Source organism: Arvicanthis niloticus, chromosome Y, assembly GCF_011762505.2.
Source record: "Arvicanthis niloticus isolate mArvNil1 chromosome Y, mArvNil1.pat.X, whole genome shotgun sequence".
NCBI lineage: Eukaryota > Metazoa > Chordata > Mammalia > Rodentia > Muridae > Arvicanthis > Arvicanthis niloticus.
In genome coordinates, this window is record NC_133431.1 from 11534026 (window position 1) to 11678204 (window position 144179).

Below are 144179 nucleotides of genomic sequence, written 5' to 3' on the forward strand. Positions count from 1 at the left end.
GGTTTCTCTCCTGTATGTGTTCTTTTATGTATTTGGAGACTACTGTGATGTGAAAAGGCTTTACCACATTGATTACATTCATAAGGTTTCTCTCCAGTATGTGTTCTTTTATGATATTGGAGATCACTGTGCCATGAAAAGGCTTTGCCACATTGATTACATTCATATGGTTTCTCTCCAGTATGTGTTCTTTTATGTCTTTGGAGACTACTGTGATCTGAAAAGGCTTTACCACATTGATTACATTCATAAGGTTTCTCTCCAGTATGTGTTCTTTTATGATATCGGAGACCACTGTGACATGAAAAGGCTTTACCACATTGATTACATTCATGAGGTTTCTCTCCAGTATGTGTTCTTTTATGTCTTTGGAGACTACTGTGATCTGAAAAGGCTTTACCACATTGATTACATTCATGAGGTTTCTCTCCAGTATGTGTTCTTTTATGAGATCGGAGATGACTGGGCCTTGCAAATGCTTTACCACATTGATTACATTCATAAGGTTTCTCTCTAGTATGTGTTCTTTTATGTCTTTGGAGACTACTGTGATCTGAAAAGGCTTTACCACATTGATTACATTCATAAGGTTTCTCTCCAGTATGTGTTCTTTTATGTCTTTGGAGACTACTGTGATCTGAAAAGGCTTTACCACATTGATTACATTTATGAGGTTTATCTCCAGTATGTGTTCTCTTATGTTTTTTGAGACTACTGTGATCTGAAAAGGCTTTACCACATTGATTACATTCATGAGGTTTCTCTCCAGTATGTGTTCTTTTATGTATTTGGAGATTACTTTGTTGTGTAAAGCCTTTACCACATTGATTACATTCATAAGGTTTCTCTCCTGTATGTGTTCTTTTATGTATTTGGAGATGACTGTGACATGAAAAGGCTTTACCACATTGATTACATTCATAAGGTTTCTCTCCAGTATGTGTTCTTTTATGATATTGGAGATCACTGTGCCATGAAAAGGCTTTGCCACATTGATTACATTCATATGGTTTCTCTCCAGTATGTGTTCTTTTATGTCTTTGAAGAGTACTGTGATGTGAAAAGGCTTTACCACATTGATTACATTCATAAGGTTTCTCTCCAGTATGTGTTCTTTTATGAGATCGGAGACCACTGTGACATGAAAAGGCTTTACCACATTGATTACATTCATGAGGTTTCTCTCCAGTATGTGTTGTTTTATGTTTTCGGAGATTACTTTGTTGTGTAAAGCCTTTACCACATTGATTACATTCATAATGTTTCTCTCCAGTATGTGTAATTTTATGAGAATGGAGATGACTTTGACATGAAAAGGCTTTACCACATTGATTTAATTCATGTGGTTTCTCTCCAGTATGACTTCTTTCATGCCTGCAACAATAATGGGCACATGTGAAAACTTTACCACATTCATAGCCTGATCAATCATTTTACAAATATGTATAAATTTTACAGTTGGTCTAATAAAAAGAACACTGAGATCTTAAGGTTTTATCACTTTAATGTTCATGGTTGTACTTGCTCACTGTGTGTTGCTTTAGGTCTTTGAAAATACCTGTGATGGTAAGACAATTTATTACATGGCTCACATTTACAGAATCCTTTTTCTATATGAGATTTCTATATGATGTTTTTAACATGTCCTAAGAAATATGGGATAACTCAGAGCATTAAAACACCCATTGAATTCTTAGTTTTTCCTGTAGTGTGCATCACACAACAGCAGCACTGTGAACCAGGATGAACAAAATAATTTACAAACTTCTAGTACCCATAGAGATTTTCTGCAGTGTGACTTTGGAGATGTTCCCAGTAATGTCACAAAATCAATCAACTGCAAACACCTATCATATTCAGAAAGTCTACCAAAGGCAGAATACTACATGTCTTGTCATTGTTCTGAAGTAGATAGAGGTATATTGTTTCTTTTAGTATCTCTATGCTCACATGGTTTCATCCATGCTGACAATTGATACACCCATTAAAAAAGAGTAACAAATGAAAGGTTTCCACATTGAATTCACATGCATTGATTTTTTGTTCACTGCAGACATGATTAATGTTTCTCCACAACAACATTCTTGACTCTCATAAACTGACAAAACACTAAACTTAACAATTTCACTGCACGTATATGAGTATCACCAACTTTATCATGGACTATTTGCTTATTAGAAGGTTATGGATACATGTTTATCACTATTCAATGTGCAACATCTAAATATTATGAGACTATACAAATTGGTAGTTCCACAACATAGCTCTAATGGAGATACAAATCAAATAAACTGATCACTTAAGGCATTGTTTCCTTCTCTTCTTTCTTAAAGAATTGCCTTGCAAACACCAATCACATAACTGACATTGAGGTACATAATTTTGGGTGAATTTATAATCACAGCTACAATAAAAGGACTGATATTTTACACACCAATCACATAACTGACATTGAGGTACATAAAAGGACTGATATTTTACACACTTGCTTTCCATTAGAGCTTCCAGATCATATTAAACTTTCCTCACAGGCATATTTGTATCAGCTTAAACATTAAAATTACCTTTCATGACTTCTAGAAGTTTGATATTGTTCTTCAGTATGATGGACTTCCAAATTATAGCCTAAAATACGGTACCAGAAAATGAAAGATATGGGATTGGAATTAGGCAATATTCAAGTTATTCTGAATTTTCACGGCAATGAACCTGATTTATTCAACTCAATATTACTTGTTCTCTATTGAAATAACATATGATCATCAGTAACCCAAAAACATTTTCCCTTATATTGAGAAGCAAAAATAAATTCACAGTCTTACCTATAGCAGTGAGGTTCCAGTAGGTCTCAAGCATCACGTCTTTGTAGAGATTCTTCTGGGAAGCATCCAGCAAATTCCACTCTTCTGCAGTGAAGTTCACATGCACGTCTTTGTAAGTCACTGCTTCCTAAAATATCCCATACATGTGAACAACACAAAGCCTGATACTGTCATCACTACAAAGTAAAGGTATGCTTCCTAAAAATATAATCTTATAATTCACATGATTTATCAACTTATTTGCTGACACATGAATTATAATATGATCACCATGTCAGTTTAGAAGAAACTTGAAATGTTGACACTTGAACCCTTCACACAGGGTTCATCTGTGTCACTCCTGAACCCTTTGAATAGATTATAGCCTTGCAACACAAATGGCAATTGAGAGGGATATGCAGGGGGAAACAGATCAACTGTACTGAGCACACATCTGAAAAGCTGTATGAACAACTACTAACTACAAAGGTGATGGGCAAGCTGCTTGTATTTGCTCATGTATTTAATTGCAGAGGGACAGGCAGGTGTATGTTATTGAGTTGAATGTAGCACGATACATGCAATGAGTTTTAGGACATCAAAAGTCACATGTTAAGAAACCTACTGTGCTACAAAAATAAATCAGGAAACAAAAAATGATAGAATGAACTCACAGATTTTTACTGAACTTTCTGCAAAGCATTATACATTCAGTGCCGTCCTGTATTCGTCTTGCATAAACATGAAGTGAACCAGTTTAAACAGCAACATTAATAAATCTTAATAAAAGGGAATGCATGTTTAAACAGTTAAAAATCACAGATGAAATTATTAGTAATGAATATGTTGATCAGAAATAAAGATTGTATTTCAGGAGTTCAACTACTGAGTATTTCAGCTCAGTAGTTGAGACATCTTGCTGGTCTTCCACATAATGGTGGACAATTTCTAGCATACACATGTGGACCAACACCTGTCCATTTCTTCAAGATCAGGAGTTCTGAGGCCATTTTCTGACAACAGTAAAGATGAGTCACACATGATATTCATATTCATGCACACAGTTGTGGGGAGCCGACAGAAGGCGACTATCATCCTCACAGCCATCTTGAGCCATATACCCTGAAAAGCAACTTGATCACATCAGCCTACAACAGCTGACCACACTCTGACAACATCAAGTTTTAGGTAAGCAGGATCTTCACATTGGTGTGTGAGACTTAAAGCTGTGATTTAGAGCCAAGACTTAAGGGTGTGACTTAGAGATCAGATTTAGAGACAAGACCTAAGGGCATGACTTAAAGGCATGACATAGAGGTGAGGCTTAGAAGTGAGACATATAAAAGGTGAGAGACAGACAAAAAAGAGTAACAGAAAATCAGACACTTCAGAGAGAACAACTTGGAGTTAATTATTAGGCATTAGGCACTTAGCACTTAGAGAATGAACTTGGAACTTGGAGGCACTAGGATCTGGGAACTAGGGACTAGGAACTCAAGACTTGGAAACTGGACTAGGAAGAGAGACTGAAAAATAAACAGGATTGAATCACACTCTGGTCTCCATTCTTCAAGTTTGTCCTCATTCTCTTGCTTGCTGAACACTGACCCGGAAACTGGAGCAACTTGGGGCAGTGTGGGCTCTAATAGTTTAGCCCCCAAGGTTTTTGGCAGTGCGGGTTTCAACATTGACAGAGTGGTCCGTGACATTTTGGCCCCCAAACGTAGGGCAGCTTGGGCCACAACACACAGGCATGATACATTATTTATTCAAAAATTTCACAACAAACATAAGAGTTAGGCAGAAAATGACACACCTGCAATTCAATGAATCTGAAGCATCAGATAATATTGATGACATGGGCATAAGCCATCCGGAGAAACAGAATACAAACTATATATTTGGCCAAATTTCAAAATTAAAGATATGGATGAAGAGCAGCACAGAAGCATGTGCTTATTGAACAAAAACATGTCAGGGGGCTTATGTGGTTTCTATATCTACTATCAGCACAGGAATTGCTTCACAGAAAAATTTAGTCTAGAAAACCAAACACAGAATGAATAAAGTTAAAAATATAAATCCATCAGGTTTGCCAACTAGCATAGCATTGAATCACAAATGTTTATACTGTACCTTATGTGAATTACAGACTGAGACCAAATGGGGAATGTATGGGAGTATGAGAAGAAAGCTGATCAAATTCAACCACAACACAGTAGACATACAGAACAAAATCTGTCCTGTCTAAAAGAAATGCAGGGGTAAAGCTGGAACAGACACTGAGGGAATGGCCAATGAAAACTTGCCCAGCTGGAGACCATCCTTATAGACAAACACCAATCCATGACATTATTAGGGATACTCTGTTATGCTCCCACACAGGAGCCTTGCATCATTATCCATTAAGAGGCTCCACCAAGCAGCTGACTTGAAACAGATGCAGAGAACCACAGTCAAACATTGAATGGCCCTTGGGGACTGTTATGTTAGTTGGGGGAAGGATTGATGTCCTGAAGAGGATAGGAATCCATGAGAAGGTCAACAGAATCAACTAACCTGGACCCTTAGGGACACTGAGAGCCTAATCTACAAACAAAATAATACACACAGTCTAGACTAAGGCCCCAGAACATATGTAGCAAATGTGTAGCTCAGTCTTCATGAGGGTCCCCCAACAACTGTAGCAGGGGCTGTCCCTAAACCTGCTGTCTATCTGTGGAATCTGCTCCCTGAACTGGGCTGCCATGTCTGGCTTCAATGGAAAGGATAAACTTAACCCAGCAGAGACTTGATGCACCGCTGTGTGTAGACACCCAGGGGTCCACACCTTCTCAAAGGAAAAACAGAGGATATTGGATAGAGGGACTCTGTGCAGGCGGTGGACATAGAGTAGGGAATCTACTAGGTTCTTAGCCATTTTATTTATAACAGTTTTAAACTGGAAAAATCCCAGATGTCACTCAACCAAAATATGAATATAGAAAATGTGGTTCGTTTACAAAAGGAAAAACTATTCAGCTATAAAATACAAGGACATCATGAATTTTGAAGGCAAATGGATACAACTAAAAACTATTACCCTGAGTGAGGTAACCCAGATCTAAAAGCACATGCATGTATGTACTCACTTACAAGTGAATAATAATCATAAAATACAGGAAACCCACACTACACTCCATAGACACAAAGAAACTACACGAGAAGGAAGGCCCAAATGAGCATGGTGGAATCTCACTCAGAAGGGGGAGTAAAGCAATCATAGGAGGCAGATGGAAGAGAGAGAACTGCATGGGAGAACAGATAAGAAAGGGGAAATCGGGGAGAACCAGCAACAGGTGTTTCGTGAGACAAAAGAGGGCCAGAGTGGGAATATGAATCAAAATCTGCAGCTGCCTGAGTGGAGGGGGTACATTTAGGATGTGCCAGAGACCATAAATATGTACCAAGGAGTCTAAGGTTGATCTTAGCTGAGATGCATAACAGGGAGATATGGACTCTGAAGAGGCCACACCCTGCATCAGGCAGGACTCTTAATGGAGAGTTTAAAACCCAACCAGTCCAAAAATCTTTCTACCCAAAATTTGTCCTGTCCACAAGAATACAATCTACAACAAAGATTCTGCACAGCAGCAAAATAACGTTGTTGCTGTTGTTCTAACTTGCTACTCCACTGCTGTGATTGAATCCTCTAAGCAAAAGCATCTCAGGTGATAACTGGTTGTGGTACATGGTTCTGTCAGATCACAGTCTATCATTTTGGGAGCTTAGATTAGAAACTGAAAGCAAAAAGCATGGACAATTAACTCAGCCATTCTGGATTTCTGACGGGGCTGATAACTTATAGACTCATAGCCAATCCTGGCTATTTACCTTGAGAGAAAAGTTTTGAGTGGATGGTTTTCAGCTGACATTCATTCTAAAGCAAAGGAAAAATCCAGGTTCAGAACTAAGAGTTTTAGTTTGGATAGATGAGAGAGGTTCTGGTTAGTCAACAAAATGATGGACTGGGTATTAGGACTATCTTGTACCTCACTGGTACAAATTGGCATAATTATGCTCTAATTGTATTTTGAGAGAACAGTTTTATTTTAACAGGAAGGGTCATATGTAAAAGGAACTTAGGTGGGAAGGAGTACTGAGAGGAAGAGAAGGAGTAAGGAGAGGAGGAGAAGTAGGAAAGGAGAAGCTAGGTGATGAGAGAGAGAAAGAGAGAAAAAGGAGGGGACATGGAGACACGTGTCTCCACCAGTCAAAGATAGTTTATATATCTAGGTTGGGTATTGGGTTACACTTCTGATTCAGCATTAACAAACTTATAATGCCGTTAATTAATATTTTTTTAAAAAAAGTGTATAAAAGCAAAAAGAAAAAAAGAGGATGGGATAGGGGTTTTCATGGGGGTGGGGGGTGGGGAAAGGGGATGGCATCTGAAATGTAAATAAAATATACAATACAAAAAGCATGGACAAACACTGTCTCCTGGCTTGCTCTCTTGCTTGGTTACAGTCTCATGCTCAGCCTGCACTCTCATCCAGCCCAGGACCACTTGCTTAGGGATATTGCCACCCTCAGTGGAAGAGCCTCCTACTCAATCATCAACACTATCTCTCACAGACATAGAAACCAGCCATTCTGATGAGGACATGCCCTGAATTGAGGCTCCTTCAGATGACTGTAGCTCTGAAATGCCGAGAACTGAAAACTACTATGACACAGACACAATAATAAATGAGGAAGTTGTTACAACACAAACCAATGATTTAACCATATCAATTACAGGAGGTCCTGTCACCCCATGAGGAACTTGGAGTTGTGGCTGAGCAAGGACAAAATAGGGAGGGCACCAGGCTCAGAGCAGGGAAGGATACACTGGAATGGGGATCTCAGAGGCTGTGCTGACCTGGGGTGAGGGTCTTTAACCCTGGGTTCCCAGGCCAGTGCTACCAAAGAGGAGGCTAAAACAGCTGGAAGGTAGACAGAAAAGCAGACTGTCTCACACAACAGAAATGACCACCAACAAAGGACAGGATCTCTGACCCAAGGAAGATATGATAAATTTGTGACAATCAATGAAGAACAACCTCCCATCTTATGATAGCTCCAAGTTCAAAACTACAGAGTCACAGATGAACTGGGCAGAGGGTAGTTCAGGAGGTGGGAAATGAGGTCTTTGTCTTTCCACCCTGTAAAATAAGGTAGGCAGAGCCTGATTTTGCCCAGGATGCTGTCTGGAAGAGCTCTCTGTCATGGACTAGTCAATGGGTCTAGGTCCTGTTGTTAAGAAGGATTTAACCCAAGGTGTGGGGCTAGTAACTAAATCGATTAGGATGGAGTCTGTCTCATTTCCTCAGTGAGAGAATAACAAGTGCCACACACAATACAGACAGCCACAAGGGGGCAGTAAAAGCTACCCAGCAGATTCTTCCACTTGGACAAAGGAGAAAATGAAGACAGGATGGCAGCTGTGAGCCCTGTAGCAGGGTTTTAAGTCTGCTCTAACCTTCCCAGAAATTAAAACCAGAGAAACACCGTTCACTATACCAGGCTCTGGAACATCTTCGAAGCACTTTGGGGCTGCGACTCTTCAGTGTATCCACTGTAGCAGGGTTCCATGTTCAATTTAGTCATCTCCCTCCACAGATACTCAAGAAAAACCTGAAAACCAAGGCACACTATCTCAAATCTGGCAGACAAGCCACTGACCCAAAAAGAATGGTGGATATTAACAACCGGCCTTTCAATCCTTTAGTTGGGAGTCCTGAGGGTCTTGGGTCAATGCACTAAGATGTTATGTCCAGGTCACAGAGACCCCAAAGACCAACAAGTAGCCTATTGTAATGCAAACACATGGAGGTCTTTATCATGAGCTCTGTAATAAGGATTCTCATCAGTCAGCCTCACATGAGATCAAAACTGAGAGTCTAGAGGTGCTGAGTATTTATTGTAGTTACAGCAAGATTGGGGCATTAACATATAGGTCAGCAACTTAATATTTAAAAAGCTGCATGTCTGGCATAATCTGCAGGAACCAATCAAGGGGGCAAAATCATCTGACAAACATGATGGGTAGACTAACTTTTCCTCTGTAAGGTGTATTAATTATCTTATATGTAGCTTAACCCTGCAGTTGTACCTTGACTGGCTGTTGACAAGGGGGGTTTGTCATAGGATGTTTGCTCAAGTGGACTTTGTGCACTCTCAGAAACAGAATTGATTGGGGTTTACAAACTCATCTTTGGCCTGAGGTCCTGATTATTGAAAAACGCTCCTGTTCAACCACAAGCCATGCATGGCAATAGAAAGGGTACTTTGTCCAAAGACCTACCTCACTATCTGTTACTGCAGATCCTAATATCAGTTGCACTTACTCTGAGACAGAATACCAGTGGAAGTTGCCTCTCCCCCTGTGCATGCCACTTATAGGTAAAATAGACAATGCCCACCTGCCCTTCCTTTCCTGCCTCATCCCTGTGTCTCAGCCACATTTGGGCAGACAGTCCCTGTTCAACCACATGCTTTACCTGCCAGGACACAGGTAAGCTTTCTATAGATCTACCACACTGTCTGTTATCCCAGATGCAATGATCACAGTTTCCCCTAGCACTGTACTAAACACCAGAGGCAGCTTTACCTCTGTCCTGACTATGTCTGCCTGTGGATGCTAAGATCATCTCTTCCTGCCCACCTCTTCTCCCTGCTCCCAACATTACCCAGCAGTCCCTATTGAAATTTAAAAATTAAAAATTAAATTAGTTTCTTTCCTTCTTGATCATTAAACTAAATTAATTACATTAAATTTTAATTTAAAAAATTAAATTAAATTGAATTGAATAGTTTTTCATCATTAAAAGATAGAATTATTTCTTCACATATCTTTTATTTCCAGTAATGCCAACCTATGGTTAGAAAAGTATTTATATGTATTTATATATTTATATATATTATATACATTATATATTGACATACTTATATATACTATGCACATTACATATATTTACATATTAGTATATATTATGCACATACTTGAACATTCGTATCTCATCGACATATTTATATATATTACGGCACATGGATCTGAATATTTGTTTCTTATACACATATTTGAATATCTGTTTATTGTACACATTATATGTCTATAATATATAAAAATATGTCTGTAATATATATAAATATGTCTAATATATATACATCTATAATATGTATAAGTATGTCTAATGTGTATGTCTGCAGCAATATATATAAATGGCTGTAATATATGTAAATATGTCTGCAATATATATAAATATGCCTATAATATATATGTGTCTGTAATATGTATAAATATGTCTGTAATATATATAAGTATGTCTGTAATATATATAAATAGTCTGTAATATATGCAAATATGTCTGGAATATATATAAATATGTCTGGAATATATATGTAATATGTATAAATCTGTCAGTAATATATGTAAATGACTGTAATATATAAATGTTTGTCTAATACATAAATATGTCTGTAATATATAAAAATATGTCTATAATATATATAAATATGTCTATAATATATATAAATATGTCTGTAATATATGTAAATATGTCTATAATATATATAAGTATATCTGTAATATATAAATATATCTGTAATATATATAAATATGTCCATAATATATATAAATATGTCTGTAACATATATAAATGTCTGTAATACATATAAATGTCTATAATATATATATATATATATATATATATATATATATGTCTGTAGTATATATATATATATACATATATATATGTCTGTAATATATATAAATGTGTGTACAATAAACAAAAATTCAGATATGTGTATAAATTCGCAGGACCCCCCCGAAATAATAACTAATTATTATTAATCAATAATTTCCAGTGCTTTCTTTGCCGCCTGCCTTGAACAACCGTATCCGCCAGGGTCTCAGGGCCTCACCTCGTCCCTTATAGATTTGTCTCCGTGTTGTGTCGGCTGGGAAATAAATCATAGGAAAATCGATAGAGATGATGGAGCCGTGTCTCCAAATTCATCAATCAGATGCATCAACTATAAAACATAAAAATAAAATATAAAATACATCGAATATAAATTCTAAAATATAAAATTAAAAATTAAATTAAACTACAATGGAAAAAATATTAAATATAAAACATCGATAATTATAATGTAAATGTAAATATAAAACATAAAATTCGGTAATATAAAATTTAAAGTACAAAATTCAAAAAAGTAAATTAAAATGGAAAATAATAAAAAATACAAACTAAAAAATAGAATATAATATAAATATTAATATGAAATAAATAATATAAAATATAAAATGAAATAAAACAAAATTTAAAATCTCAAATATATGTAAAATATAAAACATAAATATAAAATATGAAATAAAATAAAATATAAAATAAATCAAATATAAAATATAAAATATGAAATAAAAATAAATAAAACAAAATATTAAATAGAAAATATGAAATTAAATGTAAATATATAAGAATTATACTTTAAAATTAAAATATATAATAAATATGAAATGTAACTTATAAACCATAAGTATAAAATATAAATATAATGAAAATAAAATAAAAAGTAAATAAAATGTAAAATACATCAAATATAAAATATAAAATTAAAAAATGAAAGCAAAATAAAATAGAAAATAATATAAAATAAAAACATGAAATATAACATAAAAATAATATATAAAATATAAAACAATATACAAAGTGTAAAATAAAATTTAAATATATAATAAAATATAAGATGCAAACTATAAATATAATATATATGTAAATGTAAATAAAAACACAATTTAAAACAAAATAAAATAGAAAATAGAAAATGAAAAACTAAAAGTAAAGTAATATATAAAATAATATAAAATATAACATTAAATATAAAATACAAAATATCATAAATTATATATATTATATATATAAAATAAGAAATAAATATTAAATAAAATATGAAATAAATGAAAATTTAAAATATACAATAAAATATAAAATACAAAACATAAATATAAAATATTAAATAATAAATACAAAATACATCAAATATAAAATATAAAATAAAACAAAATATAAATTTAAATATAAAATATTAAAAAATTATATATGTAAAATATAATGTAAATGTAAACTATAAAATAAATAAATATAAATTAAAACAAAATATAAAAGAAATAAATCTAATCTTTAAAATATATAATAAAATATAAAGTGTAAAATATAAAACAAGTATGAAACATACTATGAATATAAATATAAAATCAAAATAAAATATAAAATACATTAAATATAAAATATAAAACATAAAAAAAGTAAATCATTTTAAAACGATGTAAAATATGAAATCAAATACAAAATATAATATAAAATAAATTAAAGATTTAAAATAAAAATCTGATCGGACTTTTAATTCTACACCGGGCTGTGTAAGGGAAATAAAATTGTTAAATATTATCCTACACGCGTCACATCCTGTCAGACGCTGACCAACTGTGCTTCACCGTACGTCATAATATTGATAATAATAAATATTAATTTGTCTCTATAGCTTGTTTTATATTTTATTTATTTGTTATATTTTATATTTTATTTTATATTTTTATTTATTTCGTTTACTTAATTTTATATTTATACTTTATTTTATTCCATTTTATTTACTTTACTACATTGTTTGTTGTATTTTATATTCTCATCTTATTTAGATTTTTTCAGTATTTAATATTTTATTTTATATTTTTATTCATTTTATCTCATATTTTATACTTTGCATTTTACTTCATTATAATTTTATTTTCGTATTTCGTTGCACATTTTATATTTACATTTATATTAGGATCCTCCCAAGTTGACTATTGATTTGCATTGACTGCTGTCGCCAATTATGGATCAGTATTGGCTATTAATTATCGATAATTGCTTATCGATTATTGATCGGTATTGATTGCCCATAGGCGGTAATCGATCATTGGTTATCATGGTTACTGATCATTTTTAGCATCGATTATTCGTCATTGATTAGTATTGATTACCGATTATCACGATTACTGACCGTCATCGTCATCCCATCACCTTAACGCCCCTGCCTCTGCCGCCCCAGTGCTGGAACAAAGGCCTGCACAACGATTTATTGATTAGTTACTGTTTATTGATACCTGATTAGTATTGACAGAGCCGGGGGCCGCCGCGGGGAATCACCGGATCGATCGCAGCTGCCACCTCCGGGAGACCCCGTCGCCGGCTGTGACGTCACGGTCAGCGCGACGTCTCCCGGGTCCGCAGCGGCGGCGGCGACGACGATCCCGGTGCGGCTGCAGACAGGACGCGGTCGGGTTCGCGCGACTCAGTCGCGCTCTCTGTGACGTCAGAAGCCCGCGGTCGGCGGGCGCCGCGGGGCATCACGGGATCTAGCGACGCCGCCATTGACCTTGGGGAATCGCGCGGCCGCTGCCTTGCGCCGGAGCGGGTCCTCGTCGCCGGCTGTGACGTCACGGACTGCGCGACGATGTCGGCGGGAGCCGAGGGGAATCACGTGATCGATCAGCGCCACCATCGCCGCGGCCGCAGCCGCCGCCGCCCCCGCGGGGGTTTTGTTGAGACGCCGCCGTGCGCCTGAGCAGGTCCCGGTCGCCGGCTGTGACGTCACGGAGACCGCGACGGGGTCAGCGGGTGCCGCGGGGATCCCGGTACGGCCGCCGAGTGGGCGCGGTGACGTCACACGCCAGCGCCGGGAACGCGGGGTGGGGGACGCGGGTCGCAGACGCCCCCGGTTACCGGAAACAGCGTCCGGTGCGAGCCTCGTCTGCTTCCGCCCCGCAGGGTCAGAGGTGAGCAAGACCGGAAGTGCTTTAGCGGGCGCGCGGGAACCGGAAGAGGCACCGCGCCTCCGGACTGAAAGGCCTTCGCCGCTTTTCCGGAGGCGCAGCCCCGCCCTCCCCTGAAGCGGAAGTGCTTCACAGAGGCCCTTGGCGGCGGCGACGACAGAGCAGGGCGGGCGGCGCCGGGACGACCGCAGCTGGGGCGGCTCAGACGGACGCGGGGGGCGGGTCCTAGCGACGGTGAGCCGAGGCTCCGCCCACCCCGGGGCCGCGCGGATTCGGTTCTATCTGGCTTCCTGTCTCCCGCGGCTCCGAACTGCACCAAGGCCAAGGCGGGAACGCGGCGCCCAAGGGATACATGGCGGCCGGGGCGGAGCCAGCGGTGGTGGGGTTTGCGTGAAGGGTTGGGGCCAGGGCGGGTGGGCGGGGTCATGGTGGAGGGGCGGGGCCAGGGCTGGTGGGCGGGGGCATCCCCATCTGTATTTACAGTTCTAGTCTGACTGTGGGCGGGGCTTAGGTAATGGCCTGTGACGTCAGTGTGGGAGGAGCCAGTCACAAAAATAATTTTATAGTTGGGGGTCACACAACACAAGGAACTGTATTAAAGGGATGCAGCGTTAGGAAGGTTGAAACCCAGTTCTCTAGCTTAATATCTGATATCAGAGGACTTAGATGGCTCCATCCCTCCATCTTTTCTGCCTGCAGAATATGTCTCTAACAGGCTGGTTCCACTCTGTGTAAGCCAATCTCCCTGACAGACGTCTCACAGCTTTGGTGCCTCCAACACCTCGGAGTCTGTAGAGCGACCCAGCTTCACTTCATCTCTCAGGATCTTCATGCAGGGACTCAGGATTAGGGTTGAGGTCCTTTGTGGTGCATGCCTGTGATTTCCCTGAGAGAGGATCTGATGTTCTTTCTTTATTGAGAAAGGGTACATACACAGCAGAAACCATTTGGTTTTGCCAAAGAAGTCAGGAGACGGCCATATTCTCAGTCTGGAAACCGTATCACCTAATTACCCCTTTGTTTTTGCTGTCTCTTCTACCAGCTCTGTCTACTCTTCCTGGGTCTAATCTCTGCAGTGGTTGAGTAGTGTGTCTTGTGGGTTGGTGAAGATATCTGGAAATTTTAAGTTATATATAGTTTTAGCTATGCACTTCCTGTCTGAAGACTTATCTACTGTGATGGTTTGAATAGGAATGGCCCGCATAGGTTCCTGTGTTTGAATGCTTGTCCCATAGGGAGCTGCACTATGAGGAGGTGTGGCCTTGTTGGAGTATGTGTGGCCATGTTGGAGGAAGTGTGTCCATTGTGTAGTTGGGCCTTGAGGTTTTAATAGATGTTCAAGCTGTGCCCAGTGTGGACACAGTCTTCTGCTGCTGCTTACAGATCAAGATGTAGAACTCTCAGCTCCTTCAGCACCATGTCTGCCTGGATGCTGCCATGCTTCCCACCATGATGATAATGGACTGAAACTCTGAAACTGTAAGTCAGCCCAATGAAATGTTTTCCTTATAAAAGTTTCCTTGGTCATGGTGTCTCTTCACAGTAATAAAACTCTAAGATACCTACTCACCCACTTTCTTTTGCATGGTGAGACTGTTCCATCAGTTTCTGTCCCCACTCCCAAATAATTTCTTTATTTAATTTTATTTTCCTTTTTTTTACTCCAAATAAACTCTTTCTGAGTTTTAATTCACCCAATCTAGATTCTTTCCTTTCTGATCATTTTAGCACTTGTCTTTTTTTAGTGGGTATTACTCCCCAATTTTTTCTTAATTATGAGTCTTCTTATAGTCCCTTTTGTGTATGTTTATCCCCACAGCAAATTGTTCACAATATGTATGTCAGTATTACATTTTTTTAACCTGTGCAGCTGGATGATACAGGTTTAGCATTTAAGATCTCTGTTAATACACCACTGCTCAATTCCCTGGTTTAGATGATTTTACATTGTTTTTCTGGGGCCAAGACTCTTAATGTATGTGCATATTAGGACTCTTCAGTGCTTAGTGTATTTCCTTGTTATGTAAACAAAAGCTGGAGCTACATTTTCATTACTGTGGTATTGTATTGTTGTCTCTGTGATGACAGAATCATTCAGAACAGGTTTGTTAAGTTAAAATTAAGTACTAATCAATCAAAATAGTTGCTTTGCTTAATGAGGGCAGATCATACTGTTTGTTTGTTTATTTATTTATTGATTGATTTTTTTGAGACAGGGTTTCTCTGTGTAGTTCTGGCTGTCCTGGAACTCACTCTGTAGACCAGGCTGGCCTCGAACTCAGAAATCTACTTGTCTCTGTCTTCCAAGTGCTGGGATTAAAGACTGCCTGGCTAGATCATACTGTTTATAATTACAAGTTTTGCTGGTAAATGTTACTTTAGAGTGGATCCTGGTACAATTTTTAGAGTTAGTCTCTAGAATATGCAAAATTTTCTTCAATGAATCTTGGCAAATTTAATTTCTTCGACTTTGGTCACATATACTCTGAGAAACTAAGAATGTTAAAAACAAAAACAAAATCACTGTTTTTTAAATCACTAATTAAGAAACTCCTTTCTATAGTACCTTACTCACATGGGAGGAAATGAAGGAGGAAAAGATTGCAGTAATTACTATTTTAATTATTATTTGGTGTCTTTGTTTTCCTGTGGTGTTTGGTTTAGGACTTAGTGGTCCTTTCTGATTCTTTTATTAGTAGGAAGGGGCTGACTGCACAAAGACCCTTGGCTTTCATGGTTGTGAGCCCTCTGGGTCTTTTGTCTGGGCTATAGCCTGCAGCACGCGTATTGATCTTAGTCAGCCTGCAGTGTAACCATTTGCAAGAACTGGTTTGGTTGTCCAGTGCCCTCTTTAGAAGTGTGTGGGGGTTGGAAGGGATCTGGGAAATCAGAAAGCTTGCACAGGAAGGTTGACTTAGGGCAGAGATGCCTAGATCAGCTCTTTGTGTCTGTAAGAAAGCTTTGGAAACATAGCTGCTGTTTTTTCAGATGCTGATCTCCAGTTGTGAAGGCTGTGTCTCTGGCAGCTTTGACTTTGGGTCTCAGTTTTTTCTTTCAGGGAACCCCAACTATGTTTTGACATTGGCGCCACCTTGTGTCCCAGCTCAGTGTTGGGACGCTACCTCTGGATGCCTAGGTTTGCTTGGAGCTTGGGAAGGGAGCCTCTCAGTCAGCTCTCTGTAGATTTCTTAGACTCATTGCATGCTTGTTTTTTGTTTTTGTTTTTCTTTTTGTTTTTCGAGACAGGGTTTCTCTGTGTAGTCTTGACTGTCCTGGGACTCATTGCATGCTTAATTTCCACCCTGATGCAGCTTTAGAGTGAAACCCTTGTTGTATATTTTGTGGGGAATGGGGGACAGATTTTCATCTCAGCATAGTTTGGTTCTAAGCTGGACATAAGGTGCACCAATTTGTTGCTAAAATTTTCAACCCTCATAGCCCATATATATAAATGACACACAATCCAAATATTTTAATTATAAGTCATATGTCAAGATTGGGCAAATCTAATACAATACTAACTTTTTTCCAAGTGCTAAGACACCTTTTTAACTGTGGTTTCTCCCAGCCACATGATTCTGGTTCATAGTGGCTTCCTCCTCTCTTCTTCTCTCTTTTTCTCTATTTACCTGCCACCCTCTTTTAAGCCTTCAGTCCCACCTTTCCCTGCAACTATCCAATCACAGGCTCTAACCTTTTATTGACCAATTAAATAGAGAGAACTTTCACATGGCATCACCTAAGTGCATGATGGTCTGCTTGTGGGGTCTGACTTTTTAATACAAATCCAAATAATGTTAGTTATTTAAATGTGTGTTTACTATATTTCTTACACAGATGTTTTCCACATGTGCATTTGTCTAGTCTGCTGTAGCAGCATAGAATGTGTATTGTTAATGGTGTATATTCTTCCAGTAATACATGCATTTTTTGTTGGATATGCTACTATTGATTATCTAAGAGTCATAATAGTTTTACACAGGAAAGCTAATTGTCAGAATTTTGTTTTGTTTTTGAGTCAGGGTTTTCTGTATAGCCCTCACTGTCCTGGAACTCACTTTGTAGACAAGATTGCCCTCAAACTCACAGAGATCTGCTTGACCTCTGTCTCTGAGGGCTGGGGTTTAAGTCCTGCCCCCAGCTTGATATTTTGTTTTTTAATACTTACATCATTTTGTAAACTTCTGGGTTTTTGGTGAGGGGTAGTATAATTTGCACTTTAAATATATTTAAGTGGATCTTCACTTCGTGCTCTATCCTTTATCTTATCAGGAAGGCTTCCTTTGATTTGGGACTAAGTAGGCTTTCTTTAATTATTTCCAATTTGTGTTCTTTCACTGGCCTTTTATGAAAGTTGGATGTACTCAGATTTGGCTGTCATAGTGCATGAAAGATTGAGCCAGAGCCTTACACAAGTAGAAACGAGTGGGGATTTTCTTTGATTGTTTTTGCATCTTTTTACTATGTAGTCAGACCATCATTACCAAGAAGTCAAGTTGGCACTAGGGTGAGAACTTTAAGACAACACCTGGTAAGGCTGTAGTCTGACCCTCAGTCTGTAGTGGGAAATGTAATTAGAGTAACTCTGTAGATAGACATTTGAAAGAATGAATAACTGGTGTAGTCCAGTTTTGGGTATTGTTATTCATATATCTCTATGAAGAAATTAAATTTTTTATTAATGTTACTTAAACAGATTTTGTACTTATTAATGCTACTAAAAAGAAAAAACAGGTAGCATAGCCAGGATGTGAATTTCGTATAGCATTGTCATAAATCCTGCATTTATAAGCCTGCTACCATATATTTGTAGCATCTAAATACACATTTTGTGTTACTTGTTCAAGTGTTGTCATTTTTCCCATAAATTTTTTTACTGACTTAATCCTGCATACTTGATTCTTACGTCATACCATCTGGAATAGTAGTAAGCCAATGAGCTGCCCACGCTTGAGGGCCAAAATGTCTCGGACCGCTCTGTCAATGTTTGAACCCACTCTGCCAAAAGCCTTGGGGGCTAAACTGTTAGAGCCTTCACTGCACGGGCTGCTCTGGTCTGCAGGTCAGGGTTCAGCAAGAGAGAGAATGAGGACAGACTGGAAGAATGCAGACCAGACAGAGTGTGACTCAATCCGGTTTATTCTTCAGTCTCTCCTCCTAGTCCAAGTCCCAAGTCTTGAGTTCCTAGTCCGTAGTCCTAGTTCCTAGTGCCTCCAAGTTCCAAGCTTCTTTCAAGTGCTAAGTGCCTAATGTCTAATGCCTAATTCTCTGTTCTTCCTCCAAGTGCCAAGTACCTAATAACTAATAATTCTTCTTCACCCCAGTTCTCTAGTCCAAGTGTCTCCTTGCTCAATGCCTAATTCCTACTCTGCCGAATTCCTACCCATAATCTAACTCATAATTGTACTCCAAGTTGTACTCTCATAATTCCTTCTCTTAATAATAATTTCTTCTGTCTGCCTCTCACCTTTTATATGTCTCACATCTAAGCCACGCCTCTAAGTCATACCTTTAAGCCATGCCCTTAGGTCTTGTCTCTAAATCTGATTTCTAAGTCACGCCCTTAAGTCACACACCTTTAATCTCACACACCCAAGAAAAGATCCTGGGTATCTAAACCAAGATGTTTTCAGAGTGTGCTCAGCTGTTGTAGGCTGATGTAATCAATCCTCTTCTCAGGGTATATGGCTCAAGATGGCTGCAAGGATAATAATCCCCTTCTATTGGCTTCCCACAAGCCAGCTGGTTTGTGGTTGGATACAGGACTTCAATCCTATATGTGGTGGTATAGGGTTTAATGTGTTAGAAAATTGCTTCTATGAAAAGCAAATGCAAAACCAGGAGCAGATGCTCAGGAAAAACATATTGTTCATTTTATGAAAAACATATGTTATTCACATAGTAAATAAATGACAACTCCTATGTTAGAGATAATAGGTTCTAGTTAATCTTGTAGAGAAAGTTACAGAACACCAGTGGATATGCCTTTGTGTGCTTGTAATTTCAGTGCTTGATAAATGTCAGTAGAAGGCCATGGGAGTAGTAAGAAATTTAGACCCTATTTTGAAAATAGATGAAAAACAAGAAAATGTTCATGTCTTTAGTTTGGACAAGAATTATCCTTTGCTCAAACAAATGTAATGTTTATGGTTTAGCTTTCTAGTACTTAGATGGAAAACAGTAAGTAACAGAGAATTTGTATTTTAAGCTTTCAAGTCAGATACATTAACTTAAATTCTTTTATTCATTAGAAATCACATAATTAAGAAGATTGAGACAGAAAATAAAGGGAAAGCAAATGGGCTGAGCATCTGGACTATTTTACGTCATATGTATAAAAGAAAACCCTTGAGGTTTGTTATAGTATATGAGATATTTACATACTCTGCATATCTATGTGTGCGCATGTATGTGAAAGACCCCCACAAGGGGACCCTCACCCAAGTCCGGAACTGCATGAACCCAAGGACACAGGAGAGACCTTCTTGATGCAATTGCAGAAGAGGTTTAATGACGAGGGCCCGGGAACATATCTCACGCAGGAGATAGAGGTTCCGACCAAGAACCCAGGAAACTTGGGATATTTATGGGTAGGGGTTGGGGGGAGCGGGAAAATTTGGCGTGCTTACATATGATTGGATATTTCAAACATCAACAACTTGCAGAAGTGGCTATGTGTGAGCTGGCAGATGACTAGTTACTTTTGACCATGAAACCTTGGACTTCTCAGAAAGGTGGAGAGAAAAGTAAACACCAGATGGCCCATTACTCACTTGGGCTTGTCTAGACTTGTCTGGGCACAACCTTGCATGCCTTTTCATTTGGGTCACCCTGCCCCTGCAGGGGTTTAATATTTTTATTATGACTATATTTAACAAATTGTTGGTGGTCTTTGCTGACCATGAATTTTTGTTATTGTTACAATGCTGCTTTCAAATTTTGTTCTCACATAAGGATGTAGTGTATAGGTGAGATTATCTAGTTACACTGGTGTAATTTCTGGATATGAGGAATAGGAAACTAAATTTTCTAAAAATGATTAGTAAGTTATTGTTTAATCAAATGACCAGCAGAAACTTGAAATTTCTGTAACATATTAGTTTTAAGTTCTATAGAAACTTCTTGTCTGTTCACTGTTTTTCTATTACAGTGAGCTGCACAGCTCTCCTAAGGCAAGGGAGACAGACTGCATCTCCCTCACCACTTTTATCCTTGCCAACCCCAGGGACTGTGTGTTACAAGATGACAGGATGGTTTACATTTATTAAAAAAGTTTCAGTTTATTGTGACATGTTTTTATCTTAACTGTTGCTGAAGAGTAAAAAAAAAAAGAATTTTACTAGTTTATTTACTAAATATAGAAAAAATTTGTAGTTTATGTAGGTGTTTGAAACTTAAAAATTTGTACCTGAAAATAATAGAAGCCATATTTCTTTAATAAAGTTTAAGGAAAATGAATTTTAACATTATTATTAAACTTATTTTGATTCAGATACACTAGATTCATCAGTAGGGGAGACTTCAGGTTCTAAACAAAGCTATTGAATTGAGTCTTTTTTTCAAAAGCTGAAATTTTCCCCTGTAGTTATGAAGGCAGGTATGGAGAAGCTAAGTGAGTTCTAGTTCTTAATGGATAGTCAGTTCTTATATATTTATAGAAAGATTAAGTGTTGCAAGTTAATTCTATGACTTCCACATAGTAAATACATATTATGAAAGGAAATAATTTTAGCCTGAGTTCTTCATTTTACTACTATGTAAATAATTTTAAATAACATAATAGTCCCTAATGATAGAGCCTCCAGTAAAAACAATAACAAAACAAAAACAAACAAAAAAAGGCATTGTCATATTTATTTTGTTTCAGGTATAAAAAAGTAAGAAATTAAAAGCTACGTTTTTTTTTCTTTTTGTATTTAATGGCATGGGTGGAATCCTTATTTGTTCAGTCTTTCCTTTACAAATAAAAAAACTTTCCTCTAAACTGTCCTTGACTGCAGTTCTGGGCCATCCATCTATGTAAGACCCCAAGGGCTGCTGTGCCCTGGCTGAGATTTTCCATGTGCTGCTGCCTGCTAAGTAACATTCTGCCATTTTTCTAAGAACAAAACATCCTTCCCAGCACTTGAGAGGCAGAGGCAGGGGGATGACAGTGATGGAATAATGATCAATAATCAATGCCAATCAATAAATGGTAATCAATAATTATCAATACTAATTGATAACAAATAATGATCAATAACTGATGGCACATGCCTTTAATCCCAGCACTCGGGAGGCAGAGGCAGGTGGATTTCTGAGTTCGAGGCCAGCCTGGTCTACAGAGTGAGTTCCGGGACAGCCAGGGCTACACAGAGAAACCCTGTCTCAAAAAAACAAAACAAAACAAAACAAAAACCAAAAAAACAAAACAAAAAACCCCAAAAACAAAACAATAGAACAAAACATCCTGTTGCAGGATGATGCCCCAGGAAGGGAATTTATACTTGACATCCTATTGCCCCCCAGTTGAGTTCTTGTTTTTTCCTGAGTTTGTGGTTTTCCTTCCCTGGCTTGGTGTATATACTGAACCTGCTCAGTAAAGGCATTGGCATTTTCTCACAGTGAATGACCGAGTCTGAGTCTTTCTTTAATCCCCTAGGCCTATGCCTGAGCTTGGTACTGCAGGCAGCTCAGGAGCTGTCAATCTAAACAGTTCTGTCTGACAGATGACAATTTCAGACTTTCCCAAGAAAGTAGGCAATCTGCATAATGTCTGTCTGTTGCTTAAATACACACTTTAAATATAGTGAAACACTTGTCACTTCCAATCTTAAAACTATGGGAATACTCTAAATATTAAAAGTAAAACTGTCATGGCACTTTCAGACGTAGTAATCTTACTCCCCAGAGAAGTACAGTTGCCAAAAGTTCAGAGATCTATAAATCTATGAGCTGTAGCTGTTCTCCCCTCCTCAGATTCCCAGGCCTTTCCCACACTCACCTCCTATCTCTGTGCAGTTACTATACTGTATTGTATATGTCATATACAAAAATATCCACATTTGATAATGATGGAACTGTTGTAAGTCTAACTTCATGGACTGTGAAGAAGCCATAGAGGCTGTGGGCTTAGAAAATGACAGGGTTCCATCTGGGTATAGACTCACAGGATCACATAGAAACTACCAGGACCACCTGTAGAACATTTCCTACAAAACAAATTTGAACTATGAAAAAACTAATATTAATATTTTAATGGGTATTAAGGGAGAGAGTGAACATAAAGTTTTTAAAAAAGGACAGTTTGGCATCACATAGACTTGGCGCAGGCTTAGAGAAATTGCCAAGTAAAGTTACATAGGAAATCATTTTAATGATACTGTAATACTTTGCCTGTTGTACCAAAGAACTACAAAAGTGTGTTTATAACAGAGATCTCTCTTTTCTTGTCATCTTGTTTGTAGTTTATTGAATGCTTTGCTTCCAGCCCTAAAAAAACAGTATTGAAGATGGAAAGAAACTGGCCTGTCAAATGCTTCTTTTGATTCTGACTTCAAAGATATTGAAAGTTTAGTAGAGAGAAAAAAGGTGGTGGCTTGGGCTGACCAAACTACCAAACATTCAAACCAAAGTAATCTTCCAGGGATTTCTCTTCCTGTGACCTTCCCAGAATTCGGACCAATTCAGTCTATTCCTTGTTGTAAGTATTTTATATTTTGTTCCATAAATGGAAGCTTATTTCCAAGATTTCTTTATATTTATTTTATATATATTTATATTTAATTTGTTATATTTATCTTTTTATATTCCAATATAACAGCTGGTTTCTTTTAAATAGATTTTGTTATTTGATTACCACTGACAAAGAATCTAGCTTCTAAGTAATTTTAATTAACAAGAATCTCCCAGGACTTACCAGCAACTATATATTGATGTTCTGAATAACTAGCAGTTTCATTTCCTTCCCATTCTTATTTAAATTTTAAAGTCAATTAATTTTCAAGTAGGGAACATGAGCCACACTAAGTCACAACATGGGGATTCACCTCACTTGTTCCAAGAAAAGGTACAGTATTTTTAAATCTCTCAGTTTCATTCTCCCCTCTCTTTACTCTCAAATAGGCGTGTATACAAATAATAGTCAGTTTTCTTTGCTGAAGCATTATCACCATTAGAATTTACCTAGGTGACATCTGGAAAGCAATACTTAAAATATAATTTCATCTTTTGCAGTTGCTTCTTTATAGTGAATTGAAGATGTTGGGAAGGAAGTGGGGTTTTAGCACCAAGACTGAAGACTATCAACCAATGTATACATTTATATATGTGTATGCACATTCATAAGATAAAATAATGAACAATAACCATCTAACAGCAGTTTGGATTAATAATAATATATTATTATATATTAATATATTATATATTAATATTATATTATTAATATATACTATATATGAATAATATTAATATTATATAATAATGTTATATATTATATAATATAAATGTAATAATATTAATATTTCAATATATTATATATTATTTATATTAATTATATTATATATTACATATTATTATATATTATCTTATATATTATATAATATATATACCCTAACCCTGATTATATATAATATAATATATAATGTATTATATATTACATATAATAATATAATAACATTAATGTTATAAATTAATATTATTAATCCATATCTCACATATGACATACTTGTACAGATTATGTCAGCAATAAAGTAAAACGTTAATTTGGCTACCTTTCATGTTTTAAAAGCAAAGACAAAATGTTGTACTTTACAAACATGAATTTTCTTTTAGAAAAATATCCAGTAGGAATAGTGTTCAGTGTTTTTCTATTGGTTGTTTTGAGTATTTACTTCAACTGATTTCATAGACAAAGTAATTGCATGTATTTTTATTCCACGAGATGTATATGTTGCATCCATATATACAGTCTTAGAAAGATACAAGAAAACATGCCTGAGGCTATTTATAAACACACTTATTAATCTTAGATATATTCAATTATGTTCATGGAGAAGAACAATCAGTTCAGTTTAAGTCCTGTGTATAATCATAAACATTATCAACTGGTTTTGTTCTTAAGTTTACAACATACTGAATAGTATTAAGCTTGACTTTTTTCAACTGGTTTAAGAACCTTTAAATCAGAGGCAGTATTTTTATTTAAAGCATGTACATGACATACTTTCAAAAGCTGATTAGATTAACCATAATAAATTTAACTTGTACTCTTATTGAACATTTAAAACAATAAATGATAGAAAACAATATTACAAAAAGCAAGGATTTTGATTTCCCCTGGTGTTTATGTCTAAAGATAGAAAGCAGAGTCCCATCTGCTTTCTTCTACCTCAGCTTCTCCGGGTTATTCTGAAGTCAATCTTACATCTATCTTTTTTTCATTTATATCATTTGTCTCTAAGTGGAAATGTCTAATGTCTATACACCTAGTGTTATTTACTATATTATCAGCATTTACATTTCCCTGTCACAGAAGTGACTTCTTTCTGTACTTGAGGTACAAAGTCAAATATTGAGGTAGAAAGTCAGGCAAATGCTTTATTTCATCGCTGATTAATCAGCCTCTTGTAACTCTTTTTGGCCCAGGGTCTTATGAAACCCCAGCTAACCTAGAACTGGCTATGTAGACCAAACTGACTGAACTCACAGATATGGACTCCAGATCCCCCTTCCAAGGGCTGAGATTAGATGTATACAGCACCAGTCCCAGCCGTACTGCCTTTTAAATCTCAGGTTCTGTTGCATTTTTGTATTTGGTAATTGTGTATTGCTCATTGTCTACTTAATGGACATTAATATAATTCACATTTTTAATTTTTAATTTAATTTTTAATTATAATTTTTAACTTAATTTTACATATGCTTCTTATATAATTTACATTTTTTGCTTCTTAGCATATGTGGTTTCTTTTTCCATTCCTTTAAGAGTCTCTTTTGTGTGAATTGCCTACTAATTATTTCAGCACTTTTCTTGTACAATTGCCCTTTGCAAAATATTGTTTACAGACACCTAGCTGTGAAGACATTTATTTGTTCATTTTGTAATACTTAATTACTAAAAGTAAATTACTTAGGAAATATTTATGTGCTTAGGAATATGCACACGGGCACACACAGAGGCACACGGCAACAACTAGATTCATTGCGGAAATGAATAAAAAGAAAAGAAGGGCAGTATATAGGAGGAAAGGAAAGGGGGAAATGTAATTGTCTGAAAAAAATTAAAAATGACAAAAAGAAAGTGCAGCCCTGTGCAGTACAAGCCCCTGCAGCATTTGACTGATCCTATAATAAGGAGCATAGGTCACTTCAACAGAGATTAGGAGTGGGTTGCAGGTAATATGCTGTTTTTAAAAACATAGTCTGTTAGTTTTCACTAATAAATTTGAAGCATCTTACATATATTATATATATGTAATATATAATATATATGTATGTAATATATATGTAATATCTAATATATATAATTTATATATGTGTATGTAATATATGTAATATGTAATATATAACATATATGTATATAATATATAATATATGTATGTGATATATGTAATATATATGTAATATGTATAATATATATATGTGATATATGTAATATATATGTAATATGTGTAATATATGTATGTGATATATGTAATATATGTTTAATATATGTAATATATCATATATGTAATATATAATATATATGTATGTAATATATTATATATGTGTGTAATATATATAATGTGTGTATATATATACACATATATGTGTATATATATGTATACACACATACACACACACATATATATATGTGTGTGTGTGTGTATGTATATATACACACATATGTATGTATGTATATTTATATCCAGAGTATCTATATTTGTTGTCAAGTAGGAGAAATGAGCCATACTAAATCATGACATGGGGATTCATCTAACTTGTTCCAAGAAAGTCAAGAATGTAACAAAGGAAGGTAAACGCTAAGAATCAGAGTTAGAGAGAAGGCAGAGCACATGGGATTATTGTCAGGAATTACACATTTATTTTGAATGATTCATGTATGTTGAGCATGATCTCAGCACAGATGTGAGCTTAGCTGTGTATTAAATCTGACAATGTTGATCAGATCATCATGTTGTCAGGAAAGGTTGCAGCAATAGGAGAGTATCATAGGAGCAAGTAAAGATGGAGTTGGCTCAGATGAGAATTAGAATTGCTGAGAATGGTATGGCTCATGAGATTTTTGAGCCTGACATCTAAAAGGACGGGTTCATGTTAAAATGATTGGAAAAGACTTCGCATGTTACAGGTTTTCAGAGTCAAAATAGATTATATACAGGAGTTTAGTTATGGCCTTGTTAAATTTGCCTTAGAATAGATCCGAAGTGGAGATGTCATTGTGGACAGTTAAAACTCAGATGTTTCTGGGCGGTGGTGGCACACGCCTTTAATCCCAGCCCTTGGGAGGCAGAGGCAGGTGGATTTCTGAGTTCGAGGCCAGCCTGGTCTACAGAGTGAGTTCCAGGACAGCCAGGGCTACACAGAGAAACCCTGTCTCGAAAAACCACAAAAAAAAACAAAAAAAAAAACCTCAGATGTTTAGGAGAAAGGTCTGGTTGTGAACTGTAGCTTTGATGGTTAGTGACATTTACATAATATTAAATATTAATAATAATTAAAAATAATAATTTAAAGCTGCAGGACTGGATGAGGAGGGCGGGGATGTTAGGTCTTTCCTTCAGTTCCTCTTTCACCTTCACTGGATTTCAGCTTTCAGGATGTCCTTCTGGGTGCTAAAAATTTAGTTGAACTTTTTCTCGATGCTTTTAGAATCTTTTCCGATCCATAAATTTTATATTTTGTCCTTTCTGTCCTCTCCTAATTTACTTTAATATAATAATCTTATACATTGTTTTCTCAGAAGCTGATTGTTCCTGTTTGTGTTTGTAGTGCACCTTTGCTTTACATGCTGTAAGTAGGTGCAAGGGGTTGTGTATGAAATCTCTACTCTTCAGAGCTGCTAACTTTCTGTTGATTTGTTTTTATCTATAGTAGTTATGCTTGTTTCTCTTCATCGTCCTTTGTTTTAAATGGCTTTTGTGGTTGCATCTGGGAACTGAAAGTTAAACCCTTGAAAATTGATGGGTGCACACCTTTATTCCGAGCAAGGGGTGGGAGAGCAGAGACAGGGAGCTCTGTGAGTTCAAGACCAATTTGGTCTCTACAGTGAGTTCCAGGACAACCTGGGCTACACAGAGAAACCCCACCTCCAAGAAAGAAAAAGAAAAAATGATGAATTGTGTCTTTGTTCATATTCACTACCATATTTTCTAAGGTTAGTCCAGTTCTGTGTCTTGGTTATTCCTCTCAGTTTGAGCATTTTCTTTACATATCTCCTATACATTTGTTTTATTTTTGTGGATTTTGTTTTTCAGTAGTAATTTAACTCATGGCCTTTTACATGCTAGACAATTATTCTACAACTAACAGACCTCCGAGTACCCATGTTTGCTTGCTTGCTTTTTGGGGTATTGTTTATTATTACTTTGTTGTTGGTAGTCTTGTGAGACAGGGTCTCAGTTGTACAAGCTGCAACTTAAAGAGTGTAGGCCAGGCAAACCTTCTAATTTCTGTGTTTGCCCCCAAATCAGCTACATAGATATGCATTACTGTATCTGGACACATTATCTCTTAAAATTTTAAATATATTACCTGTATAATATACATCCATGAATTTCATGAGGCAAAGATCTGTTAAAATAATCCCGATTATAATTAATACTTGTATCAATCATTTCTAGCCAGAAGTGTTTATAGAAATGTATTTATTACTCCTGGATTTCACTCTAGAACTTTGCCCTCTAATGTTATGTTTTGCATTCTTTCTCAGAATACTTCCTCTTGTGTGCATTATTAGTAGGGGTGCTAACAAAGGGAGCATCCTTGTCATCATTTTGTAGTAAATATCATTAGATCTAATCGCATTCATCAGTGTCTCCCTGTCATGTGCACCCTGCTTTACAGCCTATGGCTCATGTTTACTAACCGCTGTGCTCGCTTGTATACTAATGCACAGCTCTTTAAGAAACCTTACCATTTACAACCTTAAGCTTATGATAAATTGGTTCCTCTGGGGAAAATCATTCAGTACATGTGATTTGACACATCAAAAGATGACCCCGAAAGGCCTGCAAAGCACCTGGTGAATAGTCAACAGAACTGCTATCTGGGTGCAGTCACTTTATCTAAATTATATTAGCATCATTAAAGTCATAACTAGATTTATTTTTAAGTATTTTTAGTACCTCCGATTACTTACACAGGATTGCACAATTGTTATTTCTGAATTTAATTTTATTATAAAATCCAATGCATAAATGAAGATAATTTAGAATGCCTTAACTAAATTGTAAAGTATTCCTCACAAGTTCTACATCAAATGCTTCATTAAAACCTGAAGAACGTTATGCATTTGTTGAGTGCATTTGACTGGGTGATTCAAGTGTTAAACTCGTTTAAGAAAACAGACTGAGAATGGGTATGTGTAACCTGTTCATCTGATGTTTAATTACAATATTATCTGTCATAGTATCTTGGTTTTATGTTTTCATAGACATCTCCCCTTATTTTTTGTGGTAGGATAGGTAGGAGTTTTATACATAATATAAAAGGAAACTTAAGCTTCATTATAAAGCAGGTATTCAAGAGTGCACAAGTGCTAAAGTAGAGACAAAAGTCAGTACTCGATTTCCCAACTTGTTGCTCTGTATATCATTTTTGTTGTATAGATTGTCTCATACTGCAAAAAGTAGTAACTGAAATAAAGTTAAATATATTGTAATATCAATATATTGTATATATTATTATATATTATATATTTTGTATATTATATTATATATTATATATCATATATCATATATCATATATTATATATTATATATAATTATATATACTGTAATATATACATATATATGATATGTGTATATTTAATTTTTTGTTTGTTTTTGAGAAAAGGTCTTTATATATAGTACAAGCTACTTTTCAACTCCTATCTCTGCTGTGAACTGCTGAGTTTACTGACACATGCCACCATGCTTACCGACTATACTTTATAAATAAACGATATCCACTTCACATTTTTTTCTCTCGGCCCTGGCGTTTTTGAAATTGGGCCTCTGAGTCTTCTTCCTCAATGCCTAACTCCTACTCGAAGTTGTACTGAACTCTTCTGTCTGCCTCTCACTTTTTATATGTCTTACTTCTAAGACATGCCTCTAAGTCATGCCCTTAAGTCACACCCTTAGGTCTTATCTCTGAATCACACCTTAAGTCAAGCCCTTAAGTCTTGGCTCTAAATCACACCTTTAAGTCTCACACACACAAGGGAAGATCCTGGGTATCTAAAGCAAGATGTTATCAAAGTGAGCTCAGCTGTTGCAGGCTGTTGTAATCAAGTCTCTTGTCAGGGTATATGGCTCAAGATGGCTGCATGGATGATAGCCGCCTTCTGTTGGCTCCCTACACACAGGTACAATAAATATAAAATGATAATATGGGTCTGAATCTTTCCTTGGAATAGATAACATGTTTTAAAGAGTTTACTACTCCTAGACCAGAAGATGTTATTAATACTGGACATTGTCCTCACTCATATAAGACTAACACATCTATGTTTTTAACTATGATATATACATATTTTAAATTGTATGCAGGCATAAACATGTTAATAATTTAAAAGGTATTTATATCTAGTAAAATCTCTTTAAAAACAGATAAATATACAAAGATAGGCAGATCCAGCACAGGGCTTATCTTATCTTCTACATTAAACCACAGCCATTTTCATACCTTCACCTCTGTTGAATTAAAATAATCACAGCAGGAAATTTTAAATGTTACTAAACCTCTATCAAAAAAAATTAACCTGGCTGGCCAGTATTTGTACTAGTTAGAAAGAGAATAACTATTTAGGAACTATAATTTTGTCTCCAGATGTACTGAGTAAAGTATTTTTAATGTGACTGATTGCAGAATGTCTACAGTCTCATAAGAAACACTTTGTCAATTTTCTGTATTACATATAATCAAATATATATATATATATATATATATATATATATATATATATATATATCCAATTATTTCACCATTATCCTAGGGTGAACTATGATAATTTGGTAATGTGGTGCCACTGAGAACTTAGAAAGAGGGGATATAAACTGCTTATTTCCCACCCACGAATAAATATTCTCCCAATAGACTGTGAATTTTTTTTTCTTAAGCCTATTATATGTTATGGTATTAACATTTATAAAATGTTAGAATGATCTAAAAATGTAAATTGTTTCAATAAAGGAGTTATATATAGATTAAGATGGAAATTTCTCATATGAGAAGAAAAGAAAGCATACAATTCGTTGGAAGTTCTGAAGGAATAAATGAGGTATTTAAGGCACTTAGATCATAAAAGTTTTGGGAAATACCTATGGGATTAAAGTGTCTGTCTTCAGATCAACATTTATGGCAAACTGGCTGTAATCTAAGATTTATCCTATCCTGTGTCTAGTGTACATTGAGGAGAGTCAAAATACAGGGATGATTCCCTCAGAGCTTCCAAGGGAAGTCACACTCAGTCCAAGCAAAAATATCGAGTAACGTTCACTAAGAGGGAAAATAGTACAAAGAAAAGCTTGAATATACAGTGATTCTTCAGAAGGTCAAGTGATAACCTAGACGAGAAATTTCAACAGACCTTAACAGAAGGTAAACAAGTTGATTTTGCTAAATGTGTAATCTTAAGCAGGCATATGTAAAGGATGACCACTTTCAATATGCAGTGTGTCTCTTTAGCAAGTTAAGGGATATGAGTCCTCAAAAATTATGTTTGATCATGTGAAATGTTATTTAGAAAATAAATTCTCACTCTTGATTATCTTTGTCATATATAGATGTATCTCAATATCTCAGATGAAAGAAAAGTCCATGGAATACTTCAGCATGGCAGGGTCTATATACAGCTCAGGAAAACAGAATAACCTTATTAAATACTGAGGCCAAATCTAAAACCTATATTTACCAAATATAAAACACCATCTCATTAGCAAAGAGAATTTCTCACTAATAGATTGTGTCCTTTGTTACACTAATCATGCATGCTCCCTGATTTGAATGTGTTGCAGGAGTTTCTGGAATCAATTGCACAGATTTATAGAATTATTCAGATATCCTATCTCATGCTCTTGTATTTCAACTGTATTTTCTCATAATGCAGCAGATACATGTGCTTCATGTGCACAGGGAATCGAGAATGCTACTTGTGTGCCGAGTTTAAGCAGCTCTGCAAAAAGATATTTATTAGATGAGGACAGCCACCTGTGTTCAGGGACATTATCCAGACAAAGACAGGCAGAGAAATGGAAGCCCTGCTGATAAAGGGACCCCTGCATTTAGAGCTGAGTTCCACTGAGACTTGTGGCATGCAACCTTCACACAGGTTTCCAAAACCTTGATTCCTGAAACCATGGATCTTGGCTGTGAGAGGAACTGTATCAAATACTGAAATCTGATCCTGATTCAAAATACATACAGCCTAGGACCCTGCCCAGCTCTCCAGGTGGCTGTCCCATAACCAGCTGTGTAAAAGTGTCTTCTAAAGGTCATTGTATTTTACTATCAGTTTAGCACCTTTAGGGTAATAAGGACTATGGTATTAATGGTAATTAATACCATTAGAATCCATGATCATTGGCCCACTGTCTCACTTCTCTGCTGTGAAATGAGTTCCTTGGTCAGAAGCAATACTGTGTGGAATGTGATTGTGGTGAATGAGGCACTCAGTATGTCCATGGATTGTGGATTTGGCAGAAGCAATATGTGCATGAAAGGCAAAATCATAAGCAGAATATGTATCTATTCCAGGAAGAAGAAAGTTTTGTCCTTTGCTCAAAGGAAATGATCTGATGTAGTCAACCTGCCACCAAGTCACTGACTGGTCAACCCAGGATATAGTTCCATATCTAGGGCTCAGTGTTGGTCTCTACTGCTGGTAGATCTGGCACTCACCAGCAGATGTGGCCATGTCAGGCTTGGTGAGAGGACGACTCTACTGTTGTATCCATGAATAAACCCCACTGCGTCGACCATGGCCACTATGTTCATGGTCCCATTGGAAAATGACAGATATAGCTGAGGACACAGCTGACTTCACACAGAATGGATCATCATAACTACTTGGTTACTGAGTGTATACTCAGCTGAACTTACCTTTTGATCAGCATTTACATGGGACACTATAGATTACTGATTATCATAACTGTTGGTCACATTTGGTTATTGACTAGTATTGATTATTTGCCATTGATTAGTATTGATTATTGATTAACATGAAGATTAATCATTATTCCATCACCGTCACCCACCTGCCTCTGCCTCCCAAATGCTGGGATTAAAAGGGTGTGCCATCAGTTATTGATCCTTATTGGTTATCAATTAGTATTAATAATTAGGGATTAGTGTTTACTGATTTTTGATCAGGATTGATTATTGATTGTTATTCCATCACCAACGTCCCCGTGACTCTGCCTTCATATTGATAATTATTGATTACCATTTATTGATAATTGATTATTGATCAGCATTGATTATTGGTCATTATTCTATCACCATCATCCCCCTGCCTCTGCCTCCCAAGTCCTGGGATTAAAGGCGTGTGACAATAATGCCTGACTTCTTTGACCATTTTGAGAGATCTATCCACATATTTCTTCCTTTTATGTCTCTCTCAACAATATTCTAATCGTTCTGTCTCCAAGTCTCTGACAGTTAAGCCATCCCACTGTTTAAAGCTGATGAGTCAATGAATAATCACACATTTCCAAACAAATGCATGAGCATGACTACTGCATGAAGCTCTGAACTGTGGTGATTTCCCTTTACTGGTGTCTTTCAGGATTGTCCCAGAAACATATATAATATATATTAAAAGAATAATATCGGATATAATATCGGATAAAAGCCAACCTTATTCTCTAATAATTGTTACATACATTAGAGGAATCCAAGGCATCTCATTTTTAACAACTTTGAATAAAAAGGAATTAAAATAATTTGAACAGTATTTTATCAGCAGGTACAGTTATACTCATGGAGGGAAGTAGATATAATTTTAATTTCTCCAGCATAATCATAACTTTTAGCCCACAGACTGTTGTAAAGTCTTTGGGTTTTAGATTTATCCCTCTTCTCACAAGAAACAATGAAGACAAGAGACAAATTCCAGTAAGCAAATTTCTAGGACCTGGTCTGAAGACCCAGAACAAAAGGAGCTTTTAGCACCTGGGCTTCTGTAGCTCAGTCTGCATTGTCTTAATTCAAATGTAAATGTAACCTCCCTCCAGCCTGTTCTCTGAGGCTTGGCTAGGCCGAATTGTGCATTTTGGCTTTAACTTTAACTTTGAACCTTAAATTTAAACTGTAAACCTTAAAAGACAAGTGTTGTATCTTTTCTCTATCTAAAATCAACACCAAGTAGATTACCTTTATGCTGTAAAGTTTTTCTGCCACAAAACAAAGTGTAAAATTTAATGAAAAATTTGTAGCATTTATGACTCAGGCTGTTGGCAGATGCGCCTGAGGCCAGGGCAACCAAGTAACACTCAATAGCTGTAAACAAAGGCAGCACTGCAGCATTTGAATGTACTGGCAAGGGAACAGGCCAAGATCTAACTATGGCCCACAGTGGTATACTTATCTCCAAATCGAACATCAGTATCAGAAGAATCAGGGTCGTCATCTTACACTCTGGCTTCCTTCTTCACGATCAAAACCAGCCCCGTAGGGGCCCAAATTGAATTGTTTTCACCTGTGGAATAAGCACAAACAGCTCCCCTTCCTGGGCCACAACAGGCCCTCAGCCAATCTTGTAGCCTCCTGTTCCTTCGAGGGACAATGGCTGCAAGGCATTCAGCTGTGGCATTTTCAAAGATCATCTATTCTATTACTGGCATTGCTTGCTCTGGTTCCCCAAAGATTCTGTCAACGGCCTCAGTCAAGCGGGCCACAAACTCAGAGAAGGACCCACTGGTCCCCTGAGTCACCCTGGACAAACAAAGATCACTCCTTTCTTGCCTGGGGAGAGTAAAGCAGGACCTAGTTATTTCTTCCTTAGTCACTTGATGATAGGACCTGTACCAGGAAGTCCTAGGTGCATGTATAATAACAGGGGCATTGTACAGGAATAGAAACTATAGGCTTCTAGGCAAGTTAGGCACCTAGCATTAGTTTCCAAGTTGCCCCCTTCCCAGCAATACCCAAGCCTAGCTTCAATCTCTAGGCTAATCCCAAACAAGACTAGAGTTTTCAAGTTACACCCTCAACAATACAAGGGTCTCCAGGTTATTCCCCCAACAAACCTGCTCCTCAGGTTTCAAGACCATGCCTAACAACCACTAATGCAGAGGGGAGGTGAAGTTAAGTTTATGATGTGATTCCCAGCACCAGCCAATTATGTTAAAGGCCACAGCAGCTTTCCAATTAGATGCTTGCACACATCCTCCCTATTGCAAGAGACATCTAAAATGGTGACATTCATTCAGGCTTTTCTTAATCCCCTGCCATGTTCTTGACAACCGAAGGCCTGTGGCCAGGAATGGCTGCAGCTGATGCCCCACTGCTCAGCTGGAGCAGTCTGCTAAGGCGGTGAGAAACACCATCCCTGCCACCCAGGAGATGTCACCATGGGAGATGGCTCTGCCAATCTCCCATGCTGTCTCCACAATGCTTGGCTGAACCCAGATCACTCTGCCATCCACGTGGAGTCAGTCAAATGATACTCCAATGCTTAGGTTATCCAAAGGCTATATATGTTTGGTAATGCTCAATAAGAAGATGCTTATACAATCAGAGGTGTACCCCAATACTCAATGTAGATATATCAACTACCTTTGGTTGCTAGAGACACACACTTCTGCTTCTATGTTCCCCCTCTCATGTCACCTTCCACTAGCTCCTCCTCTTCCTCTCCTTACTACTCCTACCTTAGCTCCTCCTACAATTCCCTACTTGCTGCTTACAATAAATCCTTTGCCCATAGACATTTGGGGATCCACCATCACCGAAACATTCTTGCCTGATGCTGGTGCATTGGGGATGGGGGCAAGCTAGCTCGAATAGACTAAAGACCCTGCAGGCAGTTGCATCAGATCAGCTCCTGTGTGTGTCTTTTTGGGGATCACTAACATTTCCCTGGCACTACACGTTCAATTTCTATTAAGATGGAATAGCAGGCCAAGATATTTTCTTTCAAGGGAAGATAGTTGGATAGAGTTGATGGTAGAGACTTCCTGCAATACTCAAAATCTATGATTCACAATAAACACCTGCCAAAGACTTCAAACAACATTCCTATCTAATCATGAAAGTGGTAGCACAGCCTGCACAGCAGCCTGGTCCTGTTTCAGAGCCTTCTCCTGGTTTTGGCCCCCAACAGAAAGCTAGCAGCTTTCTGAGCTACATGTTATACTGACTGGTGGTGTAACACACACAAGTGAGGAGTGTACTGTCTCCAGAATCCTAATCGGCCAGTAGATGTTGTGCTTCTCTATTTGCAGTGTGATTAGCCAGGTGCACTGACGTATCTTTCACCTTAGAATTAATATCTCTGAATACCCAATGGCACTAGATTCCTAAGCATTTCACTAAATTAAAAAACTACTAAATTTTGGTTGGATTTATTTTCTGTCCTCTGGTGCCCTTATGGGTTTGCAATGAGTCCAATTTGTTTGATACCTCATGTGCCTTAGGTAAATTCTACATAATGTGCACTTTAGAGCACTAATATTATATTTTATGGAGGACACAGATGATCAAGATCCCTTCTAACTAAGTTAATGACAAGAAAATGCTTAAATACAGATTCAAATAGAAAACCCAAAAGCTAAAGTAAACTTTATTTCCCCACACAGAGAATTATTTTAATATTTCATTATTGATTCTCTTGTTTTCCCAATGCTGTTATACACACATGAAATTATTAATTATAAAGGCATATGTACTTACAAATGGATGCATATAACATATTTTTCCATCTTCTTTGGATGAACATATTTGAGGTGGACGTGAGACTGGGTTTAATTTAGCTTAGGCTAGCCTAAAATTCATGACATAGCTTAGCTGGGTCTTGGCCTTATGATCATCTAGCCTTGTCTGTTGGGTTCTGAGATCTTAGGCATGGGTACCACAGGGAGCAGCCCCTTGAGTTTCAGCTTCAATGTCTAATAGTGGGTTACTGGAACAATCCCTTGCTTTCATCTTCTTGGAAGAAAAGGTATCTGAAAGCACAGTATGACATTTTCTAGAAAGAACCAGAGCCAGGACTACTGAGAATCCTCTGTCATCTTACTTTCCATTCCATCTCAATCATTGGACTCAAACCACAATAACAGCCATTTTGCTGTGGTAAATATTATTTGGGAGTTTCTTACCCCACTTAAATCATAGAGATACCAAATAAAAGACACAGAAGACTTTGTATTTACAATAAGCAGTAAAGCAACAGAGTTGGGCAGATATCAATCCTCTATTCCTATTTTGTCTATTTTCCTGTTACTATCTGTGAGATATCACATGCCATGTTCTCGATAGGCTGCTCATACTCCCAGGCCAGACCTACTGGCCATGCACTCACACTGCACCAACCCCATGGTGCCTTCTTCCTTCTCCCACTTCTCTCTCCTTCATGGTGTCTTCCCCAGACACTCAGTCTGGGGCCTGAAGCACCATCTGCCTTTCTTCTCCCCAGCTTCAGGTTTTGGCATCTTTATTAAGCAATCATGGAAGGCAGGAAATAAATATAGAAATAATGTAATTATAGTCCCCAAAAATTATTGTACAAAGTTGTACCAGGCTTTATGGCCATGTGTCCAGAGTCTAGGATCCTGTATTAGAGCACATCAAATATTATTTTTACTTTTTCTCTCAGGCTGAACATTTCAGACCAAGAAAATAATAGTCTTTTAAAACAGGGCCACTTCATGATTCCCAGTTTTTGGGTTTTTATTTTTATTTTTTTTATTTTTTTTTTTTTTGGCTTTTCGAGACTAGGTTTCTCTGTGTATCCCTGGCTGTCCTGGAACTCACTCTGTATACCAGGCTGGCCTCAAATTCAGAAATCTGCCTGCATCTGCCTCCCAATGCCTGGGATTAAAGGTGTGTGCCACCACTGCCTGGCCTTTATCCAGACTATTGATTGCCTAGTGTGTAGAAACAAGAAATTATTAATCAAGACATTTGTTAATCACCTAAAATTAATTACCTCACAACTCCTTGCTAATATCAATCACTACTAATTGAAGGAAGCTTTTACCCTCTGTTTTCATCTTTTTTTTTTTTTTCTGTGACTAACCCTGCTTCAACGTTGGTCATAGAACTTGATTCTTGCACAGGTCCCTCCCTCTTCATTTTAAGACCCAAGAAAAACCAGAGAGGTTGTAGGAAACTCACTCAATGTTTTATTTTTGTTTTGCACTGACCAGTCTAGGACCAGTCTGGAAGAGTTGCAAGACACTCTTTCCAGCACTGAGCAGCACAAAAGGACTGGGTGCTCAAAACAATTCTCAATTACATACAGAGGCAAGCCTCAGCTGCAGGCAACATTCCTATGAACAAAAATAAATAATCAGGAGGAGTTGAAAAAAATGGAAAGAAAATCTTAATGACTTGGAATTGAAGGGGAATGAAAACAAAAAGAGGATATAGCAATGTTGCATTTGAAATCAATAATTGGCTTTTAAAACAAATACACATAGAATGAATTAGGTAGTCTTCTGTTTCTATTTTGTGGAATTGTCCAAGGTGTATTGGTCTTAGCTCTTCTTTGAAGGTCTGGTAGAATTCTCCATTAATACTACCTAGCCCTTGTCTTCTCTTGGACAGGAGGTTTATAATGCCTGCTTTGATTTCCTTAAAGGTTATACTACACTTTAGATAATTTACTGATCTTGATTTAATTTTGGTTTATGGTATCTGTCTAGATAATTATCCATTTCTCTGGCTACACATTTCATCTAGATTTTCCAGTTTGTAGAAAGAACTAATGATTTTCAGAAGTTTTCTCAGTTTCTCTTGTTATGTCTCCCTTTTAACTTCTGATTTTGCTAATTTGGATACTGTCTCTGTGCCCTCTGGTTGGTCTGGCTAAGGGCTTTTCTATCATATTGATTTTGTCAAAGAACTAGTTCTTGGTTTTGTTGAGTCTCTGTACTGTACTCTTTGTTTCTAAGTGGTTCATTTTTGCCTGTGGGGAGGTGGGCAGTGAGAAGCATCTGGGTGCCTGGTAGACTATAGGCCTTGAACCCCAGACCTTTATCGGACGGCAGGTGTTCATCTCTGCTTCCAGGCCCTGGTTCTTTTCATTTAGCTTCAGCCCTCCAGAGCCCACAGAGAGGTCTATGGCCATCAGTCAGGAGGAACAGTGCCCCAGGCTATCCCACAAGTAGATGAGGTATCTCCAAACTCTCAGAACAAGTCAATAGGCATTATCTGCTGACTGACCCTAACCCACCCAGAAACTGTATATAAGGGCTCTATTCAGGGGAAGTAAAGTGTACGAGAATCATGCGGGTGTCTGACAGTTTCTGTAGCAAGAGCTGTAACACTTGAGAAGAGATCTGCTCTCCCAGAACCTGCCTGGGACACCAAGCTGCCTCCATGCCAGCTAGCTGGCTCCTTATTGGCCCAGCCCGAGTCAGCTCAGCATGGAGACCGGTGCAGCACCTGGGAGTTACTGGGCTGCAACAGTGGAAACTCAGCAGAGGCAGCAATGGAGGCAGGCGATCTCCCCTCCCTGCTTGCACCCTGTCCTGTGCTGGGCTGGAGATCATTGTGGGACACCCTCCAAAACAAGGGACCCACATCTGCCCTGAGTTTGATTATTTCCTGGTGTCTACATCTCTTAAGTGTGTTTGCTTCTTTTTGTTCTAAAGCTTTATGATATGTTGTTAAGTTGCTTGTGTAGGGTCTCTCTGGTATGTTTATGAGGGCAATTAGTGCCATGATATTTTGTGTCCCATAAGTTTTGTTATGGTGTGTCTTCATTCTCATTGAATTCTAGAGTCCAGTCTTTTATTTCTTTCTTTATTTCTTTCCTTAGCAAGTTATCATTGTATAGAAAGTTGTTCAGTATGTGGCTTTCTGATATTTTTGTTATTATTGAAATCCAGATTATTCTGTACTGATTTCATAGGATGCATGAGAATATTTCAGTCTTCTTGTATCCGATGAGGCTTCAATTGTGACAGATTTTTTTGTTTGTTTGTTTTTTTCGAGACAGGGTTTCTCTGTGTAGCCCTGGCTGTCCTGGAACTCACTCTGTAGACAAGGCTGGCCTGGAACTCAGGAATGCACCTGCCACTGCCTCTCAAGTGCTGGGATTAAAGGAGTGTACCACCACTGCCCGGCAATTTGTGACAGACAACATGTTCAATTTTGGAGAAGATACAATGAGGTACTGAGGAGAAGATATATGTAATTGAATGTCTACCTTTTCATATCTGATTTTGGTAATTAGGATATTGTCTCTGTGTCCTTTCATTAGTATGGCTAAAAGTTTATCTATCTATCTATCTATCTATCTATCCATCTATCTATCATATATATATATATATATATATATATATATATATATATATATATATATATATTGAAATGTTCCATATGGAAGAGTCAGAAGAAAGACTTTAGAAGGTGAAGACGATGGCGACCCCATGGGAAAAACAAGTGTCAACTAACTTGGACACTTTAGGGCTTCCAGAGTCTAAGCCAAAAACCAAGGGGCATACAGGGGATGGTTCATGGCCCTGGGCATGTGTGCAGCAGAGGATTGCCTTGTCTGGCCACAATGGGAGAGGATGCACTTAACCCTGTAGAAACTTGATGCCACAGGGAAAAGGGAACCTGGTGGAGGTGAGGTCCCAGTGGGTGGGCGGGTGGGAGAGAAACCTCTCAGAGGCAGCAGAAAGGAAGATGGGGAAAAGACCTCAGGGAAGAGGTACCAGGAAAGAGGGCAACTTTGGAATGTAAAAAAAATTATGATTTTAATTAAAAAGGGAAAAAAGAAACAGAATTGAAAAAATATATATCTACACTGAGTTTGAAAAAGAGCAGATAGATGGTTTCCTTGCAGAGAAAGTGGCATTAATTCACTAGTATTAATTGCACATACCTGGCTGCTATGTGCAATGTTAGCTTCTGTGATCTGTAATATGACACACACAGCTACAGGCAATCGCCTGTGTCTCAATCATCCCACCTGACTTAAAACTGAAAATGCATTGGCCGTACCTCCAAAGTTGGAAATTCAATATTTCTTGGATTATGCTAATGTTCCCAAATTATATACCTATCAATCTAGTTTGTCTTCATTCACCTGACATGCTTGCAATTAGAAAATTATTACCCTGTCACCATCATGTCTTTTTTTTTTTTTGTATTGGTGACTCCAGGGTTAGTGATTGGAAGTGATGCCATTAAAACCATCATCTCAACAAAGTAACTTATTTAAAAAGTGCATCAGTTGCCTCCCTGTCCAATTTAATTGTGCGGACACAAACTATTATATATCAAGTACATTGACATAAAATAGACTTTTTCAATTCCAGAAGTTATAGCCACATCCCATTCCATGATGTTGGTACTTGATTCTGTACTAAGGAGGAACATTTATCACCCTCTGGTTAATGAGTGTGAACTCATTTATATTGCCAAAGAGGGTCTTAAATATTCCAACATAGCTGAAGTACAAGAAAAAGGCGTTGAAAGCAACTGTATGAAGATAATAGAAGTCCTTAAAGTGGAAATGACTAAATCTCTTAAAGAAATCGAGGAAAGCACAAACAATTGGAGGAAATCAATAAACACCTCAAAGACAGCCAGGAAAACACAAACAAAAAAGTGGAGGAAACCAACAAATCTTATAAATAAAGCCAAGAGCTGGGCAGTGGTGGTGCACACCTTTAATCCCAGCACTTGGGAGGCAGTGGCAGTGGATTTCTGAGTTTCAGGCCAGTCTGGTCTAAAGAGTGAGTTCCAGGACTACCAGCCTACACAGAGAAACCCTGTCTAAAAAAAATAAAGCCAAGAAAAACAAATGAAGATTACAAGGAAAATAGAAACAATAACAAAATCACAAACTGAGGGAATAATGGAAACAAAACTTCAAGACTGCAAAGAGGAACTACGGAGGCAAGATTCACAAACAGAATTCAGAGATGAATGAAAAATCTCAAGCACTGAAGATACAATGGAAGGAATGGATATATTAAGCAAAGAAAATGTTAAATCTAAAACTACCTGACATAAAATATCCAGAATATCTAGGACACTGTGAAAGGATAAAATATAAGGATAATAGGACTTGAGAAAAAACAATATTAGATCATATTCTCCTAAAATATTGATAACAAAATCTTAGAAGAAAAACTTCCAAAATAAGGAGGGAGGTACCTATCAAAGTAAAAGAATCATGAAAACACCTAACAGAATGGACCCTAAAATGAAGTCTCTTTCCTGTATAATAATCAAAACATCCAGTACAAAGAAAGAATACTAAAAGCTACAAAGGTCAAAAGCCAATAAACATATAAATGAAGATGTTTTAAAATTGCAGATGACCTTCAAGGAAGTTACCAATACAAATGAAAATTCAGGTCGTAAATAACCTTGTATTATCTGCAAAAGAAAGGAAAGCACACAAATACCCCAACACCAGCACCAGCAGCAGCAATAACAAAATACAAGGAGTTAACAATCACTATTTATCGACTCTCCCAGTATCAATGACCACAGTTCACCAGTAAAAAGACAAAAGGTAACAGAATAGATGCTAATAAAATTGATCCTTCAATTGCATACAAAAATATAGCTCCACATTGAGAATAGGCAGTAATTCCAGGTAAAGGAATGTAAAAAGATTTTCCAAGCAGATGGACCAAAGGAGCAAGCTGATGTGGTCATTTTAAAATGTAGCAAAACAGATATTTAACAAAATTAATCAAAAGAATTGGAGAAAGACACAACAAATTCCTCAAGTTCAAAGTCTCTTTTGAGTTTTATACAATCATGTAACTGTAATCCCCTATATCTTCAAAAACAAACAGCATATCATATCCATCCAAATTTGCAGAACGTACTTCGCCATTTCTAAATGCCATTGTGAGGAAATACTGGGCCAAAAGAAGACCAAAAGCCAGCAAGGCAATCTCCAAACTCTACATCTCCATGTCTGATGTCAAAGGTTCTTCAGATCTCCAACTCCTTCCTGCTTTGCTCACTGCAGCACAATTATTTCTCTTTGGCTGGTTTTATTCCCTGCAACAGTTTTCCACAGCAGGTATCCCACAGCTCTGGTGTCTCAAAATATTAGGGTTTCAAAGGTAACTTCAATATTACAGCTTCTTGTTCCAGTATCTGTGATCCACACATGATCAGCTGCACTCCTCAAAAGAGATTGGGTCACTTCTCCAGCTCTTCCCTCTGTATCACTCTAGGTTCTGCTTGACTCCACTCAACTGCAGCTGCTGTTCTCTCTGCTCATCCCATGGGACTGACATCTTCAATATGCTGGGTTCTTCTGCTGTTAGTAAGATTCACTGTGTTCCTCTCATGCACTCCCTTCACAGAGCCAAGCCTTAGCTGCTCTGCATGACAGATTCATTTATGCCTAAAAAGCAATACCACCTCGGTGATTCTCACACATGATAAACTCCAGGTGCACAGGAAGGTACAACCTTGGCTATCTCTGGAGCACAGCTTCTTTGTCCTCTCAGAAAACACTTACCACAAGATTTTACCTCACTAATGCTAGTTTCTTCTTCATTCCCACTAACTTTCTAACTACAGCCAACCAGCATCAATTGTCTCAGTCGTCCCTTCCATTCTTTCCCCTAAAAGCAGAGCCACATAAACAAATTTCCAGAGTTCCTCTGCCTGTTGGGGCCCAAACATCGCTTCTTATATTACATCATCACCAGCTTTCTATTTTTGAACAACTTCACTGCCTAAGTTCAGCTGTGCTTGAACTTGCTCTGTAGATGAACCTTGAACTCAGAGATCTGCATGGCTCTGTCTTCTGAATGTTGAGTAATACGTGTGTAACACTTTGCCCATACCTAAGCTTTTCATTTCCTAAAACTTGTTCTGTACCAGGATGACTTGAATCAGAGATCTGCTTGATGTTCATCTCCTGGGATTTAAGGTGTGTACCACCATGCCTGAACCTAAGTATATCCTATATCCTTTTAGATTTTAAATTAAAAACCCAGTATAGTAATGACAATCCATCAATTTACACTTTGAAACATACTTGTATCTTCTTATGTCCACATAAAAACAATAACCAGTTACTAATAATGCCTAAAATTATACAGTTCTCATCCACACAACTTCACATCCATATGTTTAAGTAGGTGGAATTTTGTCATAATACCACCATTTCTTTAATACCATTGTGTACCTTTGATAACAGGATTTAGCTTCATTCAACTTCCTGGTGAGATTTTCTCTTTGAAGCTAACATTTCATATTTTTCCTTTCTAAGACTACTAAGCATGATCAAAACAATCACCGTGAGAGTAAATACAGGCCAAAGGCTATGCTTGGCTTTCCTGAGACTTCCTTTGTCAATGCAGTTAACAAAGTAAACCTCTTTACCTTCAGATGAGAGCAAAACAGAGCAACATTCTTCAGCAAAACATTATAAAAACTATATAAAAAGTTCAAACCACCCTTAGTATATATGTGTTCTACTAGGATGGCACATGAAGTTCCACTTACTACATGTACAAATCCAAAGTCTAAAAACCCACATTGCTTCCAACAAAAGCATGGTCAGGCCTACCAGTAAGAATACTTAAGTCTGGGGTACCAACTTCTGTCTCAGATAGAATTTCCGTTGCTAAGAAGAGAAACTGTCACCAAAGCAACTGTTTTAAAGGCAAATAGTTAATTGGGTTTGTCTTACACATTCAAGTGTTTAGTTCATGACCAACATAGCAGGAAGAATGTCAGCATGCAGGCAGCCATGATGCTGGAGAAGGAGCTGAGAGTTTTGCATTTTCATGAGAGGGCAGTCAGGAAGAGACTGTCTTCCAGCTGAGTGTTAGCAGAGTCTGTTTTTTACTGGCCAAAGCTCCAAAGACCACCACTATTGGCGTTCACTTCCTTCAAAACAGTAATATCTACTCCCACAAGGCCAAACATACTAACATTGTCACTTCTTAGGGACAAGCATATTCAAATCACCACAGTTTATTTCTACTATAAATTCTTTCATGCATTTAAGTATGATTAGGACATACAGACGCTTTACCACATTGATTACTCTCAGAAGGTTTCTTTCGAGTACGTGTTGATGTTTGTATTCAGAGAATACTGTGGCATATAAAGGATTTTCCAACTTGAGGACATTCACAAGATTTCTGTCCAATTTGTGGTCTTTTATGTCATTGGAGACGACAGTGATAGGCACAGGCTTCTCCACATTTGTTACATTTGTAAGGTTTCTCTAAAATGTGTGCCACTTGATGTATTTGGAGAGTACATTGTCATGCAAAGACTTTACCTCATTCATGACATTCATGCACTTTCTCTATAGTATGCATTCTTTTATGGATCTGGCGATGCCTGTGACATGCAAGGGCTTAGCACCTTGATGACACTGAGTCATTCTCTTGAATGTGTTCTATGATGTAGTCTCAGATAAAACTGAATTGTCAGTTTTTCCACAGTGATTACATTAATGAGGCTTCTCTCCAATGTGATTTCTTTGTGTGTGTGTAAAGAACTATGACATGCAAAGGCTTTACCACATTGTTAATATTCAAGCAGGTTTCTTACTGGTATGTGGTCTCTCCTGTCACTGCAGATGACTGTGACTTGCAAATGCTTTACAACACTGATTATATTCATAAGGTTTCTCTCTTGTACCTGTTCTTTTATAATAATGGAGATGCTAAAGTTGTGAAAACTCTTTACCACATTGATCACATTCATGAAGTTTCTTCCAATGTGGGATCTTTTATGTTTTCGAGATTAGTGGGACATGCAAATGCTTTAGCACAATGATTACATTCATAGTTCTGTCAAATATGGGTTCTTTTATGTTTTTAGGAAAAATCCTTATGGAAAGGCTTTCACCACAATGATCACATTCATTGGTTTCTTTCCAATATAGGTTCTCTTATGCTTTTGGAAACAAAAACTTTGTGAAAAGGCTTTAATTATCTGAATGACATTCAAATAGTTTCTCTCCAGTATGTGATCATTTATGTCTTTGGAACCTTCTCACTTATAAATTGTTTTTTCCACATTGACTACATAACTAAGGTTTCTCTCTGGTATGTTTTCTTTTATGTCTTTGGAGATGAACTTTTTGTGTAAAGCCTTTACCACATTGATTACATTGATAATGTTACTCTCCAGTATCTGTTCTTAAATGTATGTGGAGAAGACTATGACTTGAAAGGGCTTTAGCACATTGATTACATTCATAATGTTTCTCTCTGGTATGTGTTCTTTTATGACTTTGGAGATGACTGTGATGTGAAAAGGCTTTACCACATTGATTACATTCATAAGGTTTCTCTCCAGTATGTGTCCTTTTATGCACTTGGAGATGAATTTGTTGTTTAAAGCCTTTACCACATGATATTGGAGACCATTGTGATGTGAAAAGGCTTTACCACATTGATTACATTCATAAGGTTTCTCTCCAGTATGTGTTCTTTTATGTCTTTGGAGACTACTGTGATGTGAAAAGGCTTTACCACACTGATTACATTCATAAGGTTTCTCTCCAGTATGTGTTCTTTTATGTATTTGGAGACTACTGTGATGTGAAAAGGCTTTACCACATTGATTACATTCATAAGGTTTCTCTCTAGTATGTGTCCTTTTATGCACTTGGAGATGAATTTGTTGTTTAAAGCCCTTACCACATTGATTACATTGATAAGGTTTCTCTCCAGTATGTGTTCTTTTATGATATTGGAGACCATTGTGATGTGAAAAGGCTTTACCACATTGATTACATTCATAAGGTTTCTCTCCAGTATGTGATCTTCTATGATATCGGAGACCACTGTGACATGAAAAGGCTTTACCACATTGATTACATTCATAAGGTTTCTCTCCATTATGTGTTCTTTTATGATATTGGAGACCATTGTGACCTGAAAAGGCTTTACCACATTGATTACATTCATAAGGTTTCTCTCCAGTATGTGTTCTTTTATGTCTTTGGAGACTACTGTGACGTGAAAAGGCTTTACCACATTGATTACATTCATAAGGTTTCTCTCTAGTATAACTTCTTTCATGCCTGCAACAGTAATGGGAACATGTGAAAGCTTTAACACTTTCATTAGCCTGATCAATCATTTTATCAATATGTATAAATTTTACAGTTGGTCTAATAATAAAGAACACTCAGATGATAAGGTTTTATCCCTTTGATGTTCATGGTTGTACTTGCTCACTGTGGGTTGCTTTACCTCTTTGAAAATGCCTGTGATGGTAAGACCATTTATTACATGGCTCACATTTATAAAATCCATATGAGATTTCTATATAATGTTTTTAACATATCATAAGAAGTATGGGATAACTCAGAGCATTAAAACACTGATTGCATTCTTAGTTTTTCCTGTAGTGTGCATCACAACACAGCAGTACTGTGAAACAGGATGAACAAAATAATTTATAAATTTCTAGTACTCATAGAGATTTTCTGCAGTGTGACTTTGAAGATGTCCTCAGTAAAGTCAGAAAACCAATTAATTGCAAACATCTATCATATTCAGAAAGTCTACCAAAGGCAGAATACTACATATCTTCTCATTGTTCTGAAGTAGATAGAGGTCCATTGTTCTTTTTTAGTATCTCTATGCTCACATGGTTTCATCCATTCTGACAATTGATACACCCATTAAAAAAGAAGAACAAATGAAAGGTTTCTACATTGAATGCACACATATTGACTTTTGTTCATTGCAGACATGATTAATGTTTCTCCACGACAACATTCTTGACTCTCATAAACTGACCTTGCCATAAACGTAAAAGTTTCACTACAAGTATATGAGTATCAACAACTTTATCTTGGAGTATTTGCTTATTAGAAGGTTATGGATACATGTTTATCACTATTCAATGTGCAACACCTGAATATTATGAGACTATACAAATTGTTAGTTCCACAGTATACTTCTAATGGAGATACAAATCAAAGGAATTGCTTAAGGCATTGTTTCCTACTTTTCTTTCCTACAGAATTGCATTGCAAACACAAATCAGATAACTGACATTGAGGTACACAGTTTTGGGAGAATATTATAATCATAGCTACAATAAAATGACTGATATTTTACACACTTGCTTTCGTTTAGAGCTTCCAGATCATATTAAACTTTCCTTACAGGCAATTTATATAGCTTAAACATTAAAATTACCATTCATGACTTCTAGAAGTTTGATGTTGTTCTTCAGTATGATTGTCTTCCAAATTATAGCCTGAAACCAAGGTACCAGAAAATAAATGATATGGTATTGGAATTAGGCAAAATTCAAGATACTCTGAATTTTCACAGCAATGAACCTGATTTATGCAACTCAATATTACTTGTTCTCTATTGAAATAAGAGATGATCATCAGTAACTCAGAAACATGTTTTCCTTATTTTGAGAAGCAAAAGAAAATTTACAGTCTTACCTATAGCAGTGAGGTTCCAGTAGGTCTCAAGCATCACATCTTTGTAGAGTTTCTTCTGGGAAGGATCCAGCAAATTCCACTCTTCCGCAGTGAAGTTCACATGCACATCATCATAAGTCACTGCTTCCAAAAGTATACCATACATGTGTACAACACAAAGCCTGATACTGACGTCACTACTATAATTTGTGTGATTTCTCCACTTATTTGCTGACACACGAATTATAATATAATCACCATGTCAGTTTAGAAGAAACTTGAAATATTGACACTTGAACCCTTGACACAGGGTTCACCTGTGTCACTCCTGAACCCTTTCAATAGGATATAGCCTTGAAACACAAGGGATATGCTGGGGGAAACAGAACAACTGTACTGAGCACACATCTGAAAAGCTGTATGAACAATTAGTAACTATAAAAGTGATGAGCAAGATGCATATATTTGCTCATGTCTTTAACCACAGAGGTACAGGCACGTGTATGTCATTGAGCTGGATGCCAGCAGGGTCTATCCATTGAGTTTAGGGACAGCAAAAGTTACACGTTAAGAACATCACTCTGCTACAAAAATAAATCAGGAAACAGAAATGATAGAATGAACTCACAGTTTTTTACTGAAGTTTCTGCAAAGAATTAGACATTCACTGCTGTTCTGTATTCATCTTGCATAAACATGAAGTGAACCAGTTCAAACAGCAACATTAATTAAATTTTACTAGAAGTAAATTCATGTTTAAACAGTTAAAAATAGACAGATGAAAATATTATTAATGTATATTTTGATCAGAAATAAAGAACATAGTTCAGGAGACATAGCTCAGGAGTTGAAAGATCTTGCTGGTCTTCCACATAATGGTGGTCAATTTCTAGCGGACACATGTGGACAAACTCCTGTCCATTTCATGAAGATCAGAAGTTCTGAGGCAATCTTCTGACAACAGTAAAAATGAGGCACACATGATATTCATATTCATCCACCCAGCCATAATACAATTATTTATTCAAAAATTTCACAACAAACATAAGAGTTAGGCAAAATATTATACACCTGCAATTCAATGAATCTGAAGCATCAGATAATATTGATGACAGGGGCATAAGCCATCCAGAGAAATAGAATATAATCTACATATTAGTCTGAATTTCAAAATTAAAGATATGAACCAAGAGCAGCACAAAAGCATGTGCTTATTGAACAAAAACATGTCAGAGGACTTATGTGGTTTCTATATCTAAAATCAGCACACTAAGTGCTTCACAGAGAAATTTGTTGTAGAAAACCAAAAACAGAATGAATAAAGTTAAAAATATAAAACCACCAGGTTTGCAAAATAGCATAGCACTGAACAGCAAATGTGTGCACAGTATCTTATGTGATTGAGGGACAGAGTCCAAATGGGGAATGTATGGGAGCATGAGAAGAAAGCTGAAGGATTAGGTTCAATCGCAACACTGGAGACACCCAGAACAAAATTTATCCTGTCTAAAAGAATTGCAGAAGTAAAGCTGGAGCAGAGACTGAAGGTGTGGACAATGAAAACTCATTCAATTAAAGACACACATGGACAAGCTCCAATCCATGACATTATTAAGGATACTCTGTGATGCTCCCACACAGGAGCCTTGCATAATTGTCCATTTTGAGGCTCCACCCAATAGCTGACTGAAGCAGAAGCTGTGATACACAGTCAATAATTGCTTGGATTTTAGTAACTCTGATGGAAGAAATGGGGGAAGGATTGAAGGCCCTGTAGAGGACAGGAACTCCACAGGAAGACCAACAAAGTGAACTAACCTTGATCCTTGAAGACATTCAGAGACTGAGCCACAAACAATAACACACACAGGCTGGACATAGGACCCTGGCCCATAAGTAGCAGACGTGCAACTCAGTCTTCATGATGGTCCTCCAACTACTGTAGCACAGCTGTCCCTAAAGCTGCTGTCTGTCATTGGAATCTGTTCCCTTAACTGGGCTGCCACATCTGGCCTCAGTGGAGAGGATGCATCTAACCCAATAGAGACTTGATACACCATCATGGATACCCAGGGGCCTACACCCTCTCAAAGGACAAACAGAAGATACACGAGGGATTCTGTGAAGGCAGGTGACCTAGAGTAGGGACTCCACTAAGTTCATAGCCATTTTATTTATAACAACTTAAAACTGGAAAGAATCCAGATGCTGCTCAACCAAAATATGGATATGGAAAATGTGGTTCATTTACAAAATGAAACATTATTCAGCTATTAAATACAAAGACATCATGAATTTTGCAGGCAAATGGATACAGCTAAATACTATCATCTCCGTGAGGTAACCTAGATTTAATAGCAGCAAAATAATCCTTTGATACCATGTTGTTGTTCTAACTTGCTACTCTGCTGCTGTGATTGAATCCTCTAAGCAAAAGCCTCTCAGGTAATAAGTGGTTGTTGTACATGGTTCTGACAGATCAGTCCATCATTTTGGGAGCTTAGATTAGAAACTGAAGGCAAAAAGCATGGACAAACACTGTCTCCTGGCTTGCTCTCCTGCTTGGTCACTGTCTCAAGCTCAGCCTGCTCTCTCATCCAGCCCAGGACCACTTGCTTAGGGATATTACAACACTCAGTGGAAGAGCCTTCCTAATCAATCATCAACACTATCTCTCACAGACATAGCAACCAGCCATTCTGATGAGGGCACACCCTCGATTGAGGCTCCTTCAGATGACTGTAGCTCTGAAATGCTGAGAACTTAAGACAACTATGACACAGACACAATAATAAATGAGGAAGTTGTAACAACACAAAACCAATGATTTAACCATATCAATACAGGAGGCTCTGACACCACATGAGGTACTTACAGTTGTGGCTGAGGGAGGACAAAGTGGGGATGGCATGTGGCACAGAGCAGGGAAGGATACACTGGAATGGGGAGCTCAGAGGCTGTGCTGACCTGAGGTGAAGTGTCTTTAAACCAGGGATCCCAAGGGAGTGCTACCAAAGATTTGGCTAAAACAGCTGGAAGGTGGATAGAGAAACAGATTGTCTCACAGACCTAGAAATGGCCTCCCCAAAGGACAGGATCTCTGGTCCAAGGAAGATATGCTAACTCTGTCGGAATGAAAAACAACCTTCCATCTAATGACAACTCCAAAACTACAGAGTCACATATGGACTGGGCAGAGGGTAGAATGGGGGTGAGAAAAAAAAAAAAAAAAAAAAAACTCATGGTTTTTGTCCTTTCCACCCTGTAAAACACGGTAGAAAGAAAGAAAGAAAGAAAGAAAGAAAGAAAGAAAGAAAGAAGGAAGGAAGGAAGGAAGGAAGGAAGGAAGGAAGGAAGGAAAGAAAGAAAGAAAGAAAGAAAGAAAGAAAGAAAGAAAGAAAGAAAGAAAGAAAGAAAGATTGTGCCCTGGATGCTGTCAGGAAGAGTTTTCTGTCATGGACTAGTCAATGGGTCTTAGTTTTATTGGTAAGAAGGGTTTAACCCAAGTTGAGGGGTCAGTAACTAAATCAATTGGAATGGAAACAGTCTAATTTCCTCTCTCAGTCACATAATAATAAAGTGACACACATAACAGACAGCCACAATGAGGCAGTAAAGGCTACCCAGCAGATTCCTCCACTTGGACAGAGGAGACAATGAAGGCAGGATGGCAGCTGTGAGCCCTGTAGCAGGGCTCCAAGTCTGCTCTAACCTTCCCAGAAATTAAGACCAGAGGAACACAGTCCACTATACCAGGCTCTGGAACATCTTTGCAGCACTTTGGGCCTGCGACTCTCCAGCGTATCCACTGTAGCAGGGTTTGGTTCCACGTTCAATTTAGTTACCTCCCTCTATATATACTGAAGAAAAATCTGAAAACCAAGGCACACAGACACAATTCTGGCAGACAAGCCACTGACATAGAAACAATGGTTCATTGTAACAACCGGCCTTTCAATCCTTTAGTTGGGAGTTCTGAGAGTCTTGGGTTTCTAGTTAATGCACCAAGATGTTATGTCCAAGTCACAGAAACCCCAACGACAAACAAGGAGCCTGGTGTGATGCAAACACATGGAGGTCTTTATTATGAGCTTTGTAATAAGGATTCTCGCCAGTCAGCCTCACATGAGATCGAATCTGAGAGACCAAGTCTAGGGGTGCTGGGTATTTATTGTAGTTGCAACATGAATGGGACATTAACATACAGGTCAGCAACTTAATATTTTAAAAACTACATGTCTGGTATAATCTGCAAGAACCAATCAAATGGGCAAAAAAAATTGACAACCATGATGGGTAGACTAACTTTTCTCTGTAAGGTGTATTAGTTATCTTTATATAGCATAACCCTGCAGTTGTACCTTCATTGGCTGTTGACAATGGAGGTTTGTAATAGGATGTTTGCTCAAGTGAACTTTGTGCACTCTCAGAAACAGAATTAATTGGGCTTTACAAACTCAGCTTTGTGCCTGAGGAACTTATTGTTGAAAGATGCTCCTGTTCAACCACAAGCCATGCATGGCAGTAGAAAAGGTAGTTTATCCAAAGACCTGCCTCACCATCTGTTACTGCAGATCCTAATATCAGTTGCACTTACTCTGAGACAGAATACAAGTGGAAGTTGCCTCTCCCCCTGTGTATGCCTCTTATAGATAAGATAGACAATCCCCACCTGCCCTTCCTTTCCTGTCTCATTCCTGTGTCTCAGCCCCACTTGGGCAGACAGTTCCTGTTTAACCACATGCTTTACCTGCCAGGACACAGGTAAGATTTCTATAGATCTACCACACTGTCTGTTATCCCAGATGCAATGATCACAATTTCCCCTAGCACTGTACTAAACACCAGAGACAGCTTTACCTCTGTCCTGACTATGTCTCCGGGTGGTGCTAAAATCATCTCTTCCTGACTAACTCTTCTCCCTGCTCCCAACATTACCCAGCATTCCCCATTGAGCATACCCACCAAACAGGCCAGTAAAAAAGGCAAAACTCAGGCAAATTTTTCTGTAAATCCAGACCTCAAACAGTAACCCAGGAACAAAATTTCCACCCAAGCAAAACAAATCCAGAAATCAGTACCTAAATCAAAAATCACTTCAAACCCAGAGGACTAGACACCAGCATAGGAATATAATAAATAATCACCAGGAAAATATGTCACCAAAAAATCCAAGCTATCCTATCACAGCAGGTCCTGAGAAATAAAAACATGCAACAGATATGGTATAAAAGACGTTGTTTTTGCCAGGCAGTGGTGGTGCACGCCTTTAGTCCCAGCACTTGGGAGGCAGAGGCAGGTGAGTTTCTGAGTTCAAGGCCAGCCTGGTCTACATAGTGAGTTCGAGGACAGCCAGGTTTACACAGTGAAGCCCTGTCTCAAAAAACAAACAAACAAAAAAGACATTGTTTGGAAGAAGGGAGATGAGTGAGAACCTGGGGAAGGCATTGTGGCAGGAAAGTGCACCTGCAGACAGGCGGACAGACAGGGAGAAGAGAGAGAGACCTGAGAGTAAAAAAAGAGAATAGACATGGGCATGTACAGAGAACAGAGACAGGGAACACACATAGATAGCAGCTGTAGCTGGTCTTCTGTGTATATAACAAGCACACGTGACAACAGCAGCAGGTGATGGAGGCAGGGAATGACTTAAGCAGTTGCTAAGTCCCTGAGAGAAAGCCATTGAAATTGCCTGTGACCTGATAACTACAGAGACAAGGTTCACCCAGGGAACAGGAAAGGAAGAAAGAGTCTCAGATATTAAGGATGTATAAAACTAAAAGGATACATTGTTCAAAAAATGTGGATACTAAAATTTTCCTGGCAATAAACAACCAAGAATTCCTCAACATGTGAGAAGAGAAAAACTACAGATAATTGAAGTAGGAGAAAGAAGAATTTCAGCCCAAAGGTCTAGAAAATATTTTCAATGATATCATAAAGGGAAAATTTCATAAACCAAAGAATATGCCTGTTAATGTGCAAGAAGCATCCAAAAAAAAAAAAAAAACCAACAGATTGTAGAAAAAAAAAGTTCCTTACCCACATAATAATCAAACACTAAACATAAAAAATAAAGCAATATAAAAAACTGCAACAGAAAAAAATTAACAAAAACTAAACAAAACAAAAACAAGTAATGTATGAAGACAGAGCTGTTAGATTTATGCCTATCTTCTAAAAAACAGGTTTTGTTTGTTTCTTTCTTTGTTTGTTTGTTTTTGAGACAGGGTTTCTCTGTGTAGTCTTGGCTGTCCTGGAACTCACTCTATAGACCAGGCTGGGTTCAAACTCAGAAATCTGCATGCCTTTGCCTCCCAAGTGCTGGGATTAAAGGGGTGAGCCACCACTGCCCAGCTATGCCAGTCTTCCTAATGTATACTATAAAAGACAAAATGGCTTGGACACATGTGCTATAGATTCAGAGAAATCACTCCTTTCTACAAGAAAGTAACTGGTCCAAATGTTTTGGGGAGATTCAGAATCAGCCATGACAGTGAAGATACTCAGAGGTTACTTCCTGATCTAACACAGGAGGAGCATCACCAGGGACCTCACATGTGGTCACACCTGGCTGATTTTTCCATGTAGCCCCAGAGAGGACCCAGCACCCCAGCTCCCACTGCTCAGCTGCCTGCCCCTACCCATTGTGGGCAGTGAACCCTGTGCTCACCATGATGAGATTTCAGAGATTCCCTGAGGTCTCCACACAGCACCCGACAGCAGAACTCAGAGCAGGACACAGAGACCCACTTAAGACTGCACCGGAACAGTGAACTTGCAGACTGGCATCCAGAGCAATCCACCTCCTTGTCTGATTGGCAGGTCTGCTTGGAAGCACTGATTGGCCAGTGAGTCTTACCACTCCTCAAGGTTAAAGTGTGCTTTTGAACATGAAAGACAGCATTCAAACAACAAAACAAAAGCAGACAATTAACACACGTGAGCAGCAAGCAACAAAACAAAAACAGAGTTGAGTTCAGGCTCACTTAATTCTTGCCACATTTTCATTAACATGACTTACCTTTCTTGATGCAGCAGATTCCAGTGGTAACCACCTTCATTTCACTTCTGAATGTTTGCCAGATCTTTCTTCCAGCAAGGTCCCTCACTAGATCTCTCTTCTTCCTGCTCCACATTGGGTGCCAAAAAATGTTGCGACCCAAGCAAAATGTTGAGGCCCAGGCTGCCCAGCTGTAATCTCTAAAGAATCTCCCTAAAGAGTATCTCTAAAGAGTCTGATTCTCTGCCGTCTGCCTCTGCCTTTTATATGTTTCACTTCTAAGAAATGCCTCTAAGTCACACCTTTAATCATGCCCTTAGGTATTGTCTATAAATCTGATCTCTAGGTCACACTGTTAACTCACACACCTTTAATCTCACACACCTTTAATCTCACACACTTTTAATCTCACACACCCAAGTAAAGTCCTGGGTATCCAAAGCAAGATGTTATCAGAGTGTTCTCAGCTGTTGTAGGCTATTGTAATACAAGTCTCATGTCAGGGTATATGGCTCAAGATGGCTGCAAAGCTGATAGCCACTTTCTGCTAAAAGTCGGCTCCCAACAGATGTGGGATAAAAAATTAGTCAACCTGAATCCTACTCTCTGTTTTGGTTTGCTTCGAGAAAGGTAATGAAAAGGAACAAGAAATTAGTCAGCCTGAATTCAACTCTCTGTTTTAGTTTTGTTTTCTGTTCACATGTGTTAATTTTCTGCTTTTGTTCTTGCATGTTGTCTTTTTTGTTCAAAATAAAAGGAAGCATAAGTTAGAATCCAAAATACAACCAAAGGGTGATGAAAATTTGTCAGAGCCAGATTGTGCTGACCAAGAGGAAGAGGAAGTCAAATTTTATGACACTGAAATGCCCTCTACCTATGTGTCTCCACCTCCAAGTGCTCCCCTAATGGAGACAATGGTTGTAGATCCCAAAAAAGAGTTACAGGACACAATTTCTACCCTTAAACAACTGATAGAGTTAGAAAAAGAGGATCAGGACTTAAGTAATCAGTTATAGAAATTAAGGACAGGGAAGAGGTCTCAAGAGACTAATTACAAAAATCCCCCAGATTTTCATGTTCCTCAACCGGGTGTCCAAAGGCAGTGCCTATCCTCTAGCCTTAGTTCACCTACAGATTAGCCAGAGGAGGGAAATACTGAGACTTTTCCAGTATCAGAGACCAGAGACGTTCAAGGGGTTGCTGGAGACATCAAACAGGGTTTAATTTTCAAATTATTAAGGAATTAAAAATACAGTATCAGAATACGGTGACACTGCTCCTTTTAGTCTTGCAATTTTAGAGTTTGTTGCAGAGGAGTGGCTGACTCCTAGTGATTGGAATACGTTAGTGAGAGAAGTTCTTAGTGGTGGAGATTATCTTATTTGGAAATCAGAGTATCATGAGAATTGTAAAGAGACAGCTAGGAGAAACAGTCAGGCAGGCAATGGTTGGTCCTTTGATACCTTAGTAGGAGAAAGGCAATTTGCTTGTAGTGATAACCAGATGCAATATGACCCAGGTTTATATGCTCAAATTCAAAATGCAGCCATGAAGGCTTGGTGTAAACTTCCAGTAAAGGGAGACCATTGTGCATTTTTAACAACAGTCAGGCAAGGGCCTGATGAGCGATTTTCTGACTTTTTTCATAAATTAATGACAACAGCAGGGAGGATTTTTGGTAATGCAGAGTCAGGCATAGACTATGTGAAACAACTTGCATATGAAAATGCTAATCCTGCCTGCCAAGCAGCCATTAGACCTTATAGGAAAAAGACAGACCTTACAGGGTATATCAGACTCTGTTCTGACATAGGTCCCTCTTACCAACAGGGCTTAGCTATGGCAGCTGCCATGCAAGGACAATCAGTAAGAGATTTTTTGGCAAGTAAAGACAGAAAGGCATGTTTTAAATGTGGCAAGCATGGACACTTTGCTAGAGATTGCAAGGTAGAAAATGAGTTAAGCCAGAGACAGTCCGGAAAACAGCCTGGGCTATGCCCACTTTGCAAACGTGGAAGGCATTGGGCTAGTGATTGTAGGTCTAAACTGGATGCACAAGGTAACACCCTTTCCCATAATCAGGGAAACGGCAACAGGAGCCAGCTCCAGGCCCCTAACCGACACAAGCCAAAACAGGCTTATGGAGCAGTCAGAGTCCTACCAGCAAACACCAATCCCTTTCTGAACTTAGTCGAGCAACACCAGGAAGCGCAGAACTGGACCTCAGTTCTGCCACCCACACAGTATTAACCACAGAAATGGGACCTCAGGCCTTACCCACTGGAGTGTTTGGACCACTCTATCCAAATGTGTTTGGCCTGATAATGGGAAGAAGCAGTGCTACTATGCAGGGACTACAAATTTTTCCTGGAGTAATAGATAATGATTATCAGGGTGAGATTAAGGTAATGCCACAGGCAATTCAGCATATAGCCACCATTCCTACAGGAAAGAGGATAGCTCAACTATTGTTATTTCCGTTGTACCCTACTAATCACAAATATAAAAATCCTAAAAGAGGGGATCAAGGTTTTGGTTCCTCTGATGGATACTGGGTACAGCCTAGAGTTAAACAAAAACCTATGATGACAATTTGGCTAGATGGAAAGGCATTCCAAGGCTTGATTGACACAGACACAATAATAAATGAAGTTGTTACAACACAAACCAATGATTTAACGATATCAATTACAGGAGCCCCTGCCACCACAAAAGGGAGTTGAACTTGTGGCTGAGCAAGGACAAAATAGGGAGGTCACCTGGCTCAGAGCAGGGAAGGATACACTGGAATGGGGATCTCAGAGGCTGTGCTGACCTGGGGTGAGTTTCTTTAACGCTGAGTTTCCCAGGCCAGTGCTAGAGAAGATGAGGCTAAAGTAGCTGGAAGGGGAACCGAAAATCAGATTGTACCACACAACTGGAAATGACCACCGACAAAAGACAAGACCTCTGGTCCAAGGAAGATATGCTAACTTTGTGAGAATCCATGAAGAATAATGACCTTGCATCTTAAGACAGCTCCAACTTCAAAACTACAGAGTCACATATGAACTGGGCAGAGGGTAGTTCAGGAGGTGGAAAATGAGGTCTTTGTCTTTCTACCCTTTAAAATAAGGTAGGCAGAGCCTGATTTGGCCCTGGATTCTGTCTCGAAGATGTCTCTGTCATGGACTAGTCAATGAGTCTAGGTTGTTAAGAAGGATTTAACCCAAGGTGTGGAGCTAGTAAGTAAATCAATTAGGGTGGAGTCTGTTTCATTTCCTCAGTGAGAGAATAACAAAGTGCTACACACAAAATAGACAGCCACAAGGGGGGTCGTCAATGCTACCCAGCAAATTCCTCCACTTGGACAAAGGAGAAAATTAAGACAAGATGGCAGCTGTGAGGCCTGTCAGGATTCAAAGTCTGTTCTAATCTTCAAAGAAATTAAGAAATTTGAAATTTAAAAAGAAATTTGTCATCTGCCTCCACACATACTCAAGAAAAACCTGAAAACCAAGGCACATAATCTCAAATCTGGCAGACAAACCACTGACACAGAAACAACAATGGTAAAGAAAAAAAGCCAGGCGGTGGCGGGGCACACCTTTAATCCCAGCACTTGGGAGGCAGAGGCAGGCGTATTTCTGAGTCCGAAGCCAGCCTGGTCTACAGAGTGAGTTCCAGGACAGCCAGGACTACACAGAGAAACCTTGTCTCAAAAAACAAAAAGAAAAAAAAACAACAGTGGTGCATCTTAAACACTGGCCTTTCAGTCTTTTAGTTGGGAGTTCTGAGGGTCTTGGGGTTCCAGTCAATGCATTAAGAGGTTATGTCCAAGTCACAGAGAACCAACAACCAACAAGGAGCCCATTGCAATGCAAACACATGGAGGTCTTTATAATGAGTTCTATAATAAGGATTCTTACCAGTCAGCCTCACATGAGATCGAAAATGACCAACCAAGTCTCGGGGTGCAGGGTATTTATTGCAGATACAGAAAGATTGGGACATTAACATGCAGGTCAGCAGCTTAATATTTTAAAAACTGCATGACTGCATAATCTGCAGGAACCAATAAAGGGGGCAAAACCATCTGACAACGATGATGGGTAGGCTAACTTTTTCTTTGTAAGGTGTATTAGTTATCTATATGTAGCTTAACCCTGCAGTTGTACCTTGACTGTCTGTTGACAAGGAGGGCTTGTCATAGGATGTTTGCTCAAGTGGACTTTGTGCACTCTCAGAAACAGAATTAATTGGGTTTACAAACTCATCTTTGTACCTGAGGTCCTGATTACTGAAAGATGCTCCTGTTCAAGCACAAGCCATGTATAGCAGTAGAAAAGGAACTTTGTCCAAAGACCTGCCTCACTATCTGTTACTGCACTGTCTGAAACTGTTTTCTGGAGCAGGTACCCCACAGCTCTGGAATCTCAAAATATTAGGGTTTCAAAGGTAACTTCAATATTAGAGCTTCTTGTTCCAGTATTTGGGATCCACACATGATCCTCTGTGCTCCTCAAAAGAGATTGGGTCACTTCACCAGCTTTCCATCTATAACTCTCGAGGTTCTGCTTGACTCCACTTTACTGCTGTTGCTGTTCTGTCTGCTCATCCCATGGGACTGACATCTTCAATATGCTGGGTTCTTCCCCTGCGACTAGGATTCACTGTTTTCCTCTCATACCCTCCCTTCATTGGGCCAAGCCTTAGCTGATCTGCATGAGATTCATTTGTGCCTAAAAACAATACCACCTGGGTGATTCTCACACATGATCAATTCCAGGTGCACCACAGGGGACAACCTTGGCTATCTTTGGAACACAGCTTCTTTGTCCTCTCAGAAAACACTCACCAGAAATTTCACCTCAGAAATGCTGGTTTCTTCTTTGTCACCACTAATTTTAACTACAACCAGCATCAATTGTTTCAGTCGTCCCTATTTTTTCCTCTAAAAGCAGAGTCACATGGACAAAGAAGCTGAGTTCCTCTGCTTGCTTGTGCTGGAACATGGCCCCTTCTATTACATCATCACCAGCTTTCTATTTTTCAACAACTTCACTGCCTAAGCTCGGCTGTCCTGGATCTTATCCAGTTGATGAACCTTGAATTCAGAGATCTGCATGGCTCTGTCTCCTGAATTGTTCGTAATACACGTCTAACACTTTGTGTTTATCTACGCTTTTCATTACCTAAAACTTGTTCTGTACCAGGATGACTTAAATCAGAGATCTGCTTGACACTCATCTCCTGGGATTTAAGGCATGTAACACTGTGTCTGTACTTAAGTACTTTACTTTATATCTTAAAATGAAAGAAAGCCAAGAATAATAATCATAGTCCATTGATGGTCAGTTTCACACATACTGGTGACCCTTGTGTCCTCATGAAAACGATGACCAGGTGACAATTGAAAGACATAAAAATTTATAAAGGGTATGAAAAGTTGTTATGACCCCCTAGAACTGAGCCAAGAATGTAGGCCAACCGGTTCACTAGCTCCAGGTTCCAGGAACTGGCCGACCACAAAGAAAGCAGAACTAAAAATACAGGTCAGCTGGGTCATTCCAGGAACTGGCTGACCACAAAGTAGATGGTTGAGGAAGATTCAAGTCCTGAGAAAAACATGTACAAGATGTTTCCCACATGACCGACTAAATGATGTACTGGGACTTCCCACTATTTTTATGATATCCTTCCTTGGTTTTCCCCTCACCCCCCTGGTTTGTGTTTTTTTTCCCTTTAAATACCTTTCTCCCCCTGGCCTCGGAGTCGACACTCCTCATTATGAGTCTCTCGACCTCGGCCCGGCTGATTCCTGAAATAAAACCTCTTGTGTCTTGTGATTTACTGAATGATTGCTATATCCTGAGACTAGAGTGAGGGTCTCCCCTCCTGGGTGTCTTTCAATAATAACACCCAACACGATACAGTTCTCCTTTGTACAAGTCTGGGGGTGTGTCCATAGGTTCACCAGCCAGTACCTGTAAGCAGCTCCAGTCATGCCCCTGCCTCAGATTCATGGGCAACCTGGGGCCTCCGCTTCCACCCGCCCTTCATGGTACCTGGAGGCTCCAGTCATCTCCCCATCTGCAGCTGCCCTGTGGCAGTCGATCGGATTGTGTTGCTTGGTCTATGATGTCAGAAGGAAGCCATGGATAGCACCAGGACAGAGGTGCTTTTCCCGGACTGTGATAGTGGCAGTGGTTGTCTCCAGGTGCAGTCACTGGGCTCTGGTTGGGATTTCCATACATCATGCCTGTGCGCCCGGCCATCCCCTTCATGGGAAATGTAGTCTCCCACCGGCCGCCATCTTTCTTTTTCCTCATGGCCTCATGGGATATGTAGTTCGAAGGCCAGCCGCCATATTGGATTGTGTTTGATGCGTGTGCGCATGTAGTTCAATACCACCATATTGGCACGAGTCCTTATGGGAAATGTAGTCTCCAGCTGCTATCTCTGAGTAGCCCTGGCAGTCCCTGAACTCACTCTGTTAGTCAGGCTGGCCTTGAACTCAGAAACCTGCCTGCCTCTACCTCCCAAGTGCTGGGATTAAAGGCATGAGCCATCAATTATTGATCATTATTGGCTATTGATTAATATTGATTATTGATTAGCACTGTCTGCTGGTTATCAATTATTGATTATCAAGATTATTGATCATCACTTTTGGTTATTGACTAGTATTGAATATTGGCCATCAATTAGTATTGATTATTGATTAACATGATTATTGATCATTATTCCATCATCATCATCCCCCTGCCTCTGCCTCTCGAGTGCTTGGATTAAAAGCCACCACTGCCCAGCTACACCTGTTTTCTTTGTTTGGTTTTTTGTTTGTTTGTTTGTTTTGAGATAGGGTTTCTCTGTGTAGCCCTGGCAGACAAGCCACTGACACAAAAACAATGGTGGATCTTAACAACTGGCCTTTCAATCCTTTAGTTGGGAGTCCTGAGGGTCTTGGGTCAATGCACCAAGATGTTATGTCCAAGCCACAGAGACCCCAAAGACCAACAAGTAGCCTGTTGTAATGCAATCACATGGAGGTCTTTATCATGAGCTTTGTAATAAGGATTCTCACCAGTCAGCCTCAGGTGAGATCGAAACTGAGAGTCTAGAGATGCTGGGTATTTATTGTAGTTACAGCAAGATTAAGACACTAATACACAGGTCAGCAACTTAATATTTTAAAAAGTACATGTCCGGCATAATCTGCAGGAACCAATCAAGGGGGCAAAATCATCTGACAAACATGATGGGTAGACTAACTTTTCCTCTGTAAGGTGTATTAGTTATCTATATGTAGCTTAACCCTGCAGTTGAACCTTAACTGGCTGTGGACAAAGTGAGCTTGTCATAGGATATTTGCTCAAGTGGACTTTGTGCACTCTCAGAAACAGAATTGATTGTGCTTTACAAACTCATCTTTGTGCCTGAGGTCCTGATTATTGAAAGATGCTCCTGTTCAACCACAAGCCAAGCTTGGCAGTAGAAGAGGAACTTTGTCCAAAGACCTACCTCACTATCTGTTACTGCAGATCCTAATATCAGTTGCACTTACTCTGAGACAGAATACCAGTGGAAGTTGCCTCTCCCCCTGTGCATGCCACTTATAGATAAGATAGACAATCTCCACCTGCCCTTCCTTTCCTGCCTCATCCATGTGTCTCAGCCCCTCTTGGGCAGACAGTCCCTGTTCAACCACATGCTTTACCTGCCAGGACACAGGTAAGCTTTCTATAGATCTACCACACTATTTGTTATCCCAGATGCAATGATCAGTTTCCCCTAGCACTGTACTAAACACCAGAGGCAGCTTTACCTCTGTCCTGACTATGTCTGCCTGTGGATGCTAAGATCATCTCTTCATGCCCACCTCTTCTCCCTGCTCCCAACATTAGCAAGCATTCTTTATTGAGAATACCCACCAAACATATCAGTAAAAGAGGCAACACTCAGGCAACTTTCTCTGTAAATCCAGACATCAAACAGCAACCCAGGAACAAAACTCCCACCCAAGCAAGACAAATCCAGAAATCATTACTGAGATAATAATCACTTCAAACTCGGAAGCCTAGACACCAGCATAAGAATATAATAAATAACAGTCAGAAAAAAATAGGTCACCAAAAGCGCCAACCTATCCTATCACAGCAGGTCCTGAGAAATTAAAACATGCAACAGATATGGTAAAAAAGGTTGTTTGGGGGCAGGGATATGAGTGAGAATCTGGGGAAGGCAATGAGGCACAAAAGAGGATCTGCAGACAGACAGACAGACAGACAGACAGACAAACAGACAGACAAACAGACAGACAGGGAGCAGAGAGAGAGCCCTGAAAGTAAACAAAGAGAATAGAGAGAAAATATGAACTGAGACAAGGAACAAACAGAGAGAGCTGTGTAGCTGGTGGTCCGTGTATATAAAGCACACCTGATAACAGCAGCAGGTGATGGAGGCAGGGAATGACTTAAGCAGTTGCTAAGTCCCTGAGAGCATAGCATTGAAATTGCCTGTGCACTGACAACTACAGACAACACCCACAGAACGAGAAAGGAAGTGAGAGTTTCAGATATTAAGGATGAATAAAACAAAATGAATACATTGGGTAAATGTGGATTTTAAAAGTTTCCTAACCCTAAACAACTAGGAATTCTTCAACATATGAGAAGGGAAAACTACAGATGATTGGAATAGAGGAAGAAGAATATCAGCCCAAAGATCTAGAAAATATTTTCAATGAGATAATAATGCAAATTTTCCTAAACCAAAGAACATGCATGTTAATGTACAAGAAGCATCCAAAACACCTAAGAGATTGGAGGGGAAAAAGTCCCTTTGCCTCATAATAATCAAACACTAAACATAAAAAATAAAGCAACATATAGAACTGCAACGGAAAAAAATTAACAAAAACTAAACGAAAGAAAAACAAGTAATGTATGAAAGTAGATCTCTTAGATTTATGCCTGTCTTCTTAAAAACAGGTTTTGTTTGTTTGTCTGTTTGTTTGTTTTCGAGACAGGGTTTCTCTGTGTAGCCCTGGCTGTCCTGGAACTCACTCTGTAGACCAGGCTGGCCTCAAAGCCAGAAATCCGCCTGCCTGTGCCTCCACAATGCTGGGATTAAAGGGGTGTTTCATCACTGCCCAGCTATACCTGTCTTCTTAATGTATACTATAAAAGACAAAATGGTTTGGACACATGTGCTGCAGAGTCAGAGAAACCACCCGTGTTTCTACAGGAAAGTAACTGGTCCAAATGTTTTGGGCAGATTCAGAATCAGCCATAACAGTGAAGTTACTCAGAGGTCACCTCCTGATTTAACACGTGAGGGGCATCACCAGGGACCTCACAGGTGGTCACACCTGGCTGATGCTTCCCATGCAGCCCCAGAGAGGACCCAGCACCCCAGCTCCCACTGCTTAGCCACCTGCCCCTACCCATTGTGGGCAGTGACCCTGTGCTCACAATGACTTGATTTCAGAGCCTCCTGTGGTCTCCACACTGCACCTGACAGTAGAATTCAGAGCAGGGCACAGATGACCATTAAAGCCTGCACAGGCACAGAGAACTTGCAAAATGGCACCCAGAAGAACCTGCCTCCTTGTCTGATTGGCAGGTCTGCCTGGAAGCCTTGATTGGCCAGTGAGTCTTACCACTCCTCAAGGTTAAAGTGTGCTTCCAGACCAGGGTAAGAGCTTTTCCAGAGCTCAGGAGTGGTTTGCACTCCATTAACATTTGTTTCTGTCTTCAAAGAGGAATCTCACCCCACCCAGCCCTGGGGGAGAACCCAGCATTCCAGCTCTGGCTCTTCAGCTGCCTGCTCCTCCCCTCTGACAGCAATGGTCCTGCACCTGGAGTCAGGACCTGACTCCAGACCTTACCTAAGCTTTCCTCACAGCACTTGCCTTCTTCTTCCTGTAATCAAGGTGAACAGCTTCCATAGTCCAGTACTCAGTGTGCAGTGGAGGTATCAATCTGACCCACAAGAGGAAGGATACCCTGGTTCTTTCTTTCTTTCTTTTTTTTTTTTTTTTTGGTTTTTCGAGACAGGGTTTCTCTGTGTAGCCCTATGGGTCCTGGAACTCACTCTGTAGACCAGGCTGGCCTTGAACTCAGAAATTTTCCTGCCTCTGCCTCCCAAGTGCTGGGATTAAAGGTGTGTGCCACTACTGCCCAGCCATCCTAGTTATTTCTTAGCATTGTGTAAACTCCACCCAAGTTACTTGGCAACAGAAAGGTATGCTTCTCCCCATGGTTACCTGGCAACAGCCTGGTAGGCCTGACTCACTATAAAAGTGGCTGCTTTCTCTTACTCTATCTTCTGATATCTTGCCCATTTGGTATCCTTTCTCTTGTCCACTTGAGGTCTTCCCTTCCCCCTCTCTCTGCACATGCTCATGCCCGGCCTCTACTTCTCTACTCTCTGCCTCTCTCTGCCTTTCTCTGTCTCTACTACCCTCTTAACTCTCCTCCCCATGTCCTGAATAAAGTATATTATATACTATACTGTCTTCTGGTGGGTTGCTTCTGGGGAAGAGCTGTCTCAGCATGAGGCATGGTCCCTTGGGGTGGGGGAGAGAAATATCTCAACAGGAGGTACGAGCCTGCTGAGACATCCCCTTCCTCCACACTTCCCCACACACTCATAGAACATATTCCATCTCTCTTTAAAGAGAGATAACTGTGGGGAGGAGCATACCTGGCTGTCACCTTGTAACTGTGAGGTAGAGTTTTAGACAGAATGCTAACACCATTAATATTAAAGTGGGGTTTTAGAAATCAAACTTCATACTGGGCTCAGGGAACCTATATCTCGGGTTCACCAGATGATAGGATCAATCAACACTGGAGAAAATCTAGAATCATAAGGGAAACACAGTTGAGCACTACTGTCAGCCAGAACATCTTCATCTGTGGCAATGTGAAGAAAAACCAGAGTTGGATTAGTACAGGTTCTGTAGATAAACATAGCTCAAATCATAGAGATAATGAATCTTTGTATAGAGAAAGGTTATGTACTAGAATGTCCCAATAAAGGCTGTTGGACAAGGTAAATTAGAAAAATCAAGGACTGCTTGACTTCATGTTGCAGGATATTACAGCTGATATTCAGTGAATACCAGAATTTTGAAGAATTAAGTACTTACTAATACCAGTTTCAAAATGCAAATAAACTAACAAATCATCTTTGTTTTGTAAAAAGAAGTAGGGCCAATACAAAAAACAAAACAAACAAAAAAAACTGCCCTGTTCAATGTCCTTTATGTATGTAGGTTGTCAAAAGAATCTGTAGCCCAGATTAAAGGTTTATCTGAACATCTCAAAAGAGCAAGATTAATAAAGGATTTCTCACTTCAAAAGTTGTAATTAAGAGATATGCCCCACAGCAATCAGGATTTGACTTAGGGTTAGGGGATTATACATTTATGGTTAGGATTAGTATAAGTGTTTTTAGAATTCAGTTTAGGAGGTTAGGAAATTCAGAGGTGAGTGTTAGGATAGGGTTAGGCTCAGGGTTAAGGTTAAGGTGGCCATCATTATTCTTGATGGTCCTACTGAGTCAAAATTATCCCTATTACACAAAGAAGAAGTATCAGGCCTACAAGGTATTCATTTTATATCTTAATAGTTTCCTTTATTCTTATTCTGATTAGCTTCTCTCTTACTTATAGAAAGCTTTCTCAAAAGAACCTAAAAGTTTTTCTAGCCATTTACCTCCCAAACTAGCATACTAACAAAGGAAGCAAAGACTTTGATATTCACAGAACCCCACAGATAACCAAAGATTAATATTCTGAGAGTCACAGAGCTTGCAGCCAGCAAAGAACATTTATGTTACCCTATCCTGTGTTTCACCATCAGTTACTTCTGCAGTTAATTTTTTTCTGAGATAAAATGTGCTTCAGTACTCTTCTGCTCTAGACATGTCTGGTTTAATTTCTAACCAACCTAAAATTATGCTTACTAAACATTTCTCAGTGAAGTTTTCACTTTAAAATGAAAACTCTGAAACAGAAATCCCAGACAAGCAATAGACACAAAGTCATGGCTTATAAATTTTGACTTTTTATTAATTACATGTAGAATATACACAAGACATGGTTTGTTATTCACATGATGTACTTAATAGCAAATGAATTACAAGTAAATTAAGCTTGTTAACTTGATCCTAGTTCATTTTGTTCCTAATGAAAATAAACTTAAAAATAGATTTGAAAGGACAAAAATATATTTAATTCTTATATCTACACAGGTAGAATAAATATAAACTTATAATATGGGTCTGAATCTTTCATTGGAAGAGGTAACATGTTTTAAAGATTTTACTACTCCTAGACAACATGTTATTAATATTAGATAGTCTCCTCACTCAAATAAGACTAACACATCTATGTTTTTAACTATGATATATACATATTTTAAATTGTATGAAGCCATAAACATGTTAATAATTTAAAAGACATTTATATCTAGTAAAACCTCTTTAAATCAGATAAATATACAAAGATAGACAGATACAGCACAGGGCTTATCTTATCTTCTAAATTAAACCACAGTCATTTTCATACCTTCGGCTCTGTTGAATTAAAATAATTACAGCACGTCTTTTTAAATGTTACTGAACCTCTATCAAAAAAATAACATGGCTGGCCAGAATTTGTACAACTTGGAAAAGTAATAACTTTTTAGGTAATATAAAGTTGTCTCCAGATGTACTGAGTAAAGTATTTTTAATGTGACTGATTGCAGGACATCTACAGTCTCAGAAGAAACACTTTGTCAATTTTTTGTATGTAAAACCAATTATTTCACCATAATCCTAGGGTGAACTATGATAATTTTGAAATGAAGTGCCACTGAGAACTTAGAAAGAGGGGATATAAATTGCTTATTTCCCACCCCTGAATAAATATATTCACAATAGATTGTGAATTTTTTTGTTAACCCTATTGTATGTTATGGTATTTATATTTATAAAATATTAGAATGATCTAAAGATGCAAATGGTTTCAATTAAAAAGTTATGTATAGAATACGATGGAAATTCCCCAAATGAGAAGAAAAGAAAGCATACACAGCCGTTGGAAGTTCTGAAGGAATAAATGAGATATTTAAGGCACTTAGATCATAAAAAATTGGGGAAATACATATGGGATAAAGTATCTGTCTTCAGATCAACATTTATGACAAACTGGCTGTAATATAAGTTTTATCCTATCCTGTGTCCAGTCTACATTGAGGAGAGTCAGAATACAGGGATGATTCCCTCAAAGCTTCTATGGGAAGTCAGACTCAGCCCAAGCAAGGATATCAAGTAATGTTCACTAAGAGAAAAATAGTACAAAGAAAAGCTTGAAGATACAGAGATTCCTCAGAAGATCAAGTGATAACCGAGACATGAAATTTCAACAGACCTTAACAGGTCAACAGAAGTTGATTTTGCTAAACAAACGTATAATCTTAAGCAGGCATATGTAAAGTATGATCACTTTCAAAATGCAGTGTGTCCCTTTAGCAAGTGATGGGACAAGAGTCCTCAAAAGTTATGTTTGATTTTGTGAAATGTGATTTAGAAAATAAATTCTCACTCTTGATTCTCTTTGTCATATATAAATGATTCTCAATATTCCAGATGAAAGAAAAGCCCTTTGCTTACTTCAGCATGGCAGGGTCTACATACAGCTGAGAAAAACTGAACAACCTTATTAAATACTGAGGCCAAGTCTAAAAGCTATATTTACCAAATATAGAACACCATCTCACTATCAAAGAGAACTTCTCACTAATAGACTATGTCCTTCACTACAGTAACCATGCACGGTCCCTGATTTAAATGTGATGTAGGAGCAGCAGGTACAGGCTCTTCATGAAGGGTTCTGAGGAAGCAAACTGCTGGCTCAAGTTTTATCCTTTTGTGAAGGGTTATGGAATATTGTCCAACTCATAATAGATGCACATTTCTCCTTATAAAACATAGCCCATATTAATAATGATGCTAGGAGTATTTCCTCAAAATTTAATTCTTCATATATTACACTAGATTGTAATAGAAGAGAATCAGTGGTTGAATATAAACTTGTAATGGGTTGTCAAAAATTCCTCAATATTTTTTCACTGAACTGCTGGCCTTATGTAGCTGCATGCGGCCACGAATCAACTAAGTTCACCTGAAAAGGGGCTGGGAATGAAAAGGGACGGAGGGTGAGAAGAGATGAAGCCAAGACAAAGTTCTGTGATCAAGGCTCTAAGCTTTAATGTTCAGCTCTCAATTTAAATGGGGGAGGCCCAACCCAAAACCCCTCCTTGTTTCAGCTGAAGATGGGTGGGATAATCTATAATCCATTCCTGGTCATGGCCTGAGATATCTCAAGGCAAGTCCAGGGGCAGTTCTGCTTCTATGTTCTGTGAAGCTAAGGTGGGTAACTCCACCTAGATCCTATCACTTGGTCTGTTGTGGTAAACAAGGTCTCTCAGGCCTGCTCAAGGCTGGGGGAAAAGCACAGCCTTACAAGAAGGCCAAAAGTATCAGTCTTCTAACACCCAATACAAAGCATGATGTTGGTTTTTAGGTGGTACACCTGCCTATTTTCTTCCTATAATAAGCATAATGTTGCCCTAATTATGTTCTTAACTATATCCTGAATAGAAATTATGATGGTCCTATCAGTCTGGCTTTTGTGTATTGTGGATGTTATCTGACTCTCCTAACAGAATCCTTCCCTGTGTTCTCCCTTCCTTGACTGTTTTATTTGATAATCTTTGTCATCTCTTTTGTTTTATTTTGTCCCCTTAGAAGGATTCTTCTCTGAGGCACCATAACTGCTGCTCTTTCTATATCACCCCTTTTGTCAGTTTAACAATGTAGAAGGATCCATTGTACAAACACCAAAAAGGATAGATATCCTCTCAAAGGTGACTGCAGTGCCAGCCCACTCATATTCATCTTGTCCAGCATTACCAGTGATGGTTTCATGGAAAGACAGGAGAATTTGTGAGAAACCTGAAGAATGGGAAAGGCTAAACACAGGAATGTAAAACACATTGACATTTTTTTCCTACTGGTACACTAAGGGTGGTAGCTTTGGTGTGGGTCTTCTTTATTCTTGGGTGGTTGTTAGCTACCAAACAGTGAGGACAAAGGGAGCAGCCACAGCAATCTGGCTTGAGATGGCTGTATTATAAAATTAACTCTGGAGACCAGCACAGTGAGTCAGTTCTACTTTATTATTCCAGAAATAAGCTATATGAGGGCGTTTATGGGTACAGGTGGAAAGGATTTATTGGTCATAATAGTATACATAATTATCATGTGGGCAGGGAAGCCAGAATGGAACTTGTGTGCTGAGTTTAAGTAGCTCCACACAGGGACATTCTTTTGATAAGAACAGCCACCTGTGTTCAGGGATATGGTCTATAAAATTTGAAACAGAGATATGGAATCCCTTAAATAAATAAATAAATAAATAAATAAATAAATAAATAAATAAATGATAAATAAAAAAAGAAATGTAAGACCTTCTGATAAAGGGAGCCCTGCATTTTGAGCTGAGTTCCACTGAGACTTGTGGCATGCGACCTTCACACAGGTTTCCAAAACCTTGATTCCTGAAACCGTGGATCTTGGCTGTGAGAGAAATTGTATCAAATACTGGAAGCTGATTCAAAATACATACAGCCTGGGACCCTGCCCAGCTCTCCAGGTGGCTGTCCCATAATTGGCTTGTAAAAGTGTCTTCTAAAGGTCATTCTATTTTGCTATCAGTTCAGCACCTTCAGGGTAACAAGGACTATGGTATTAATGGTAATTAATACCATTAGAATCCATGATCATTGGCACACTGTCTCACTTCTCTGATGTGAAATGAGTTCCTTGGTCAGAAGCAATACTGTGTGGAATGCGATTGTGGTGAATGAGGCACTCAGTATGTCCATGGTTCGTTGATTTGGCAGAAGCAATATGTGTATGAAAGTCAAAATCATAAGCAGAATACCTATCTATTCCAGGAAGAAGAAAGCTTTGTTCTTTGCCCAAGAGAAATGATCCAATGTGAGAGGACGACTCTACTGTTGTAGTGGTTCTATATATCTAGTCCTATATTGAAATTTACAACTTAATGTTAAGTAGTCCTAGATTGCAATTTCCCATTCCAAGTTAAATATTCCTATATTGAAATTTACAATTTCCTGTTAACTAGTCCTAGATTGCAATTTTCAATGTAATGTTAACTAGTCCTAGATTGCAATTTACAATTCCAAGTTGACTAATTCTATCCTGCAATTTACGACTCGATATTGATGAGTCCTAGATTGCAATTTCCAATTCCATGTTAACTAGTCTTATATTGAAATTTACAATTCCATGTTAACTAGTTTTAGATTGCAATTTATCAATTTAATGTTAACTAGTCCTATAATGAAAATTTTAATTTAATGTTAACTAGTCCTAGATTGAAATTTACAATTTAATGTTAACTAGTCCTAGAGTGAAATTTACAATTCCATGATAATTAGTGCCATATTGAAATTTACAATTCCATGTTAACTAGTCCTAGATTGCAATTTTCAATTTTATGTGAACTAGTCCTATATTGAAAATTCCATTTATTATTAAGTAGTCCTACATTGAAATCTACATTTTAATATTAACTAGTCCTGTTTTGAAAATTTCAATTTAATGTTAACTAGTCTTATATCAAAATTTTCAATTTAACATTAAGTAGTTCTATATCCAAATTTCCAATTATTTTTATGTAGTCCTATATTGAATTTTCCAATTTTATGTTAACTAATCCTGTATTGAAATTTGTAATTGAATATTAACTAGTCCAATACTGAAAATTCCAACTTAATATTAACTAGTCCCATAATAAAATTTACAATGTAATTTTAAATAGTCCTACATTGAAATATCCAATTTAATCTTTTCTAGTCCTATATTGAAATATCCAATTTAGTGTTAACTAGTACTATATTGAAATATAATATTCTTTGATATTTCCAATTTAATATTAACTAATCCTATATTGAAAATTACAATTTAATACCAGGTAAGACTATATTTAAATTTACAATTTAATGTTAACTAATCCTACACTAAAATCTCCAATTCTTTTGTAACTCATCCTATGTTTAAATTTCTAATTATTTTTAAGTAGTCCTATATTGAAATTTACAATTTAATATTAACTAGGCCTATACTGAAAGTTCCAAGTATTTTTAACTAGCCACATGTGGAAATTTCTAATTAACATTAACTAGTTCTATATTGAAATTTCCAATTAAATATGAACTAGTCCTATATTAAAATTTCCAATTATTTTTAACTAGTCATATATTGAAATTTCCAATTTAATTTGAATTAATCCTATATTGAAATTTCCTATTCATTATTAACTAGTCCTTTATTGAAATTTATATTTTAGGGGGCTGGAGAGATAGCTCATTGGTTAAGAACACTGACTGCTCTTCCAAAGGTCCTGAGTTCAATATTAGCCCAAAAGCTCAGAATACCTGATACAGTTCATAGACAACATGAAACTCAAGAATAAAGACAAAGGGAGCAGTGGTGGTGCACGCCTTTAATCCCAACACTTGGGAGGCAAAGGCAGGAGGATTTCTGAGTTCAAGACTAGAGTGAGTTCCAGGACAGCCTGGGCTACACAGAGAAAGGCTGTCTCAAAAAAAATCAAAAAGAGAGAGAGAGAGAGAGAGAGAGAGAGAGAGAGAGAGAGAGAGAGAGAGAATAAGGAAGACCAAAGTGTGGTTTGAGTGGTTCTTCTTAGAAGAGGGAACAAAATACTCATGGGAGCAAATACCAAGACAAAGTGTGGAGCAGAGACTGAAGGAAAGGCCACCCAGAGACTGCTGCACCTATATACAGTCAACAAACACAGACAATATTGTGAATACCAAGAAGTGCATGCTGACAGGAGCATGATACAGCTGTCTCCTGAGAGGCTATGCCAGAGCCTGACAAATACAGAGGCAGATACCTGCAGCCAACCATTGAATTGAGCATGGGGTCGCCAATGGAGGAGTTAGAGAAAGGACTGAAGGAGCTGAAGGGGTTTGCAACCCCAGAGGAAGAGCAACAATATCAACCAACCAGACCCCCCAGGGCTCCCAGGGACTAAACCACCAACTGAACTGTACACATGGAGAGAACCATGGCTCTATCTGTATATGTAGCAGAAGATAGCCCTGTTGGGCATAAATAGGAGGAGAGGCCCTCGGTCTTGTGAAGGCTCAAAGTCAGTGTCTTGCTCAGAATAAGGCTTTTGTGATGCTTAATGAGAAAACAAAATCTCATCCTGGGAATTTTGTGATTTTTTTCTTTAGCACTGGAGATTTTCTTGGCCTCCTTCTACCAGAGAATTTCTTGATCCATGTGTGACCTCTGCAGCTGGGCTACAAATGTGTATTTAATAATTTTTTAAATCCCTAGGAATTAGAATGAAATAACACATTACAGACTAAACCTGTTACCTGTTGTGTAGACTGTTTGTCATAGCTTGTGCTTTTGATTAAATTGCACAAGGAATCCAGTTTTGATACAGAAAATGATGAAATATAGATGCAAAAGAGAAAACCCAAAAGCTAAAGTAAATTTAAATTCCCCCACAGAAATTAATTTTAATATTTTATTATTAATTCTTCTTGTTTTCCAATGCATTTATTCACATCTAAAAACATTAAGTAGAAAGGGATTTGTACAGATGTGTGTACTCGCATGACACCTTTTCTAACCAGTTTCAATGAAAATATTTGAGAAGGAAGTAAGACAGGATTTAACTTAGGCTTGGCTCAAATTCATTATATAGATGAGCTGGGTCTTGGCCTTATGATCTTCCTGACTTGTCTGTTGGGTTCTGAGATTAAAGGCATGCACCACCACAGGGAGCAGCATGTTTCCTTTCAACTTCCATGTCTAATAATTGGTTACTGAAACAATCTTTCCCTTTTATCTTCCTTAAAGGAAAGGCATCTGAAAGCACAGTATGACCTTTTCTAGAAAGAACCTGAGCCAGGACTACTGAGTATCCTCTATCATCTTACTCTCTATTCCATTTCAATCATTGGATACAAATCATAATTACAGCCATCTTGTTGTGGTAAATATTATTTGGGGATTTCTAATCCTAACCTTAATCCTAACCCTTAACCTGATCTATCTACACAAAAAAACCTACACAAAGTGTAGAAGCAAGAATCCAACCCAAGGAGATTAATGATAGACATGAAAACACGGGTAATAAATAATCTTGTTATCTGCAAAAGAAGGGAAAGCATACACACACACCCCAACTCCACCACCACGACCACGACCAGCAGCGGCTGTAACAATAACAACAAGAACAACAAAATGTCAGAAGATAACAATCACCACTCATTGGCTCTCTCAATATCAATGACCTCAGTTGACTATAAAAAGACACAGGCTAACAGAATGGATGCTAACACAAACTTATCCTTCTATTGCATATAAGAAATACAGCTTAGGCTGGAGAGGACGGCTCAGTGGTTAAGAGCACTGACTGGTCTTCCATAGGTCTTGAGTTCTATTCCCAGCAACCATATGGTGGTTCACAACCATCTGTAATGGGGTCTGATGCCCTCTTCTTGTGTGTCTGAAGAGATCAATGGTGTAGTCATATACATAAAATAAATAAATAAATAAATAAATAAATCATTAAAAAACAATAAAAACTGTAAAAGGAAAGAAAGAAAGAAAAAAAAAAGATAGCTCAACATCAAGGATAATCATTACTTTAGTGTAAAGGGTTGTAAAAAGATATTCCAAGCAAATGGTCCAAAGAAGCAAGCTGGTGTAACTATTTTAAAATAGTTTTTAAAAAATCAAAAAAATTGGAGAAAGATACAACATACTCATCAAAGAGAAAAAATTACCATAGATGACACTTCAATTTTTAACATCTATGCCTCAAACACATGGTCACATACCTTTGTAAAAAAAAAAAAAAGAGTTTTAAAGTAAAAATCACATGATAACCTTCATACATTATACTGGCAAATTTCAATACTCCATTCTCACCAATGGAAAAATTCTCCAGATCAAAATTAAACAGAGGAATACTCCAGCTAACTGATAGCATGAACATGAATCCAGCTGAAATTCGGAGAACATTCTAACAAAATATAAGAGAATATATTTCCTGCTTAGAACTTCATGAAACTCACTTGTAAACTGAAAAAATAATTAGACAAATTGCAGGTCTCAATACATAAAGAAAGACAAGCTACCCACCATGGATCTTATCAGGCCACGATGGATTACAGCTGGATATCAACAAAACCAGAAAGAACACAAAGCTTACAAACTCATGGAAACTGCACACCTCACTACTCAGTGAAAACTAGTTTAAGACAGAAATAAAGGAAGAAATTAGAGACCTTATAGAAGTCAATGCAAATGAATATGCAAAATGCACAATCTTATGGAATACAAAGAAAATGAAACTGTCTCTAAGATGAAAATTCATAGCACAAAATCCCTACATGAAAAAATTGGAGAGCTCTCACACTGGCAATTTAAGAGCATTCTCTGAAATCTAGAATGGAAAGAAGTGTGTGAGCGTTGAAAGAAAGAAGTTGACATCAAGATATTGTTAAATTGGGATCAAAATCCATAAAATAGAAAGAGAAGAATACAAAGAATTAATGAAACATGGGGTTGGTTCTTTGAATCTTTTATTAGACAAAATAGAAACACTTATTAAAAGACAGAGAATATCCAAATTAATGAAATCTAAAATAAAAAGGGTGACAAAATAACAGACAATGAAGAAAGCCAGAGTGCCAAGAGCCAAGCCCAGGAAATTACCTGCTGTTTTAGAAAGTCTAGTCAGTACAAGGTTAAGAAAGGACATTCACAGGTCTCAGGTCCCAGGAACCTAAAGAACATCTGGCATTTCCTTGGAGCAGATTATGACAGTGGGATGGTCTAGGGTGATAAGATTATGACAGTGGAAAGGTCTTAGACAGTAAGGATTCCATAGTAAGATAGCCCTAAACAATGATCCTCACCCAAACTTCCCGGTTTGCTGTGTCTTTATAACCTGCCCTCAAAATTAAAGTTTCAGAGCTTGATCAGAACCCAGACTTGCTCTCATTCTTTGTGTCTCTTGTCCTTTCATTTGTTCGCCCCCTTCCCTAAGGTCTCGTCGAATCCCCACGGGCCGGGGCACTTGGCGCCTGACGTGTGGCCTGTGGGTTGGGGTTCTATTGAACATTGCTTCCACAGGGACATCCTGAAAGCATAGGATTGACGCTTCTCCGAAGAGAAGAGAGAAGATCCGCATTGTGATCATCGCAGAGTCACCCGCCTGTGAGATTGATCTGGTGAAGGTAAGAAAAAGCAACGCAATTATGGGACAAGCATTGAGCAAATGTGATTTGTTCTTTAAGGGTCTCAAGGAGTCCCTCAAGGCACGAGGAGTTAAGAAAAAAAGGGTCTTAGAAAAGACAAATAGAATAGAGTTAGTTTAGAATAGTTAGTTAAATTAGTTAGAATAGAGTTAGACTAGAGAGATAGAATAGAATTTTTCCCTTTTCCCAAATAGAAAAGACAAATAGAATAGAGTTAGTTAGAATAGTGAGTTAGGTTAGTTAGAATAAAGTTAGAATAGAAGATAGAAATAGAGATAGAATAGAATTTTTTCCCTTTTCCCAAATAGAAAATATTTCATTGGTGATGTTTGTCGATGTTTCCCCAAGAGGAGACTATTGATGAAAGAAAAAAAATGCTACACCTCCTAAGGAGGAGATAAAAACATTAAACCTTGGAGATGAGGGAGAGAAAGGGCTAATGCAGTTGTCCACTCCCTGGACGTGTTAGCAAAAGAAAAGAAAAAGGCAATTTTAGAGCCCTCCTGGGAGCAGAAGAAGATGAGGAGACTGTCCTGCTTTTTCTCTGGCCCCTTCGGGAGAGACCCTCAGCACTGCCCTCTATGTCTGTTTTTTGTCCTTGGTGCACCAGTCTGTTTATGTCTGTCAGTTTATGTCTGTGTTTTTGTTTCGTTACTTGAATGTTGTTCCATGTTTCATGTTTAAAAGAAAATGGATAAAACTTTATCTGCTAGTTGTTCAGCCCTTGATTTAGTTTTTAACTAAAGAGAGAGAGAAGAAAAAGCAAAAATAAAAAGCAGTTTCAATTGGCCTTTGGAGATATAAAAGCTGCTCTTAAAGGGGCCAGCAGGTTTTTTTTATGGCTTCTATGGTAAGGAGCTAATATATGTTTCTCCTAGAAAAATCTGTGACTAGGATTATTGGGTTCAGCAGGTGACAAGGTGCTTCTCTTGAAATTACAGCTAGAAAAAGCAAGAAAAATTTGTTTAGTCTAAATATACATAAATATATGTACACTTAATTTTTGCTTTGGACTGGTTTCAGAAATATAAAATGTTCTGCATATCTTGGATATAGATTATTTGCCTATAAGTTATTGGGTATGATTAAAAATTTTTTTGCAACTTTGGTAACAGAAAGTTGGCTTAAAACTGGTAACTCAGGATAGGAGTCATTCAGAAACCAGATGTATAAAGATAAGATTTAAAACAATGTCTCTTTAAGAGGTATTAAAAGCTGTACTATCATGCATTCATACATAAGAATTGACAGCCAAACTTAGTAACATGAAAGTAATGTACTTGGTGTTGATTTTAGAGAAAACAAATTGTTTATATTGTTAAAAATCGGTTTTGTTTCCCAAAATTATTGTTACACTCTAATACTGCAAAAGAAACTCAAAAATATAGTTAAACTGAGATCTCCGTGGGAGTTTTATCTAGAACACACACAGCTCTGATAAACCATTTTAGGAATTTGTAGGTAGGCTGCTAAAAGGGCTGGTAGAAATTTTAGAGACCCCAGGCAGGAGTTGTTTTTTACACATTTGGCTTATGAGAATGCTAACTTCAGTCCAAGCCATGCTTTCACAGCGCTGAGGTGATAAGGAATGTTCTAGGTATGGAGACACGGGTCATTTTCAGAAAGACTGTCCAAAAAATAGAGGCATAGACAGACAGCAGAATCACTCCCCTGGAATTTGTCCTCAGTACAGGAAGGATAATTGTTGGGCCAGGCCTCAAGAAATAGGCCCAGATTAAGAACTCTCACACTTGAGTTAAGACAAAGCTCAGAATGGGCTCAGCAAAAGCTTGTGTGACATTCCTTTTGTCATGGTCACTCTAACTAGCCCCTAGAAAGGTGTTTTCTGAAATTAGTTTATTACATTGCTTCTTCCTTAGGGAAGAAAGGTCAGCCTCAGACCCAAAGACATTCACAACAATTTATGGGCCAGGAGTTATATAATGATCATGCTGGAGAAATTAAAATTATGCCTGCTTTCCTTCATAGCATAGCTGTGCCTGCTAATAAAATAATTGCTCAAACAAAGAATCCAAAACAAAGTTCAAACTTAATATTTATGAAACTTGTGGGATATCACAGCCTGATTTCCCTACTCCAGCTGCCATTCTAAAAAATGCATATAGAATTATTATAAATTTAGAACAGTGTTTGTATACTGTTTATTTACATCCTGGTGAAGGTAAGGGGTTTGCCCTCAGTAAGTATGCTTATAATTTTTGAGAGCCCATGAAGTGATATTATTAGAAAGTTTTGCTTCAAGGAATGGCTAATAGCCTTACATTATGTACAAAATTTGTTGTTGCTTTAATACAAAAAGTTAAGAGTTTGAATCTTTCAGTGTATATTGTTCATTGCATGGTATTTTATTAGTTGATCTCTCTGAAGGAGTTTTGATGCAAGCCTTCATGCTCATACAACAAGCTTTAAATTTTAGGGGAGTGCTTGTTGCTCCAGAAAATATTCAAAGGCAGAAAATATTTACAGACAGCTCATCTAATGAAAAGACTATATATAATTAGATCACATGTTCATTTTCTTAAATTTCTCCCTGCTCCAGCACAAATAATTGAATTATGTTCTGTAGCCACTGTTTGAAATGCTGAAAAAAATCAAGCTTTCAATTTGTATATTCATAGCCAGTATATTATAGCTCATGGTTTATAATTGCTTAAAATTGTTCATTTTTAAGATATTGCTAATTCTCAAATTTTACAAATACAGCTTAATTTAAGAAACATGTACTTTTCTTTAACTTTATAAGACATTTAAGAGCTCATGTTGGGTTGCCTGAACCCCAGGGCAATGCCACAGCAGATTTGTATACCAGGCAGATTATAAGCCTCACAGTAACAATTGGCCAAACAATCTTATTCTTTATATCATCAAAATAGTAATACCTTGAGACAATAATTTGATATTTCTAGAGAGTGTGCAAGTCAAATTGCAAAAACTTGTTCTCTGTGTCCTCAATTTTTTTGACAATGGTGTTAATCCTGGAGGACTTATACGTAATCAATTATAGCAAGTGGATGTTACCCATTTCTGATTTTGGAAAATAAAAACATGTACATGTAAATTGACACCTTTTCAGGCTTTCTAGTTGCAACTGCTTTAAAATGAGAAGCAACTAAAAATGTAATTAGTTACTGCCTACATTATCTTTCTATGCTTGGTGTTTCATATCAGATTAAGAGAGAATATGGAACTGGCTATTGCAGTCGAACATTTGAGATGTTTTGTTGATAATTTAATATTACCCGTATTACTGGGATTCTTTATAATCTTCAAGGACAAGGTATTGTGAAACAGGTATCGTGGTACTTTAAAATAATATCTTCATAACTCTCTGAGTGTGGAAGGAGCAGCTACTGTTGCTTCTGCCTTGGTCTTGCAAGAAACTCAGAAAAAAATTGGCTTTTAAAAAACCAAAGAGTGGGAGTTATACCCCCAGAAGGGGTCTCCTAGAAATATTCTCCATCATTCTTTGTTGTTCTCAATTTTCTAAATCTGGACGCTCATGGCAAATCTGCTGCCAATCACCTCTGGCACCCTAAGACTAATAAAAATTATGCCACAGTTATAGTTATATGCAAGGACCTTTTTACCTTTAAATGAAATGGCCTAGATTCAGTTCTCATATGGGGCTGAGGATTGATATGTCTGTTTGATACCAAAAAAGGCGCGGCTAGATGACTGCCAGAAAGATTGGCGAAACAAACAGATACCTCCACAAAGCCACACCCAACTTTAGATAAAATGGATAACAATTGAAATCCAGGGAAGAGAAATCTCCCTGAGAATTCCCTTCTTTTTCCTTTCCAGATAAAAATGAGCCACCCATGGTATCCTCTGTTGGAAGTTCTGATCCTGATGCAGGCCTCGGGACTTGTACTACTCAGAACCCTGACGGGCCATTGACAAGGACATCAAACAGCTGGAGATTGGCATCAGAGAAAAATCTCTCATCTGCTTTTCCTTCAGCAAGGGGGGCTCTGTGCCACCCCCCAAGGAGGAATACTGTTTTTATACTGACTGACTAAACTGGAGTAGTTAGAGATAGTGTGGTCAAGATCAGAAAGAGATTAGAATGTCAGAAGAAACAGTGAGAACAAGAAAAAGTACTTTTCTGCCTCTCCTTGGCTTACTACCCTTCTCCCTTCCATCCTGGGCCCTGTGATCAGTTCCCTTCGCCTTTTGGCTTTTCACCCATGGGTCTTTAACACTCACTGGCTTTATAAAACAACAAATTGACTCCTTGGCATCTACAAGTGCATTATCATAGACTTGATTCGGCTGATAGAGGCTTGGCTGAGCCTTGCGTTGACATATCTCCTTTAGGAGCTGCATAGAACTCAGATCTATGCACGTTGGTTCGGCATGGCACGGACACAACGTGGGTACCTGCAAGGGGTGCGTGACAAGGTACCGCAGGGGGAGGACCCAAATTGTCCGCTTCTGAGTCCCCTGAAAAGCAAACCTGATTGCATAGAGGTTGGTGTTGATTTCTTGTGTCTCAAAGCAGCTGACTAGGACTCTCAATATCCTACATGGCCCATGAGATAAATAACCCTCTCCTCCCCCAAAAGACATCATTACAAATGATACTGAGAGGATCAGGTCAATGCTTTCCCCCTCTGGTCAATGCCCATTTATCTGCCAATGAGATTTCTTAATGTCCGCATTTGCCTGCCAGCCTCATTTAAAATTGTTAAAATTATTAAAAGGGAGCAGATGCCAGGAGCCAAACCCAGGAAATTACCTGCTGTTTTAGAAAGTCTAGTCAGTACAAGGTTAAGAAAGGACATTCACAGGTCTCAGGTCCCAGGAACCTAAAGAACGTCTGGCATTTCCTTGGAGCTGATTATGACAGTGGGATGGTCTAGGGTGACAAGATTATGACAGTGGGAACGTCTTAGGCAGTAAGGATTCATAGTAGGATAGCCCTAAGCAATGACCCTCGCCCAAACTTCCCGGTTTGCTGTGTCTTTATAACCTGCCCCCAAAATTAAAGTTTCAGAGCTTGATCAGAACCTCAGACTTGCTCTCATTCTTTGTGTCTCTTGTCCTTTCATTCGTTCGCCCCCTTCCCTAAGGTCTCATCGAATCCCTGAGGGCCGGGGCATTCATGCAGGGTTCTGATGAAGCAAAGAGCTGGCTCAAGTTGTATCCTTTTGTGAAGGGCTATGGAATATTGTCCAACTCATAATAGATGGACATTTCACCTTATAAAACATAACCCATGTTAAAAATGATGCTATGAGTATTTCCTCAAAATTTAATTCTTCATATATCACACAAGATTGTAATAGAAGAGAATCAGTGGTTGAATCTAAACTTATAAGGGGTTGTCCAAAATTCCTCAATTTTTTTCACCAAAGCCTTACAAAAATGTCAGTCTTCTAACACCCAATACAAAGCATGACATTGGTTTTTAGGTGGGACTCTTGCCTATTTTCTTCCTATAAGAAGCATAATATTGCCCTAATTTGTGGGGCACTGAGCTATGAGAGACAGCTGGGTGCCTGGTTGAATAAGCTTTGAACCCCAGAGAACCCCCTGGGACGGAAGGCAGTCAGCTTTGGCTCTCTCAGCTTCAGCCCCCCACAGCCTCTCCCTCAGAGAGAGGTCTATGGCCATCGGTCACATAAGGAATAATGCCTCAGGCTCTCCCCAAATGCAGATGAGGCATCCCCAAGTTCTCAGACCAAGCCAGTAGGGGTTACCTGCTGCCAAAATCTTAACCCACCCCAAACAGTATATATTGAGCCTCATTCAGAAGTAAAGTGAGTGAAAGAATCATCTCATTGTCTGAGAGCTTCTGTCACAGATCCTCCACTCTTCACAGTGGTGTCTCACAGGGCACCTCACTGGCTCAGTGAGAGCTGTTAACACTGTGCTAGATATCTGTTCTTTTCCCCACAACCTGGCTGGCACCTCCTGACTTAGCAAAGAGTTGTGACAATTCAGAAGATGCCAGCTCTCCCAAAATGCCTTCAGGATTCTCCCCTCTCCACTGCAGAGACTTGGTGGGAGGCTGTGACAGAGGCAGCAGTGGACCTTCCCTGCTGGCACTCCACCCTGTACCCCCTGCAGGCAGAGGCATCTACAGAGACCTGTCCTCATCCAAGCTGGAGATTCTGGTGGAACCCATCCTGAGCCGCTCCCCACACTAATTATATTCTTAAGTCCTGAATAGAAATTATAATGGTCCTAACAGTCTGGCTTTTGTGTATTGTGGATGTTACCTGCCTCACATAACAGAATCCTTCCATGTGTGCTGCCTTCCATGACTGTCTTATTTGGAGAGTCCTTGTCATCTCTTTTGTTTTATTTTGTCCCCTTAGAAGGACTCATCTCTGAGGCACCATAACTGCTGCTCTTTCTATATCACCCATTTGGTCAGTTTAACAATGTAGAAGGATCCATTGTACAAACACCAAAAAGGTCAGATATCCTCTCAAAGGTGACTACAGTGCCAGCCCACTCATATTCATCTTGTCACAGCATCACCAATGATGGATTCATGGAAAGACAGGAGAATTTGTGAGAAACCTGAAGAATGGGAAAGGCTAAACACAGGAATGTAAAACACACTGACATTTTTCCTACTAGGCCACTAAGGGTGGCAGCTTTGGTGTGGGTCTTCTTTATTCTTGGGTGGTTGTTAGCCACCAACCAGTGAGGACAAAGGGAACAGCCATGGCAATCTGGCTTGAGATGGCTGTATTATAAAATTAACTCCGGAGACCAGCACAGTGAGTCAATTCTACTTTATTGTTCCAGAAATAAGGTATATGAGGGCTTTTATGGGTACAGGTGGAAAGGATTAATTGGTCATAATAGTATATCTAAGTATCATGTGGGCAGGGAAGCCAGAATGGGACTTGTGTGCTGAGTTTAAGTAGCTCACACAGGGACAATCTTTTGATAAGTACACCCACCCGTGTTCAGGGACAATGTCTAGATATATTGAGGCAGAGAAATGGAAGCCCTAAAAATTTAAATAAATAAATAAATAAATAAATAAATAAATAAAAGAAATGGAAACCCTAATAAAAATAAATAAGTAAATAATAAAAGAAAGGAATGGAAGCCCTAAATAAAAAAATAATAAATAAATAATAAACAAAAGAAAGAAATTGAAGCCCTTCTGATAAAGGGAGTGCTTCATTTTGAGCTGAGTTTCACTCCGATTTGGGGGACTGTGACCTTCACACAGGTTTCCAACAACCTTGATTCCTTAAACCATGGATCTTGGCTGTGAGAGGAACTGTACCAAATATTGGAAGCTGATTCAAAATACATACAGCCTAGGACCCTGCCCAGCTCTCCAGGTGGATGTCCCATAATTGGCTGTGTAAAAGTGTCTTCTAAAGGTCATTGTATTTTGTTATCAGTTCAGCAACTTCAGGGTAACAAGGACTATGGTATTAATGGTAATTAATACCATTATAATTTATGATCATTGGCCCACTGTCTCACTTCTCTGCTGTGAAATGAGTTCCTTGGTCAGAAGCAATAATGTGTGGAAAGCCATTGTGGTGAATGAGGCACTCAGTATGTCCATGGATTGTGGATTTGGCAGAAGCAATATGTGCATGAAAGTCAAAATCATAAGCAGAATATGTATCTATTCCAGGAAGGAGAAAGCTTTGTCCTTTGCCCAAGAGCAATGATAGGATGTAGTCAACCTGCCCCCAAGTCACTGGCTGGTCAACCCAGGATATAGTTCCATATCTAGGGCTCAGTGTTGGTCTCTACTGCTGGCAGATCTGGAACTCACCAGTAGATGTGGCCATGTCAGGCTTGGTGAGAGGATGACTCTACTGTTGTATACATGAATAAACCCCACTGCATCCACCATGGCCACTATGTTTATGGTCCCATTGGAAAACGACAGATACAGCTGAGGACACAGCTGACTTCCCACAGAATAGATCACCCTAACTTCTTGGTTACTGAGTGTATACTCAGCTGAACTTACCTTTTGATTAGCATTTACATGGGACACTATCGATTACTGATTATCATGACTATTGATCACTTTTGGTTATTGACTACCATTGGTTATTGGCCATTGATTAGTATTAATTATTGATTACCATGATGATTAATCGTTATTACATCACCGTAATTCACCTGCCTCTGCCTTCTGAATGCTGGGATTAAAAGTGCATGCCATTAGTTATTGATCATTACTGGTTATCAATTAGTATTAATAATTATGGATTACCATTTATTGATTATTGATCAGCATTGATTATTGATCGTCATTCCATCACCAAATTTCCCCTGCCCCTGCCTTCGTATTGATAATTATTGATTACCATTTGTTGATTATTGATTATAGATCAGTATTGATTATTAATCGCTATTCTATCACCGTCATCCCACTGCCTCTGCCTCCCAAGTACTGGGATTAAAGGCATGTGCCACCACTGCCTGGCTTCTTTGACCATTGTGAGAGATCTATCCACATACTTCTTCCTTTTATGTCTTTCTCATCAATATTCTAATCGTTCTGTTTCCAAGTCTCTTACAATTAAGCCACCCCACTGTTTATAGCTGATGATTCAGTGAATAATCACACATTTCCAGACAAATGTATGAGCATGACTACTGCATGAAGCTCTGAAGTGTGGTGATTTCCCTTTACTGGTGTCTTTCAGGATTGTCCCAGAAACATGTTTTCATGCTGCAGTTCACTTCTTGGTGGGATCTGCATAACAGGCAGAACCCTTAGTAAAGCAGGACCTAGTTATTTCTTCCTCAGTCATTTGATGATAGGGCCTGTACCAGGAAGTACTAGGTGCATGTATAACACCAGGGGCATTGTACAGGAATAGAAACTATAGGCTTCTAGGCAAGTCAGGTACTTAGCATTAGTTTCCAAGTTACCCCCTCCCCAGTAATACCCAAGCCTAGCTTCACTCTCTAGGCTAATCTCAAACAAGACTAGAGTTTTCAAGTTACACCCTCAACAATACCAGGATCTCCAGGTTATTCCCCCAACAAACCTGCACCTGCGGTTACAACAAGACCGTGCCTAACAACCACTAATGCAGAGGGGATGTGAAGTTAAGTTTATGATGTGATTCCCAGCACCAGCCAATTATGTTAAAGGCCACAGCAACTTTCCAATTAGATGCTTGCACACATCCTCCCTATTGCAAGAGACATTTAAAATGGCAGCATTCAATCTTGCTTTTCTTAATCACATGCAATGTCCTTGACTAGCCTATGCCTGTGGCCAGAATTGGCTGTGGCTGTATCCCCCACTGCTCAGCTCAAGCTGTCTGCTCAGGTGGTCAGAGACACAAGCCCTGCCACCCACAAGATGCCAGCATGGGAGATGGCTCTGCCAATGCTTAGGTTATCCAAAGGCTCTCTATGTTTGGTAATGCTCAATAACAAGATGCCTATACAATCAGAGGTGTAATCCAGTACCCAATCTAGATATACCAACTACCTTTGGCTGCTAGAGACTCACGCACTTCTGCTTCTATGTTCCCCCTCTCTTGTGTCACCCTCCCCTAGCTCCTCCTCTTCCTTTCCTTACTCCTCCCACCTTAGCTCCTCCTACAATTCCCCACTTGCTGCTTACAATAAATCCTTTCCCCATAGACATATGGGGCTCCACCATCACCAAAACTGTCTTGGCTGATGCTGGTGCATTGGGGATGGGGGTAAGCTAGCTCAAATAGAATAAAGACCCTCCTGTGATTTGCAGCAGATCGGCTCCTGTGTATGTCTTTTGGGGATCACTAACATTTCCCTGGCATGACATGTTCAATTTCTACTAACATGGAATAGCAGGCCAAGATATTTCTTTTCAAGGGACGATAGTTGGATAGAGTTGATAGTAGAGCCTTGCTCCAATATTCAAAATCTATGATTCACAATAAATACATGCCAAAGGCTCCAAATAACATTCCTATATAACCATGAAACTGGTAGCACAGCCTGCACAGCAGCCTGGTCCTGTTACAGAGCCTTCTCCTGGCTTTGGCCCCCAACAGAAATCTAGAAGCTTTCTGAGCTACTAGATATACTGACTGGTGTAACACACCCAAGTGAGGAGTGTGCTGTCTCCAAAATCCTAATTGGTTAGTAAATGTTGTGCTTCTCTCTTTACAGTGGAATAGGCCAGGTGCACTGACTTATCTTTCACCTTAGAATTAATATCTCTGAATACCCTACAGCACTAGATTCCTAAGCATTTTACTAAATTAGAAGACTACTGCCTGGCAGTGGTGGCTCACACCTTTAATCCCAGCACTTAGGAGGCAGAGGAAGATAAATTTCTGAGTTTGAGACCAGCCTGGTCTACAGAGTGAGTTCCAGAACAGCCAGGCTTACACAGAGAAACTGTGTCAAACAACCAAAAAAGAAAAAAAACTACTAAATTTTGGATGGGTTTATTTTCTGTCCTCTGGTTCTTTTATGGGTTTGCAGTGAGTCCAATTTGTTGATACCTCATGTGCCCTAGGTCAATTCTACTTTATATTCTCCTTTTTGTTTTCATTCCCATTCAATTCCAAGTCATTAAGAATTTCTTTTCATTTTTTTCAACTCCTGCTGATTATTTATTTTTGTTCATAGGAATATTGTCTGTAGCTGAGGCTTGCCTCTTTGTATGTGATTGAGAATTGTTTTGAGCATCAATCCTTTCTCTGCTTCTCAGTGATGAAAAGAGTGTCTTCCATCTCTTCCAGACTGGTCCTTGACTGGGCAGTGCAAAACAAAAATGAAACAGTGAGTGATTTTCCTCCAACCTCTCTGGTTTTTCTTGGGCCTTAAATTTAAGAGGGCCTGTGCAAGAATCAAGTTCTATGACCAAGGTTGAAGCAGGGTTACTCACAGCACAAAAATAGATGTGTACTTTAGAGCACTAATATCATATTTTATGGAAGACACAGATGATCAAGATCCTTTCTAACTAACTTAACGACACAAAAAAGGATGAAATACAGATGCAAATAGAAAACTCAAATCTAAAGTAAACTTTATTTTCCCCACACAGAGAATTGTTTTAATATAACATTATCGATTCTCCTTGTTTTCCCTATGCTGATATATGGACATGAAAATATTAATTAGAAAGGCATATGTACATATGAATAGATGCATATAACACATTTTTTTCATCTTCTTTGGAGGAACATATTTGAGGTGGAAGTGAAACTGAATTTAATTTAGCTTAGGCTAGCCTCAAATTCATTACATAGCTGAGCTGGGTTTTGGCCGTATGATCATCTAGCCTTGTCTGTTGGGTTCTGAGATTTTAGGCATGGCCACCACAGGGAGCAGGCCCTTGTGTTTCAGCTTCAACATCTAATAATCGTTACTGGAACAATCCCTTCCTTTCATCTTCTTTGAAGAAAAGGCATCTGAAAGCACAGTGTGACATTTTCTAGAAAGAACCAGAGCCAGGACTACTGAGTATTCTCTATCATCTAATTTTCCATTCCATTTCAATCACTGGACACAAACCGTAATAACAGCCATTTTGTTGTGGTTAAATATTATTGGGGAGTTTCTTACCCCACTTATAGAGTTACCAAATAAAAGACACAAAAGACTTTATATTTACAATAAGCAGTAAAGCAACAGTGTTGGGCAGATATCAACCCCCTATTGCTATTTTGTCTATTTCCCTGTTAATATCTGTGAGATATCACATGCCATGTTCTTCCTAGGCTGCTCATACTCCCAGGCCAGACCTTCTTGCCATGCACTCACACTCCACCTGCCCCATGGTGCCTTCTTCCTTGTCCCTCTTCTCTCTGCTTCATGGTCTCTTCCCCAGACACCAAACTTGGGACCTGAAGCACCATCTACCTTTCTTCTCCCCAGCTTCAGGCTTTGGGCATCTGTATTAAGCAAACATGGAAGACAGGGAAAAAATAGAAATGATGTAATTACTGTCCCAAAAATTATTGTACAAAGTTGAACCAGGCTTTATATCATGTGTCCAGAGTCTACGATCCTGTATTCGACACATCAAATATTATTTTTACTTTTTCTCTCAGGCTGAACATTTTAAACCCAGAAAATAATAGTCTTTTTAAACAGGGTCACATCATAATACCCAGATTATCTATTTTGGTTGAACTAGTGTAACTAGTGTAAATTGATTTAACAGAAGTTCAGTTTTTTATCCAGACTCTTGATTGCCTAGTGTGCAGACACAAGAAATTACCAATCAGGACATTCATTGATCATCTACAATTAATTGCCTCACAATTCCTTGCTAATATCAATCACTGTCAATTCAGGGAAGCTTTTACCCTATTTTTCCATCCATTTTTGTGCTGTGAGTAACCCTGCTTCAACCTTGGTCATAGAACTTGATTCTTGCACAGGCCCTCTTGAATTTAAGGCCCAAGAAAAGCCAGAGAGGTTGGAGGAAAATCACTCACTGTTTTATTTTTGTTTTGCACTGACCAGTCAAGGACCTGTCTGGAAGAGATGGAAGATACTCTTTTCATCACTGAGAAGCAGAGAAAGGATTTATGCTCAAAACAATTCTCAATCACATACAAAGAGGCAAGCCTCAGCTACAGACAATATTCCTATGAACAAAAATAAATAATCAGCAGGAGTTGAAAAAAATGAAAAGAAATTCTTAATGACTTGGAATTGAACAGGAATGAAAACAAAAAGGAGAATATAGCAGTGTTGCATTTGAAATCAATAATTGACGTTTAAAACAAATACACATAGAATGAATTAGGTAGTCTTCTTTCTGTTTCTATTTTGTGGAATAATCCAACATGGTCTTAGCTCTTCTTTAAAAGTCTGGTAGCATGCTGCACTAAAACTACCTAGCCCTTGCCTTTTTTGGGATAGCAGGTTTATAATATCTGCTTTGATTTCATTAGGGGTTATACTACAGTTTATATAATTTACCTGATCTTGATTTAATTTGGGTTTATAGCATCTGTCTAGATAATTATCCATTTTTTCTGGCTACATATGATCTAACGCGCCCCGCTGGCGCTTTTGTGTCCGCGGAGAAATCACGAGACGCAGAGAACAGGTAGTTACTGTAAACGAGGCTTTTAATCTTTATCACCCACGTGGAGAAACGTGGAGAGACGCAGAAGGGAGGGAGAGGGAGAGGGAGAGGGAGAGGGAGAGGGAGAGGGAGAGAGAGAGAGAGAGAGAGAGAGAGAGAGAGAGAGAGAGCCGCTGAGGAAGGGGTCCCCGCTTAAGTGCAATCTAGAGTGACGTATTCACTTTTGATTGGCTGTTCGCTCACCACCCAATATGCCTCGGGATTGGCAGTGGCTAAGGCACGCCTATCTGCCTAGCAACTGCGCAGCTAAATGTTTACATCTGGCGAAACATGTGGCCAGGGCCAATCTTGGAAATGCAAACGTATAGCCACTGAAACAGCAGCTCTCTACATCTCTCCCTGTTTAAATTATCAATATGAAACAGCCTTTTGCCGATTAAATGTAGTACCAAATAAGATTCGAACTCAAACCCGATCAAGCAAACTCCATCTTGGGGGGGGAGTAAGCGATCAAGAGCTCACAGCCCGAAGATTTTTCCTTACCCTTCCAGGTGCCATGGAAACCAGTCCTCTGGGTGCACGGGCTAAGGAAATATAAAGAGAATTGACACCCATCCCTGTGCAATGGAGTATATATAGCTCCCAGGAGTGCAAGGGCTGTCAACCTATTATCAGGTACCACAATTATTTAGGCAAGAGCTGACTAGACAAGACCTCTCATCTACCCAGTGCAAATGAGCTGAGCTCTTGGGGTGTATAGACTGAGAGTGTCTTTGTCATAGGCTATTTTCTAGCCTAGATCATCAAATTTCAGGGAGGGATGCTTGCTCCAAGGTTTGCGAGTGCTTAGGCTATAAGCTACCTTGTCACTTATGTTGTTGGGCTTTGAGCTTACAAACCAACCATTTATGAATACTAATTCACATCATAGAGCTGTATATCAAGCAGGCCTATTCCCGCTCTTTAGAAAGAAAGAAAGAAAAGGCAGAAGAAATTTATTTTTAAGAAGTAAAATCTCCACGGGAAACAGGCTCCATTCACACTCCATCAAGGCTGGAAATCCGGATTTGCAATGGCTGTTGTATCTGGTCCAATTTCCCATTTCACTTTCCTTTTAAATAAGCAGAAACATCATGGCTTTAAGTAAATGTATCATTCACAAATCTTAGAGGTGTAACACCTGGATGTGGGGCTGTTGACACAGCTTATTTGAGCCACATCTGTGAGCCCCTTCACATGGGCTAGAGCCAATCAACTCTCTGATTGACCAAAGTATATTTTAAGTCTCTATAATGATGTATTGAGATGGGCACAAAGGTAGGCACATGCACAACCAAGGCTAGGTCTAGTGATCCATTTTAGCCTTGTGCTAAAAAGCATGTAACATTTTTACAATCCAAGATATCAGAATTACTCTGAAGGTTGGATAACATAAGGAAAAATGAAGGGTCTACACACACCAACACCGGTTGTGCAGATGTATTTTTAAACACCTTATTAAATTTAATGTCATTTAAATGGCTAGAGATATTAAATCTTGTAGCTGAAACATTTTGTACTTTATGAAACATATTTAACAAGACAAAGGCAGATATACCCCTTTTTTAACATTTAAACAGTGACTACAACACATAAATTGTGTTGAAGTAAGATAAACTCAAGAAAATATATATATATGATTTTATTTTGGACTTGTATCCCTTTGAAAACATTAAACAGAGGTTTTAAATCCTCTTATGGTAAGCTTAAAATGACGTTTTAGTCAAATAATATCTCTTAACAACCTTTAAAAATTACTAAGAGTAAATCAAGATTAAAGTAAACTATTTTTCTTTGCATGTACACTCATAGGCCAGAAGATGGCGTTAGATCCTCACCACAAATGGTTGTGAGACACCACGTGGCCGCTGGGAGTTTAGCCTTTATATTTTAAATTAAGTCCAGCCTTAATGGCTGAGTTATTTCTAAAGTCAAATTGACTCAAACATTGAAAGACACTGTCTTTGAATACTTTTTTGAAGTAACAAGTATTTTAAAAATTTTAAAAGTTCGCTATATTGAAGCGATAGCTTGTAGAAAAAATTTTCTTTAGAGAAATCCACTAATCAAATATAATATACACCAAAAGATTTAACCTCTTACCCTTTTTGTATTAAGGCAACAAAATTTGTATATATATGTAAAATATAAAACATTACCCATTTTCTGAAGCAATTATTTTTTAACAAATATTGTTTTATGGGCTCTTAAACATTATGAATAAATTTATTACCTATAAACCTTTTACCTTTACCAAAAATGTAAAGGAATGGTATAAAAATATTTTTTATGTAAACATTTATTGAAATGGTAGTTGGATAAGACAAGTTAGGTTGTATAAAACTTAAATTTGAACTTTATTTTGGATTAGTTTAATAACCAATCTTTTTTGTCTCATGAGAATTTCGGATAAAAGCCAATTTTATTCTCTAATAATTGTTACACATTTTAAAGGAATCTAAGGCATCTTATTTTTAACAACTTTGAATATAGGTTATCTTGTTAGGATCTGGTCTTTAGACTCAGAACGAAAACTGCTTCTTGCCGCAGCCTGCGTGTCTTAATTCAAATGTAAATGCACTTAACCTCTCTCTGCCAGCCTGCCTGCCAGTTTAGGCGCAGTTCTGAACTGAGAGATTTTGCTTTTATTTAAAACCTTAAATTTGAACTAAAAACCTCTGGAATAATTTAAGATTTTATTAAATCCCACATCGATATACTCAGCCACAATGGCAGGAGAGTCAGCCGAGATCTTGTAATCCAGCTTCCTTCTTTGTGGTCCTCCGAAGGTTCCTGCTTCTGCAGCTGTGTCTGCACCACGGGGGGCCAGCGGCTCCAGGCCGCGCTCCGCCATCGCTAGCTCGCCCGCACTGCCATGTGCCACGGGCCGAATTAGATTGTTTTCGCCTGTGAAAGAAACACAAAAAAGACCCTCTCCTGGGCCGCAAAATGTGCCCAGACAATTTTTCAGGCTTCCCTTCCCACGAGAAGCAGCTACACGTTTTACCGCTGTCGTTGCGCCTGCGCGCGATTCTGTCTCAGCGGCCGCGGCTGTGCGCGGTTTTAAAATCCTTTGTTTCACTATTAAAGGCGTGCGTCGCCACCGCCCGGCTTCCTCTGTCCGCCGGATTCTCTTTTGCACCCACTTTTTCCCACCTGCCGGTGGTTCCATGGACTCTGCAGTAGTCCTAGTTACCTTTGAGCACCCCATTTCTCCAGGCTCCTTGGCCTGCCGCCGGCTTAAACTAACACACTCTGGTTCTGATAGCTTGGAACGGACCTCTCGTGAAACCTTTTGACTTGCCCTAATAGCTGAAAGCAACGCAAACAGGAAGCTAGCTATTGCGGTGGCAATGGGAGAATATCCACCCGAGACGAGGGTTTCTATCCCAAGCATACCTTCCGGAGGTGACCCCGCATCCACAATCTTTTAGCTGTCCTCAAAGCTCAGGATTCTTCCGCTAACGCGTATAGATTTCTGCCGCGTGGGAAAACCACGCGTGGAATCACCCGGGTTTCGGCACCAGATCTAACGCGCCCCCCTGGCGCTTTTGCGTCCGCGGAGAAATCACGAGACGCAGAGAACAGGTAGTTACTGTAAACGAGGCTTTTAATCTTTATCACCCACGTGGAGAAACGTGGAGAGACTCGGAAGGAAGGGAGAGGGAGAGAGAGAGAGAGAGAGAGAGAGAGAGAGAGAGCCGCTGAGGAAGGGGTCCCCGCTTAAGTGCAATCTAGAGTGATGTATTCACTTTTGATTGGCTATTCGCTCACCACCCAATATGCCTCGGGATTGGCAGTGGCTAAGGCACGCCTATCTGCCTAGCAACTGCGCAGCTAAATGTTTACATCTGGCGAAACATGTGGCCAGGGCCAATCTTGGAAATGCAAACGTGTAGCCACTGAAACAGCAGCTCTCTACAATATTTCATTTAGATTTTCCAGTTTCTAGAAAGAACTAATGATTTTTACAAGTTTCCTGAGTTTCTCTTGTTATGTCTCCCTTTTCCTTTCTGATTTTGTTAATTTGGATACTGTCTCTGTGCCCTCTGGTTAGGGTGGCTAAGTGTTTTTCTATCTTATTGATTTTGGCAAAGAACCAACTCTTGGTTTTGTTGAGTCTCTGTACTGTCCTCTTTGTTTGTAATTGGTTCATTTCTGCCCTGAGTTTGATTATTTCCTGGTGGCTATGTCTCCTAGGTGTGTTTGCTTCTTTTTGTTCTAAAGCTTTCTGGTGTGCTGTTAAGTTGCTTGTGTAGGATCTCTCTGGTATGTTTATGAGGCCACTTAGAGCTGTGAATTTTTGTCTTACCACTGTTTTCACTGTGTCCCATAAGTTTGGGTATGCTGTGTCTTCATTCTCATTGAATTCTAGAGTATAGTCTTTTATTTCTTTATTTATTTCCTGAGCAAGTTATCATTGTAGTTGTTCAATATGTGGCTTTCTGATGTTTTTGTTATTACTGAAGTCCAGATTATTCTGTACTGATTTCATAGTATGCATGAGAATATGTCAGTTTTCTTGTATCTGTTGAGGCTTCATTTGTGACAGATTTTTTTTGTGTTTTTTTAGAGACAGTGTTTCTCTGTGTAGCCCTGGCTGTCCTGGAAATCACTTTGTAAACCAGGCTAGCTGGAACTCAGGAATCCACCTGCCTCTACCTCCCAAGTGCTGGGATTAAAAAAGTATACCAGCATTGCCCGACGATTTGTGACAGATTACATGGTCAATTTTGGAGAAGATACCATGAGGTATCTTCTATCTATCTATCTATCTATCTATCTATCTATCTATCTATCTATCATCTATCATCTATCTATATTATTGTAGGGTAAAATGTTTCATATGGAAGAGTCAGAGGAAAAACTTAAGGAGTCGAGAGGATGGCAACCCCATAGGAAGAACAACAGTGTCAACTAACCTGGACACATCAGGGCTTTCAGAGTCTTAGCCAAAAACCAAGGGGCACAGAGGGGATAATTCAGGGCCTTGGGCATATCTGCAGCCAAAATGGGAGAGGATGCACTTAACCCTGTAAAAACTTGATGCCCTAGGGAAAAGGGAAGCTAGTGGAGGTGAGATCTTGGAGGGTGGGTGGGTGGGAGAGAAACCTCTCAAAGTCAACAGGGAAGATGATGGGGAGAAGACCTCAGGGAAGAGGGACCAGGAAAGGGGGCAATGTTGGAATGTAAAACATTTTTTAAAATTTAATTAAAAAAATTTTTAAAAAGTAATTGAAAAAATATACATCTACATTGAGTTTGAAAAAGAGCAGATAGATTGTTTCCTGGCAGAAAAATTGGCATGAACTTATTATTCTTTGACATGGCTGCTATGTGCAATGTTAGCTTCTGTGATGTGTAACATGACACACACAGCTACAGCCAATGGCCTATGTTTCAATCATCTGACCTGACTTAACATTGAAAGTGCATTGGACATGTCTTCAAAGATGGAAATTCAATATTCCTTGGATTATGCAAAAGTTCATAAATTATAAACATATTAATCTAGTTTGTCTTCATTCATTCACCTGACATAAAGAAATTAGAAAATTTATTAAATTTTAATTTAGAAAATTATTACCCTATCACCATCTGGTCTTTCTTTTTGTAATGGTGACTCCAGGGTTAGTGATTGGAAGCAATGTTATTAAAACCATCATCTCAACAAAGTAACTTATTTAAAAAGTGCTTCATTTGCCTCCCTGCCCAATTTAAGGAGAAAAAAACAACCATGGCATTAATCAAACATTGGGTTAAAAGTAAGCTGAATACTTCATAGAATCTATCATGGAGCCTATGGTGGGTCCCACCATAAATTTCACTGTGTGAACACAAACTATAGTATATAAAGTATATTGACATAAAATAGACCCTTTCACTTCCAGAAGTTATACGCACATTCCATTCCCTGATGTTGGTACTTGATTCTGTAATAAGGACTAACATTTATCATGCTCTGGTGAATGATCATGAGCCCATTTATATTGCCAAAGATGGTCTTAAATATTCTAACATAGCTGGAGTACTAGAAAAAAGTTTTGAAACCAACTGTATGAAGATAATAGAGGTCCTTAAAGTAGAATTGATGAAATCACTTTAAAAAATTGAGGAAAGCACAAACAATTGGAGGAAATCAATAAATACCTCAAGGACAGCCAGGAAAACACAAAAAAAGTGGAGGAAACCAACCAATCTTATAAATAAGGACAAGAAAAACAAACCAAGAGTAGACGGAAACAAAACTGTTTAAGTCCTAAAAGTACAAACAGAAACAATAACAAAAACACAAAGTGAAGGAATGATGAAAACAAAAGTTTAGGACAGGAAAAAAAACTATGGAGGCAAAATTCACAAACACAATACAGAGATGGAAGAAAAATCTCAAGCATTGAAGATTACAATAAAAGGGATGGAAATATCACACAATGAAAATGTTAAATCTAACACTTCCTGACATAAAATATCCAGAAAATCTAGGACATTGTTAAAGGGTAAAACATAAGACTAGTAGGACTAAAGAAAGGAGAATATTAGATCAAATGCTCATATTTGAAAACATTGATGGCAAAATCTTAGAAGAAAAATTTTCTAACATAAGGAGGGAGGAACCTATCAAAGTAAAAGGATCATCAAAACACCAACAGAGTGAACCATAAAATGATCTGTCTTTCCTGTATAAGAATCAAATCATCTAGTACCAAGAAAGAATACTAAAAGCTGCAAAGATCAAAAGCCAAGATCCATATCAATAAGGATCTATTAAAACTGTAGATGGCCTCTCACAGGATTCTGTAAACATAAGAAGGGCTTAGACATATATGCAGCAGAAGCTACAGATGCCCAGATGATTATATGTAGAAAACAGCTGGCCAGGCAGTGGTGGTGCATGCCTTTGATTCCAGCACTTAGGAGGCAGAGGCAGGCAAGGATTTCTGAGTTAGAGGCCAGCCTGGTCTACAGAGTGAGTTCCAGGCAACCAGGGTTACAGAGAGAATACCTGTCTAAAAAAAAAATGAAAAAAAACCCTTAATCGCTATTAATGGAAAAAAAATCAGATAATCCATGCTCAAGTCAAATTTAAACAATATCTATCTACACATATAAACTTACACAAACTTATATACAAAGAATCCAACCCAAGGAAGTCAACAATACACATGAAAACACAGGTAGTAAATTATCTTGTATTATCTTCAAAAGAAAGGAAAGCACACAAATACCCCAACACCAGCATCACCACCAGCAGCAGCAACAACAATAAAATACAAGGAGTTAACAATCACTGTTCATTGACTCCCTCAGTATCAATCAATGACCACAGATCACCAATAAAAAGACAAAGGCTAACCAAATAGATGCTAATAAAATCTATCCTTCAATTGCTGACAAGAAATACAGCTCAACATGGAGAATAGGCATTAATTCAAGGTAAAGGAATGTAAAAATATATTTCAAGCAAATGGACCAAAGGAGCAAGCTGGTGTGGTTATTTTAAAATGTAGCAAAATAGATATTAAACAAAATTAATCAAAAAAATTGGAGAAAGACACTACAAATTTCTTAAAGGAAAAAACAATCACCAAAGATGCCATTTCAAGTTTTAACATCTATGCCTTAAACACATGGTTGCCAACCTTCATAAAAGAAAGTGTTTTAATCCTAAAATCACATAACACTCATTCACTTATATTCCAAGATTTAAATACCCCATTCTCACCAGTGGACAAATTCTCCAGACACCTCTACCCTCCAAAAAAAGAGAAATATTCCAGCTAACTGACAACATGCACATGAGTCCTGCTGATACTTAGAGAACATTCCACTGAAATATAGGAGAATATGCCGTCTGTTCAGCACCTCATGAAACTTACTTGTAAACTGAACACATATTCAGACACAATGCCAACCTGAATACATACAAGAAAACTGAAATAACACCATGAATACTATCAGACCACCATGGATTACAGCTGGATATCAACAAAACCAGAAAGATCACAAAGCTTACAAACTCATGGAAGCTGAACACCTCACTGTGAATGAAAAATAGCTTAAGACAAACATAGAGGTAGATATTTGAGACTTTCTAGAATTCAATGCAAGTGAATATGAAACATGCACAATTTTACAAAATATAAAGAAATGAAACTGGTTCTAAGATGAAGGGTCATAGCAAAAATGCCCTACATAAAAAATCTGGAGACCTCTCATATTGACAATTCAACAGCATGCTTTAAATTCTAGAACAGAAACAAGTGAGCAATGAAAAAAGGATTAGATATCAGTAAATTATCAAATTGGGGACTGAAATTAACAAAATAGAAAGAGAAGAATGCAAAAAAAATAATGAAACATGGAATTGGTCCATTGAGCCATTTTTAGATAAGATAGTCAAACCCTTAGTAAGAGATGGAGAATATCCAAATTAATGAAATCTAAAATAAAAGTGGTGACAAAATAACAGACAATGAAGAAATCTAAAGAATGGTAATGACATAGTTTTAAAAAGCCTCAACTCCCTCTAAGTGGAATTACTAAAAATAATGGAAATTTTCCTCAATAGGTTCCTATTACCAAAGTTAAATCAAACTAAGGGGAAACAACTCAAACTGCCTAAACATCCAGAAAAAGAGAAGCCATCACAAGTCTGCCACCAAAAAAAGCCCAGGGCCATGAATTTTAGGGTAGAATCCTACCAGACTTCCAAAGAGGAGTTCATGAGATACTCCTCAAAGTAGTCAACAATATAGAAAAAAAAGAAACTTTAGCCAATTTGTTTTGTGAACCCATGGTTACTCAAATATCCAGTCATATACAGACTCAGTAACAAACGATAATTATAGACCAAGGATCTGATTCAACCACAACACTGGAGGCACTCATTACAAAACTTATCTTGTCTAAGAGAAATGCAGAGGTAAAGCTGGAGCAGAGACTGAAGGAATAGACAATGAAAACTCTTCAATTGGAGACACACATTATAGACAAGTTCCAATCCATGATATTATTAAGGATACTCTGTTATGCTCCCACACAGAAGCCTTGCATAATTATCCATTGAGAGGCTCCACCCAGCAGCTGACTGAAGCAGAAGAGGAGATTCACAGTCAAAAATTACATAGAACTTGGTGACTCTGATGGTAGAGTTGGGGAAAGGATTTAAGGTTCTGAAGAGGATAGGAACTCCACAGGAAGACCAACAGGCTCAACTAACCTTGATCCTTGGGGACATTCATCGACTGAGTCACAAACAATAACATACAGAGACTGGAAAAAGACCATGGTCCATAAGTAGCAGATGTGCAGCTCAGTCTTCATGATGGTCCTCCAACTACTGTAGCAGGAGCTGTCCCTAAAGCTGCTGTCTGTTACTGGAATCTGTTCCTTTAACTGGGCTGCCATATCTGGCCTCAGTGGAGAGGATGCACCTAACCCAATAGAGACTTGATGCACCATCATGGGTAGCCAGGTGCCCACACCTTCTCAAGGGACAAATAGGCGATATTGGAGGGACTCTTTGAAGGCAGGTAACCTAGCATAGATACTCTACTAAGTTCATAGCCATTTTATTTATAACAACTTGAAACTGGAAAGAATCCAGATGCCCCTCAACCAAAATATGAATATAGAAAATGTGGTTAATTTACAAAAGGAAAAACTATTTAGCTGTTAAATACAAGGACATCTTGAATTTTGCAGGCAAATGGATACAGCTAGAAACTATCATTCAGAGTTAGGTAACCCAGACCTAATAGCACATACATGTATGTACTCACCTACAAATGTATAATAACCACTAACTAGAGGAAACCCACACTACACTTCATAGACCCAAAGAAGCTATACAAGGAAAAAGGCCCAAATGAACATGGTTGAATCTCACACAAAAGGGGGGAATAAAGCAATAAAAGAAAACAGATGAAAGAGAGAAAACTGGATGTTCAAACAGATAAGAAAAAGGAATGAGGGAGAACCAGGAACAGGTGTGGTGAGAGACAACAGAGTGCCAGAGGGGGAAAATGAATCAAAATCTGCAGCTGGCTGGGGGGAGGGGGTACATTTAGGATGTGTCAGAGACCACAAATTGGAGGACGACAAGGAGTCTAAGGTTGATCTTAGCTGACATGCATAGCAGTTAGATATGGATGCAGAAGAGACCACATATCCAGTCAGGCAGGACCCCAAGTGGGGAGTTAGAGACACCAACCAATCCAAAATTTGACCTGTCCAGAAGAATGCAATCTACAACATAGATTCTGTACAACAGCAAAATAACCCTTTGATACCATCTTGTTGTTGTTGCTGTTCTAACTTGCTACTCTGCTGCTGTGATTGAATCATCTAAGCAAAACCATCTCAGGTAATAAGTGGTTGTTGTATATGGTTCTGTCAGATCACAGTCCATCATTTGGGAGCTTAGATTAGAAACTGAAGGCAAAAGGCATGGACAAACACTGTCTCCTGGCTTGTTCTCTTGCTTGGTCACTGTCTCATGCTCAGTCTGCTCTCTCATCCAGCACTGGCCTACTTGCTTAGGGATATTGTCAGCCTCAGTGGAAGAGCCTTCCTAATCAATCATCAACACTGTCTCTCACAGACATAGCAACCAGCCATTCAGATGAGAGGACACCCTCGACTGAGGCTCCTTCAGATGACTGTAGCTATGAAATGTTGAAAATTTAAGACAACTATGACACAGACACAATAATAAATGAAGAAGTTGTAACAACCGAAAATGAATGAGCTAACCATATCAATCACAAGGGCTCTGCCACCACAAGAGGGAGTTGGAGTTGTAGCTGAGTAAGGACAAAATAGGAAGGGCACCTGGCTCAGAGCACTGTAATTGTGGGCTCAGAGGATGTGCTGACTTGGGGTAAGTTTCTTTAACCATGGGTTCACAGGCCAGTGCTACCAAAGAGGTGGCTAAAACATCTGGAAGATAGACAGAAAAGCAGATTGTCCCACACAACTGGAAATGGCCACCAACAAGACAAGACCTCTTGTCCAAGAAGATATGCTAACTTTGTGAGACTTGATGAAGAATGACTTTCCATCTTATGACAGCTCCAAGTTCAAAACTATAGTCACATATGAACTGAGCAAAGGGTAGTTCAGGAGGTGGAAAATGAGGTCTTTGTCTTTCTACCCTTTAAAATAAGGTAGGCAGAGCCTGATTTTGCCCTGGATGCTGTCTTGAAGAGCTCTCTGTCATGAACTAGTCAATGGATCTAGGTCCTGTTGTTAAGGATTTAACCCAAGGTGTGTAGCTAGAAACTAAATTGACTAGGGTGGAGTCTGTCTAATTTCCTCAGTCAGAGAATAACAAATTGCAACACACATAGCAGACAGCCACAAGGGGGGCGGTAGAGGCTACCCAGCACATTCCTCCACTTGGACAGAGGAGAAAATGAAGACAGGATGGCAGCTGTGAGCCCTGTAGCAGGGCTCCAAGTCTTCCCAAAAATTAAGACCAGAGGATCAACGTCCACTATACCAGGCTCTGGAACATCTTCGAAGCACTTTGGGGCTGCGACTCTCCAGCGTATCCACTGTAGCAGGGTTCCAGGTTCAATTTAGTCACCTCCCTGCACATATACTCAAGAAAAACCTGAAAACCAAGGCACACAGACTCATATCTGGCAGACAAGCCACTGACACAGAAACAATGGTGGATATTAAAAACTGACTTTTCATTCCTTAAGTTGGGAGTCCTGGGTGTCTTGGGGTTCTAGTCAATGCACTAAGATGTTATGTCGAAGTCACAGAGACCCCAGTGACCAACAAAGAGCCTATTGTAATGCAAACACATGGAGGTCTTTATTATGAGGTCTGTAATAAGGATGCTTGCCAGTCAGCCTCACATGAGATCAAAACTGACCGACCAGGTCTAGGGGTGCTGGGTAGTTATTGCAGTTACAGTAAAATTGGGACATTAACATAAAGGTCAGTAACTTAATATTTTAAAAATTACATGACTGGCATAATCTGCAGGAACCAATCAAAGGGGCAAAATCATCTGACAACCATGATGGGTAGGCTAACTTTTTCACTGTAAGGTATATTAGTTATCTATACCCTTCAGTTGTACCTTGACTGGCTGTTGACAAGGGAGGTTTGTCATAGGATGTTTGTTTAAATGGACTTTGTGCACTCTCTAAAAAAACTGATTGGGCTTTACAAACTCATCTTTGTGCCTGAGGTCCTGATTTTTGAAAGATGCTCCTGTTCAACCACAAGCCATGCATGGCAGTAGAAAAGGTAGTTTGTCCAAAGACCTACCTCACTATCTGTTACTACACTCTCTGGAAATGTTTTTCTGAGCAGGTACCCGACAGCTCTGGAATTTCAAAATATTAGGGTTTCAAAGGTAACTTCAATATTACAGCTTCTTGTTCCAGTATCTGGGATATATACACATGATCCTCTGTGCTCCTCAAGAGATTGGGTCACTTCACCAGCTCTTCCATTTATAGCACTGTAGGTTCTGGTTACTCTACTGCTGCTGCTGTTATTTCTGCTCATCCCATGGGACTGACATCTTCAATATGCTGGGTTCTTCCCCTTTGACTAGGATTCACTGTGTTCCTGTCATACACTCCCTTCACCATGCCAAGCCTTAGCTGCTCTGCATGAGATTCATTCATGCCTTAAAAACCAATACCACCTGGGTGATTCTCACACATGATCAACTCCAGGTGCACAAGGTACAACCTTGGCTATCTCTGGAACACAACATCTGTTCCTCTCAGAACACACTTACCAGAAGATGTCACCTCAGTGGTGCTGGTTTCTTCTTCATCATCATCACTAATTTTCTAACTACAGCCAACCAACATCAATTGTCTCAGTCGTCCCTTCTATTCTTCCCTCTAAAGCAGAGCCACATGGACAAAGCTGCTGTGTTCCTCTGCCTGCTGAGGCTGGAACATGGCCCCTTCTATTACATCATCACCAGCTTTATATTTTTCAACAACTTCACTGTCTAAGCTCAGCTGTCCTTGAACTTGCTCTGTAGATTAACCTTGAACTCAGATCTGCATGGCTCTGTCTCCTGAATGCTGGGTAATATGTGTGTAACACTTTGCCTGTACCTAAGCTTTTCTTTACCTAAAACTTGTTCTGTACCAGGAAGACTTGAATCAGAGATCTGCTTGATGCTCATCTATTGGGATTTAAGGCTGTACCTCCATGCTTGTACTTAAGTATTTAATTTTAGGTCTTAAAATGAAAGCCCAAAATAGTAATCACAGTCCATCTATGGTCAGTTTCACACATACTGGTGACCCTTGTGTCCTCATGAAAATGATGACCAGGTGGCAATTGAAAGATATAAAAATTTATAAAGGGTATGGAAAGTTTGTATGACCCCCTAGAGCTGAGCCAAGAATGCAGGCCAGCCAGTTCACTAGCTCCAGGTTCCAGGAACCAGCTGACCACAAAGAAAGCAAAACTAAAACTACAGGTCAGCTGGGGTCGTTGCAGGAACTGGCTGACCACAAAGTAGATGGTTGAGCAAGATTCAATTCCTGAGAAAAACATGTACAAGATGTTTCCCACATAGGGGACTGAATAATGGGCTGGGACTGTCCACTATTTTTATTATATTCTTCTTTGGTTTCCCATTCACACCCCTGGTTTGTGTTTTTTTCATTTAAATTCCCTTCTCCCCTGGCCTCGATATCAACACCCCTCATTATGAGTCTTGACCTCAGCCTGGCTGATTCCTGAAATAAAGTCTTTTTCTGTTTGCTGGCCTCGATCTTCCAAGACTAGAGTGAGGGTCTCCCCTTCTGGGGGTCTTTCAATAAGGCCCAACACAATACAGTTCTCCTTTATATAAGTCTGGGGGCATGTCCATAGGTCTGCCAGCCAGTAACTGGAGGCATCTCCAGTCATGCCCCTGCCTCAGATTCACAGGTGCCTCCACGCACTCACTGGTAGCCTGGAACATCTGCTTCCACCCACCTGACACTGTACCTGGAAGCTCCAGTCATCTCCCCATTCTTTGGCAGCGGTGATTGGATCACGTTGTGCGGTTTGTGACGTCAGAAGGAGCCCACTGATGCCACCAGGACCCCCGTGCTCCTCCCGTATCACCACAGCAGTGGCAGCGGAGGTTTCCAGGCTAGTGGTGAAGGCAATAGGCTCCAAGGGGAAATCCAAACACCTGGCGTGTGCGCCCCCAAGCATTCATGGGAAATGTAGTCTCTGGCTAGACGCCATCTTGCTTTTTCCTTGCGACATTATGGGATATGTAGTTTGAAGGCCGGCTGCCATCTTGGATTGAGTTTGCTACACTTATGCAGTTAGTTCTCCGACAGCCATCTTAGCACTAGTTCTTATGGGAAATGTAGTCTCAGGCCAACCGCCATCTCTGTGTAGCCCTGGCTGTCCTGGAACACACTGTGTAGACTAGGCAGGCCTTGAACTTAGAAATCCACCTGCCTCTGCCTCCCAAGTGCTGGGATTAAAGGCATGAGCCATCAACTATTAATCATTATTGGCTATTAATTAGAATTGATTATTGATTATTGGTTAGCATTGACTGCTGAAGTGTAGGTTACCCTAAAACTAATTATGAGCCAAGGCTGACCTCAAGCTCACTGACCTCAAGCTCTCCTGCCTTCTCCTCCCAAGCATTGGAGCATTGGAATTCATGCACCACCACACCTGGCACCAAAGAGTAATTGTTTATTATTATTATTATTATTATTATTATTATTATTATTATGGTTTTTCTCTGCATAGCCCTGGCTGTCCTGGAACTCACTCTGTAGACCAGGCTGCCCTGAAACTCAGAAATCTGCCTGCCGCTGCCTCCCAAGTGCTGGGATTAAAGGTGTGTGCCACCACCACCAGGCCGAAATAAGTACTTACTAATACCAGTTTTAAAACACAAATAAACAAACAATTCACTTTGTTTTGTAAAAAAAAAAGTAGGGCAAATACAAAAAACAAAACACTGCCCTGTTCAATGTCCTTTATATATGTAGGTTGTCAAAAGAATCTGTAGCCCAGATTAAAGGTGGATCTGAACATCTCAAAAGAGCAAGATTAATAAAGTGTTTCTCACTTCAACAGTTGTAATTAAGAAATATGCCCCACAACCAGCAGGATTTCAGTTAGGGTTAGGGGATTAGACAGTCATGGTTAGGATTAGGATAAGGGTTTTTAGAATTAGGTTTAGGAGGTTAGGAAATTCAGAGGTGAGGGTTAGGATATGGTTAGGCTCAGGGTTAAGGTTAAGGTGACCACCACTGCCCGGCAGAAATTAATTTTAATATTTTATTATTAACTCTTCTTGTTTTCCAATGCATTTTCACATCTAAAAACATTAAGTAAAAAGGGATATATACAGATGTATGTACTCGCCAGGTGGTGGTGTTGCATGCCTTTAATCCCAGCACTTGGGAGGCAGAGACAGGGAGATTACTGAGTTTGAGGCCAGCCTGGTCTTCAGAGTGTGTTCCAGGACAGCCAGGGCTACACAGAGAAACCCTGTCTCGAAAAACCACACACACACACACACAAAAACAGATGTATGTACTCACATACCACCTTCTCTAACCAGTATCAATGAAAATATTTGAGGTGAAAGTAAGACGGTTTAATTTAGCTTAGGCTAGCCTCAAATTCATTAGACAGCCGACCTGGGTCTTGGTGTTATGATCTTACTGACTTATCTGTTGGGTTCTGAGATTAAAGGCATGCACCACCACAGGGAGCAGCATGTTTCCTTTCAACTTCCACGTCTAATAATTGGTCACTGGAACAATCTTTCCCTCTCATCTTCTTTAAAGGAAAGGCATCTGAAAGCACATTATGACCTTTTCTAGAAAGAACCAGAGCCAGGACTACTGAGTATCCTCTATCATCTTACTTTCGATTCCATTTCAATCATTGGACACAAATCCTAATTACAGCCATCTCTGGGTCTCTTGTTCTGGAGGGTATCCCATGATGATCTCCTGGCTGGGGACAGGGTGAGAGCAGGGAGGGCTCGCTACTGTCTCCACGCTGCCTCCAGCCTGCATCTCCACTGTCTGTAGGTCTCCGGCCTGATGCAGGAGGTTAGGTCCAAGGACACAGAGTATGGGCAGGAGGGGAGATTGCCTGCTCCCACTGCCACCTCCGCTTGTTCACTGCTGCTGTCACTGACCCATCTTTCCCAGGTGCTGCCCTGTCTCTCCATGCTGAGCTGGTCCAGGCCCATGCTGGGCTGCTAAGGAGCCAGCTGGCAAGGAGGTAGCTTGGTGTTTCAGGCAGGTTCCAGGAGAGCAAATCTCTTCCCAAGTGTTCCAGCTCTCATGACACAAACTCTCGGACATCAGGATGATTCTTGAGCACTTTACTTCCCCTAAATAAAGCCCTTATATACAGTTTCAGGGTGGGTTAGGGTCTGGCAGCAGATGACGCCTATTGGCTTGGCCTGGAAGTTTGGAGATACCCCATCTGCATGTGGAAAAGCCTGGGGCACTGTTCCTTGTGACTGATGACCATAAACCTCTCTGTGACAGGGATTGTTGCAGGGCTGAAGCTGAGTGAAAAGAACCAGGGCCTGGGAGCAGAGGGAATTCCTGCCATCCAATAATGGTCTGGGGTTCCAAGCTCCTTCTCAACCAAGCACCCAGCTGTTTCTCACAGCCCACCACCCTACAGCCATCTTGTTGTGGTAAATATTACTTGGGGATTTCTAATCCTAACCCTAACCCTAACCCCTAATCTGATCTATCTACAAAAACAAACCTACACAAAGTGTAGAGGGAAGAATCCAACCCAAGGAGATTAATGATAGACATGAAAAAACAGGTAGTAAATAATCTTGTTATCTACAAAAGAAGGGAAAGCACAAACACACACCCCAACACCACCACCATGACCAGCAGAAGCAGTAACAACAACAACAAAATATCAGGAGATAACAATCACCATTCATTGACTCTCTCAATATCAATGACATAAGATGACTATAAAAAGACACAGGCTAACAGAATGGATGCTAACACAAACTTATCCTTCTATTGCGTATAAGAAATATAGCTTGGGCTGAAGAGGATGGCTCAATGGTTAAGAGCACTGACTGCTCTTCCATAGGTCTTGAGTTCTATTCCCAGCAGCCACATGGTGGTTCACAACCATCTGTAATGGGGTCTGATGCCCTCTTCTTGTGTGTCTGAAGAGAGCAATGGTGTACTCATATACATAAATTAAATAAATAAATCATTAAAACATTAAAACTGTAAAAAAAAAAAAGAAAGAAAAAGGAATGATAACCCAACATCAAGAATAAGCATTACTTCAGTGTAAAGGGTTGTAAAAAGTTATTCCAAGAAAATAGACCAAAGAAGCAAGCCATTTTAAAATAATTTTTAAAAAATCAAAAAATTGGAGAAAGATACGACATATTCATCAAAGGGAAAAAACTACCATAGATGACATTTCAATTTTTAACATCTATACCTTAAACATATGGTCACATACTCTTGTATAATAAAGAGTTTTAAAGTAAATATCACATGATAACCTTCATACATTATACTTACAAATTTCAATACTCCATTCTCACCAATGAATAAATTCTCCAGACTGAAATTAAACAGAGAAATACTCCAGCTAACTGATAGCAAGAACATGAATCCAGCTGAAATTTGGAGAACATTCTACCAAAATATAAGAGAATACACCTTCTGGTTAGCACTTCATGAAACTCACTTGTAAACTGCAAACATATTCAGACACATTGCAGGTCTCAATACATACAAGAAAGACAAGCTACCACCATGTATCTTATCAGATCATCATGGATTACAGCTAGATATCAACAAAACCAGAAAGAACACAAAGCTTACAAACTCATGGAAACTGCAACCTCACTACTGAGTGAAAACTAGGTTAAGACAGAAATAAAGGAAGAAATTAGAGACTTTATAGAAGTCAATGCCAATGAATATGCAACATGCAGAATCTTATGGAACACAAAGAAAATGATACTGTCTCTAAGATGAACGTTCATAGCACAAAATCTTTACATGAAAAAATTGAAGAGCTCTCACACTGGCAATTTAAGCGCATACTTTAAAGTCTAGAACAGAAAGAAGTGAGTGAGCAATGAAGAAAAGAAGTAGACATCAAGATATTGTCAAATTGGGATCAAAATCCATAAAATAGAAAGAGGAGAATAGAAAGAATTAACGAAACGTGGAGTTGGTCCTTTGAGCCTTTTATTAGACAAAATAGAAACACTTATTAAAAGACAGAGAATATCCAAATTAATGAAATCTAAAATAAAAATGGTGACAAAATAACAGACAATGAAGAAAGCCAGAGAATGGTAAAGCCATAGTTTTAAAATGCCTGTACACCACCAAATTAGAAATTCTAAAAGAAAAGGCTAATCTCTTCAATTTGTTCCACTTACCAAAGTTAAATCAAACTAAGGTAAATAACTTAAAAAGACCTAAACAATTAGAAAAAGAGAAGCCATTACAAGTTTGCCAACAAGTAGAGGCCAGGTCCATGAGTTTCAGGGTAGAATCCTACCAGACTTCTAAAGAGGAGTTCATGAGAATACTCCTCAAAGTATTCAACAATATAGAAAGAGAAGAAACCTTAGCTGATTTTATTTTGTGAATGCATGGTTACTCAAATATTCAATTAATATAAAGACCCAGCTACAAAAAAAAGAATTACAAACCATTTTCCCTTAAAACCACAGATGCAAAAATATTTAATAAAATAAGTTAAATTACATAGAAAACACTTCAAAAGATCATCCTCCATGATCAATGAGGCAGGCTCCATTAAAGAGATCCAGGAATGGTTTAATATAATGTGCATAATGTGTAAGAAAATAAAATGAGTGTTCATCTGATTAGATAATGAATGATTCTGTGACAATATTTAATCTCACTTTATGATAAAGTTCTTGGAGTGATTAAGGATACAAGGGACATACTGAAACATAATAATGTCACTTTACTGCAAACTTGTAACCAACATTAAATTAAATGGAGAAACATTCATATTAATTCCACTAATTCACAAACAAGAGTAGGTGATCCATTCTCTCCATATCTATTAGAAATACTATCTAAAAGTTTAGCAACAGCAATAAAACTGAAGAAGATAAAGGTAATACAGATTAGAAAGGCGAAAGTAAAATTATCTTTTTTTTTTTTTTTTTTTGGTTTTTCGAGACAGGGTTTCTCCGTGTAGCCCTGGCTGTCCTGGAACTCACTCTGTAGACCAGGCTGGCCTTGAACTCAGAAATCCACCTGCCTCTGCCTCCAAAATGCTGGGATTAAAGGCATGCACCACCACTGCCTAGCCAAAATTATCTTTATTTGCAAATGATACAAGTGGACCAAAACTTCCCAAATGTAATTCCTAGAGCTGATAAGCCCTTTCAGCAACATTGTTGGATACATGATCAACTAAAAATACAAAGAAAATGCAGTGACATCACAAATGACTTTGCAAGTGCAAACAAAATAGACAGACATAATAAAGTTTGAATTGATTGTTGATGCTTGTCACATTTTTTTCCTCAGAATAAATAACCTTGAGTAACTCAGTGTGTTGGGTAAGATCTTACCAATTTCTATGTACTCACAGATTACTTTTGGTATTCTTGAGGATCTTCAAAGACAACTGTGATACACAAAGGGTTTAATAGATTGATTTCATGCTGAAGACTTTACTCTTATATGATACCAGAAAGTACACAACTGCGGGGCAGTGGTGGCACACTACTTTAATTCCAGCACTTGGGAGGCAGAGGCAGGTGAATCTCTGAGTTTGAGGCCAGCCTGGTCTACAGAGTGAGTTCCAGGACAGTCAAGGCTATACAGAGAAACCCTGTCTCAAAAAAGCAAAAAAAAAGTATACAACTTGAACACATTGACTACATTTATGGGATTTCTCTGCATTTCGACTTTATCTCATGGTTTCTAGGACGACTGCCACATGCAAAGGCTTTACCACATTGCTTATGAATAGCATTTCTTTCCAGAATGTATTCTTCTGTGTTCATAGATGACTGTGTTGTGAAAAGGTTTTATCTCATTGATAAAATTTCTATGTATATCTTCAATATGTGTTCTGTTATATATTTAAATATGTCTATAATATACAAATGTTGGGAAGAAGCAAAAGAAACTTGCCCTAAGGACTGCCTTCTTGTTACCAACTTCCATTTAATCATAAACTGAAGTTAAGTTTAAGTTCCAGGTCATAGGAAACCTGTGTACTTAATAATATCTGACCATCTTTTATTATTCATGTTTTGTTACCTAAAACATAACAACTGTTCCTAACCATAATTTGTTATTCATGATTTATTTCTCAAAATATAATTCATGTTACTAACCACAAAAGAACAAAAAGTTGTGATAATGTAGACCATATAATCTACATTCTGTTTCATTTGTCATAAAGTAAAAACAAAAAATGTGATTGGGAGAAAAATGTAACTAACTTGGCACAGGACTTTGTGGTTTTGACTTTTGGAAGCTATATAACTTTCTGGTTCAGGGTAGGGTTGAGGCTGAGGTATTGCAGCTAAGCAATAATTTTGTAAGTATAATAATTTTTAAGTATAATTTTGAGTTCCTGATTTATCAGCAGTGACTTGATTACAATAAAATCTTATCATTTGCCTTGTCCTGTGTTTGAGTTGTGTTGGAATTCAGTGGACCCCATGATATAAAGGCTTTAGCACATTATGTAACCACTGTCCAGTATAAATAGTTTCATAATGATAAAGAATACAGAGGTGTGTAAAGGCTTCATTATACTAAATATGTCCATTAGGACTCTGTGGGTGTGTCCTGAGTCATAGAGGGCGTGTTTAAGACTCAGGGGGTGTATCCTGAGACACAGGGGGATGTGTGTAAAACTCAGTGGGCATGTCCTGAGACACAGGGTGCATGTTTAGCACTTAGGAGATCAGTCCTGAGTCACAGGGGGATGTGCTTAAAACTGAAAGGGCATGTCCTGAGTCACAGGGAGCATGTTTGGGACTCTGTGGGCATGTTTAAGACTCAGGAGGCACAGGGCAGTGGTGGCTGGTGGTGCATGCTTTTAATTGCAGCATTTAGGAGGCAGAGGCAGGCAGATTTCTGAGTTCAAGGCCAGCCTGGTCTACAGAGTGAGTTCCAGGACAGCCAGGGCTACACAGAGAAACCCTGTATCAAAAAACAAACAAACAAACAAAAAAAAAACCAAACACACAAAAAGACTCAGGAGGTGTGTTCTGAGTCACAGGGGGCATGCTTAGACTCTAGCATGTATTGTGCAAAGGCCTGACCATATTAAATACACTCACAGGGTGTCTGTCTTAGTGTTTCCATTGCTATGAAGAGAAATCATGAACAAGACAACTCCTATAAAAGCAACAGTTCAATTGGGACTAGCTTACAGTTTCAGAGAGTTAGTCCTTTTTCATCATAGCAGGAAGCATGGCAGGCATGCAAGAAAACATGACGCTGGTGAAGAAGCTGAGAGTTCTGCATCTTGATCCAAAGGCAGCCAGGAAGAGACTGTCTGCCAGGGAGCTAATAGGAGGGTCCATTCTGCACTGGATGAAACTTCAAAGCCCACCCCCACAGTGATGTACTTCCTCCAACAAGGCCACATCTCATAATAACTTCCTCCCACTCCCTGAGCCAAGCATATTTATACTACCACATTCCACTGCCTGGCCCACATATGATTGTGCAAACAAATGAGTGTATGGAGACCATATTTAAAAATAGCATAATACAAAATATGTGAGGTTCAAATTAAAAAGTCCTCATCATCTATAGAAGTTTAATAAATGTTGAAAGTCCAAAGATCAAAGTCTCTTCTGAGATTTATCCAATCATGTAACTATAATCACCTATACTTTGAAAAAATAGCACATAATATCCATCCAAATTCACAGGATATAGGTCACTATTACTAAATGCCTTTGTAAGGAAATACTGGGAAAAAAGGAGACCAAAAGCCAGCAAGGCAAACTCCAAACTCTGCATCTCCATGTCTGATGTCAAGTGTTCATCAGATCTCCAACTCCTTCCTGCCCTGCTCACTGCAACACAATTCTTTCTCTTTGGCTGATTATATTTCCTGAAAGTAGTTTTCCTGAGAAGGTATCCAATAGCTCAGGAATCTAAAACTCGTGGGGTCTCCAAAGTAACTTCAAAATTACAGCTTCTTGTTCCAGTATCTGGGATCCACAGATGATCTTCTCTCCCCCTCAAAAGAAGCTGGGTCTCTCTCCAGCTCTTCCCTCTATAGGACACTAGGTTCTGCTTGACTCCACTCAACTGCTGCTGCTGTTCTTTCTGCTCATCCCACGGGACTGACATCATCAACATGCTGGGTTCTTCTGTGACAAACAGTCTTCACTGTGTTCCTCTCATGCTCCCTTCATGGTGCCAAACATCAGGTGTACTGCATGAAACATCCATGCCTTAAAACCAGTGCCACCTGGGTGAGTCTTACACAGGAAGGAGTCAAGCTGCACTACAAGAGACAATCTTGGCTACCTCTGGAATACAACTTCTTTTTTCTCTCAGAAAACAGTCACCAGCAGATGTCACCTCACTGATGCTGGTTTCTTTTTCATCACCACTAATTTTCTAACTATATGCAACCACCACCAATTGTCTCAGTCATCCATTCTATTTTTTCCTCTGAAAGCAGAGCCACATGGACAAAGCTGCTGAGTTCCTCTGCTTTCTGGGGCCCAAACATTGCCCTTTCTATTACTTCATCACCAGCTTTATATTTTTCAACAACTTCACTGCCTAAGCTCACCTGTCCTTGAACTTGCTCTGTAGATTAACCTAGAACTCAGATCCAAAGGGCTCTGTCTTCTGAATGCTAGGTAATATGTGTGTAACACTTTGCCCATAAATAAACTTTTCCTTATTTAAAACGTGTCTGTACCAGGAAGACTTGAATCAGAGATGTGCTTGATGTTTATCTGGGATTTAAGGAATATACTCCATGCCTGTACTTAAGTATTTTATTTTAGATCTTAAAATGATAACCCAGAATACTAATCACAATTAATCAATTGTCAACTTCACACATACTGGTAACTCTTGTGTCCACATGAAAACAACAACTAGGTAATAATAATGCCTAACACGATACAGTTCTCCTTCATACAACTTCACATCCATAAGTTTAGGTGGATGAAATCTTACACTAATGTCATCATTCCTTTAATACCATTTAATATCACTGATCACAGAATTTAGCTTCATTCAACTTCCTGGTTAGATTTTCTCTTTTGACCTAACATTTTATACTTTTTCTTTCTAAGATTACTATGCTTACTCAAATCATCATGAGACTAAACATAGGTCAAAGGCTTTGCTGGCTTCACTGAGACTTCCTTTGTCAATGCAATGAACATCAACTTCTTTACCTTATCTTCAAGGACACTCTACAGAAAAAGGGCAAAAGGCAGCAACATTCTTCTGCAAAACATCATAAAAACTATACACAAAGCTCAAGTCACCCTCAGTACATATGTGTTCTACTAGCATGGCCCAGTAAGTTCCAATTAATGCATATGAAATCCAAAGTCTAAACATTCACATTGCTCCATAAAACGAAACAAAATACCAGGTCAGGTCTATCATAGCAATGCTTAAGTCTGGGGAACCAACTTCTGCCTTAGATAGAATTTCCATTGCTAAGAAGAGACATTGTAACCAAGGCAACTGTGTTAAAGTCTGTGTTAATATTTAATTGGGCCTGGCTTACAGTTTCAAATGTTTAGTCCATTGCCATCATAGCAGGAATGTCAGCATGCAGGCAGCCATGATGCTGGAGAAGGAGCTGAGAGTTCTGATTCCTCATTAGAAGGCATTCAGGAAGAGACTGTCCTCCAGACAAGTGGTAGGAGGGTCTGTTCTGTACTGGCCTGAGCTCCAAAGACCACCACCATAGTAATTCAATTCCTTCAAAAAGGTAACATCTCCCACAAGGCACATCTCTTAATATTGCCACTTCTTAGAATCAAACAAACTTAAATCACCAGAGTTTACTTCTGCTATAAATTCTTTCATGCTTTTAAAAATGATTAGGACATGCAGAGGTTTGACATATTGATTACTTTCAGATGGTTTCTCTCTCATATGTGTTCATTTCTGTATTCAGAAACCACTGTGGCATGTAAACAATTTCCCAACTTTAGAATAATCAAAAGGTTTCTGCTCAGTTTGTGTTCTTTTATGTCTTTGGAGATGAGATATGCACAGGCTTTACCACGTTCATTACATCTGTAAGGTTTCTCTAAAGCATGTGTTCCTCCAAGTGTTTGGAGAGTACAGTGACATGCAAAGGCTTTATCACATTGACTACATTCATAAGGTTTCACTCTGCACATTTCCTTTTGTGTATTCAGAGATGACGGTGTCCTGGAAAGGCTTTACCTCATTCATGACATTCACTTTCTCTCCAGGATGTGTTCTATTATGATATTGGAGACCACTCTGATATGAAAAGTCTTTATCACATTGATTACATTGATAAGGTTTCTCCCCAGTATGTGTCCTTTTATGTCTTTGGAGATGACTGGGCCTTGCAAAGACTTTAACACATTGATTACATTCATAAGGTTTCTCTGCAGTATGTGTTCTTTTATGTCTTTGGAGACTACTGTGATCTGAAAAGTCTTTACCACATTGATCACATTGAAAAGGTCTCTCTCCAGTATGTGTTCTTTTATGTCTTTGGAGACTGCTGTGATCTGAAAAGGCTTTACCACATTGATCACATTGATAAGGTCTCTCTCCAGTATGTGTTCTTTTATGTCTTTGGAGACTACTGTGATCTGAAAAGGCTTTACCACATTGATCACATTGATAAGGTTTCTCTCCAGTATGTGTTCTTTTATGACATTGGAGAAGACTGTGACTTGCAAACGCTTTACCACATTGATCACAATCATATGGTTTCTCTCCAGTATGAGTTCTTTTATGTCTTTGCAGATGACTGTGACGTGAAAAGGCTTTACCACACTGATTACATTCATAAGGTTTCTCTCCAGTATGTGTTCTTTTATGTCTTTGGAGACTACTGTGATCTGAAAAGGCTTTACCACACTGATTACATTCATGTGGTTTCTCTCCAGTATGTGTTCTCTTATGACATTGGAGACGACTGTGACTTGCAAAGGCTTTACCACATTGATTACATTCATAAGGTTTCTCTCCAGTATGTGTTCTTGTATGTCTTTGGAGACTACTGTGATCTGAAAAGGCTTTACCACACTGATTACATTCATAAGGTTTCTCTCCAGTATGTGTTCTTTTATGACATTGGAGATGACTGTGACTTGAAAAGGCTTTACCACATTGATTACATTCATAAGGTTTCTCTGCAGTATGTGTTCTTTTATGTCTTTGGAGACTACTGTGATCTGAAAAGGCTTTACCATACTGATTACATTCATAAAGTTTCTCTCCAGTATGTGTTCTTTTATGTCTTTGGAGACTACTGTGATCTGAAAAGGCTTTACCACATTGATTACATTCATGTGGTTTCTCTCCAGTATGACTTCTTTCATGCCTGCAACAATAATAGACACATGTCAAAGCTTTACCATATTCATTACCCTGATCAATCCTTTTATCAATATTAATAAATTTTACAGGTGGTCTAATAATAATAAAGAACACTCAGATCTTAAGATTTTATCACTTTGATGTTCACAGTTGTACTTCTTTACTGTGGGTTGCTTTACCTTTTGAAAATGCCTGTGATGGTAAGAGAACTTATTACATGGCTCACATTTATATCATCCTTTTTCTATATGAGATTACTATACCATGTATTTGACATGTCTGAAAATATCAGGGCATTAAAACACTGATTCCTTTCTTAGTTTTTCCTGTAGTTTAAATCACACCACAGTAGCACTGTGAGCCAGGACAAACAGAAGAATTTGTAAACTTCTAGTACCCATAGAGATTTTCTGCAGTGTGACTTGGGATGTCCCCAGTAATTTCAGAAAACCAATTAATTGCAAATGTCTATCATATTCAGAAAGTCTACCAAAGGCAGAATGCTACATATCTTCTCATTGTTCTGGAGTAGAAAGAGGTATGTTGCTTCTTTCAACGTCCCTATGCTCACAAGTTTTTATCCTTTTTGACAATTGATATACCCATTAAAAAAGAATGAGTGAAATGTTTCCAAATTGAATTCACACCATTTGACACTTTGTTCTTTGTAGACATGTAGTATATGGATTAAGGTTTCTCCACAACTTTCTTCACTCTCACTAACTGACCACTCAATAAACTTAGAAATGTCACTACAAGAATATGAGTATCACCAAATTTACTATGGACTATTTGCTTATTGGATGGCTTTGGATATATATTTATCACTATTCAATGTGCAACATGTAAATATTATGAGACTATTCAGATGGGTAGTTCCACAGCAAAGCTCTAATGGAGCTACAAATCAAATAAAGGTATCTCTTAAGGCATTGTTTCCATGTCTTCTTTCTTAGAGGAATGCCTTACAAACATAAATCAGATAACTGACATTGAGGAACATGGCTTTGTGAGAAAATTATAATCATAGCTATACTTAAAAAACTGATTTTTTTTACACACTTGCTTTTCTTTAGAACTTCCAGAACACATTAAAATTTCCTCACAGGCATATTTGTATTAGCTTGCACATGAAAACTACCTTTCATGCCTTCTAGAATTTTGATGTTGTTCTTCAATATGATGATCTTCCCAACTGTAACCTAAAACACAGTTCCAGAAAATGAATGAATGTATTGGAAATTAAGTAAAATTCAAGTTACTGTAAATTTTGACAGCACTGAAACTGCTTCATTCAGCTTAATCTTCCTTGTTCTCAATTGAAATAGCAGAGGCTCATCAATAACCAAGAATCACTTGTTCCATTATTTTGAAAAGCAAAACAAACTTCACAGTCTTACGTATAGCAGTGAGGTTCTGGTAGGTCTCCAACATCACATCTTTGTAGAGATTCTTCTGGGAAGAATCCAGCAAATTCCACTCTTCTGCAGTAAAGTTCACATGCACGTCCTCATAAGTCACTGCATCCTAAAATATCACACACATGTGTACAACAGAAAGCATGATCATGACATCAGTGTAAATAAATGGATACATTCTATACAGTGTGATAGTGTAATTCTGGTGCTTCCTCCACTTATTTCCTGAAACAGAAGTTATAATACAATCATTCTGTCATTATAGAAGGAGATTGAATTATAAGTTTCACCTGTGTTGCTTCTGATCCCTTTGAAGAGGATATAGCCTTGCAACACAAATGGCAACTGAGAGGGATATGCAGGGGGAAACAGATCAACTGTATTGAGCACACATCTGAAAAGCTGTATGAACAATTACTAACTACAAAAATGATGGGCATGCTGTGTGTATTTGCTCATGTCTTTAATCACAGAGATATCTGGAAGTGGTGGCACATGCCTTAAATCCCAGCACTTGGGAGGCAGAGGCAGTCGGATTTTTGAGGATTTCTGAGTTCAAGGCTAGCCTGGTCTACAGAGTGAGTTCCAGGACAGCCAGGGCTACACAAAGAAACCCTGTCTTGAAAAATAAAACACAACTACAACAAAAAAAAAACAACAAAAAAGTAAAACAAAACAATCACAGAGGTACAGGCAGGTGTATGTCATTGAGCTGGATGCTGGTGTGGTCTACGTGATGTGTTGCAGGACAGCAAAAGTTACATATTAAGACCCTCACTCCCCAGCAAAAGTCAACCAAGGAAAAAAAATGATAGAGAGAACTCAGTTCTTTACTGAAGTTCCTACAAAGAATTATACTTTCACTTGCAGTTCTGTATTTATCTTGCAAAAACATGATGTGAAACAGTTTAAGCAGCAACATTAATTAAAGTTTACTAGAAGGGAATGCATGTTTCAACAGTTAAAAATAAACAGAGGAAAATATTAGCAATGTATATGTTGATCAGAAATAAGGAACATAGAGCAGAAAAGATAGCTCAGGAGTGGAAAGGACTTGCTGGTCTTCAATATAATGGTAGTCCACTTTTAGTATTTATATGAGGATCAACAAGTACTCATTACTTCGAGATCAAGAGTACTGGGGCCATCTTCTGACAACAGTAAAGATGAGGCACACATGATATTCATATTTATGCACATAGCCATAATACTTATTAATTCAAAAATTTGATAACAAATACAGAGTTAGGCAGAATGACATTCACCTGAAATTCAATGTCTCTGAAGCTTCAGGTGGTATTGATATCATGAACATATGCCAGCATGAGAAATAAAATATAACCTATATATTTGCCTGAATTTTAAAATTAAAGATGTAGATAAAGAGCAGCACAGAAGCATGTGCTTATTGTTATTGCACAATAACATGTTAGGTGGCTTCTGTGGTTTCTTTGTCTACTATCAGCATAGGAATGGCTTCACAGATAAATTTTGTCTTGAAAACAAGAAACAAAAGATATAAAGTTAAAAATATAAATCCACCAGGCTTGCAAAATAGCTTAATATTGTACCAAATGTTTATTCTGTATCTTATGGGAATTGGAGACTGAGACCAAATGGGGAATGTATGGGAACATGAGAAGAAAGCTGAAGAATCAGTTTCAACCACAACGCAGTACACACACAGAACAAAATCTGTCGTGTCTAAAAAGAAATACAAGGGTAAAGCTGGAGCAGAGACTGAGAGAATGGCCAATGAAAACTTGCCCGACTGGAGACCCTCCTTATGAACAAGCACTAATCCATGATATTATTAGGGATACTCTGTTATGCTCCCACACAGGAGCCTTGCATAATTGTCCATTGACAGGCTCCACCCAGCAGCTGACTTGAAACAGATGCAGAGAACCATAGTCAAACATTGAATTGTCCTTGGGGACTGTTATGGAAGAGTTAGGAGAATGATTGATGCCCCTGAAGAGGATAGGAACTCTTCCACTGGAAGACCAATGGTCTCAACTAACATGGACCCTTGAGGATACTCAGATTGATCCACAAAACAAATAACACACACAGTCTAGACTAAGGCCCCTGGAACTTATGTAGCAGATGTGTAGCTCAGTCTTCATTATGGTTCCCCAACAACTGTAACAGGGGCTGTCCCTAAAGCTGTTGTCTATCTTTGGAATCTGCTCCCTGAACTGGGCTGCCATGTCTGGCTTCAATGGAAAGGATGAACTTAACCCAGCAGAGACTCGGTGCACCATGGTGTTGAGATACAGAGGAGCCCACACTTTCACAAAGGAGAAACAGAGGATATTGGAGAGAGGGACTCTGTGCAGGTGGTGGACCTAGAGTAGTGACTTCACAAAGTTCATAGCCATTTTATTTATAACAGCTTGAAACTGGACAGATCCCAGATATCACTCAACCAAAATATAGATATAGAAAATGTGGTTCATTTACAAAAGGAAAAACTATCCAGCTATAAAATACAAGGACATCATGAATTTTGAAGGCAAATGAATACAACTAGAAACTATTATCCTGAGTAAGGTAACTCAGACCTAAAAGCACACACATGTATGTACCCACTTACAAGTGAATAATAATCATAAAAAGGAAACCCACACTACACTCTTTAGACCCAAAGAAGTTAAACAAGAAGAAAGGCCCAAATGAGCATAGTTGAATCTCACTCAGAAGTGGGAATAAAACAGTCATAGGAGGCAGATGGATGAGAGAGAACTGGATGGGAGAGCAGATAAAAAAGGAGAATCAGGGAGAACCAGCAACAGGTGTGACGAAAGACTATGGAATTGATCTTAGCTTAGATGCATAGCAGTAAGATATGGATGCTGAAGAGGCCACATCTGCAGTCAGGCAGGACCCCCAGTGGAGAGTTAGAGATACTAACCAATCCAAAAACCTTTTTACCAAAATTTGTTCTTGTCCACAAGAATACAATCTACAACATAGATTGTGTCCAGCAGTAAAATAACCCTTTGATACCATGTTGTTGTTCTAACTTGCTACTCTGCTGCTGTGATTGAATCCTCTAAGCAAAAGCATCTGAGGTAATAAGTGGTTGTTGTACATGGCTCTGTCAGATGACAGTCCATCATTTTGGGAACTTAGATTAGAAACTTAAGGCAAAAAACATGGACAAACACTGTCTCCTGTCTTGCTATCTTGCTTGGTCACTGTCTCATGTTCAGCCTATTCTCTCATCCAGCCAAGGACCACTTGCTTAGGGATATTGCCACCCTCAGTGCAAGAGCCTTCCTAATCAATCATCAACACTATCTCTCACAGACATAGCAACCAGCCATTCTGATGAGGGCACACCCTCAATTCAGTCTCCTTCAGATGACTGTAGCTCTGAAATGCTGAGAACTTAAGATAACTATGACACAGACACAATAATAAATGAGGAAGTTGTAACAACTCAAAACCAAAAATTTAACCATATCAATTACAAGAGCCCTGCCATCACACGAGGGAGTTGGAGTTGTGGCTGAGCCAGGACAAAATAGGGAGGACACCTGGCTCAGAGCAGAGAAGGATACACTGGAATGGGGAGCTCAGAGGCTGTGCTGACCTGGGGTGAGCGTCTTTCACTCTTGGTTCCCAGGCCAGTGCTACCAAAGATGTGGCTAAAACAGCTGGAAGGTGGATAGAGAAGCAGATTGTCCCACAGGCCTGGAAATGACAAAGGATAGGATCTCTGGTCCAAGAAATATATGTTAACACTGTTGGAATGAAGAAAAACCTTTCATCAAAGAACAACTACAACACTACAAAGTCACACATGATCTGCGAAGAGGGTAGAATGGGAGAAGAGGAAAAATGAGGTCTTTGTCCTTTCCACCCTGTAAAACAGGGTAGGCAGAGCTTGATTTTGCCCTGGATGCTGTCTCAAAGAGGTTTTTGCCATGGACTAGTCACTGGGTCTAGGTCCTGTTGTTAAGAAGGATTTAACCCAAGGTGTGGGGCTAGTAACTAAATTGATTGGGGTGGAGTCTGTCTCATTTTCTCAGTCAGTGAATACTAAAGTGGCACAGACAAAATAAACAGCCACAAGGGGGTGGTAAAGGCTACCCAGCATATAACATTTGTACAGAGGAGAAAATGAAGACAGGATGCTAGCTGTGAGCCCTGTAGCAGGGCTCCAAGTCTTTTCCAACCTTCCCAGAAATTAAGACCAGAGGCACACTGTCCACTATACCAGGCTCTGGAACATCTTTGAAGCACTTTGGGGCTATGACTCTCCAGTGTATCCACTGTAGCAGGGTTCCAAGTTCAATTTAGTCATCTCCCTTCACATATACTGATGAAAAATCTGAAAACCAAGGCACACTAACTCAAATCTGGCAGACAAGCCACTGACACAAAAAGAATGATGGAGCTTAACAACTGGTCTTTCAATCCTATAGTTGGGAGTCCTGAGGATCTTGGGTCAATGCACTAAGATGTTATGTCCAAGCCACAGAGACCTCAAAGACCAACAAAGAGCCTATTGCAATACAAACACATGGAGGTCTTTATTATGAGCACTGTAATCAGGATTCTCACCAGTCAGCCTCACATGAGATCAAAACTGAGAGTCTAGAGTTGCTGGGTATTTATTGTAGTTACAGCAAGATTGGTGCATTAACACTACAGGTCAGCAACTTAACTATTTAAAAAACTACGTGTCTGGCATAATCTGCAGGAACCAATCAAGGGGGCAAAACCATCTGATAACCATGATGGGTAGACTAACTTTGTCTCTGTAAGGTGTATTAGTTATCGATATGTAGCTTAACCCTGCAGTTGTACCATGACTGGCTGTTGACAAGGGGGCGTTGTCATAGGATGTTTGCTCAAGTGGACTTTGTGCACTCTCTAAAACAGAATTGATTGGGCTTTATAAACTCATCTTTGTGCCTGAGGTCCTGATTATTGAAAAATGCTCCTGTTCAACCACAAGCCATAAATGGCAGTAGAAAAGGTACTTTGTCCAAAGACCTGCCTCAATATCTGTTACTGCTGATCCTAATATCAGTTGCACTTACTTTGAGACAGAATACCAGTGGAAGTTGCCTGTCCCCCTGTGCATGCCTCTTATAGATAAGATAGACAATGACCACCTGCCCTTCCTTTCCTGCCTCATCCCTGTGTCTCAGCCCCACTTGTGCAGACAGTTCCTGTTTAACCACGTGATTTACCTGCCAGGACACAGGTAAGCTTTCTATGGATCTACCACACTGTCTGTTATCCCCGATGCAATGATCACAGTTTCCCCTAGCACTGTACTAACACCAGAGGCAGCTTTACCTCTGGCCTGACTATGTCTCCTTGTGGATTACTAAGATCATCTCTTCCTGTCTACCTCTTCTCCCTGATTCCAACATTAGCAAACATTCCCTCTTGAGAATACCCACCAAACATGTCAGTAAAAGAGGTAATACTTAGGCAACTTTCTCTGTAAATCCAGGCATCAAACAGCAACCCAGGAACAAAACTCCCACCCAAGGAAGACAGATTCAGAAATCAGTACTGAGATCAATAATCACTTCAAACCCAGAGGACTAGACACCAGCATAGGAATATAATAAATAATAACCAGAAAAATATGTCACCAAAAAATCCAAGCTATCCTATCACAGCAGGTCTTGAGAAATAAAAACATGCAACAGATATGGTACAAAACATGTTGTTTAGCCTGGCGGTGGTGGCACACACCTTTAATCCCAGCACTTGGGAGGCAGAGGCAGGTGGATTTCTGAGTTCAAGGCCAGCCTGGTCTACAGTATGAGTTCCAGGACAGCCAGGCTTACATAGAGAAACACTTTCTCAAAAACCAAAAAAGAGACATTGTTTGGAAGAAGGGAGATGAGTGAGAACCTGGTGAAGGCATTGAGCAGGAAAGAGGACCTGCAGACAGGTGGACAGACAGGGGGAAGAGAGAGAGAGAGAGCCCTGAGAGTAGAGAAAGAGAATAGAAAGGGGCATGTGCAGAGAACAGAGACAGGGAACAAACAGAGAGACCTATGTAGCTGGTGGTCCATGCATATAAAGCACATCTGACAACAGCAGCAGGTGATGGAGGCAGGGAATGACTTAAGCAGTTGCTAAGTCCCTGAGAGCAGAACATTGAAATTGCCTGTGCACTGACAACTACAGAGATAAGGTTCACCCAGGGAACAAGAAAGGATGAGAGAATCTCAGATATTAAGGATGAATAAAACAAAATTGATACATCGTTCAAAAAATGTGGATACTAAAAGTTTCCTGGCAATAAACAACCAGGAATTCTTCAACATGTGAGAAGGAAAAACTACAGATAATTGAAATAGGAGAAAGAAGTATTTCAGCCCAAAGTTGAGAAAATATTTTCAGTGAAGTCATAAAGGAAAAATTTCCTAAACCAAAAAAATATGTCTGTTAATGTGCAAGAAGCACCCAAAAAAACCAACAGATTGGAGAAAAAAGGCCCCTTAACCACATAATAATCAAACACTAAACGTAAAAAATAAAGCAATATAAAAAACTGCAACAGAAAAAAAATAACAAAAACTAAATAAAACAAAAACAAGTAATGTATGAAAATGGATCTGTTAGATTTATGCCTGTTTTCTTAAAAACAGGTTTTGTTTGTTTGTTTGTTTGTTTTTTGAGACAGGGTTTCTCTGTGTAGCCCTGGCTGTTCTGGAACTCACTCTTTAGACCAGGCTGGGTTCAAACTCAGAAATCTGCCTGCCTCTGCCTCCCAAGTGCTGGCATTAAAGGCGTCTGCCACCACTGCCCAGCTATGCCTGTCTTTTTCATGTATTCTATAAAAGACAATAGTTTGGACACATATGCTGCAGAGTCAGAGAAATCACACATTTCTACAAAAAAGCAACTAGTCCAGACTCAGAATCATCCATGACAGTGACATTACTTAGAGTTCACCTCCTGATCTAACACATAAGGAGCATCACCAGGACCTCACAGGTGGTCACATCTGGCTGATGCTACCCATGCATCCCCAGAAAGGACCCAGCACCCCAGCTCCCACTGCTCAGCCGGCTGCCCCTACCCATTGTGGGCAGTGATCCTGTGCTCACCATGACTCAATTTCAGAGCTTCCCTGAGGTCTCCACACAGGACTCGACAGCAGGGCTGCACAGGAACAGTGAACTTGCAGACTGTCACCCAGAAGAACCTGCCTCCTTGTCTGACTGGCAGGTCTGCTTAGAAGGATTGACTGGCCAGTGAGTCTTACCACTCCTCAAGGTTAAAGTGTGCTTCCCATGCAGGGCCAGACCTTTTCCAAATCTTAGAAGTTGTTTGTACTCCATTAGCATGTATACATATCCTTCAGAAGAAATCTCACCCCACCCTGCCCTGAAGGAGAACCCAGCATTGCAGCTCTGGCTGTTCAGCTCCCTGCTCCTCCCCTCTGAGAGCAATAATCCTGCACCTACCAGGACCTGACTCCAGACCTTCCTTGAGCTTTCCTCACAGCACTTGACTTCTTCTTCCTGTAATCAAGGTGAACAGCTTCCATAGTCCAGTACTCAGTGTGCAGTGGAGGTAGCAATCTGACCCAGAAGAGGAAGGATACCCTGGTTATTTCTTAGGATTCTGTCTAAATTTCATCCCAGTTACCTGGCAACAGCCAGGTAAGCCTGAACCAATGGAAAGGTAGCTACTTGCCCCTTCCTCTCTTTTGATCTCTTGCCCTTTTGTTCTCTCTCTGGCCCTCTTGGGATCTCCCCTTCCCCATTCTCTCTCCACATGTTCATGTACTTCTCTACACTGCCACTCTCTGCCTTTCTCTGCCTCTACTACCCTCTTAACTCTCTTCCCCATGTCCTGAATAAACTATATTCTATTTTATACAGTCTTGTGGCCAGTTGCTCCTGGGGAAGAGCTGTTTCAGCATGAGGCATGGTCCCTCCAGGGGAAGAAATATCTCAGCAGGAGGCATGAGCCTGCTGAGACATCCCCTTCCCCCACACCTCCCCTCACACCCATAGAACTTACTTCATCTATCTTTAAAGCAAGGTAACTATGGGGAGGAGCATACCTGGCTGTCATCAGATAACTGTGAGTTAGAGTTTAAGACAGAATGCTAACACCATTAACACTAAAGAGGGATTTTAGAAAACAAGAGACTTATTTTGTGGCTTCATGCTGGGCTCAGGGAAACTGCAGCTCCCTTGCACCAGATGACAGGTATCAATCAACCCTGAAGAAAAGGCAGAGACATAAGGGAAAAACAGTTGAGCACTATTGTTAGCCAGCACATTTTCATTAGTGGAAAAGTGGAGAAAAACAACAGTTGTATTAGTACAGATTCTGTAGATAAACATATCTCAAATTGTAGAAAGAATGAATCTTTGTATATAGAAAGGTTATGTAATAGAATGTCCCAATAAAGTCTGTTGGACAAGGTAAATTAGAAAAACCAAGGGCTGGTTGATTTCATGTTGCAGGATATTACAGCTGATCTTCAGTGTAATACCAGAATTCTGAAGAGATAAATACTTAGTAATACCAGTTTTAAAACACAAATAAACAAACAAATCACCTTTGTTTTGTAAAAAATAGGGCAAATACTAAAAACAAAACCACCACCCTGTTCAATGTCCTTTATATATGTAGGTTGTCAAAAGAATCTGTAGCCCAGATTAAAGGTGGATCTGAATATCTCAAAAGAACAAGATTAATAAAGGGTTTCTCACTTCAAAAGGTGTAATTAAGAAATATGCCCCACAGCAAGCTGGGTTTGAATTAGGCTTAGGGGCTTAGACAGCCATATTTTAAAATTAAAGATGTGGATGAAGAGGTGCACAGAAGCATGTGCTTATTTTACAAAAACATGTCAGGTGACTTGTGTGGTTTCTATATCTACTATCAGCACAGAAAGGGCTTCACAGGAAAATTTGTTCTAGAAAACCAAAAACAGAATGAATAAAGTTAAAAATATAAAACTATCAGGTTTGCAAAATAGCATAGCATTGAACAGCAAATGTGTCCACAGTATCTTATGTGATTGAGGGACAGAGTCCAAATGGGGAATGTATGGGAGCATGAGAAGAAAGCTGAAGGATCAGATTCAACCACAACACTAGAGACACCCAGAACAAAATGTATCCTGTCTAAAAGAAATGCAAGCTGGGCAGTGGTGGCGCACACCTTTAATCCCAGCACTCAGGAGGCAGAAGCAGGCAGATTTCTGAGTTCAAGGCCAGCCTGGTCTACAGAGTGAGTTTCAGGACAGCCAGGGCTACACAGAGTAACTCTGTCTCAAAAAACAAAAAAAACAAAAACAAACAAACAAACAAACAAAAAAAACAAATAAAAAAGACAAAAATTAAAAGAAATGTGGAAGTAAAGCTGGAGCAGAGACTGAAAGAAAGGCCAATGAATACTCATTCAGTAGGACACACATAGACAAGCTTGAATCCATGACATTATTAAGGATACTTTGTTATGTTCCAACACAGGAGCCTTGCATAATTATCCATTGAGAGGCTCCACCCAACAGGTGACTGAAACAGTAGTGGATCCACAGTCAAACATTGCATAGACCTTGGTAACTCTGATGGAAGAGTTGGGGGAAGAATTAAAGTCCCTGAAGAGCATAGGAACTCTACAGGAAACCCAGCAGACTCAACTAACCTTGATCCTTGGGGACATTCTGGGACTGAGCCACAAACAGTAACACACACAAGCTGGACAAAGGACACTGGCCCATAATTAGCAGAAGTGCAACTCAGTCTTCATGATGGTAATACAACTACTGTAGCAGGAGCTGTCCCTAAACCTGCTGTCTATCATTGGAATCTGTACCTTTAACTGGGATGCCACGTCTGGCCACAGTGGAGAGGATGCACCTAACCCAATAGAGACTTGATACACCACCATGGATACCCAGGGATCCACACTCTCTCAAAGGACAAACAGAAGATACAAGAGGGACTCTGTGAAGGCAGGTGACCTATAATAGGGACTCTACTAAGTTCATAGCCATTTTATTTATAAAAACTTGAAACTGGAAAGAATCCAGATACCCCTCAACCAAAATATGAATATAGAAAATGTGGTTGATTTACAAAAGGAAATTCTATTTAGCTATTAAGTACAAGGACATCATGAATTTTGCAGGCAAATGGATATAGCTAGATACTATTGTCTGGAGTAAAAGCACATGCATGAATGTACTCACCTACAAATGTATAATAACCACAAAGTAGAAGAAACTGACACTACACTTCATAGACCCAAAGAAGCTATATAAGAAGGCCCAAATGACCATGGTTGAATCTCACTCAGAATGAGCAATAAAGCAATCATAGGAGGCAGATGGAAGAGAGAGAACTGGATGGGAGAGCATATAAGAAGGGAAAGCAGGGAGAACCAGCATACAGGTTAGCAGCTTAATATTTTAAAAACAACATGACTGCCATAATCTGCAGGAACCAATCAAAGGGCCAAAATCATCTGACAACCATGATGCATAGGCTAACTTTTTCTCTGTAAGGTGAATTAGTTATCTATATGTAGCTTAACCCTGCAGTTGTACCTTGACTGTCTGTTGACAAGGGGGGTTGTCATAGGATATTTGCTCAAGTGGACTTTGTGCACTCTCAGAAACAGAATTGATTGAGCTTTACAAATTAATCTTTGTGCCTGAGGTCCTGATTATTGAAAGATGCTCCTGTTCAACCACAAGCCATGCATGGCAGTAGAAAAGGTAGTTTGTCCAAAGACCTGCCTCACTATCTGTTACTGCACTTTCTGAAACTCTTTTCTGGAGCAGGTACCCCATAGCTCTGGAATTTCAAAATATTAGGGTTTCAAAGGTAACTTCAATATTATTACTTCATGTTCCAGTATCTGGGATCCACACAGGATCATCTGCACTCCTCAAAAAAGATTGGGTCACTTCTCCAGCTCTTCCCTCTGTAGCACTCTAGGTTTTGCTTGACTCCACTTTACTGCTGCTGTTGTTCTCTCTGCTCATCCTATGGGACCAAAATCTTCAATATGCTGGGTTCTTCCCCTGCGACTAGGATTCACTGTTTTCCTCTCATACACTCCCTTCACTGGGCCAAACCTTAGCTGCTCTGCATGAGATTCATTTATGCCTAAAAACCAATACCACCTGGGTGATTCTCACACATGATCAACTCCAGGTGCACAACAAGGAACAACCTTGGCAACCTCTGGAATACAACTTCTTTGTCCTCTCAGAAAACACTTCCGAGATATCACCTCAGTGGTGCTGGTTTCTTCTTCATCATCACTAATTTTTTAACTACAGGCAACCAGCATCAATTGTCTCAGTCGTCCATTTTATTCTTGCCTCTAAAGCCAGAGCCACATGGACAAAGCTGCTGAGTTCCTCTGCTTCCTTGGGCTGGAACATGGCCTCTTCTATTACATCATCACCAGCTTTCTATTTTTCAACAATTTCACAGGCTAAGCTCGGCTGTCCTTGAACTTGCTCTGTAGATAAAACTTGAACTCAGATATACATGGCTCTGTCTCATGAATGCTGGGTAGTACATGTGGAACTCTTTGTATCTAAGCTTTTCTTTACCTAAAACTTGTTCTGTACCAGGATGATTGAATCAGAGATCTGCTTGATGCTCATCTCCTGGGATTTAAGGCTGTACCACTGCGCCTATACTTAAGTATTTTATTTTAGGTCTTAAAATGAAAGCCCAGAATAGTAATCACAGTCCATCAATGGTCAGTTTCACACACACTGGTGACCCTTGTGTCCTCATGAAAATGATGACCAGGTGACAATTGAAAGATATAAAAATTTATAAAGGGTATGGAAAGTTTGTATGACACCCTAGAGCTGAGCCAAGAATGTAGGCCAACTGGTTCACTAGCTCCAGGTTCCACGAACTGGCTGACCACAAAGTAGATGATTGAGCAAGATTCAATTCCTGAGAAAAACATGTACAATTTTTTCCCACATGACCGACTGAATGATGGGCTGGAACTGTCCACTATTTTTATGATGTACTTCCTTGGTTTCCCCCTCACCCCCTGGGTTTGTGGGTTTTTTCCTTTAAATACCATTCTCCACCCCCACCCCCACCCCCCCACCCCACCCCCCGCCTCGAGGTCGACACTCCTTGCTCTGAGTCTCGACCTCAGCTGGATGATTCCCGAAATAAAGCCTCTTGCTGTATTGCCAGTTATTGGAGACTAGAGTGAGGGTCTCCCCTCCTGGGGGTCTTTCAATAACAATGCCCAACGTAATACAGTTCTCCTTCCTACAAGTCTGGGGGCGTGTCCATCGGTCTCTTAGCCAAGGTACCTGGAAGCAGCTCCGGTCATGCTCCTGCCTCAGATTCACAGGCACTGCCACCAGCTCACGGGCAGCCCAGGGCCTCCGCTTCCACCTGCTGGCCAAGGTACAGGAAGCTCTGGTCATCTCCCTGGTCTGTGGCGGGCGATAGGATTGCGTTACGTGGTCTGTGACATCAGAAGGAGCCCGACGATGCCACTGGGACCAAGGTGATCCTCCCTGACTGAGGAGGTGGCAGCGGCAGCATGGTAGTGCAATCACTCTGTCCCTGGGTGAAGTCAATTACATCTGGCAGGGATTTCCAAACATCAAGCCTGTGAGCTGGACCAGAGGCTTCATGGGAAATGTAGTCTTCGGCTGGCCGCCATCTTGCTTTTCCTCACGGCATCATGGGATATGTAGTTTGAAGACCAGCCACCATCTTGAATTACGTTTACTGTGCATAAGAGGTTAGTTTTCTGACCACAATCTTGGTACAAGTCCTTATCGGAAATGTAGTCTCTTCCTGCTATCTCTGTGTAGTCCTGGCAGTCCAGGAACTCACTCTCTAGACCAGGCTGACCTTGAACTCAGAAATCTGCCTGCCTTTGCCTTCCAAGTGCTGGGATTAAAGGTGTGTGCCATCAATTATTGATCATTATTGGCTATTGATTAGTATTGATTACTGATTAGCACTGGCTGCCGATTATTGATTATTGATTATCATGATCATTGATCACTTTTGGTTATTGACTAGTATTGATAATTGGTCATAGATTAGTGTTGATTATTGATTAACAGGATTATTGATCGTTGTTCCATCACCATCATCCCCTGCCTCTGCCTCCCGAGTGCTGGGATTAAAAGCATGTGCCACCACTGCCCAGCTATACCTGTCTTCTTAATGTATTCTATAAAAGACAAAAGGCTTTGAATGCATGTGCTGCAGAGTCAGAGAAACCACCCATGTTTCTACAAAAAAGCAACTAGTCCAAATGTTTTGGGCAGAATCAGCCATGATAGTGACATTACTCAGAGGTCACCTCCTGATCTAACACATGAGGAGCATCACCAGGGACCTCACAGGTGGTCACATCTGGCTGATGCTTCCCATGCAGCCCTAGAGACGACCCAGCACCCCAGTTCCCACTGCTCAACCGCCTGCCCTTACCTATTGTTTGCAGTGATCCTGTGCTCACCATGACTTGATTTTAGAGCTTCCCTGAGCTCTCCACCCAGCACCTGACAGCAGAGCTCAGAGCAAGGCACAGATGACCATTCAACCCTGCACAGCCACCTGGAACTCGCAGAATGTCACCCGGAAGAACCCGCCTCCTTGTCTGATTGACAGGTCTGCCTGGAAGCCTTGATAAGCCAGTGGGTGTTACCACTCCTCAAGGTTAAAGTGTGCTTCTGGGCCAGGGTCAGACCTTTTTCCAGATCTCAGGAGTGGTTTGCACTCAATTAGCATTTGTTTCTGTCTGCAAAGAGAAATCTTACCCCACCTAGCCCTGGGAAAGAACCCACCACTCTGGCTGTTCAGCCTCCTGCTCCTCCCCTCTGAGAGCAATGATCCTGCACCTACCAGGACCTGACTTCAGACCTTGCCTGAGCTTTCCTCACAGCACTTGCCTTCTTCTTCCTGTAATCAAGGTGAATAGCTTCCATAGCCCAGTACTCAGTGTGCAGTGGAGGTATCAATCTGACCCACAAGAGGAAGGATGCCCTGGCTATTTCTTAGCATTCTGTCTAAACTCCACCCAGTTACCTGGCAACAGCCAGGTGTGGTCCTCCCCATGGTTACCTGGCAACAGCTGGGTAGGCCTGACCCCCTGTAAAGGTGGCTGCTTGCCCTTTTCTCTCTCTTTTGATCTCTTGCTTTCTTGCTCTCTTTTTCTCTTGCCCACTTGGGCTCTTCTTTCCCCCTCCCACATGCTCATGCCCGGCCTCTACTTCTCTACTCTCTGCCTCTCTCTGGTTTTCTCTGCCTCTACTACCCTCATAACTCTCCTTCCCATGTCCTGAATAAACTATATTCTTTTTGGGGGTTTTTTTTTGAGACAGGGTTTCTCTGTGTAGCCCTGGCTGTCCTGGAACTCACTCTGTAGACCAGGCTGGCCTCAAACTCAGAAATCCACCTGCCTCTGCCTCCCAAGTGCTGGGATTAAAGGCGTGCGCCACCACCGCCCAGCAATAAACTATATTCTATACTATACTGTCTTGTGGTGGGTTGCTCCTGGGGAAGAGCTGTCTCAGCATGAGGCATTGCACCCCCCCTCCCAAGAAGAAATATCTCAGGAGGAGGCATAAGCCTGCTGAGACATCCCCTTCCTCCATACCTCCCCACACACCTATAGAACCTATTCCATCTGTCTTTAAAGTGAGGTAGTGAAAGACCTCCCAAAGGCAGATCCCCACTCAAGTCTCAGGATGGTGCACACCCAAGGACTCACGAGAGACCAGCTTGATGTAAACACATGAGGCAGTTTAATATCAGAGCTCTGGGTCAGCACATATCTTACTCAGGAGAAAGTGGAGCTGACCCCAAGGCTCAAAGGATTAGGGATTTTATAGGCAATGGATGGGGGAAGTGGTAGATTTTCATGTAGGTACACATGATTCGTTGCTTTACATTTTTGAACATCAGCAGGCTGTGCATGCCAAGTGGGCCCAAAAGGGGGAAGGGTGGAAGAACACCAGATGGCCCATTACTCATTTGGACATATCTCTGTTCTTTTAAAAATGTCCTCGCATGCTTTTTATCTTTCATGCCCAGCCAGTTTCTTGGATGATTCAACAGGCCTTTGTCTTATAACTCCACATCCTCTGTAACTAATTAACTGGGCCCAAAACTGCTGACAGGCATTTTTAACTATTTAGGTTAGGGAAAAGGAATCGCAGGGCCCTGCTATTGTTATTTGTTAGGGCCTATTTCAAAATTTTCTTTCAGTAGGTATGGGGAGGAGGATACCTGGCTGTCACCAGATAACTGAAGGTAGAGTTTTAGACAGAATGCTAACACCATTAATATTAAAGAGGGATTTTAGAAAACAAATATCATGCTGGGCTTGGGGAAACTACAGCTCACTTTCACCAGATGATAGTATCAATCAACCCTGGAGAAAATCCAGAATCATAAGGGAAACATAGTTGAGCATGAAAGGGTTAAAAAATTTTCAATTACATACAGGCTCTTAGAGAATAGCCAATACAAAATGTTCCCCATGAATAGGCTGGTACTTTCCACAAGTGTTCTCCAATAGCCCTCCTTTACTCCCCTTGGGTTGTAGTTTCCCCACTGAGTTGTGGTTTTTGGCTTTAAATTCTCTCTGTCTCCAAAGCCCTGGGGGTCACACCCCACTGCCCCTGCTTGGGTCATGGGTCTTGACCTCAGTATACTGATTAAAATATACCTCTGCCGATTACATCAAGTTCGGTGTCTTGTGAGTTAACTGGTGGCCACGAATTCCCGGGGCTTGGGTAAGGTTCTCCCTTTGTTTGGGCCTTACAAGCACTATTGTTAGCAAGCACATCTTCATCAATGGCAAAGTGAAGAAAAAACATAGTTGGATTACTATAGGATCTGTAGATAAACATATCTCAAATCATAGAGAGAATGAATCTTTGTATACAGAAAGGCTATTTAATAGAATGTCCCAATAAAGGCTGTTAGACAAGGTAAATTAGAGAAACAAGGACTGGTTCTTTTCATGTCGTAGGATATTACAGCTGATGATCAGTGTATACCAGGATTCTAAAGAGATAAGTCCTTACTAATGCCAGTTTTAAAAAACAAAGAAACAAACAAATTACCTTTGTTTTGTAAAAATGTAGGGCAAGTACAAAAAACAAAATCACTTCCCTGCCCAATGTCCTTTATATATGTAGGTTGTCAAAGAATTTGTAGCCCAGATTAAAGGTGGATCTGAACATCTCAAAAGATCAAGATTAATAAAGGCTTTCTCCTGTCAAAATTGTAATTGAAAAATATGCCCCACAGCAAGCAGGGTTTGAGTTAGGGTTAGGGGATGACACAGTCATGGTTAGGATTAGGATAAAGGTTTTTAGAATTAGGTTTTGGAAGTTAGGAAATTAAGAGGTGAGGGTTAGGATAGGGTTAGGCTCAGGGTTAAGGTTAAGGTGGCCACCATTATTCTTGATGGTCCCGCTGAATCAATATTATCCCTATTACACAAAGAAAAAATATCAGGCCTATAAGGTACTCATTTTATATACTAATGGTTTGTTTTATTCTTATTCTGATAGCTTCTCTCTTACTTATAGAAAGGCTTCTCAAAATAACCTAAAAGTTTTTTCCAGCCATTTGCCTCCAAAACTAGTATACTAACAAAGGATGCAAAGACTTTGATATTCATAGAACACTACAGATAATCAAAGGATAAGTTGCTAAGACCCAGACTGACTGTTGCCAGCAAAGAACATTTATGCTACCCTACACTGGGTCTCACCATCAGCTATTTCTGCAGTTAATTTTCCTCTGAGATAAAATGCCCTCAGTACTATTCTGCTTTAGACATGTCTGGTTTATTTGCTTCCCATCCTAAAAATATGCTTACTAAAGATTTTTTTTTTGTTTCTCATGACAGAGTTTCTCTGTGTAGTCCTGGCTGTCCTGGAACTCACTCTGTAGACCAGGCTGGCCTCGAATTCAGAAATCCGCATGCCTCTGCCTCACAAGTGCTGGGATTAAAGGTGTGCACCACCACTGCCCTGCTACATATTTTAAATTTTATGGAGGCATAAACATGTTAATAATTTAAAAGATATTTATATTTAGCAAAACCTCTTTAAAAACAAATAAATATACAAAGATAGGAAGATGCAGCACTGGGCTTAACTTCTAAATTACTTCTAAATTAAACCACAAACATTTTCATATCTTTGGCTCTGTTGAATTAAAATAATCACAGCAGGGCTTTTTAAATATTGCTAAACCCCTGAGGGAGAGAGAGAGAGAGAGAGAGAGAGAGAGAGAGAGAGAGAGAGAGAGAGAGAGAGAGAGAGAACACATGTTTGGCCAGTACTTGTACAATATGGAAGTGGAATAACTATTTAGGTAATGTGAATTTGCCTCCTGACATACTAAATAAAATATTTTTGATGTGACCGATCATTTCTTTCAGTGCTTTATTCTTCTGAAGATCTCTAGAAAGAATCTGATTTCTGAGCGTGACAGTGAACCAACGAGTCATTATGTGGGACAAGAAATTGTATGGGTCTCCAGACTGGTGCTGTAAAATCAAGGATTCAAAGAATCTCCTGTCACCTGATCTTCATGTGAGTAGGGGTTCCAGGTCTTGGCCTACAGAAGCTAAGATATCTGGTTTCCCATTACTCACTTAATCTTGAATTTCTCTATCTGAGGTCCTCATATAATTGTATTATTTGTGTTACAATTGTGATACTTTTGCTACTGAGTTTTTTCCAATAGATGTAACAGTCCAGCATTAAAGCATCACCTGAACAAAAGGTTAAGGGAAGGTGGTCATTTTGAATTTGTATCTGAACTGAGATGGTTGTGAGGCCCAAACTGCTCTAAAAGTATTCAGTGCTTGTCTAGTATATTAGTCAAAGTTCTATAGACTACCAAACTAATAGAATAAATTTCGCTTTATTAAAGGGTATTGTTTAGAATGACTTAGGGCTGTGATGGTCTGGCTAATTCAACAATAACTAGCTATAAAGGCCAAGTGCAAGGATCCAGTAGTTTCTCAGTCCACAAGGATTGATGTCTCAGCTTAAGTTTAGAATAAGGTGGAATTCCAAATAGGGTGGCCCTAATGTCAGTGAAGGAATGGACTTGCCATCAATGTGAGAGCAAGCAGCTAAAGAGCAAACACCTTCTGTTGTAGTAATTATTTTAAAAAAGTGTCCACTGGTTAAGCCAACTGGCTAAGCTGCAGCATCTCAGTCTAGCTCAGTCGCCATGTTACATGGCCAGCTAAAAACGGTCAGCCAGAAACACCAGCCCTGCCACCCATGAGATACCAGTTTGGGAGGTGGCTCTACATTCTTCCACTCTGTCTCCACAAGGCATGGCATTGGCCAGAGCATCCCATCAACCAGGCAGGCTCCATAAAGATGAGACTATAATGCTTATAATATCCAAAGGCTTATATATTTGGTAATTATCAACAACAAGATGCCCTTATGATCAAAGGTGTAACCCAATACCCAACCTAGATATACCAACTACCTTTAGTGCTACAGACAAGGGAACATCAGCCTCCATATCCCCCTCTCATTCTCTGTCTCACCCTTAGCTCCTCCTCTTCCTTCTCCTCCTCCTCCCTTTACTCCTCCTCTTCCTCTCCTTACTCCTCCCACGTTAGCTTCTCCCACAACCTTCTCCTCCCATGCCATTATATAGTCTTGCAGTACAAGTCATGGATCAGATAAGATCTGGGGCTTTGCAGCTCAAACATCTGGATTAAAGCTGTGTCTTTCACTATCAAGACTCAGATTAAAGTCACTTTTGGGATTTTATTTAATTCCAGATGTAATAGAGTTAACAATCAAGAAAGCAGTCTCAACTCTACCCCTTAACAACTTCACACAATCATATCTTCTTATGTCTTGGGTATTTCCAAATGAAAAAAAAAACATGTCATAATAATGTTTAAATGTTAAAATTTCAGCAAAAAGAAAAACCATTATATATTGGACCAGGTAATAATTATGCATAAAATGATTGAACTACTCCTTGTACAAGTACAGACACATAAAAGATTATAACACATCGTGGGAACATTTTTCAGTGTAGCAACTTTAAGTGTGATAACCATTGATATTCTCTTAATTTCCTGAAATTGAGAAAAGAAATCACAACTGTCTGTAGAAATACAGCATTAACAAAATATGACAGGAACACTCACATCACTTATAATCCTCATTTCTGCAATTAGTCATGTGGCCTTTGTTTATATTTATAATGACTTTCCCCGACTACCCATGCTGTATTTTCCCCAACCTTGGTAATAACCTCAGTGGATCTGGAACTTTTCCTGGAGGAGTGATTCATACCTTCGTTTTTGATGGGTCTGTGCTCAGTGTCATCCTGTCTGGGTAAGGCTGTTATAGGTTCCCATTGCTTTTAATTACAAGACATTGAATCCTCAAGAGATACCATAAAACACTAGTTCTCAAGGTGTGGGTCACACTCCCTGTGGGAATCTAAGAACCTTTTCTCAAGTGTTGCCTGTGACCAACTGCAAATCAAATATTCACATTACAGTTCATCACAGTTGCAACATTACAATTAGGAAGCAGCGATATAATTCATTTTATGCTTTGTGTGTCTCCATAATATGAGGAACTGTATTCAAGTGTCCCAGCATCAGGAAGGTTGAGAACCACCACAGGAGATTCTGCAGTCTAGACATCAGCCTTTGTAACTCCATTTGGAGAAGCAATTTCACTTCCCCATGGTGATTAGTCAGCCTTTCTAACAGTGTTATTGCTTTCTTATCTTGTTGGGTTAAGGGCCTCAGATGCCCCAATTGACCATTGGGAAGACTGAAGGTTTGCTGTAGTTCCTGGAAGGAGAGATCACCTCTCTATAACTAATACTTGCAGGCCAACAGAACTTAAGATCAGAGGAATAGGAAGCAATTTTTTCCTACTGGGCCACTAAGGGTGGTAGCTTTGGTGTGGGTCTTCTTTATTCTTGGGGGGTTGTTAGCCGCCAAACAGTGAAGACAAATAGAACAGCCATGGCAATCTGGCTTGAGATGGCTGTGAGTATTATAAAATTAACTCCTGAGACCAGCACAGTGAGTCAAATCTACTTTATTGTTCCAGAAATAAGATGTATGAGGGCTTTTATGGCTACAGGTGGAGAGGATTAATTGGTCATAATAGTATACATAATTATCATGTGGGCAGGGTAGCCAGAATGGAACTTGTGTGCTGAGTTTAAGTAGCTCCACACAGGGACATTCTTTTGATAAGGTCTGTTGAAGTGAATATTTAAAAAGTGGTCACTGGTCAGGCCGACTGTCTAGGATGTAGTGGCTCTACCTAGTTCAGCCACCCTGTTCCATGGCCAGAGGCCACGTGCACACTGCAGATAGAAATGGCCATCCAGAGACACCAGCCCTACCACCCACGAGACGCCAGAGTGGGAGATGTCTATGCCAATCTTCCATGCTGTCTTTGCAGGACTGGGCAGTGCCCAGACCATCCGGCCATTCATGTGGGCCTGGTAAGAAAATGAGACTAATGCTTAAGATTAATCAAAGGCTTTAGTAATAGTCAATAACAATTTGCCCAAAGAGAGTTGTTTCCTAATTACATTACCTAAATAAAATTTGTTACCCACGACTGCTCTCCATACCCTCATGGCTCTCCATGGTTCCTACATCTCCACCCTCCATAGTTCCTCCTCTTTTTTTCCCTCTTCTTCCTTTCCTCTCCCTCTTCCTCTACCTCTTCACTCACCTTAGCTCCTCCTACAAAGACTGCCACCTATGTTCAGGGACATTGTCTAGAAAAATTGAGGCAGAAAATTGAAGCCCTTCTAATAAAGGGAGTCCTCCATTTTGAGCTGAGTTCCACTCAGATTTGGGGGACTGCAACCTTCACACATGTTTCCAACAACCTTGATTTTTTTAAACCATCGATCTTGGCTATGAGTGAAACTGTACCAAATACTGGAAGCTGATTCAAAATACATACAGCCTAGGACCCTGCTCTCCAGGTGGCTGTCCCATAACCGGCTGTGTAAAGGGGCCTTCTAAGGGTCATTCTATTTTACTATCAGTTAAGCATTTTTATGGTAACAAGGACTATGGTATTAATGGTCATTAATACCATTAGAATCCATGATCATTGGCCCACTGTCTCACTTCTCTGCTGTGAAATGAGTTCCTTGGTCAGAAGCAATGCTGTGTGGAATGTGATTGTGGTGAATGAGACACTCAATGTGTCCATGGTTCGTGGATTTGGCAGAAGCAATATGTGCATGAAAGTCAAAATCATAAGCAGAATATGTATCTATTCCAGTAAGTAGAAAGCTTTGTCCTTTGCCAAAGAGAAATGATCTGATGTAGTCAACCTGCCCCCAAGTCACTGGCTGGTCAACCCAGGATATAGTTCCATATCTAGGGCTCAGTGTTGGTCTCTGTTGCTGGTGATTAAAGTGTAAGAAAAAAAGTTGTAACCTCTTAGATGATGAAAAATTCTCTGACAATATTTAACCCCACTATATGATAGAGTTCTTGGAGTGATTAAGGATACAAGGAACATACCTAAACATAATAATGTTGCTTTACTGCAAACCTATAGCTGTCATTAAATTATGGAGAGAAATTCTAATTAATTCCACTAATTCACAAAGAAGAGAAGGTGATCCATTCTCTCCATATCTATTCAAAATACTATCTAAAATTTTAATGTTAACTAGTCCTATATTGAAATTACAATTTAATGTTAACTAGTCGTTTACTGCAATTTGCAATGTAATGTTAACTAGTTCTATATTGCAATTTACAATTTAATACTAACTAGCCCAGTATGCAGCATACATTTAAATGTTAACTTGTCCTATATTCCAAGTCCTATATTGCAATTTACAATTTAATGTTAAATAAGTTAACATTCAATTATAAATTTAAAGAGGAAGTAAAATTATCTTTATCTGCAGATGATACGATAGTAAGCACAAGTGAACTAAAACTTCCCAAAGGCAATTCACAGAGTTGATAAACACTTTCAGCAAAGTTGTTGGCTACAGGATTAACTAAAAAAGAAAAAGAAAAACCAGTGGCCTTTGTATGTACAAATGAGTTTACCAGTGTAAACAAAATAGAGAGACATCATAAAGTTTGAACTGATGGTTGATGCCTGTTGAATTTTGTTTCTACATAATGAATAACCTTGAGTAACTCAATGTGTGTTGGGTAAGATCATACAAATTATTTGTAGTCACAGATTACTTTTGATATTATTGAAGGTGCTCAAAGACTATTGTAATATACAAAGACTTTAATAGATTGATTACTTACTAAGGAGTTTAGTCTTCTATAAAGATATCAGAACGTACAAGACTTTAACACATTGGGCAGGTTTATGGGGTTTCTCGCATCATGACTTTTTCTCATGGTTTCTGGGATGACTGCCACATGCAAAGGCTTTACCACATTGCTTATTCATAGCATTTCTCCCCAGGATGTGTTCTTCTATGTTCATAGATGACTGTGTTGTGAAAAGGTTTTATCTCATTGATTACATTTGTATGATATGTCTTCAATGTGTTCTGCTGTGTATTTGAAGATGACTGTGATATCTAAATGGGAATAAGCAAAGGAAACTTGCCCTAAGGACTGACTTTTGGTTACCAACCTCGACTTAACCTTGAACTGAGACTAAGTTCAAGTCCCAGGTCATGGGGGACCTGTGTACTTAACAATGTCTGACCAGCTTTCATCACTCATGTTTTGTTACCTAAAACATAACAACTGTTTGTAACCATGATTTCTGTTATTCATGTTTTATTTCTCAAACTTTAATGCATGTTTCTATTCACAAAAGAACAAATGGCTGTAATAATTTAGAACATACAACCTAAATTCTGTATCCTTTGACATAGAGTAGAACAAATGCTCGGCTGTCCTTGAACTTGCTCTGTAGATGAACCTTGAACTCAGAGATCTGCATGGTTCTGTCTCCTGAATGTTGAGTAACACATGTGTAACACTTTGCCCATACCTAAGCTTTTTATTACCTAAAACTTGTTCTGTACCAGGATGACATGAATCAGAGATCTGCTTGATGTTCATCTCCTGGGATTTAAGGTGTATACCACCATGCCTGGACCTAAGTATATCCCTATCCTTTTAGATTTTAAATTGAAACCCAGTATAGTAATCACAATCTGTCCATTGTCAATTAGACACATACTTGTATCTCCTTATGTCCACATAAAAACAATAACCTGTTAATAATAATGCCTAACATAATACAGTTCTCATCCATACAACTTCACACTCATATGTTTAGGTGGTTGGTATGTTATCATGTCAACATTTCTTTAATAACACTGTGTATCTTTGATCACAAGATATACCTTCTTTCAACTTCCTGGTGAGATTTTCTCTTTGAAACTAACATTTATATTTTTCTTTTCTAAGATTACTAAGCATGATCAAAACAATCACCATGAGAGTAAATAGAGGCTAAAGGCTGTACTTGGTTTCCTGAGACTTCCGTTATCAATGCATTTAACCAAATAAACCTCTTTACCTTCAGATAAGGCTAAAAGGCGGCAACATTCTTCAACAAAGCATTATAAAAACTATATACAAAGTTGAAATTACCCTTAGAATATATGTGTTCTACTAGCATGGCCCATGAAGTTCCACTTAATGCATGTACAAACCCAAAGTCTAAAAATCCACATTGCTTCCAACAAAAGCATGGTCAGCCCTACCAATAAGAATACTTAAGGTGGGGTACCAACTTCTGTCTTAGATAGAATTTTTGTTGCTAAGAAGACACACTGTGACAAAGGCAACTGTTTTAAAGGCAAGTAGTTAACTGGGTCTGTCTTACACTTTCAAGTGTTTAGTTCATGACCAACATAGCAGGAAGAATGTCAGCATGCAGGCAGCCATGATGCTGGAGAAAGAGTTGAGAGTTTTGCATTTTCATGAGAAAGCAGTCAGTAAGAGACTGTCATCCAGCAAAATAATAGCAGAGACTGTTTTGTACTGGCCAGAGCTCCAAAGACCACCACCATAGGAATTTACTTCTTTCAAAACAGTAATATCTAACTAGGCCAAACATACTAACATTGCCACTTCTTAGGGACAAGCAAAAAACATGGACACACACTGTTTCCTGGCTTGCTGTCTTGCTTGCACACTATCTCATGCTCAGCCTGCTCTCTTATCCAGCCCAGGACCACCTGCTTAGAAATATTGCCACCCTCAGTGGAAGAGCCTTCCTAATCAATCATCAACACTATCTCTCAAAGACATAGCAACCAGCCATTCTGATGAGGGCACGTCCTTGATTGAGGCTCCTTCAGATGACCGTAGCTCTGAAATGCTGAGAACTGAAAACAACTATGACACAGACACAATAATAAATGAGGAAGTTGTACAACACAAAACCAATGATTTAACCATATCAATTACAGGAAACTCTGACACCACAAGGGGGAGTTGGAGTTGTGGCTGAGCAAGTACAAAATAGGGAGGGCACCTGGCTCAGAGCAGGGAAGGATTCACTGGAATGGGGAGCTCAAAGGCTGAGCTGACCTGGGATGAGCATCTTTAACACTGGGTTCTCAGGCCAGTACTACCAAACAGGAGGATAAAACAGCTGGAAGGTGGACAGAAAAGCAGATTATACCACACAACTGGAAATGCCCACCAACAAAAGAAAAGACCTCTTTTCCAAGGAAAATATGCTAAATTTGTGAGAATCGATGAAGAACACCATTCCATCTTATGACAGCTCCAAGGTCAAAACTACAGAGTCACAGATGAACTGGGCAGAGGGTAGTTCAGGAGATGAGAAATGAGGTCTTTGTCTTTCTACCCTGTAAAACAAGGTAGGCAGAGCCTGATTGTGCCCTAGGTGGTCTCTCAAAGAGCTCTCTGTCATGGACTAGTCAATGGGACTAGGTTGTTAAGAAGGATTTAACTGAAGGTTTGGGGCTAGTAACTAAATCCATTAGGTTTGAGTCTGCCTCATTTCCTCAGTAACAGAATAATAAAGTGCCACACACATAACAGACAGCCACTAGGAGACGGTAAAGGCTACCCAGCAGATTCCTTCACTTGGACAGAGGAGAAAATGAAGACAGGATGGCAGCTGTGAGTCCTGTAGCAGGGTTCCAAGTCTGCTCTAACCTTCCCAGAAATTAAGACCATGGACACACCACCCCCTACACCAGGCTCTGAAACATCTTCCAAGCCCTTTGTGGCTTCAACTCTCCAGGGCATCCACTATATTGTGCTTCTACAGTCACTTTAGTCATCTCGCTCTGCAAATACTCAAGAAAAATCTAAAATCCAAGGCACACAGACACAAATATGACAGATAAGCCACTGACACAAAGAACAGCAATGACACATCTTAACAGGTAGCATTTCAACCCTTCAGTTGGGATTCCTGAGGGTTCCAGGGTTCCACTCCAGGCACCAAGATGTTGTGTCGAAGTCACTGGGACCCCAGAGACCACCAAGAACCTATTGCAATGCAAATACACAAAGGTCTGTACTATGAGCTCAGGCACAAGGACTCTCACCAGTCAATCTCACATCAGGTCCAAACTGAGAGACCGAGTCTAGGGGTGCTGAGTATTGTAGTTAGAGCAAGATTGGGGCATTAACATACAGGTCAGCAACTTAATATTTTTTAGAAATTGTATTTCTGGCATAATTGGCAAGAACAAATCAAGGGGACAAAACCATCTGACAACTATGATGGGTAGGATAACGATTTATTTTTACTCTTTAATGTTTATTAGTTATCTATATGTAGCTAAACCCTGCTGTTGTACAGTGACTGGCTGTTCATAAGAGGGTTTTGTCATAGGATGTCTGCTCATGTGGACTTTGTGCAATCTCAAAAACAGAGTTGGATGGACTTCATAAACTCATCTTTTTGACTAAGCCCCTTATTATCAAAAGATACTACTGTTTATCTGCAAGCCATGCCTAACAGTAGAACAGGTACTTTATCCAAAGGCCTACCTCACTGTCTGTTACTGCAAACCGTAATATCAGTTGCCCTTACACCTGGCACAGAATAACAGTGGCTCTTACCACTGGAAAATAATATTAGTGGAAATTACCTCTCCCCTTGTGTATGCCTCCTGAAGATACTGCAGCAATCCCCACTTGCCATTCCTTTCCTGCCTCATCCCTGTAACATATCCTCCACTTGGGCAGACAGTTCCTGTTCACCCACATGCCATGCCTGAAAGGACAAAAGGTAACTTTTCCATAGATCTACCACACTGTCTGTTATCCCAAATGCAATTTTCACAGTTCCCTCTACTACTGTACTAAACACCAGAAGCAGCCTAACCCTGCTAATGACAAAGTCTCCTTGTAGATTACTAAGATCATCTCTTCCTGCCCTCCTCTTCTCCCAGCTTTCAACATTAGCAAGCATTCCCTTATGAACATAACAAACAAACAGGTCAGTAAAAGAGGCAACACTCAGCCAAGGCTTTCTGCAAATCCATACATTAAACAGTAATTCAGGAACAAAACTCCCACCCAAACAAGACAAATCAAACATCAGTACCCAAATGAATAATCACTTCAAATCCAGAGGCCTAGACACCACCATTGGAATATAATAAATAACAATCAGGAAAATATGTCACCAAGAAATCCAACCTATCCTATCGCAGCACGTCCTGAGAAATTAAAAAATGCAACAGATAAGGTACAAAAGAGGTTGTTTGGGGGAAGGGATAGAGATGCACAAGAGGACCTGCAGACAGGCAGACAGACAGGGATCCTAGAGAGAGCCCTGTGAGTAGAGAAAGAGAATAGAGAGGGGCATGTGCAGAGAACAGAGACAGGGAACAAAAAGAAACAGCTGCGTAGCTGGTGGTCCATGTATATAAAGCACACCTGACAACAGCAGCAGGTGATGGAGGCAGGGAATGACTTAAGCAATTGCTAAGTCCCTGAGAGCAGAGCATTGAAATTGCCTGTGCACTGACAACTACAGAGACAAGGTTCACCCACAGAACAGGAAAGAAGAGTCTCAGGCATTAAAGATGAATATGACAAAATGTACACATCATCAAAAAATGTGGATTCTAAAAGTTTCCTAACACTAAAAAACCAGGAATTCTTCAACATATGAGAAGGGAAGACTACAGATGACTGGAACAGAGGAAAAAGAATATCAGCCCAAAGGTTTAGAAAACGTTTTCAATGAAATCATATAGAAAAAAATTTTCTAAACCAAAGGAGATGACTGTTAATGTATAAGAAGCATCGAAAACACACAACAGATTGGTGGGAAAAAAAGTCCCTTGACCACATAATAATCAAACACT

The 144179-nt window shown here is 39.2% G+C and overlaps 1 protein-coding gene across 1 annotated transcript; it reads right to left on the minus strand.

Annotated features, from left to right (window-relative positions):
* Positions 1–8349: 8349 nt before the first annotated feature.
* On the minus strand, positions 8350–61717 carry LOC143437302 (uncharacterized). The gene is made up of 4 exons (XM_076922111.1): positions 61454–61717; positions 12976–13844; positions 10749–10859; positions 8350–8459 (listed from the first exon to the last, which is right to left on the minus strand). The coding sequence occupies exons 1-2, from the start codon at positions 61715–61717 to the stop codon at positions 13185–13187; spliced, it is 924 nt and encodes a 307-aa protein (XP_076778226.1). The 3' UTR covers positions 8350–8459; positions 10749–10859; positions 12976–13184.
* Positions 61718–144179: the final 82462 nt, after the last annotated feature.

Coding starts and splice junctions, on each gene's coding strand:
- LOC143437302 (XM_076922111.1), bottom strand. CDS start 61,717: ATGAGGAAAAAGAAAGATGGCGGCCGGTGGGAGACTACATTTCCCATG. Junction 13,845..61,453: donor GAGATGACTGGAGCCTCCAG/GTACCATGAAGG, acceptor CGTCCGTCTGAG/CCGCCCCAGCTGCGGTCGTC.